Genomic DNA, 144,179 nt, shown 5'->3' with positions numbered 1-144,179 from the left:
ACATCATCCTTGCCTTGTATTTGAGTAGTGGTCAAGTCTTCCATACCAAAGTTTAATGCAGATAAAGGCAGATTGCTGTCACTTGAAAACTAATTGAATAAATAGTCACAAGTAACCTTCAGCTGGTCATGAAGTTATAACCCACTCTGAGCACTATATATTTTGAAAGATAAACTTAATTCATGGGTAGACAGAATGACCTACCTAAAAAGATATTCACAGTAGTATACTTTTAATGTAACCCAGTCCCTTTTAAGGTTAAATGTGTTTCAATTTATAAAACTATGATTAACCCACAATCTTTACGTTTATAAATTCAAAATTCCCTATATTGTCTCCAGTCTGTCTCTCCCAGACCAATTCCCCCCATTCCAAAACTTAAAAAATAAATGAATAACCCAACCCTGTAATGTTTTTTTTTAATGGTTTAGTTTCTTTGAGTATGATATTTAAATAAAATGTATTATGAAACATTTAATATGTATGTCTGTGTATGCATATATATGATATATTTATTGTTATAATAAATGTAATGTACTATCAGAATTGGAATATGTTTATGAAAAAATCTTTTAAATAAAACAAATCAGTCCAGAAGTAAAATTAGAATGGGAACTGGCTTTAGATACTGAACCTTGGTTTATTTATCTAAGACACAATTAGTAAGTGCATGCAATTTTTATCATATATTTTCTAAAATTTTAAACATAAAAGTATGTTTCACAGGTAGAACAATTCTTGCACTAAATTTTCATGGATTCTTGGATAAAACTGAAATAGAAGATAGTAATGACAGGATGAGGTTAGCATTTTATTTATAAGAACTTCTTCTATAGCTTTAATTTAAAAATGTAACTTCTTTGAACTCCATTAGTACCCCCATCTTCTACCAAATGGACCAAAGGAAAAGGTGCCCTCTGTCTAACAATTTAGTAACGCAGGACTGGATTTCATGTAGTTTAAAGACCTTGTCAGGTCACTGCTTATATTGACCATAGTCAAACATCTTGGAGAGGCTAAGATGGTCCATGTGAGGACCTGGAAATTGCTTTGCTGTTATTGTTGTTCTTACTTTGCCTCTAAAAGGACCAAAGGACGAGGAGAGGACTGGAGAAGGGAGGAGGGGGAAGGAGGGCTGAACAATAGGGCAGGGGGCTGAAGCCTCAGTTGTACTAACAGCCAATCCTCTTTGCTCAGCAATGTGTTCCCCCAATTCACCTCCGCTTCTTCCAGTTCACCTGTCTCATCATCTCTACCCTTATCTCAGCAAATTATTTATCTCCCTACTTCACTGAAGAAAGAGAAGCCACCAGGTGGGACCAGCCTCAAATTGCCATTCACCTCTATGTAAAAACATGACTTATATCAGATGAAATGTCTTCTTTCCAAGTGTAACTTCTCTTTCTCTGTTATGGATCCAAACCCCTCAAACACCAGGTCTATAGATCCTCTTCCTTTTTAGAGGGTCCTTCCCCTGCCATTTAAGCATGTCTCAAAACAGCATCAAACTTGTTGAACTTTTAATCGTGTTTCCCTCACATCAATGGGTCTTGAAAGAATAGTCTCCACTGGTGACCAATTTCTCACCTCCAATTCGTTTCTCAACCCTTCTATCTTGGGTTCATCCACTACAACCGAGTTAAAATTGTTCTTTTCGATTCAACAATGACCTATTGTTTTACTCCAATGAACATTTTCCTTTCCCTTGGCACTCGAGCCCTTTTTGGAACTAGACAATTTTGAGCTTTTTCTCCCTTCCTCCTATCTGGCTAAAGTCTCCTGTTTTATTCTATCTGCCTTTCTAGAATGATTACTACACCCATGACTCCAAGTAGCACTTATCTGCCCACGCTCTCATCTCAAGCTTTAAAAGACTGTATATATTCTCTACTAACATGGCTGATTGAAAGCCCTCAAAGTCACCCAAATTCAAACTGTCTAAAATTCAACCTTTCTTACTTCCCCTCCCTCTTCAAATCGAACTCTTCTTTAATTCCTGATGTTGAGGAAATGGCATTCCTCCTACCCAGCAAGTCTCCTAAGCCAGAAATCTGAGATACTTTCCTCCTCATTATCAGCATTTCATGTACCATCAGGCCCTAAGGTCTGTGGCTTCTACTTCTAAATGGTTCTCATATCTAGTTCCTTCTCTGCATCAATGTTTTATTTCAGGTCTTCACCATTTTCTTCCTGGAACAATGCGATCCTCTCCTGCCTCTAATTTAAATCTGATTAAGTTGTCGCTCCATCCTACTGTTAAATACTGTAAAGATAATCCTGTTATCTTCTCACTTGCAATCTTTTTGTTGTGCCCCAGGCATGATATAGCTGAAGCGAGTAGGTGGGACCTCCACATGTGCCCATCATTTGGTATCTGCGTACTTCTAGGAGCTCGTCTCCTCCTCCTACCCTATAAAACATTCAGTATTTGAGCCATACTGAATTAACTGAAGTTTCTTGAATAAACCCTACTCTAAGGGGCCTCTCAGCGTTTTGCGCCTCCACTGCCTCTTTCTGGAATCTCCTGCTACATTCTCTGCTTCATTCCTACTAGTTTACTGGATTCAAATGCAGAAGCATCTTCTCCAGAATGCCTTCCTGGGACTTCCACACTGAATTCAATTTCGCTTTTCTGTTTTTTTATACTACCTTTTGCATCATTATCATTTATAACACTGCATTTCAATTATTGAATTAATCATTTGCCTTTTCCACTAAAATGTGAAATCCTCCAAGTCCTTGCCTACATCTTTCACATATGTATGTTAAACACTTAGCAGAGAGTCTGGCATGAAGCAAATGTTCTGTGTATATTTATTGACTAAACCAGACTACTATAATCCCAGATAAAATGTACAGATGTGTTACAATTACAGACTACATTGAGGTTCAAGTCAGCAGCTGGAGAAAGCCAGTCAATTCACTAACAGGTCTTATTTATTATCATGCTGCCAAAGTTAATTTTCTATGTTTGCTTACATCCAAGTTATTGTGCTTAGGATAAAATGGTGACCTCCCGTTTGAATTTCACATATTTTGCTTTTCACAGCAGGGAACTGTACTAAGTCAGCATTTTTATGTCCTAAACTACCTTCAAGACATAAGGTCTTACTTAAAATAATAAATGATCATCCTTCAAGAGTCAATTAGAATCAGAATCATAACGATTTCTTTCTGGAAAGGACAGTCTTAAGAGACATGTATTTCAACTGCAGTTGAACCGACTCATGAATTTGATAATTTTCCTCCTGCTGTGAATGTTAGCTTCCATTCTGCTTTTAGCCCAACATCTATAGTCTTCTGCAACTGTAGAATCTGTTGCAGTCGCCAGAATTGTTATATAAAAACATATCTTTGTTTAGTGACTATTTCAGTCATTCAGAAATGGTCTGGAAACTATAAAATTTAGCCAAATGAAAATTTCAAGGATGGAAGTCATGTTATTGTTTTTCCTCAAACATATTGTTTTTAGCCTAGAGCAAAAGTAAACTTTAAGTGGTCCCTGTGGGGAGATCTGACACGAAGTGTTCCTTAAACTGAAGACGTATCCACCAAATGTAACAGGATAAGTGGGGTTCTCCGTGGTACAGAAACTTCTTCACAGACATGTATGCAATGCCTTTGATGCTAGGTCCTGGGAAATGGCTCCCCTTTGAAAAGATTACTGTATCATGATGAGATTTCATATATGTGTGTATATATATAGTAGTATATATATTTTATTGGGTTGACCAACCCAATATGTATATTATACACACATATATATAACATACATACATATATACACATCTGCTAATTTTAATCCGATGTGTTTGATGCTATGATAAATTACAGACAGTGTCCTATGGAAGCACAGATGAGTGACAGTCAGCTCCAGGGTCAGAAAGTATTCTCTGAGGGAGCTGGCTAACGATCACAATTTTAATGGAGAGGTTGAGAAAGGAGAGGTTGATGGTTTTATTATATTACAGAGAATTTGAAGCAGAAGGCACACATGGCATGGCATGAAGAATGGAAAAGAATGGGGCACATATCTGGGCAATTTACAAGTGACTTGCTATTACTCAAAAAGAACTGTAGGCAGGGAGAAGCAAGATGGCAGAAGGATGCCAAGTGAGAAGAGGCCAGGTCACAGGGAGTCTGGGTTCTGTTCCTTCTGGTAACAGGATGCCCTTGGAGGGTTTTCGAGCAGCAGCAAGTTAGGGCCAGAGTTTCATCTGAGGAGAATACTCTAACAGCCACGTGGAAGATGGATTGGATGGAGGAAGCTGGAAGCCAGACTAGAGACGGCTGCAGTACTCAAAGTGACTGATGTTGGGACGTGTTCTAGGACTTGGAAAGTGGCATGAAAAGAAAGGCATGCATCTGAGAAATATTTGAGCTGTAAGGCCCAGTAATTGTTTTAAATGAAGTCTATAGTCTGTGACATTTATCTGACATTAAATACATTAAAATAATTTATTTCACACCACACCCAATGCTGTTATCATTCACATTCCTACAGTTTCCCATCCCAAGTTGTTTGACTCCACCATTGCCCCAGCAGGCATGCTCACACACACGCACACTCATACACACACACACACACACACACACACACACACACACACACACCTGGCTGAATATCCTTTATAATGCTCTGCTCAAAGGGTGCAGAGCCGCTCATAATCACATCATTAATGAAGTCGAGAAATTCAAGTTAAGGCCCAGGCACAGCTCTCATGAAGGTCACCTCAATTGGGGAAGTTTTAAAAAAAATGTTGGAGCAGAGATGGAAGAGGGAAGAAGTCATAGGGGAGCTGCCTTATTACGGATTCTTCATCCCACTTTGAAAGTAAACACACTGCCCTGGAGCTCTACACTGCAAAGGGAATCAAGGGCAATCACTCAGGTCACATGATCACTGTGGACAGTGAAACCAGATAACAGGACTGCACTCCTCCTACCCACCCCCTTCCCAAGTGCACGGGGTTTTGTCTACACAGACTTTTCCAAATATAGCCCAGGTATGTTGTTTCAGGAGTTAAGCAACCACTACAGTTTGAGGTTTGTCTTTTGGTCCAATTTTGCAGAGTACAGTGTCTCAGTAAATACCAAATATGTGTCTTCTGTTACATGGAGGCTGTCAAACTCCAGAGGGAGTTAAGGCTCTCCATCAGCAGCGATGATCCACATGTTTGGTTTTTAAAAGTTTCCCATGAAAAAACTGAAATGGGGAAATCAATATGTTCATTAAAAAAATTTTTAAGGTATATTTTGAATATATAAAGCTGTTCATTTGGTAAAATTCCTATGGTATTTCATTGTTCTTTCTTTCTTTTTTAATTACTCTGTGAAAATGAAGAATGCAGTTGATGTAAAAACGATTTCTCCCTGCTTTGAAGGAAATTTCTAATGTGCGGAAGTCCCGTCTTTCTTACTGCAAGTGAGTTTGTTTTCAGATTTAGGCAGAAAGAAGAAATTCCTCTCTTCCCTCTTAAATTTAAGCAGACTGTTCTTAAGTGTGTTTTAAAAAAGGCTACAGAGGTAAAACTAGGCCACGGTGGTGATATTAGCTCCAGCAAAAATAGCCTGATTTACACTCGAATGCAGTTATTTCAACTTTTCAAGTAATGTAATCTTAGGGAGACCGTGGTTCCAAAAATATGACAATGTCTTAAGTAGAAAATCAAACTTCACAGGATCATTTTATTTCCATTAAATTCCACTCTGAATGTTGCAGAAGGCAATTTCTGGTTTTATTATTGTTAATTCCAAATATAATAAATATTCGTCTCAATCTGAGTTGATTTATTATCATTTAAAATAGAAGACTATTTGAAGCTTTCACTATATAGAAGGTATCATAGGATTTGCTCCAAACTACTGTTTTTTTAAAAATTTTTCTTTTGCTAAAAGTAGCATGGACTAAATTCTTAGAAAGCATACATTATAGGCATAACATTTTTTTAGGGAACAAGAATAATTCGACTTGCAGTTTTTAAAGAATTTTTCATCAAAATTATAGTTTTGTGGAAAACAATAATAAAAATACATGTGCGGTTATTAGAGAATATTGTCATTACCTACTATCCATATTACCATTTTATATTTTGTTACTAACATTGAGCTTTTCTCTTTCTAGCTTGTAATTTCCCCATGATTAGGACTTTTTAAATTTGATATAACATCTCCCAGTCAGGTACTGACCTGTGCCATCAAAACTAAACTTAAAAATACCTTTGAGTCTAGTCTATGAAGTCTAATATCCTGTTATTCCTAAAGTAATCTGTCAATTTCTTCAAGAATGCAGTGGTGATTATCTCTAACATACTTAGAAAAGGATAACAAAGTATCTGAACTCCGTTATCACCAGGAGGGAAGCAGAGCCTAGTGTTAGCATCATGGATGGTGAAGACCAAGGGTCTGGATTCAAATTTTCACTCTCCTGCTTGTAATCTCTTTGACTTTGGCCAAGCTGCTTGACAAGTCATGTCTCATCATCTCTACCAAATTATCTTGACCTCTCTCATGTTTATCAACTGTTCACAACAGAGTGAGATCGTAGAAATGTGAGGATTATTGGAATTCATGATAATAAATTCTTTGACATGTGTCTACCATATAATGTTATAAAAGTTTGCCATTTTTATTTTTGTATATTGGCTAATTCACATCACTTGGTATTTTTTGAGTGGGGGGAAAGGAAAAGGGGTTGTGGGATGCAGGGAGCTGAGACAGTGGTGTTTATTAGCATTACTTTAAATACTAAGTAGTATTTAAAATGAAAAAGGTCAAGATCAGCCTCATTTTAATTAGATTATCTTAACTCGGTTGATGGGTGGAATTGGGGATGAGAAATAACGTTCGATCAAAAACCGACCAAGAAGGTACTGGGCCTTTCTCATTATATATGCTGAATATGAAGGCAAATGAGTAAAGTCTCTTGAAAGTTAGAAAAAAAACCTTGATACAAAGAACATCTTAGATTTAAGTCCTTCATTTGTAATCCCTGGTGGCAGATCAGTATTTATCATGCATCAAATTTTAAATATCTGCACTATTCCTCTCAACGCCTTTCTAAATTTGTTAGAGTTTACATTCAGAAAACATCTTTGCATTCAGATTCAGCATCCTTTCAATACTTCCAAAAAAGGAGAAATGAACACAGAATGTAAGCTGAAATGAAATGTGTCACCATTCTTGCTAATGTAGACAAAAGGACCCTTTGCAGAAAGTGCTTCATAAGAACTTCAGTGTTTCAGATGTAGTAACCTCAATTCAAATCAGAGTCTATTGCAGCAGTGAGTAAAAATATCAATGTTCCTTACTCTGGGGGGAGAAAAAGACATCTTTGCCAATGTTATAGTCTTAAGGGTTAGTAAGCCTGCCATTTGATTGTCTTCAATCTGCTGTATGAATTGCCTACAAGACTCTTTATCTTCCCCAGACATGATTAATGTAAGCAAACATCAACACCAGGGCTCTATCTTCTCTACCAAGCTTCCCTTAAGAGGATCACCTACCATCGGGAACAATAAAAGACAGTTGGGACTTTTTAAAACAATGGGTAAGGGTGGGGAGAAAATCCATCTATTTCACTACTAAACCTCAAATAAATAGATGAGCTTGCTAGCAGTGCCCTTGGGGCCCTAATGTGATACAAATTGATCGACAAATGTTCTCCCTGTAGAGAACTGTTAACAATTCAGCTCAAAAGAGCCAAAGACGGAGTTAAATCTCTTAAAATAGCACACCCTTGGTGCTTCAACCACTTTCCTTTGTTGCTCTTTAATTTGAGACATTTGTCAAGAAAATATATGTCTTCTGGGAATTCCCTTGTGGAGTTACAAAGGATGCAAATCTGGCCTGAGACATGGTGAGCTTTCCAAGAAAGTCAAAACTCACACTGTTGCTTTTCTCATTTATTGCCCAGTTTTTCAGCTGGAGCTGGAAAATGGTCCCTGACTCCATCTGACAATGCTTTCCTTAATGGATATGTATCTAATATGAAGAAAACTTGGACCATATGCTTTAGACACCCTTAGGATTGCTGCTGAAACCAAAAGACTAATTTTTAATCTCCAAAATTATTTAAAAAGTGTGGATGGGGTGGTATGGAGAAGAAAACAAAAAAGATCTTGGGCATGTCATCAGGAAGAAGGAAGCTGATGAATCTTGTGGTTTGTTTTGCTTGCTTATCCACAAGAATGAGATCCTTTGCTGGGATTTCTTATCCAGCTTTATGTTGTTTGGAGCAAACCAATTTCTATTCCAGAACCTCAATATCCTCCTCTGTCATATGAAAAGATCAGAGTATATAACTTCTAAGGTCTTTTGGGGATCTGTGATTTTTATTATTTAATTTTGTTTGGAGATATTTCAGCCCAGAAAATTAGCAAACAAATTACCAAATGCGAAAAATCTATGAAAAATATAATTTTCTTAATGACTTACAAGAAAACAAAAATACCAGGCAATATAAGAAGCCAAAAGCTCATTATGTTTTTAGTAATACATTTTAATTAAATTTCTTCATTCTGGTAATTGTTACCTAAAGAAATCTGTGCCTAGATAACAGAATCTCAAGTTGCAAATGGATCCTTTGGTCCTACTTCCCTATTTAGAAGAGGAAGATGTTGGCTAAATTTCAGAGCTCCCAAATTATAGGAGATAGCGAGAGATGAAGAATAATTGTGAGAAAAGAGGGGCTACAGTACTTCCAAGGCATGTGTGTTCACACATACACTCAGTGCAAAGAGTAATTATTAAAATGCTACTGAGTGAAAGTTGAGTTGAAAAACACTTATATCCTTTCCCTTCAAGGGACTTTGATATGAGGGCTATGATATATACATGTAAATCCAATACATGGAATTATGTCATTAGAGCGGATAGAATGATGTAAAGGAGGGAAAGCCATTTCCCACGGGGGAGTCCAGGAAGGCTCTGTAGAGGATGTCATTTGAGATGGGCCATAAAACATGGGCAGTGTTTATATTTTAAAGACATTTTGGGAGGAGGAAACAGAATCCATCCATTTATTCATTTATTCACTCATTCATTTATTTACTCATTCACCCAATATCTGCTGAGCAATGACAATAGAGGAGGCATTGAGTTTGATCCCAGACCATGAGAGCAAAGAAAACAAGGTCTTTACCCTCAGGAGGTGGTACTTACTTGAGAAACAGCTAGGTGATCAGTTCATCTATATCACAAAATATGTGTGAGGAATGGAGGACACAAGACAGGGAAGGTGGGTTGGGATCTAATCATGGAAGTACTTGAATCCCAGCTTGACAGACAATGAGAAGGTCACAGAGGTTTCTGAGCAGATTTCAGATATAGCCTGATCAACAGGGTGCCTTAAGTAAAAGAGACCAAGCAGCCATAAGCTGCACTGACAGGTGAAACTAAAGTCGACAGAACTCACGATGGAAAAAGGAAAGAAAAACTAACAAACAAGCACAGGTTAACAGTGACTTAGTACCTCTATTTGGAAAGCCTGACTCAGATAATTCCCTTGAATTCCAGAACCAACATTTCTTCTGAAATCGTTCTCCTGAAGGGTTTAAATACTTTAAAAATGCAAATGCTTGAAGTCTCAGGGAGACCGGAAGGACTAGACGGTGGGGGGGTGGGGGGACAGTGAAGCCCAGAGTGGTAGAGGGACTTGTCCAAGGTCATAAAGTGAGTCAGAGCAGAGTCAGGGAAAGGCTCTATGAGTCATGGCTCCCAGCTTCTGCTCTGACCACGAGATGAAGCTCCTCCCTAGCAACAGAGGGAGGACTCACCCTTGATGTAGCCAAGCTGGTTCTCTCTCTACATCTCTGGCCTCCGCTAATGGCAGGACGCTGTCTTGTTATGTTTTGTTCCACAGCCCAGAATAAGTTCCAATGAATAATTCTGGGCTAGGTGGAGAAGTGGTAGCAAGGAGCTGGTTCACCTTATAATACTGTACCCGGCCACCCAGTGCAGGCAGCAGGGCCAGAGTCGGAAATGGACGGAGCAGATTCCCACAAGTTTGAAAATGGGGACCATTATTAACACAGTTGAGAAAAGAAGACCATGGATCCCATGGGTCAAGGAAGATGTTGGGAGTGTCTTCTCTTTGTTAATAAACCACTTCTGCTTGGGGATAGTATATCAGGATGAGGAATGAATATGTTAAGATCCAGATGGCCTGAAGAGTTGGTTGACATTGTCATGGATGCTCATTGTTTGTTTGTTAAAATACATATGCTCGCTACCATCTCCCTATCTCTGAAATTATAATTTACCCTCTCTGGTGAAGAGGATGCTTTTTACTGGGATTATTTAGAAACCGCCAAAGTCAATCCTGATACCCACCCTGGATAGAAACCACTGTTCGAAAATGCCAGATTTGTGGTATGGGCCCAAATACTAAACTTTCTTTCTTTTCTAAAGGTGATTTATCCTTGCCATCATTTTTCCTTCAGGTCTTAGAATCTTCTTTTCCTGTTAGTCATGAATGGTCATTGAAATTATTGTTAAAATCACGTTTTAATATACTTTTTAGCTCACGATATTAAAAACATACTTTGGTCATTAATTGTATAGAAATATAAGTACTCCTTGTACAGATCTGTAGGCATTACGTGCAGTTCCAAGGTAAATGTATATTTACAAGCGACTGAGAGAAATGAGTAATAATACATTTTTCTTATGAAAATATCAGTTTGGGAAAGCCAGTGTACTCAATAATTCTTTATAGTGGAGGGTGTATTAATACAGTTTTTGTACTTGTACAGGCAAAATATCACATTTAAAAAAATTTTTTTTTCTTTTTTTTTTTTTTGCGGTACGCGAGCCTCTCACCGTTGTGGCCTCTCGCTTTGCAGAGCACAGGCTCTGGACGCGCAGGCTCTGCAGCCATGGCTCACGGGCCCAGCTGCTCCGCAGCATGTGGGATCTTCCTGGACCGGGGCACGAACCCACGTCCCCTGCACCGGCAGGCGGACTCTCAACCACTGCGCCACCAGGGAAGCCCACATTTAAAAATTTAAATTTCATTTAAGTATATTATATACATATTCCAACAGTCAAAACCACGAAAAGCTAAACTATATTGTTGAGGGATGCATGCATAAGTGATAAAAATATAAATAAATGCAAAATCTATTATCACAAAAGTCAGGAGAGCATTACCTGTTGGGGTCGGGTTGGGAGGAGGTTTTGCTCAGAGAGGGCATGTCAGGGGGGTGTCCTAGGGGCTGGCAATGTTCTATTTTTCCATCTAGGTAGGGTCACGCAGATGTTTGCTTTATTATAGTGTTAAACCATCCAAGTATGTTTTACGCAGTCTTCTGTATGTATGTGATAATCCACAATAAAACGTTTCTAGAAAGTTGCATAGTCCTAGATGACTTCATAATGAAAAACAGCTGTTTCTTACTCCACTGGTCCTCATCTATAATTCCTTCTCACTGGTGAAAGCCACTCTAGCTGTTTCTAATGGTACTGATCTTCATATTTCTAAGGCAGATGCCTATATATCTATCTTTAATATTAAAAAATCTTACACATTGTATTTTCACTTTGCTCTATAGCTGATGGGGAATTAACTCGGGTGCTCATTACTCAACACACACAGGCGTGGGTGGGCCCTTCTCCACCCCCCCTTCTGCTCCCCCAATTTTTTGGTTAAATTAATATTCAGTGCACCTCTTTTTGTGACTAGGCATATTTTGTTTATAGCTGAGCCACCCAGTACTTTAAGATTGCGTGTCATTCTGTTTTGTACATTTTTATGTTCTCATGATAGTTGCGTCTGTTTTGTTTTGTTTTCCTTTGCATTTTGTCTTACAGAACCGTAACTTACTTGGCTTCAAAGATTTCTAAAAAAGAGCCATAAAACTTCTCTCAGTATATTAGTCCCACATTAGATAGTCTATCAGTTCGGGATGTGTGTATGTGTATATGTTTGTGTATTTTCAGGTGTCTTTTTCCCACTGTCTCAGCCTGAGTGAGGTATTGTTTAGGTCTGATACGCAGACTATCTTCCTAAGACTTCTCTTCCCCATCCGCATGGGAGTTGTCCTCACTTCTTCCCTACCATAAATCCTACAAATTCCTCTTTTATGGATTACTCCCTCGGAGAATGATGCCAGGAGCTTCCTGAAAAAAAAGATGTATGGCAGGTAATTTTTTGCAAGTTGGCAGGTCTGAAAATATCTCGATTCTACTATTACACCTCCTGATGGTTTGGCTAGGATCATAGAGTTTGGGATTTTTTTGTTTAACTTTGAAGACATGTTTCCTCTCTACTCTTGCTCCCCGTAATCTCATTCATGGCTTATTTTTGCCTGTGCCTTATCTGTGTTTTTTTTTTTTTCCCTAAAACCTTTTAATATGTTTTCTTTCTTTTCTTTCTCTCTCTCTTTCTCTCTCTCTCTTTTTTTTTTTTTTTTTTTTTTTGGTGTCCTAAAATTTTATAATGAGGCACCTTGACGTGGATCTATTTTCTTTCGGTTAATGCTGGACACAAGGTAGTAGTCTGAAAAGGAAATTGAGTCAGGAAAAATTCAAGACAGCAAGATAAATGAAAAGACCACTGAAAAATTTCAGTCTGAAGTTGATGATGAAGCTATGAATTAAATTAATGGAAAGAAGCAGATAGTAGAGCCACTACTAAGTCAAAATGGATAGCAGAGGAACAGGCTGAATGTTTTATGGGAGGTCATGGATTTTTTAAATTAGAACTGGTGTTTAGACCTGGTGATTCCAGCTCCACAGGTCCCTCCTTTGACCATTCAATCATGATGCAAAGGAACATCTTGCCAGGGACAGGCTGCCTAAATGGTGGGGCCCACTGGAAAATGAAAACGTGGCCCTCTTGTCCAAAACTTATCATGAATTTCAAGATGGCCACAGCAGAACATTAAACCAAACATGGGACCCTTCTAAGCACAGGGCTCTGCACTTCATAAAATGGATAAAGCGATTATAATTGTTTCATATACCCAGTGCTTACAATGTTCCATGGACTATTTTAACTTCCCTACATGTATTCACTCATATAACCATCACAAAACCCTAATGAGTTTGCCCCTATTGTTCTCTTTCAAAAGGCAGGAAAATTGAGGTTAAGTGGAACTAAGTGACAGCTACTGATCTGAACCTAGATGTTCTGGTTTTCCAGGCCCTTCCTTTGTAACCCCTCAGAATGAATACGTGAATGAGTGTAGGCAATCACTTATCCAACCTTTCAGAAGGTCAAATAATTTTCAAATTATTATACAAGATTAATTCCCTTTTCCAGAATAAATGCCCACATTTCTGTGTCTGTGCCCATTCTGCTCTTTGTCTAGAATGCTCTTTTCTGATGCATCTGCAGATTGCAATTCTTGTTCATTGTATCAAATGGGAGTCTTTTAGTTATAGATGAAAAAAGAAAAAAACAACCCAATCTTGCTGAAGAGGAAAGGAGGAAATTACTATTCAGTAATAATGAAAAGTCTATAGATAGCTCCTTGTTTCAAGTATGGCTGAATTCAGGACACAGAAGGTTACTGGCACCCATAATCCCAGCACTTAATAGCACCTCTTCTGTGCTGGTTCATTTTCAAGCTACTTGTGACCCCAGCAGCCCTAAGCTCATGTCACTACAAAAGCAGATCCTGAGAGCCACAGACCCTGATTCTTTAATAGTGACAACAAATGCCTAGGTTTTATAATATTTACTGACCCTGAAATTGATTAGCATGGGGTTTTATAATTGATTTTGCCTATGGTCATGTCCTCCATCCTGAATACTGGAGTATTCTATTTTTCACACCTCCATCCAATGTGGATGTTTTTCTTCCTACCTGAATCATGTAGATCAAAGTCAAGGAGTTGGATCCCCACTTCACTCTTACAGTACTTTTATCATGAGAAGAGGCAGTTGACATTGAGATGATCTTCAGTTTCATAACCATGTGGGTTGCTAACATATTGAAACACTCCCCATACTCGTTGATAAAGAGCCCTTTCTCCAAGTTCCTGGAAATCTAGCCACTCTCTTAGGATCACCTTGCCCTCTCCAAGATCTATCAATCAGAGGGTTAATGACTAGCACAGCAGAGGGTTTCTAGGACTTTGCTCCAACTGCAAGGTCAGTGTTCATTCAGCTTGGTTGGTAACTGTGACTTACTGGTTCTATTATATTTTTATATGACATTTGAGAGAAGAGGTCTCATCTTTAGGAAAACTGGAGCTTTTAGTGAGAGTGTTTTAGGATTAAATTTGATAGCAGATGGCAGAAAACCCAACTCTCAGTGGGTTAAACAACATAGAGGCTTCTTTCTTGTTCACGTAAAAGCACAGGTGAACAGCCTGGGGCTGGCGTGCCAGCGTCTGAACTATTGAAGACTTGAGCTTTTTCTATTGTATGGTTCTGCCATTCTTCATAACTAACTATCAGCTTGTGATCCGAGATACTTCTCAAGCCCCAGAAATCATTTTGCATTCCATAGAGCATGAAGATAAAAAAGGAAGGGCTTCCCTGGTGGCACAGTGGTTGAGAGTCCACCTGCTGATGCAGGGGACATGGGTTCGTGCCCCGGTCTGGGAGGATTCCCACATGCCGCGGAGCGGCTGGTCCTGTGAGCCATGGCCGCTGAGCCTGTGTGTCCGGGAGAGGCCACAACAGCGAGAGGCCTGCATACCGCGGGAAAAAAAAAAAAAAGAAAGCAGAAGGACACCCCTGTCTACCCCTTAATGATGCCTCCTGGACACCATTATTTCTCCTAGAAGTCACACATACTATTGCCCTTATATTCCATTGGTTAGGACTTAATCACTGCATCTAGTTCCAAGGGAGAACGTAATTGTAGTAATTATTTCAGAGAACCATACGCCTAGTCAAAGAGTAAGATGCTACTATTGTAGAAGGGAAAAAATCCCAGGTATGAATAGATAAACAGAAGTCTCAACCACAGCTAATCACTTCATAGTCTTTGACTTACCATGGGAAAAGGACCTTAGGAAGGAAAATAATTCTTCAAGAAAAGTTTGATGGGAGATTGGAATCATAGACCATCCCCTACAAAAAAGGGAAGGAAAGGTCCTTATTTTATAACCCAAGCTGATGATGAGGGACCATCTAGAAACCGTGACTTTTATTCTGAACGGAGAAAGTGTCTCTTCTAAACTCTGTTTTCCATACCTCCACCCAATGTGGGTGTTTTTCTTTCTGCTTGATCTCAACCACATATGGCACATGAAATACAAGCAGGAGTTGTGTATGTTCAGAATTCTAACTCCCCTGGCTTATACTTGTCTCTCTCTTCTCCAGACTCTTAAAACGCTTGTAGTTTACATGAAGCAATACAATTAATTCATTGAACAAATATATTATGAACATCTGCTATATGTAGAACACTCCTCTCGGAGCTGGTGAAACGTTAGTAAACAAAACAGACACATTTCTTCAAGTATAAAAAGATTAAAATTGAATTAGTAAATGATAGTGTGTTATACTAAGTGTTAGGGGACAAAATAGAATAAGGAATGGGAGATTGGGAGTGCTGGAAGTGGGGACTTGCAGTTTTAAAATAAGGTGCCTCACTGAGAAGTTGATATTTAAACAAAGGAGGCAAGGAAATCGGCCACTCAGAAATGTGCGAGAAGAGTATTTTCAGGCCAGGGAGGAAGAAGTTCAAAGGTCCTGAGGTGGGAGTGTGCCCATCCCACGAGCAGCAGTGAGGTCTATATGTGTATGGCTCTACTTGAGTGAGCAAGTGGGAAGTGAGGTCAGAGACTAGACCACAGAGTGCTTAGTAGGCTGCTTAAGATTTTATCTTTTACTCTGAGTGAAATGTGAAGCCATGGGAAGGTTTCAGGAAGAGGAGGGGCACCATCTGTTTTAAGTTTTAGAAACATCCTACAGGTTGCAGTATTGAGATTAGACTTTCAAGGAGTCTAAGAAGAAGCAAGAAGAGCAATTAGGAATCTACTTCAATAATCTAAGAAAATATTAGAGAGAGAGAGTAAATAATGCAAACAGGGTAGAGTGACAGATTGGACATGGAGTGTGAAAAAAAGGGGGGACTCAGGAACGACAGGAAGATATTTGGAGACGGTATCTGTTATTTGCCTGAGATGGAAAATGGGTAGCTATTGGAGAAATCTCACTAGTTCAGTCTATTAGGCATCCAAATGCAGATGTTGAGTAGCTGTCCGAGGTTCAGTGGAACATCCTGGGCTAGAAATGTAAATGTGGCATTCATAGCATATGGGTGGTGTTTAAAATCACAAATGTGCATGGACAGAGGAATGGATAAAGAAGATGTGGTACATATGTACAATGGAGTATTACTCAGCCATAAAAAGGAATGAAATAATGTCATTTGCAGCAAGATGGATGGATCTAGAGATTATCATACTAAGTAAAATAAGTCAGAAAAAGACAAATATCATATGATATCACTTATATGTGGAATCTAAAAAAATGATACAAACAAATTTATTTACAAAACAGAAACAGACTCACAAGCACGGAATCCTAACCACTGGACCCTCAGGGAATTCCCAAAACAGTTACTTTTTTTTAAAGTTCTACTCTTCCTGGTTTAAATGTTTTTCATTTTATTGTGAAATGTACTATCCACAGGAAAATGAATAAAATGTGCAATAATGTAAATCACATCTAATTAAATAAATATAATAAAGAAAAAGAATGTCATCTTCAACTCATCCTGACTTGCGTAATAATTATTTCCCTTTTTTCTTCATTGTTTTATCACTTATGTATGTTTCTGTAAGCAACAGAATTCAGTTTCATCTGTCTTTGAAATTTATATGAATACAGTCATACTGTCATCCCTTTGTGTGTATTTTACTGTGTGTGTGTGTGTATGTGTGAAAATGTTAACATTTACAGAATCTGGGTGAAGTCTATTTGGGAAAATACTTAATATTGCAATATTTCTGAAATTCTGAAATTGAAAATAAAAATAAAAAAGAATAATATAATTAATAAACTATAAAGTATTTTAAATGTGCACTTTCTATCCTAATTGTGCAGTGTTACCTCTGTCATATATTAAGTGTGTGTATATATATATATATATATATATATACACACACACATATATGGTCTATTGAGCTATCAAACACTTCTGCATTTATCTATATATTTATCTCTATGCAAATTCCACATTGATTAATTGCTATAGCTTTGTAGTAAGGTCTGATATCAGGAAGAGAAAGTTCTCCCACATTGTCCTTTATTAGAATTCTTGTCTATTTATGATTTGTGCACTTTCATGTAAATTCTAAAATCTACTTGTCAAGGTCTATCAAAAGGAAAAAAATTGGAATTTTTATTGGGATTGCACTAAATGTAGAGATCAGTTTGAGGAGATGAAGTCTTTACAGTATTAAGATTTCAATCCATGAACATTATTTATCACCGTGTTTGTTTATTTAGGTTTTCTTAAAATTTCTCCATAACATTTTATATTTTTTTCTCAGAGATATTGCTCCCTTTTTTAGATTTATTCCTTAGTATTCCAATTGTTTATGTAATTGTAGGCAATATTTTAATAATGTATACATTAATGTATATATTATAATATACATTCAGAAAAATAAATGTTTATCATGATGCATTTGCACAAACTCAGTACACCTATGAGACCGAGACGCAAATGAAAAACAAGAACATTTTCAGTTTCCTAGAATCACCCTCTTCCTGCCAGTTACCACCCCACAAAAAGAATCATTGTTCTAACAGAATATTTTTGTTTTGCCTATTTTTGAGCTTTCTATAAATAAATCATACAGAATGGACTCTTTTGAGTCTTTTTTCACTTCTTTTATTATGTTTGTGAAATTCATCATATTGTTATGCGTAGTTGTAAACTGCTTCCACTTAATGAATTTACACCAATTTATTTATTCATTCAACTGCATTTTAATAGTTCCCGGGTTTTGGTCGTTATCAATAATGACACTAAGGGCATGCTAATATATGTTTGTTTGTTTGTTTTTAATACATGTGCACAGTTCTGTGGAGTGTACATCCAGGAGTGCAATTTGGGGGCATATAGAACATGCATGCATTCAGCTTTACTAGCTGCACCAAATCATTTTCCAAAATAGTTGTACTGATTTACACCTCCACCAGTGCCTGTGAGACTATAGTCCCCTCTACATCCTTACAATATACTTGGTATTTTCTCTCTTTTTCATTTTAGCCATTCCTTCAGGTGGATAGTTTCATCTCCTTGTGGTTGAGTTTTACGGTACCCTGAGGACTAGTGAGCACCTTTCCATATGTTTATTGGACATGTGAATGATTTCTTTAGTGAGCTGTCTATTCAATTCTTCTGACCCATTTTTTTATGGAGCTATCTCTTTTTCTTATTGATTTGTATGAATTTTTACATATTCTGTATATAAATCTTTTGTCAACTCTATGTATTACAAATATCTTCTCTAACTCTGTGGATTTCCTGTTCCCTATATTAATGGGGTTATCTGATGAATAGAAACTATTTTAATACAGTCCTACCAACTCCAAGGTAATATCTTTTAGTCAATATTTACAATTGATTCTTGGGTGCTCAAAAATAATTCTCCAGTTATTTACTGCAGTAGTCTACATGTGTTTATCAAGTCAGATTTGTATATTGTATTGTTCACATCTTACCCTGTTCTTTCTGATATTATTGTCTTCATGAGCTAGCTGTTACCAGGAGAGATATGCAGTCACCTCCCATTATAGTCATGAATTTGTCCTTTCTCTTTAACTAGTTTTATTTTGGCTTAATGTATCTCAAAGCCATGTCATTTAGTCCATATACATTTAGAATTGTTACTTTTTTCTGGTGACTTGAAACTGTTATCACTATAACATGATTCTCTTTAACACAAAAAGTATTACTAGTATAAAATCTATTTATTCTACATCTGCTTTTAGCAAGAGCTTTGGTCTCAACAATGTAGCCTATTGTTACTAGGAATGGAAGTCTACATTTAGATTTTTAATCCTCCTGCAACTATTTTTTATATATGGTGTAAAATAGGAATACAGTTTCATTATTTTCCAATGGCAAACCAATTGCTTAGTGCTATTTATTGCTAATTCCTCCTTTTTCCAGTAATTGGTCAGGTCATCTTGTCATATTTCAAGATTCCATATACGAGTGGGCATGTTTCTATACTCTACTTGCTCCACTGCTGAAACATATGTCAGTGTATATTAAGGAGCGAAAATTTATGGGAAAGCTGCAACAAAGTTACCTGTAAACAAAGCACCATAATTACAGTGTTGATGGCATTTACCTGTACTGGCAAACCTGGTCTCTAACTTTGGCAGCCACAAGGGGGCAGGGAAGGGTATTAATTGGGTCAGAAGTCAAGTCCCAAAGCCTTCCTAGGCATAAAGTAAAATAGAAGCTCCCACATCAATCTAGGATTCCAAAAGTCTTCAAAACAGTAATATTGGTATGAAGCAGGAAGATGATATAGAAACATATATAAAATTACAGGCTCATTTGCATGTTGCTAAACATTATCAATGTACAGTCAGGATACACCTTTTCTATTTTATAAAGACTTTTTTACTATCAACACTTAAATATTTTATCTGTGTCATTTTGAGCTATCAAAAAGTATACCCTGGGCTTCCCTGGTGGCGCAGTGGTTTAGAATCTGCCTGCTAATGCAGGGGACACGGTTGGTGCCCTGGTCTGGGAAGATCCCACATGCCGCGAAGCAACTAGGCCCGTGAGCCACACCTACTGAGCGGGCGCGTCTGGAGCCTGTGCTCCATAACAAGAGAGGCTGCGATAGTGAAAGGCCCGCGCACCGCGGTGAAGAGCGGCCCCCGCTTGCCACAACTAGAGAAAGCCCTCGCACAGAAACGAAGACCCAACACAGCAAAAATAAATAAATAAATTAATAAACTCCTACCTCCAACATCTTCTAAAAAAAAAAAAAGTATACCCTCTTTTCCACCAAGCAATTGTATGTATCATATACATGATACATTTGTCATATGTATAATACGTTTCTGTTTGTAGATACTCACATATATTTCATAATATAAATTATTCATTGTGAAGATAAGTGGGTTTTTGGTTTTGTTTAAATATTTTCATTTAGAGGTTTTCATCTCATATATATATATATATATATACATATATATATATATATATATGAGATGTAGTTGAGGGTAAAGAGTATAGGTTTTTAATATCTCTAGTTTTAACTATTTTAAAAGTCTTTAGAAAATTTCATCCTGGTATATCACAGATCTGAATTTGTATAACTCTTTAATCTTTCTGTAACCCCAACTCCAACAGAATCTCCAGTTCAGGAAGTCTTGTATTTTAATCAAGTCAAATTAATATTATGAGCTCTAAATAAGCTACCACAGAGTGCCAATTATAACAATATACTATTTTCACTTCTTAGCTGAGGGGAAAGAGTTAGTGACAGAACCTTGGAAATTTTTTTTTTCTGTACATTGAAAGCATATAAGTGAAATGGAATATGATTATTTCAGCCATAAAATTAGCAATGCAGTTCCTGAACGCTTGGGCAATGGGACAAAACACACAATTTCTTGAAAGGAGGCTAAAACATCGTACTGATTATATCAACCTCAAAACAAAGTTTTGATAAATCATTGTCTTAGTCATACTAACACCCAAAGCTGCTGTTTTCTCTACTGAGATTCCACAGAAAACACTTAAAAATCATAGATATTTTAGGTTGTATATGAAATTAAACTCGCTATTGCTTTTCTACCCAAGCATTCATTGAACACTGTGCTCTAGAGCTAAAATTTTAGGAGGAAAATACCAACCTTGATGATCAATTCAAGCCCTTGATCAAGTTACCATCCCAATGAAATGGCATTTTTCTTTCCCCACATCATGTGCAAGAGGTTTTTTGCCTATCTGGATTTATTTTCTTCGTCATTTTTCCCATGTTCCTTTTCAGTCGGAATGCAAACTAATATTGTTTTAAGACTTTTTTCTTCTTTCTTTATTTGCTTACTATGTTCAGCTAGTGGTGGAGGAGAGTGAAAAAAATGTATGAAAGGTCTAATCACAAGGCTATCTTTTAAATGATACCTTCAAACATCCTCAAATTCTACATTTCCCAGCTCACTCCCTTATTCTTGACGAATATTTCCCTCTTTTGTATGATTCTCAATATGAACAGCACCTGCATGAACATTCCTGGTTGTAGATACTCCCATATATTTCATTATATAAATTACATATTGTGTAGATAAGTGGGTATTTTGTTTTTGCTTAAGTGTTTTCATGTAGAGATTTTCATGGAATAAGACAGAAAGGAAATCGATTCTAAACTTGGCTCGTTGCCTAATTTATTTTATTACTACCTTATTTTACACCCAGACACAAGTTTGTTTTCATGGCTAAGATAAAGAAACTGGACAAGCGGTTCCCTTCTGTGGGAATTTGGTCTCATTTATGTGACACCAGATTCCCTCCACCCCTTCCTTACCACCACTAGACTCACCTAAAGTGAGCTAAAATATTTATTGGGTTATGAGGGTGAGGGTTCTTTTTTCTAAAATTTCATATAAAATAACGGTGCAGTATTGGTCTTGACCAACAGAGTCTAAGGCTCCTTTGTGACCACTAAATGTAGGAAAAACCACAAATTACTGTTGGAGAGGGGCTGGCCTTGGGTTCTGGCTTCAATGACCCCCTCCCCCTAAATTCAAATACCCTGCATCTGTGTAAATAAACATCTCTAGGTGTATGGTAAGGGAATATTTAGTACGAATATGTTTCATACAAAATCAGCAGCAAAGAAAAACTTTAGACTTGTAATTATATGAAAAAAATGTAAGCCATTAGTGTAATTAAGGTGTTTCTTCCTTTTCCCTTAAACAGGTAGAATATGATCCATATTCTTTTTCATGGAGACTCTCATTGACTGAGTTTCCAAAGCACTGTTTTTCTTCTTCCTCCCGTGAAGACTTATAATGATACTTTTATTCTGTCAAGTCTAACATTAAAAGTTTATTGGTTATAAATTTAGCATAGTGTTTCTGCCAATGGGATCTAGAGAGCTAATAGATAAGCTTCTTACTTAGTAGATATTGGCTAGAGGTCTCATAGTTAATCCATAAATAGAAAGGAAATGAATTCAGACAAGATAAAGGCTGAGTTATTTGGCTCTAGAGAGTGTGTCTGTAGCTTTCACCCTCATTTTCCCCTCTATTTGCTGTTCTTCTCCTCTTTCCAGGTTTTGGTGTGAAAACTAGTTTTTTGAAAGAAGGATCGAAAATTCTAGCTCGAAGTCTCATTTAGTGAGGTCGTAACTCATAAAAGTGTGCCTTCAGAATTTCTTACTTTTCTTTATCTTGTGCTTGAGTGACAAACCATCCCAGTTTGTCCTGGTTTTAGCACTGAAATTCGTGCATCCCGGGGACATCCTCAGTTCCAAACAACCATGCTTAGTTGGTCACTCCACTGTATACACTATGTCGGAACCATTGCCTTACGTCTTCCTGACTGCTATTTTCTTCCTCCATATCTAGATCTTCCTGATGATGAAAGCAAGGTCAAATCCCGTTTCCTGCAAGTAGTCTTCAATCCTCGTTCCCTAACTTTCTGTGGTTCTTAAATTGTGCTTCACACAATTAAGCTTTTCATTAAAGGCTGTCTTGCCTTGCCTGAGAATTACTTTGGACACATTCTCTACCTTTCACCAAGTAGACTCTAACTTACTGTGGAATAGAGTCAAGGAGGTAAAAGGGAGCTTGTCTCTGAATCACTGCTGTGAATCAGGCATTGTACTAGGTACCTGGTCTCATTCACAGCACCATACCCTATGAGGTTGGGATCATTACATCTATTCTACAGAAATCAGTGAAGTTCAGACAGGGTAGTCACTGACCATGCAAACTGAAATCCAGGCCTAGCCGGATCCTTCTGATACACCATCTTAGTGCACAGCAAACACGTCTAATGTTTTTGCATTTTTCACAGCTCTGAACAAAGTGTGGAGGCTAAAGCACATTCTCAAGTAATACCTGTCATTGTGCCTACACTGCTCTTCCATTTAGATCTACAAACCCATGCTAATGACGGCAGGGAAGATAATTCTTTTAAAGAATAGTAAATCATAGAAAAATGTGTCTTTTATCCAATTTAAGCAAAGTTGTATTTCATAGATTAGTATTCTAATATCATAAATGTATTCGCTCTGTGTCTTGTTCTTTCAGACTTAAAAATAAGGTCATAAATGTGTCCTATATCCATAATCTATCTATCTATCTATCATCTATCTATCTATCTATCATCTATCTATCTTTAAGTCTTGTCATCATTTGACTTTTCCCCTGGCTTTCTTATTTTTCCTTTTTAAAAAATTCTTTAAATCTCCACTACCTAATACAGGAGCCACTAGGCAAGTGTGGTCATTAAGCACCTGAAACTTGGCGAGTCCAAAGTGAGCCATTCTGTAAAATACACTCCAGATTTTGAAGAAATAATAAAAAAATGAGAATGTAATATCATTCATTAGTGACTTTTTATATTGATTAAATGTTTAAGTGATAACCTTTTGAATATATTGGGTTAAATAAAACATTATTAAACTTAATTTTGCCTGTTTCTTTTTACTTTTTAAAAAATGTGGCTACCAGAACACTTAAAAATTACATATGTGGCTTGCACCATATACCTATTGACTAGCACTGCTTTGGATAATTTCTAGAGACATCAGGTGATCAATACTTTTTATTCATTTTCCTTTGGGATAATCCCATATTTTAATATAGCCTTACAGAATTTTCCCCAATAAAATGATATATTTAAATATTATATGTTAGGTATTTAAATTAATAAAATATCAACATATGTCCCTACTCATGGTCAGACAATGATTTTTTTCTTGATAAAATAACTCACGGTAAAAGGCAAGTTATATAGGTCCCATGAACATAAGTGTGACAGCGAAATTCCAGTATTGTTTTTGAGGCATGAGGTATGATATTCAAATAAATACATTTAATAAGCCTCTTCTTATTTTGGATTGCTATATGTTTGCCATGGAACTTAACTTTAATCAAATTGACAGTAAATAAAAATAAAGCACAACAAAGTAGTTACTAGGAAAACATAAAACATTTCAGGGGGCAGGGAGAATATTGTACAGTTCAACTATTTTTAAAAACCTTCTTAGATCTGAAATCTGTGATATTCAGACCTGACAAAGTTGTACAGTCTGTAAAACATACTCTTATCAAAGGATGGCAGTAAGTTGCTTTGTTAAAGCTCTAACAGGAAGCAAAGTGCTCCACTGACTTGTAGCTGGTGTGAAAATTGAGAAATTACAAGCAAATGTATTAGTTATTTCTAAATGATATAGCTTTCTACAGTTCCATTGCCAAACCCTAGCCAATAGGTTGATAAAAAACCATAGGAGAGGAAGGGGGTGGGGATGGGTTCATTGTGTGTATGTGTGTGTGTGTGTGTGTGTGTGTGTGTGTACTAAAGTTACAGAATCCCCTTTGGGCACTGAACAAGTTCCCTGAGATAGTCTGGAATTTCCCACTCCAGGGAACCCAGCAGGCTCTCTGTTTTAGTAGCTGAGGCGTTCTGGAGTTAAACAGTGCAGGTAGCAGCCTTTTTGAGAAGTCTCTCCATTTTTATTATTCTAATTTCTTATTTAGGAGCCTCTGAGAAAAGCAAGGTTTCCTGATTTAAAGAAAAGAGACAAAAACCTGAGTGTGACAGGTGTAGACTTCTGTCACTAAAGAAACAATGACTATCAGGGTCATCACATAATTCTTGGACACCTCAAGATGTTTCTTGTCAGCAGAGCACTGGAGGAGTCATTCAGAGAGGAACTCAGGTGTAAGGCACCTGCAGCAGCCTTATCAGTAAGGCGGCATTTGGCACTGTCTCTAGGGATGTGGTCACACTGCTCAGGCTCTTTGATCTCAGAACCTTCATCTCTGAACAGCGGAGAAGCATATTCCTATTTACTTTTCTCTTGCTCCGCACCTGAAAATGACTCTCAGTACACTCATAAAATCATTGACGATGATAGCTTCCTGAGGATCAAACACTCTCAGAGTATTTTAACAAATAAAAGTAATATTGATAATAGAGTCCTTTTTAAAATCTCTTTCAGGAAATGGCTGATACAGCAATCGAGTTTTACAATGAGAATTAATAATGCAGAATTTCTGGGCTTCCCTGGTGGCGCAGTGGTTGAGAGTCCACCTGTCGATGCAGGGGACGCGGGTTCGTGCCCCGGTCCGGGAAGATCCCACGTGCCGCGGAGCAGCTGGGCCCGTGAGCCATGGCCACTGAGCCTGCGCGTCCGGAGCCTGTGCTCCGCAACGGGAGGGGCCACAACAGTGAGAGGCCCGCGTACCGCAAAGAAAAAAAAAAAAAGCCCAGTGAAGATCCCTGGGAAGAGCTGTTCCCGCTCCCCACCCGGAAGAAATGGAGCTCTTTAAAAAAAAAAAAGAAAAAAAAATAATAATGTAGAATTTCTGACTGAAGTGTGGAGTGGAGAGGCATTTGGTATCTGCAACTCTCTATTGGGTAAGTAGCGTCTCTTGCAGGAGTAACAATTAGCACAGGCATTTAATAAGCACTTACTGTGTGACAGGCATGCTGCCTGGTCCTTTACATGCACTATCCTCCTAATAGATCTATGATAAGGTGCTATCATTATTATTATTTTTTTTTTTTGCGGTATGCGGGCCTCTCACTGTTGTGGCCTCTCCCGTTGCGGAGCACAGGCTCCGGACGCGCAGGCTCAGCGGCCATGGCTCACGGGCCCAGTCGCTGCGCGGCATGTGGGATTTCCCCGGACCGGGGCACGAACCCGCGTCCCCTGCATCGACAGGTGGACTCTCAACCACTGCGCCACCAGGGAAGCCCAGAAATTCTGCATTATTAATTCTCATTGTAAAACTCGATTGCTGTATCAGCCATTTCCTGAAAGAGATTTTAAAAAGGACTCTATTATCAATATTACTTTTATTTGTTAAAATACTCTGAGAGTGTTTGATCCTCAGGAAGCTATCATCATCAATGATTTTATGAGTGTACTGAGAGTCATTTTCAGGTGCGGAGCAAGAGAAAAGTAAATAGGAATATGCTTCTCCGCTGTTCAGAGATGAAGGTTCTGAGATCAAAGAGCCTGAGCAGTGTGACCACATCCCTAGAGGCAGGCGGACTCTCAACCACTGCGCCACCAGGGAAGCCCAAGGTGCTATTATTATCTCCTTTTTAGAGCTGAGAGAATTGGATTCAGTAAGAAATTAGCCTAAGGTCAACATTTAGTGACTGGAGAAGATGTATGGGCCAGAAAGAAGTACTCAGTGTTTTTCCCACCTTGGGCATGCATCTGTTCACTGGGGCAGCTTAGTAAGTCACAAATCTGCGTTCCAGCATTGGAGGCTCTGATACAGTGTGTGGGATAGGGTCTGGTGATCTGATAAATTTAGAAGGTCCTTGAGGGAATCTGATGGAAATGAAAACATCAGAACCACTGATCCGATACCATAGTGCTTAGAGGCCAATTTCTCTGCCACTGTCATTTGTGACTCTGCATCTGTGACTGCTCTTGGATCTGATTTAGTTTTTTGAAAGCTTTAGTGATTAATGTGGAAGCCTCCCCCTTTTGGCAATGTATTCAGCAGTTGCCTGGTTTATATGCTTCTTCCTCTTGGCAGAAGTCAGTATTTGCATTGTTTACCAGCCTCCCTGTGTGGAGAGATTAGTTATTTATTTCTTAACCTTGGCTTCAGTGATTCTGCTGATAGGAATCATGCCAGAGAATGAGTGTAGACCTTCATTCTCAAATTAGAGGCTTGGGCTGCTCTATACAAATGATACTCTAGCTCAGCCCTCAAAGTCCACAGAAAGCTTTTTCAACAGTTTGTATACACCTAATTCCAGCCCCCCACTTCCTTTTCCATTCTGAAGAAAGGATAAAATTCTTAAACCACCTGGTAGGTTGGGGAAGATTAGACATGGGGGTTACAATACAGGATGAGGGAATAAAGTTGGTCCCTTCTGGCCTCTCTCCAGCTTCCTCTGCCCTCTGGTTTTTGAGATGTAGAAGTGTAGTGGGTTTACATTAATGTATTCTTGGGGTTATTTCCTGTTTCAAAGAAAAAGAAGGGATGTCAGTGGTGTCTGATATCAAATAATTTAACCAGAAGGGGAGGTAAGCTAAAGCAAAGGAAGGTCTAGGCTTATTTTTCAACAGGCTAAAATGAAGAAAAGGAAAGCTTCAGGTATCACTCATTTTGATCCAAGGCTTGTTGACCAAACACGTACGAGGTACTTTGAAATGTACTCGCTACAGTGTGGGCTGGAAATAGATGGGTATTGAACGGACTTCACACCAAAGGCACTGTACTGTGTACAAATGGGGGTGAAAGCTGGTGCCTGCCTTTAAGAGTCTTAATCAATTGTAGGAGGGAGGTAAAAATTTTGTGAAATTTGCTTCAACGGAGTATAACAGAGGCGGGTATAACAGAGGCAGAGGGTGCTGTAAAGTTATTGATACAACGGGCAGAAAACTGTGTTCTGACCAGCGGGATTAGATGATAAAGGAGTTGGCTTTTGATGTCCCAACTGACTCTCACAAAAGCTTCAGCTACACATTCCCCCTGGAAGAGTTCGGGGGTCATGCTGACAGAGGAGAGAAGAGTCCTGTGGGGAGATGGTGGGGGGCGGGGTGGAGCAGGGTAGGAAAGCAGACTCTCAGGAAAACTTTCAAACGTCTGTCACAAAGGAGATATGGTTGTGACTTTCTGGGATGTAGCAGGAACTATTTAAGAGAAGAAACCAAACAAAGGTGCAGAAGATGTATGCTGATCTAAGCTACATGGCAGTTTTCTGATCCCAAGGGTTGACTGAATGGACTAGTTTTCCTAGGGCTGCTGTAACAGAATACTGCAAACTGGGTGGTTCAAAGACAACAAAAATGTATTCCCTCAGTTCTGGAGGTTAGAAGTCTGAAATCGAGTTGTCAGCAGGAAGAATCTCCTCCATGCCTCTCTCCTAGCTTCTGGTATCAGCTTTTAGTGTTCCCCGGCATTTAGACTTCCCACTCAGATCTCTGCCTCTGTCTTCACATGGCATGCTTTTGTGTGTGTGTCTGTGTCTCACGTGGCCTTCTTCTAAGGACATTAGCCATTGGAATTAGGGCCCACTGTAATCCAGTATGACCTCATCTCAACAAATCACATCTGCAAAGACCTTCTTTTCAAGTCAGGTCACATTCTAGAGTTCCAGGTGGACATGAATTTTGGAAGACTATGCTGTTTGCCCCAGTCCACTGGGTCAAGTTTTTGAGAATGCTGTTTAAGGACCAAAACATTATTAACTGTTTTGGATAATTTCCAGAATTCCGTAAAACCTCAGTGGAGGGGAACATGGATGAGGCCAAAATCTTAGAACTGAAAGCTCTTTGTAATTCAAGAGATGAAAGCTCTTGTCATGGGGTGGGGAATCAGGAAGTCTTTTGGCAATAATAAGCCCACTACGGGAAGATGGAGAAATGTATGTTTCACAAGACCTGGCAAAGGGGAAAGATTGCTTTCAGGTAGGTAGCTGCCCTAGTCTTCTAAATGGAAATGCTTGTCCCTTCTATCCTCAGACAGGTTATATGTACCGATTCCCAAACTGCAATGGTTCAGAGGCACATTGATAGTCCTAGAATATTTTTTGTATCTGTGAGAGAAGGGTCAAGCAGTCCTCAGTCCTGGTTATTTTTAGTAGCATTGAAGTTAGAACTAGTATAAAAATGAGTATTGAGTGGGTGGGGAGGATTTTATAAGTGGAGATGAAGAGCTCCCGAGCTGAAGTATCAGCAGAATTCCAGAAGTGAGCAAGTGAATGTTTTTGTTCAGCATTTCAAATTGTCCAGTTTGGCAAAAGTGCACTCACATAGTAAGATCTAATGGGACATGATTCTAAAAAGTTATGTTATGGTCAGATAGAATGACAGGTTAGGAAAGGAATGTGATCTCATGTATATAAATCATAGATAGTATCCAAGATATTTAAACAGAGAGGTGGCAAGACCGGGTCATGTGACAGATTCTTCTTGGGGGAAAAGGGATGAATGCAAAGCCATTTTTCAGTAAGGATCCGAATAACCCGTATAAGAAGTAATGTGTACCTGCACTAGGATGGTGGTCATATGAGTAGAAATAAGACATTCTAGAAAAATTTCAGAATTGAAAATCTGGAAATCATAGGTTTTGAGAATAAGGCATTGAGAGAAAGGAAAGTTCAAGATTACTTGGACTTCCAGTGGGATAGATTGAATGATAAAATAAATAATAATATAGTTAACCAAGAAAAAGGAACCTAGGGGAAAAGTACACTTTTGTTCATTTCTGTTGTTTGTTTGTAGGCGAGATCATGCATTTGATTATAGATATATTGAAGTTATGGTGCCAGTAAGCCATCCATAGACAGATGTTTAGGTGGAAGCTGAAATATTGATATAAAATCTGGACCTTGTTAGAAATGCCAGGGCTTAAAATGTAATTTGGGAGAGTGCCACAGGAAAGTGTTAGCAATATGCATAGATATGTTTCTCAGGTAGCAGGTGTGAAGGGAGGAGGAGAGAGAACCAGGTATTGAAACTTCAGTAGAAACCTACATAGAAATGTAAATTGAAGGAGCCAATTAATGTAATAGAGACGATGACCTATGGAGGATGAACCAAAAATAGTGTCATAGGAAATGCAGGAGGATTTCCAGTTGCTTCATATGCCAACGGGATAAAAGGAACTGGGTTGAGACAAGCTTTGTCAAGCTTATTATCATTTGGTACTTGTGCAAATCATTTTACATCTTGGAGCCATAGTTTCTTCGTTTATAAAATGGGAGCAATACCAATGTAAGAATTAAATGCAGTAGTGGATATGAATGTAGAACATCATGAAATGCATTAAATATTACTATTATAGAATGTTTGGGATGCTTGAGAACTGATTAGAGAGCACTGAGATTGTGGCACATTGGACATCCTTGTGTCTGCTTAGAGAATGCTTTCTCCAAAGTGGTCAGAACAGGCTGGAGCAGGTTATGGACAAAGGTAACATGTGAAAGAGCAGAAACAGTGAGTGTAAGCTATACTTCTTAGATTTTTAGCAATGGAGGGAGGGAAGAGCATGAGATGGTAGTTTGAGAAGGAAGCAAGCTTGGAGGAGGTTTATTTTGTTTTTTCTCTTCAGGATTTGGTTACATGAGAACATATGTGTATACTGAGCAGAAGTCTGGAGACTAATTATAAAACAAAAGAGACAAGTATGTGGAAATTCTAATACTAGGTAATAGAATGAAGTGTGATGTGGAGTTAATAGGACAAGAAGAAATAAGCCCAGGTTAAAAGTTGGTTTTGAAAAACAGTAAGGGTCTACGTATGTGTGTGTGTGTGTGTGTGTGTGTGTGTGTGTGTATATACTTTTTTTTTTTAAATAACAACAAGAAAAACAAACAAGAAAAAGGACTAGAAAAGGCTGGTTGGTTTAAGAAAGAAATTCTGAGATGGAGAGGTGAAATACAGAAAGATTTTATAATGGAGGAATTCTGTTTTGTCAGCAAATTGAAATAGGAGACTCGAGGAAGTGAGGGATGAAATAAATGGAGGCTTCTGGGGATAGCGTGTTTGAAATGCCTGTCACTGGTCCACAGCTGGGAGCACAGCCAAACTAACTAAGCTTGGGGGGGGGGCGGTCAGAAGGACTGGGGGAAGGAGGATAAAGTTAAATAACTAGACGTTTCCACCGTGATTCTGAATAGGTTCAGTTGGAGTGGAAAAGTGGGAAAGGTGAACGGAGAGAAAAATCCAATCAGGCACATAAAATGTTTAGATCAGCAGCCTCTGATTCTTTTTTTTTTTTAATTTTTATGTTTTATAGAAAAGATATCAGGCCTTTTATTTTTAAATTTGCCTTTTTCAATTGCACAGGACTGGCTACTGGCCATACCAAGAAAATAGTCATCTGGCCTCAGGAGAGTCCAGGAGACAGTCCCACCGTAAAGGAGAACTGACTAAATGGTAATGGTAAGTAGGGAAAACAGGAAGGTTAGCCTTTTCTGTGATTTGGTTAGAAGAGATGGAAACGATCAGCCCGTTGTTATTAAGAGAAAGATGGAGCAGGCCCACCAGCAGGGACTGAGGTACGAGAAAGAGGGATCATCCAGCCGTGAGAAGAGATGGCCAGTTGCCTCTGTAGTTCTGGTTCATGTGTATCCTTAAATAAATCCTATCTGTTAGGGAGCCTAATTAAGAAGCCAACCTTGCATATCAGGGTTAAAAATAAAGCCTCGGGCTTCCCTGGTGGCGCAGTGGTTGAGAATCTGCCTGCCAATGCAGGGGACACGGGTTCGAGCCCTGGTCTGGGAAGATCCCACATGCCGCGGAGCAACTAGGCCCGTGAGCCACAACTACTGAGCCCGTGCGTCTGGAGCCTGTGCTCCGCAACAAGAGAGGCCGCGATAGTGAGAGGCCCGCGCACCGCAATGAAGAGTGGCCCCCGCTTGCCACAACTAGAGAAAGCCCTCGCACAGAAACGAAGACCCAACACAGCAAAAATAAATTAATAAAAATAAAAAAAAATAAAGCCGCAAAGAGCAGGGACCACACAAGTCTGATGAGTTCTGCGAACGGCTGCATTGTGAACCTAATTCTTCACGTGGGTTCACCTCCTGTGGGAACTTGGACCATCTTTCATCACCTTTGTGGCAATCTGCTGCAACTCTTAGGCCATATGCAAACCTAACACACCTGACCTGAGTTTTGAATACACAGCAACAGTGAGGCAGTGTCTCCTTAAGATAATTGTTTCCAATCTTTGAAGAGTAAGTAGCGAAGCTGCTGAGTGCTTATCTCAAATCGTTGTCTTTCACATTAGATACAAAAACTATTTGGAAAATAGCACCACAGAAAAGCCCCTCCTTCCTTCAGCACGACACAGATTTGGGTTGTTGTTAGCTAAACTCTGATGTGGGTGTACACAATCCACTGAATTGACAGCCCTGGCAAGGCTAACAGGGACCTGGAGCCTTTGGGTTTTGCCTGCAAAGTGATACATCCGTAGTATCCCAAAGAGAGGTGAGGAAACGTAGAGGCTCTCAGATTTCTTTCTTCTTTGTTCCTTTCTCCTTCCTGTTGGATGTTGGGAGGGGTCGACCAGCCCCCAGGGATTAAGACATTCAAAGTAGCCAGTAATTTCCATAATAGGATTCAGTGATCAGACTCAAAAGCAAAGAACAACTAATAGGAAAGGATAAGAAGGATGGATGGTTGTGACAGAGCTGGGCTCTGTGAGCTGGGAAGTAGTTCTGAAGAGAGCATTCTGTGAGCCCTTAAGATGTACACAGATACTAGATATTATTTAAAAGTGAGGAAGTCTCTATGGGTTAATGTCTTCAGGGAATAATTTCTAAGCCATGATGGGCTACAAGATTAAAGAACAGAAAGACATTTCAAAAGTGAGAAAAATGGAAGTGGGATAAAAATTCAGCGTTCAGCTGTTGAAAGAAATTTTCGGAAGAGCAAATGGAGCTCTGAGAACAGGCAGGAAGAACCCGAGGCCAGATTCATTGCTGAGCTTGACTTTAAATGAATCAGTGTTGTGTAGGGTCATGTATACAATTTTTTCTGAAAAAGGTATTAGCTTACTTCTTTCATGGAAGAAATACTAAATAAGGAGTTTGGGTTGAAAATCAACCTCTGTCTCCCTCTGTCTCTGTCTGTCTGTCTGTCTCTCTTCCTTCCTAATATATATCTTAATCCATCTCAGACTCACTGCATGTCCTCTTAACCATATTTCTGTATGTATTTTTATGTTTTAGGTAGTGATGTAATAACGCTAATGATTCCAGTGTGGAGGTTAAAAACAGGTTAGGGCATCAAACCAACCAAGTTTCAATTCTCCATCTGTTGATCTCTGTTAAGTCACTTAAACTTTTGAGCCTTTTTCTTTTAAGACAATTTTTTTAGAGCACTTTTAAGTTTACAACAAAATTAAGAAAGAGCGCACAGATTTTCCATATACACTGCCCCATACATGCTTAATACCCTGTTATCAATATCACCCATCAGGATAGGGTATATTTTTTTTTACCAAGGATGAACCTGCATTGACACATAATCACTCGAAGCCCATAGCTTACATTACAGTTCACGCTTGGTGTTGTACATGCTGTGAGTATGGACAAAAGTAGAATGACCTATATACATCATTATAATCATAGTGAATAGTTGCACTGCCCTAAAAGTCCCCTGAGCTCTATCTATTCATCTCCCCTTCCCTAGCTCCTGGTAACCACCAATCTTTTTGTCACCACAATTTTGACTTCCCCAGAATGTCATGCATGTTGGAAACATACAGTATGTAGCCTTTTCAGATTGGCTTCGTTCACTAAGTATAATATGCATTTAAGGTTCCTCCATGTCTTTGAATGGCTGGATACCTCATTTCTTATTAGTGCTGAATGATATTCCGTTGTCTGTGTATACTGTACTGTATTCATCCAATCATCTATTGAAGGACTTCTTGGTTCCTTCCAAGTTTTGGCAAATATGAATAAAGCCGCTATAAACATCTTTGTGCAGGTTTTTGTGTGGACATAACTTGGGAGGATTACAATAATATAACATATACACATTCATACATACATACATATTCACACATACATACATATACATACATATACACACAAATGTGTGTGTAGCGTAGTGTGTGTGTGTGTGTGTGTGTGTGTGTGTTTGTAGGTAGGTAAGAAATAGTGCCGATGAGGTGAAGTAGAAAAGAAAAGCAAGGTTACTTTTTAATAGAAGAAGTGCCTAAGCATTCTAATGTGATCTTATGTATATATTTTAAAGAAAAACTAAAAACAAAAACAAAAAATAGAGAAATGTACAGAAATATTATGACACACCAGCTTACACCTAAATCTCACTACTCAGATTTAGAAAGGTTTTTTTTTCTTTTCTAAATTGGCTTTAGATTTAAAATATATGTGTGTGTGCACGTGTGCGCATCAGTACCAGAAATAAAACATTTGAAAATAGTGGATATTAGTAGTAGTGCCCTTTTTAAACTGACTTATCAATCTTTATACTGAGTACTAATCTCTTATTGGTTCTAGATTATGGTTTAATGTGGTTATACCATCTCTTTTTGTTTTGAAATAACCACATTTATTAAGCTTTTTTTTAATGCTTTAAGCCTTTGATTAAAATTGTGTTTGGTATAGTTTATGCAATTCCAGTGGCTCTCAAAATTCAGCATGCGTAATAATCATTTAGGGAGTTACTTAAAAGTACAGATTTCCTGGCCTCTCTTAAAGATTAAGGGGTTCTAAGGTAGAACATGAGCAAAGTAAGTTCTTTAAAGAAAAGAGTCTCATGCAAGGTGATTGACAAATACACTTTGGGAGATACTCCAGTGCCCCATATAGGAATTATCCTTGGTCAGAAAACCAGAAGACTGCCCTCCACGGAATCATTTTCCTTTTCTTATTCTTTTGAAAATTCTTGTCTGAAGCAGCTGTGAATCTGGGGACATGCATAGAGATACATGTTCAGAGTCACTCTGCTAGTGGTACGGGAACTCTGTCTCTTTTCAGTCCTTCTCAGTGTTCCTGGAATAACCAGGCTAACACCCTCGGTGGAAGTACAATCCACATTGAAACCAAAAGTGTAGACCATGAAAAAAATTCCTGCTAAGGTATATTTCCATTATTTTATTCCTGACTTCTGGTGATTGTTTTAAAATGATTCCTCCAAACAACTATTGTGAAATGAAAGTAAGTAGAGCATGGAGTGTTTAAGATATAGGTTTTTAATGAAAATAAGGTAAGGGATAAAGAAAAGTTGTAGAACACTGTGAAAATCTGAGGCATCTGGAAAGATTTCTTTTTTTCTAATTTTAAGGAATTTAAGAGAGATTGGACCTAGGCATTTTTCTTGTTCACAGCCAGATTTATTTCCCTTTCGTATTTATGAGCAATATCAAGTGTTTTAATGTTGTGGATTTGTCCTGAATCCATTAATAAAGTGGCTTCCTGTCTTAGCTTAGGTAAGCTATTCACCTAATTTAGGAAATAACTGATCCATGTTTTGAGACAAAGCTCTTTTGTTTAAAGGACCTTAAGATTAGAATGACAACCAAGGGACATTTGACCCAGATCCCAGAAAGTCCTGAGAATGGATTTCCTCTGTTTAGCACATGGCTGCAGTTGAAAACATTAAAGCAGAAGAGAAATGTCCAGGAGGAAAGCTCTCATGGACCATAGCAGAAGCAGCAGAACTGATATATTCTTTCCAACAGCTTTTGTTGATACTCCTCAGAGGAATAGATGAATTCTAGTTAGGTGTTTTGGTGAGTTTCATTAGGAAGTTGACTCAGGTCTGTACTGCTTGTAGAAGCCAGACAGAGGGCAGGAGTCCTACTCACAAATCTTTAGGAAGTGTTGAAAGCTGAGTCATGTCAGACGTGTAAATCCTGTTGCAACAAACAGCCTGCGTTTGCTTCTTTTGGACAGATACAGAAAGAAAAATTTAGATGTAAACTGAGTATCAAAATGGAGGCTGAATGAAATGAATGAAAAGCACGGTGTAGGACACAGAAAATCTCCCTTTCTGCCCTTTTGGGGTCCCACTCTACCTGAAAGATTCTTTATTCTTCCCCTCCCCACAGCCCACCAGCCTCACTCTCATCCATCAGAAGGAATCAACAGGAAATGTCAGGACCACATCCGAACTCAAAGGGTAAATGATATGATGTATACTCTTTGGAGAAAGGTGTACCCTGAACTCTAAGACGAGCATTACCTTTGTACTGAGAATGGTTAAAATGGTCTAAAAATGAGCAATGTTTAAAGAGATATCACCTACCTTTGCTGAATTTTAAGCTGCTGTTAAAGATAACGGATGTGTTTCGGAAAGTCAGTGTGATTCAAGTGAGTAACAAAAGTAGCTTTCCAAATGAACAATATTATAGAATCTCAAGGGCCTCAAACATACATGCATAGGTTTGTCAAGAGCCTTTATAAAACATATAATTTCTGTTTAATAATTAATTGGTTGGCAGAAAATTCTTCAGTGATTTTTTTTTCCACGAACACAGAGAGCCAGGGTGTTAAAGGAAGAGTAAAATTTAGGGGTTGAGACTTCAATCTGGTCAGCTTGGACCATATAGCATCATGAATGGCACATGTCTCATCTTGCTCCTGACCTCTGTCAGTAAATATCTGACTGGTGGAACTGGTGAGGACCTGAAGAGTAAATATTTTACCAGGGGAAATGGGAACTCCTCTTTGCTCGGTCCTTCCCTTACATTAAACATAGTAATTTATATTAGCTAGGAACCAGGTAATTCTCTATGTACCCCGTCAATAATTAGTCATCAGTTCGAATCCTAAATCCTGCTTATATCACAAATAGGACACACTTTTCTTTCTTTCTCTCTCTCTCTTTTTTTTTTTGGCCAGATTGGGATAAATTTACAAATTGGCTAATGGAGGATTCAGCCCTCAACTGAGAAAAATTGGAAGCCTTAGGTTATATATGGTGCACATGGATAATTCATTCTCTGATAACAAGGGCATCAACAGAGTAATCTTTTTTCCTCTTCTCCTTCCCATCAAACTCCATCTTTCTTTAAGTGATGAAACAAGTGAGACCCTAGGCTGGGCTGTGGATTCCCTGCTACCCAGCTTTTAGAGTACTTGGTGGAGCCTTTCCTCTTTTTCCTCTGAGGGGCAACAGCTGGTTTTCATTATGCATCAAATTATGATACACACCAAAAAGAAAATGGCCAAAATGAATATAAAAAGGAGTTCTGGTAATACTGTGGTTTGTTCCTGGGGGTGTCAAGGTGAAGAATCCATCCTGTTCTTCAGACCACTGTAAACTTAATCCGTTTCATCATACACAGGAGTGAAATTCAGCAGTGTTTTCTTAAGAATCTCTGTCGCTTTTATTTACTGTGGGAGAGGCCCCTTGGTCTTTCTTTCTTCTTCCTTTGGTGTAACACTAATGCACTTTATATGTCCTTTAATCTCAGTTCCAGTTCTGTCAATATTTGAGCTTATCTTAAAACGAAGAGCTCCAAAGGAGGGTCAAAGAAAGTAAATTCTCACTCCGGAAGGCAAATAACAATTATTTCATTAAACATCCAAATCACAAAGCACCCCTTGGACATTTTGACATAAACAAGAGGGGGCAGTTTCCCCCAAATCCGTCCTTTTTTGATGAACATTTAAAAAGTCCCAAGTTTTCTAATAGGGGGCTAATTTTCTGAAAATGTATTGTTCTACTAACAAATTCAGTGACAAATAACTGTAAGATCTCTGTGTGTGTCTCTGTCTTTGGAATGTCTATTCCTGATGATGAGAGATGGGTAGTAGGGACCCAGGTATTGATCCCAGGTTGGCCCTCTGTGCTTCCCTAGTAAAACACCCCTGGAAAGAGCAGCTCATCAATTCACATCTTTCACAGAAGCCAAGCAATTCGTATCGCCCTTTGGTCCTTCACACTGTGATGCAGACAGAAATACAGACTCAAGTTTAGTCCACGATTATAAATCCCGCCAGAGCCGTCATTGTTGTTCAGCCTGTTTAAACAGTTATTTTTTTTCCCCATAAGCTTCTACTTTCATAAACTCTGAAGACTGTGTTCTCGTAATAAAAGTGAACTCAACCTCAACCAAAGTGTTGGATTAAGACACACTTTTGGTTCACCTACTGTAGCTTTTCAAACAATAGGCGGGTGACCAGGTGTGGCAGGTAGGTGTTTGCTGTTAAGTGGGGCTTTCACACTCTCTGTAGGGCAGGAAAATACACCCCGCCCCCCCACATACACACACACACACAGACAAACATGTACACAAACATATACTATTAAAAATGGAGGTGCCAGGAGGTTTTTCACACTCTCCCTTCCTTCTGGGTTCTAGCAGGGAGAGTAAAGAGATGCAAACATTCTTTTAGCATAATAACTTAGGGGATTGTTCATACAGACAGTGTGAAAATTCACTTGGTTTGCAGATTCCACACTTCGAGGGCAGATTCCACACACTGTCTCTTTTCTTTTTTCCTTCTTTTGACTTTTACGCCATTGGTGACTCTGGCTCCATCCTGCTGGGAAGCAATTAGTGCTGAAGGCATGACAACCAGCACAGAAGTGGCAAGGGCCATAAGGGTGGGGAGCAAAAAGGAAAAGAAAAAAGAAGGAGGGGGCCATGGGGAACTAAATAACGGAACCTGGAAGTAGGGGCAGCTTCCTCTGGATGATGCTAATGGGATAGCTCTATGGGGACACCAAAGGTCAAGTACTGAGAGCTTGAATTTGCAAAGAAACTAAAAAAGTCAAATCTAGTGGAAAAGGAGAGAGTACTGTCCAGCAGAACTTTCTGCAATGGGCAATATCCTATAATACACACTGTCCCAAGTAGCGGCCATTAGCCACCCGTGGCTGGCGAGCACACTCAATGTGGCTGAGCAATTTTTGGGTGAAACCGAGTGTTTTATTTAATTAATTTCATGTAACTTGAGTAGCCATATGTGGTCGGTGACCACCATACTGGGCAGTGCAAGGGTAGAACAATCACTCAAGGGACCCATCTCTTCTTGTGAACCTTCTAGCAAGTTGATACCAAGACATGAATCCCAAATAAAGGATTGTTTTATATATTATTATGGAGTCTTTGTAAGCACCTGGCTAATATAAAGAGCATTTGTGAGATGGGTTTCCCTTCTAGTCTATAGTAGGCCTGGATATATTAATAAATGTAGGTATGCAAACAAAATGGTATCAGAACTATCCCAGCAGAAGGCATGGTGAGCAAAGGGTATGGAATCAGATGTAACTGACCTTCTATCCTAATCTCACCACTTTTTGTTCTGTGACCTTGGGCAAGACACTGAATCTATATCATCCTTTCTTTTTTCATTTGCCAAGATGGAATTAATATGCCCCTATTCCTTTGAGTGTTATGATGATTAAATGAAGTGAGTTTACCGAACATTATAATAGTTATTTTTCCCCTTTGGGCTACTTCTGATGTTTAATCACAGACAATTTATCCCAGGGTCATTAGAGACTTAATATAATAACAATAATGATAATTACAATAACTAGAACAACAATGACAGTAAATTCAGTTAGCAATTCATTTTATTATATTTTGTTTGCACCAGCTAATTAGCTTTGCTGTAACAAAAACCTCAAAATATAACGGTTTAAAGAAGAAATTTATTTCTTTCCCATATTCCTGCCCTGAGTTGAGCAATTCAGTTTGCTGGGGTAGCTCAGCTGCATGACACCCTTCAAGTTCTCCATTTTCTTCCTGTCTTGTTCCCCACGATCCCCTAGAGCAGGCAAACTGCAACTCAAAGCTCAAACACAGCCTACTGTCTGTTTCTGTATATAAAGTTTCGCTGGAACACAAACACATCCATTTGTGTCTGTGTTATCTATGGCTGTTTTGAGGCTGCAAGGGCAGAGCTGAGTACTTCAGCGACCTCATGACTACCAAGTCTGAAATATTTATTATCTGACCCCTTAGAGAAAAAATTGGCAAGCCCTTGCCCTAGAGTTCTGTGGTCATTGGCGTGCCCAAAGCTGGAGCACAGACTTGCCCATGTGCCAGGGAGGGCACAAGGCAGCTGTCTTTATAGGAGAGGCAGAAGTTGCACACGTAACTTACTTTTCCCTATTTCATTCGTTGTTTTTTTTTTATTCATTCAACAAATATTGGAACACCAATTTGTGCCAGCCGCAACTTCAGCTACTTGAAAATCTCACTGGTGAAAATTAGGTCACATGGCAACCTTCAACAACTAGAAGGTTCAGAAAAAAAAAAAAAAGTGACTCCAGGTGAGGCTATGAGGCCAGCTTAAGTTCATTATTATTATTTTTTCTATGTTTTGGCCACACTGCGCAGCACGTGGGATCTTAGTTCCCCAACCAGGGATGGAACGCATGCCACCTACAGTGGAAGAGTGGTGTCTTAACCACTGGACAGTCATGAAGTCCCTTAAGTTCATTATTATTAACTGTCCACTTTGCAACTATAAAGTGTTACCTGGCAATGAGATTATGTGATTAAGGAAAAAAATAGGGAATAGCTAGCCCTGGAGAAGAATGAGGATGGAAAGCAAGACATCAAAAAGAATATTTTCATGTGATTAAGGTTCCATAATAGAAGATTGGGCTTCTTAAGTAATAAGTGTTTATCAAGCTTCTGCTATATTCTCAGCTTTGGGAATATAGTGATGAAAAAGCCATGTGGCCTCTATGGATTTTGAAATATAGCAACCTAGTTAATATCTGAGAAGATAGTGTGATGTCTGTGTTTTTTCTAAGACCCTTACTTCATACAGGGAAGACCACTTACTGTTCCTTTCCCAACTGAGCAATAAGTTTCCTCCTGAGTAAGAAGTTGATTTTATATATAGACAAACTAATATTTGCTTCATCAGCTTATTTTCTCTTAAGTCTGAACTACACATTTATTCTTTCAGAGGCAAGAAATAAAATTCCAAACACAGATAATGGTCTACATGCGATTTCCCATAAAGAACTTATAAACTAATTAATATTTTGGAAACAGTATATCTTATATACTGTTTCAGAGAAGCAGTCCACTGAATTTATAATTTTGTAAGGATTGGGCCATTGACTGACTAGTTTGTGGCTAATATTGTTATAATTACAGTAGAAACAGAATACCAAAACAACTGACATGAACCAAGTGTTTTCATTTACAAGTCAATTTTATAAAAAGTATCTAATTTGATCCTCACAGGAACCACATGATATAGATATGATTTAATAGATTAAGGAGATAGGAAATGAAGATGGAAATCTGAAATCTGATCTCTTAATTCTGCCCCTGACATGCATCTAATTTGTTTGAAAAATTAAAAATAACAAGGATGAAAGTCTAAGAAGGGAATTGTGTATAAATTTGGATCTGGCTACAATAGAATTTGTTACAATTTGGATAGAAGTCTACAATATAGGACTGCCCTGGTGGTGCAGAGGTTAAGAATCCTCCTGCCACTGCAGGGGACACTGGTTCAAGCCCTGGTCCAGGAAGATCCCACATGCCGCAGAGCAACTAAGCCCATGCGCCACAACTACTGAGCCTGCACTCTAGAGCCTGTGAGCCACAACTACTGAGCCCTCATGCTGCAGCTACTGAAGCCCATGTGCCTAGAGCCCGTGCTCCACAACAAGAGAAGCCACTGCAATGAGAAGCCCATGCACCGCAATGAAGACCCAACACAGCCAAAAATAAATAAATAAATAAATTTATTTTTTTTTTAAAGTCTATAATATATAATAAAATAGAACAGAAGAGAATGAGGAAAGCCAGGACTCTGAATGAAGCGTTATGCTCACTTAACTTCTGGATGTCCAGTGAATCATGATATCTGGAAATGGGACCCAAGAAACTGGCCATTTAATGAACCACCAAGGTGATTTTGATCAATAATCAAATTGCAGGGCTATAATCTAAGAGGCTTCTGGAGTCCTGGGTTAAAGTAAAAAGGATATGACATGGATCCTGGCACTTGGAATGGAAAAGAGAAAGGTTTGTGAACATTATTTCCTTTATTTATGAACAAATATTTATTAAACGTATATGATATGCCAGGCCCTGTGCTAGGTGCTGGGAGACATTGGGAAACAAAAGAATTGAAGCTTTTCTACTCCTGAAGTTTACACTCAAGATAAACATGTCGAAAGAAACAAAGAGAGCCATGATGACAGACTGGACCAGAACAATAAAACAGCGAAATTGTTTCTGAATTGCTCTAAAATGTCTAATACTGAATATTAGGGAAAGTGTGCTTTCCTTTAAAAGGAGGAATCAAGAAATGTAATTATGATGTTAAGAAATATGTTCCTTTCAATTTTGTCCAGAGTGGGTTTCAGCTGATATAAGGAGATGTTAGATTTAGGATAATCTCTGAAAAAGTAAGAAAGTAAGACAAGGGCACGGGTTGGGTACAGGCCTGAGAAGACAGATGCTCTGAAGAACAACAGTTGAAGCCATGCAAGTGAATGAATGGATCTAGAAAGTGATGCTGTAAAGAGAAGAAGACTGATGCTAAAATTGTTGGCTTTCATACTCAGAGATAAGAAGCAAGGTGAAAGAAAGAAAGAAAGAAAGAAAGAAAGAAAGAAAGGAAGGAAGGAAGAAAGGAAGGAAGGAAGGAAGGAAGGAAGAAAAGAAAGAAAGAAAGAAAGAAAGAAAGAAAGAAAGAGAAAGAAAAAGAAAAAAGAAAGAAAGGAAAAGCGGTAATATTATGGAAAGACAGAAACAAGGATAATAGCAGAATGAGAGCAGAAAGGGCAGAATTAGGAAACTGCATAGCTGGAAACCATGAAGGAAGAATTTCAAGGATGGAGTTGAGGTCATAGAACGGCCAACAAACATAAAGACTGGGGAGGGCCATTGGAGTAAAAGTCAAACTTAACATGTTTGACTGCAGATCTAGGAATGTGATGGGAAATGGAAGGGAGATTTCAGAGTATGTGATGGTGAACAGGCAGATAAAATTTAGGGGCAGCAGATACAGGCTGGCCAGTGAAGAATAAAAATTAAAAGTTGCTCAAAGACCTATTAGGTTAAAGTTAACAGGCCATAGAAGACCTGAGCATTATTGAAAAATAGAAACAAAAAAAGTCCATTTAGAGGAAGTAATAGAAAATTATAGAAAAAGAGTGGACAATTCTATAAATGGGGAAGAAATGGGTCCAGTGGAGCTTTAACAATTAGGAATATCATGGCATTTCAAGTCATTTTATTCTAAAAATAGATCACCTAGATCTATTCAAACACAATTGTTAACAGTTTTACTTTCATTTACTTGTTTTAGCTTCTGAACAGGGAAGGAGGTCAGCTTTCAGACCACTAGGCATTGCAATGACATTACCAAGGTAAAATCTTCCAGTCTATGTAAATGTGCTTATCTGTGTTTTCCCCAGGTGGCCATCTAACCCCCTCAATATTTTTTCCACCAGGTGGCAATGCCCCCTTACTATTGAAGAACTGAAAACAGCATGATGAGAACAGTGAATAATCTGGATTTCTGAAAGGACATTCTGACAACTGTCTTTGTTTAGAAAGGTGACATTTTCATCAGAGTTGCCTCCTGGAAAATCCATTACAGATTCCCAAACTGCTGATTATATACAACCTGAACAGAAAGGGAGGGTGACAGAGTGCTTTATGTCAAAAGAAGGTCACCTAACGTCTTGAGCTAACAGTGAGTTCATCTAGAACGAAGGAAAAAAACTTTTCATAATCTGGAATTTGGGGAGCATTGGGCAAAATAATAGAATTTCTGAGATAGTCTTGAGAAAGAAAGGATGGCTGAAATAATTAAGAAAGAACACAGAATGAGGGAGGAAGGGAAAGATGCAAGGGATTCATAAATATTTCTAAATTAGTAATCAATATATGTTTAATAAATGGATGAAAGGAGAGAGGAAAGAGACCCATATACAGTCTGTTAGTATCCAGTCCTCCAGAAGTTGCTGAAAGCATGAAAGGAAACATTATTTAAAAATCAAGTTTAGAGTATAGAGCGGGACAAGGGTCAGCAAACTATGGTCCACGGCCCAAATCTGGCCTCCCACTCATTTTCACAAATAAAGTTTTGTTGGACCAGCCGCTCTTATTCATTTGCATACTGTCTCTGGCAGCTTCTATGCCTTATAACAGCAGAAGCATGTATTTGCAACAGAGACCATCTAACCGGCAAACCCTAAAATACTATTTGGCCCTCTACAGTAAAGTTTGCTGATGCCTGGAGTAGTATTTAAAAGCATGAGTTTTGGAACCAGACAAATCTCAGCCCCAGTTTTAATCCTTAATAGCTGCTTGACCCTGAACAAATTTTAAGGATTAAAGCAAGTTCTGAAAACACTTCGCACACTGCTTGTACATAGAAATCATGTTACCCATCACTGTCTTTCCCTCATAAACTAAATGAGAAGCTGAGATAATTTCCTCAACCCCACCAGCCTTTAAACACCAAAACCAAAATCCTTTGTCATTTACAGAGCCATGAAACAAATGACCTCTCTTTCATTCTCATGAGGATGTTTTCTCCAAGTAACCCCTCTCTGTTTCAAGGCCTGGGGCCTGAATCTTCAAAATGCAACAGTAATGAAAAGTTGAGAGGATGTGGGGTATGTGTTTGGAGGTGACCCTGAGTGCTTCTGACACTGGATATCTCAGGTCTAAATCTTGCTTACAGAATCTGTAAAGATGATTTGGATGTTTCTCATTCTAGTGTCTAATGAATCCAATGCTTAGCTGCCAGTTAAGGCTTTTGGCAAACGCCTGTAGGAGAAATGTCTAAATGTAAACTGTGAATCACTGGAAATGGGAACTCTGTCAAAATAAGGGAATTAAGTTCATTAAAGGTGTGGTAGCTTAATTTTCTGTGCCAGCCCATAATGATCAGGGCTGGCACTAAATGCTCAACTAGTGCAAACCCACCCAAACTTGGCAGAATAAATGACCCCAACCAACCCGGCCACTTGGCTTTCCCCCTGGGTTAAATGCGCTTAAATTAGTAAAAATTGCATTTGGACGGTGGGCTTTTCTTGTCTTCTAGATTGGAGCTGTGTTGTATCAACACCATAAGGACAAAGAGCAGAGAAGACTCTGCTCGTGGGGTGGTGTGCTTGACCTCTTCAGGTGAGAAAAGTTGTCACCAGAGTTGCAGGGTCTTTGGGACCACGTTGGCCATGGCACAGAGTCAGTGGGGAGTGGGCAGAATGTGACAGTGGCCCACCCTCAGACACACAGACCTTAAAAATGAAGTGAGGCTCTTGTGGGCATGTGGCAATGCATCAAAACACAATGTAGGGCTTCCCTGGTGGCACAGTGGTTGAGAGTCCGCTTGCCAATGCAGGGGTCATGGGTTCGAGCCCTGGTCCAGGAAGATCCCACGTGCCATAGAGCAACCAAGCCCGTGCACCACAACTACTGAGCCTGCGCTCTAGAGCCCGCAAGCTACAACTACTGAGCCTGCGTGCCACAACTACTGAAGCCCGCGTGCCTAGAACCCGTGCTCTGCAACAAGAGAAGCCACCACAATGAGAAGCCTGTGCACCGCAACAAAGAGTAGCCCCTGCTCACTGCAGCTAGAGAGAGCCCGTGCACAACAACAAAGACCCAATGCAGCCAAAAATAAATTAAAAATTTATTTAAAAAACCCGCGATGTATTTGCTACTTTCTATGAGGAGCAGAGATGTTCCTAGTAATAGCAAGGGACGCTGTATCTGGTTCAACCGATACTTTCTTAAATCCTTCAATATGTCTGAAGCCTATTCTACACATATGATGTACACAGATGAATTTATTCACCCGAGATTCACTGAGAGCTTTTCTAAGTGCCCTGGGTAGAAGATGAGTTCTATGAGTTCTGCCCTCATAGAACTTAGGTTCAGGTACAAGAGATAGGCTTCAATACAAAGAGTTATAATATCGTTCAAATAATGGTAACTGCAGGATAAAGGCTGGGTACTAGGTAAGCAGAGAAAGGAGTTAAAGCAATTAAGTAATGCTTCACCAAATAGTGATGTTGGATCTGGACCATGAAAGGTATAGCAATGGTGAAATGTAGTGTTACTCATTGTGAAATGTAGTGTTACTCCCTGGTCCTCTGTCCTCCTTTATATTTTACAAGAAGAGAACTGAAGAGTTACTAAAAAATAATAACAGCTACAGATACATATTCTTCTCTCCTTTTCTTAGCCCTGTTGGATTTCCTTAAAATCCAGATGAAACAAGTGGACTTTTGGAAAATAACTTTTCAGGAAAATGGCGTACCTATGGTTTCACGACATGCCAATTATTTCTTTGAAATTTCTGTCTGTCAGGCATAAATGGACAAGAGGAAACATGATGTAAATCCTTTGATACCAATCATCTTTACAGTTACACTGGGGTATTAGCAGACCTGGCAGCCCTTTTATTAAAACAAAAAGGGATTGGGAAGTGAACACTGACCACACTTAGTTAGAAAAAAAAGGCAGAATTGGGATTCATTTTTTCAACGTATGTTTTATTGTTTGCTTATTTATTTTTTGTCATAAAATCTTCACGGTCAAATTAATTGAGATATCTATAGCAACTGATGGTCATTTTGTCTTTCACAACAGAGCTGGCTTAAATAATATTTCCTAACCATTATTAAGTCAGAATAAATGAGTTGTAAAACGTTATATGTTAGGTAATCTAATAAACATTTATTGAGCACCTGTAATGTGTAATGTAACAGGCAATGGATACAAGAGAAACAATTATGATCACGACAGACACAAACCATTACCTTCTTCATCTGATGCAAGAAACAGACATTTTATGGTCAGAGTGATGATTTTTAAAAAGTAAAAGCCAAAAAGATTTTCAACTAGGATGTGAAAGAGGAAGAAAATTACAATTGAATGGAAAGTGGGAATGTGGCTGAGAATGGAAAGAGCAGAAATGATATCTAATTAATAGAGAATTGGCTTAAATTTTATTGGCAGGGAGAATTTTTCATGCTTTTACTATAGCCTTCGGGCTTTGGCTTAACTAAAGGATTCACACCAAAGTACTTGCATTTTAAGAGGCAAAAATATATAACAAAATGAGTTAATATGGGAAATATTAACTGTTATTAATATTAAATATGAATATGGTGAGAGAAGGCTAAAAAAAAACCAACCCTTAATCATAAAAAATGGGAAAAGAAAAAGGATGATTGTTTTAAAAATATAAAAAGTTAAAAAATCCTTTCTATAAAGGTTTTCCTACCATAGAAATTTCAGCCTCAGATAATGGGAGCCTACCTTCCCCCCACTCCGTTCATGCCTCCCCCCAACATCTTCTGCCGCCTGAGTTCTGCACTGGACTCTCATTCTTTGGATACAGCAGAAAATGTTGACTACTTCCACTTTTGGAGGTGTTAATGCATTTTCTTGGATGATATTTATAGAGAAAACTCAAGGAGAAAAATTTGTTAATCAAAATACGAAAGCTATTTCTGGAGTTAATTCTTAGTAGCCTTTCTTGTTGTAACCTGTGGCTATTTAAGGCAAAAAACTGTGCCCTTTTCCAGCTTCTACATTCACAGTGTGAGATGCCAGGCCCTGCATACATGGGAGTAGATTTGAGAAGTCTCGCATAGGCTCTGATTTCCTACAAAGGTCAGAGGTTTGCTGTAAAGTAGAATTTAGGAAGCATTTATTAAAAATGTAACAATGTTAAAATCATGCGAAAGGTGTAATATTTAGACTCCATAGAGGTCTTCCTTCAAGGTTTACCCACTTAAGATTTATGTCATTATGTGGCAAATAGGAAACAGAGTTGTCGCTTTTTTGGTTGGTTGTTTCTCCTTCAGTGTTATTGTCAGGCAAACTTTATGGCGTTGGAGATAATAATAATATCAACAAATAACAATACTTATTTTGTGTTTCTTTACTAATTATCCATTGAGAAAATAAAAATTTTTACCAAATTTTCTCAGAGAAACTTCAAAACCTTCAGTGAGAGGAATATCGGGTATTCTTATCTTCTACGGGTCATAAAAAAGAATTGTATTTGCTGAATGTGTGCAAGATGTGGTTCTAAGACCTTTACAGCAGCCCAGGCTTCAGGAACACCACACGGGGTAATTGTGCCTGATTATCTCTATAGACAGAAGCAGAAGCTAAGATAAGAAGCAGTTAAATAATGCGGTCCAAGTGCCCAGCTGGTTAGTACTGGAGCCCAAATCCCAGCCCAGCAGTTTAATTCTTGTGCATTGAAGCATAACAACATGCTGTAGAAATAGGTCAACACACACTTAACAGTGACGTCATGACCTGGGGTACTGTGCATTTTTTTTCTTTTCCTTTTTCCTTAGTATAAGAGAAAAATAACACTCAGTGCAAAACCCCAGAAAACTTAAGAAAATCATAGGAGTACACATCAGCACTACCTAAATGAACAGTGATTGCACAACCTCTTAACACATTAGACTGCTGGGTGTCATTTAGTTTTTTAATATATAAATGTATTAACGATATTATCATTTTATTGTAGCCTTCCTTTTTATTTATCAACATATTCTCAACACAGTCTTATGACTGTAAATGTTCTTCTAAATCAGAGATAGGCAATCTCTTGTCCACAGGCCAAATGTGGCCTGCCATCTTTTCTGTAAATAAGGTTTTAGTGCAACGCAGCCATGCCTCTCTGTTTACATGTTGTCTATGGCTGCTTTCACGAACTACATTGGCAGAGTTCATAACTGTAACAGAGACTCTGTGACCCACAGACACCAAAATATTTACTATCTTGCCAACTCCTGATCTACTTCTTGATTTCCAATAATTATTCTAATATGGTTATAACAAAATTCCACAATAGTATTTAAGTAAATAGGGGTGTGGCACACTTTTAACATTTTCATGGAATAACAAAACTTCCTGCTGTTTGGGAGAAGAAAAAAATTTGGCCCAATATCTCCTGTAACTTAACAAAAATGCATTAAAACACTTATCATGGGTTTCCTAAAAAAAAAAACAACAATGTATAGGGTGAGAATATGATCTATCAACTCATTTATAAGCCAGACAGGATAACAATAGTTCTACCTGGACTGTCCACAGCAAACTGAGTTCTATGGTCACCTCCTACTGTTTAACAATCCGATCATTTTCTCATGTCAACTAGGTCTCCAACTACATTGTTTTCTGGCAATCGCCTTCCAATCTTCTCTTGTCTCACCACTAGCTTCTCCTTTCTTTCTCTGAATATTCCTCTAGAAGAAAGTAACCTTCATCCCAGGTAACTGGGCACCCATCCTGCCCCTGCCCTTCCTTCAAATTCTCTCCCTGTGCTGCAAATAGAGAAATCCCATGGGTTTTTACAACGAATCCCTGAGATCTTCATGCCTTCTCTCTTGATGCTTGACAATGTTCTCTGCACCGTTTGTTCACTAGAGAGTACATGAGTTTTATGTGGTGCTAGAGCTATTAAAGTGAACATTTTGAGAAAGAAGGGGGAAAAAAAGTTAAAGAAACAAGGAGTTTCTTTCCCAAAAATGCTCCATGGTGGCTCCAAAAGGGCCCCTGCTCGGAAATGCTGAATCTTGTGTATGAACCCTTCAATGGCAAAGAAAAACAGGCCACCCTTATTAGAAATTTTCTACAGCTAGAGATGTAACATCATAGCTAAATTCAGTCGGAGACAGGTCGAGCAACAAAAACCAGGAGCCAAAGCAGTCTAGTCGGCTCTGAAATTTGATTCAGGCACCAGATTATGAATAGATTTAACTAGTTCGCCAAATGAAAATGTAGATTTTGGCACCGTCTGAATTTTTTTGCAGGGGAGGGGGTACTCTATATGTGGAGTCCCAGTACACGCTGAAGGGATATGAAAAAGAGCTTTTTATATTCTATAACTACTCAGTGTATGTTAAGGGAAAAAAATCAGTTAACCCAATAAATGCCAAAAAAAAAATCCAGGCTCTTTTTACTACCTAGAGCATCCAAGTTCTTCTATTAACCTTATTATATAATGCAAGCTTTTCCATTATTCAAAATGACACAGCATCAACCATGAATAGCCATGTAGCTACCCATGTAAACTTATGACTAAATTGCTTACATCTGACCCAGTCCCTTTCTGGAGGAACTATGATATGGCAAGAGGCTCAAATCCCACAGCAGGTAAATAGCACGTTGTCAGTAAGGATATGGAAATCAAATTTTAATTGTCCTGAGGGTTCTCAGATTCCCCTTCCGTTCCTGATGAGGGGGGCAATGTGTGCCACTGACACAATGAACTTCAATTTCCTTCTATTTCCTTAGCATTGGCCCTCAGAGCACTATAATTCTAGACTTTGTGATGAGAAACAAAGATTAAAACAAATGAAAATAAATGATGGAGCACGGGGATCCCTTTCTACCACCACCTTGCAACCTGCTTCTCCTCAATCTCCAGTCTTGTACCACTTTGTTTTAATAAAAGTTTCCAAATTGTCCTCCGTTAAAACATACTGTTCTAACACCAAAAAGCTAACTATACTGAAAAGCTGCCCTAAGGCTATTCGATGCACACAAAAGAGAATTCAATAAAAACACATTTGATTAAAAAGGCACCTATTACTAGAAATATCATAAGCAACTTTTGATAACTCTCTTTTAGCTACAACATGGTGCTTCTGGATAGATTGAAAGACTAATATTCAAACAAATCTGCTTCTGTTCCATATGTGTGTTGAGTGAGTCCTGCACTGAAGTTCTGGTGTTTTCAGCAGAAGAATGTAAAGTTTAGTCTGTGCACAATGAGAAGAGAGGACTGTCAGACCCTGCATCTCTAAAGGTTATGTAGTGAGGTGGCGAGGGCCCAAGTTCAAGGCTCTACCACTTTATGGCTGCATGACCTTGATCAAAGGTCCTAATCTTTCCAAGACACAGGTTCTTCTTCTCAACATTAAGGTAACGATACTAATCTAATGAGATTTAAAAAATAGTAGATAATATAAGAAAAATTTCCATTCAAAATACATTCGATGAGTGTCATCTATATGCAAGTCACTGAGGGGGGAATAATAAATGGGAAATAGTTTCTACTCAAAAAGAAATGACCCCTCCAGAGCAAGCACACAGCTATAGACGTTTCTGAATTTAGTACAGGCTAGTCAGGGGCAAGGAAACAGAATGCAAGAGGAAAAGTGAGTTTCTTGGGTGTCATGTGGGAAAAGTACAAATAAAAATAATAAATAGTACAAATAAAAAGCTGCTTTGCCTTTTAATCCAGCTTTTCTCTTAGGATAGGAACTTTCCTTACCTGATGGCATAGAGCTTTGACTAACATTCACTTTAAAATAAAACCAGGTTATATTCATACATTCATATAAATTATAAAAATCTAGTTGTTTAATATGTTGTGATGGACTAATTGTATTCCTAAAGCCAGGGATTAAACCAATTTATATCAGTGTTTACTATGTCACTTGGATAAGCAGTATTTATAGTATTCCATATGGACTGAAAGTGAATTACAGTATCATAGAGTTTTAGTGTGGGAAAAGTCCATGGATTTATCTTGTCCTGCTCTCTATTTTGGCAACAAAGAAATTGTAAACATGGAGATAAAGTGTTGTGCAAAGTAACAAACTCAAGTAACAGGGATAAACCCTATTCGAAGACTTTTGTCTACTCACTCATTTAGCTCATGGCTAAATCCCAAATTCCTTCAAATTCCTTTTTATATTATCAAATGTTTCAATAAGATATTTACTCTACAGAAATGCAGCAATATTTTGAATCTTTCTTAAAGTTTTATTTTGATCTTTATGTTCAGTTAGAATAAAAACCTCTTAAATCCTCCTTTTCTTTGGCAACTTTAGGTTTTCTGGGTTAAAAAAGTAATTAATTAATTTTTGAAAAAGTTCAAAGGTCACTCTAAATCACCCATTCTTAAGGAAATATATGTAGACAAAATTATGGGTAGCATAGGCTACTAAAAGAGCTGGCATGCAAAAAGAGGGGAGTAAGAGGAAAATATCATTAGCTTTTCCTTTATACATCCTTGGTATGTTACTCTTTGTAGGATGCATACTTTTTGCTTACCTAAGTTAAAATAGAGACAAATAATATTTTCAAAGATACAAATTTGAATGGTAAGAAAATTGTGCAGACTTAAAATTGGAGAGTGGTAGTAAATATTTGTCAGAATAAATGTCTCCTGGTTGATGGAATAAGAATGCCAGCAAAATCATATCAAATCTTGAACACACACATACGATTCTCCCAAGATTTGTGTGGTGTCTTCAACTCATGAATGAGCTGGTGAGAGGGGTGGGAAACGAGAATAGAGAAAGTCTAAGGGGCCAGGTGAACATCAAATGCCTTCCGGGAGAAAGAACATGAAATGGTAGAGCATCTCCGAGATGTAGGGTAGTGTGTGTGTGTGTGTGTGTGTGTGTGAGGGATGCTCCTATACATAACTCTGGATGGGTACTCTTTAAGATAAAGTAGGAGAAACAATTTGGTTTAAGATCCACCAAACATGTCAGTGGACATTTTAATGGACTTGAGATTTAAAGCTTTCCTATAATGGAAACTAACATTTGGCCAAAGATTTCTTTACCTCCCATAATCACTTAGAAGGAACCAGAGGCTTGTACTTCACAAAGGGTGTATTAACCAGTATTAGGTTAATAAAAACAGAAAATTATGTATCTCCTAGCTTCAAGTGAAATGGGAGAGGGGAGAATAGGGCATTTCAAATACAGTACAACCTACTAAATTTAATTTTTATTTTATCATCTTAGGGAGACTGTTTTTCTCTTCATTCTTCACACTTTGAAAGAAGACCTACAGGAACTTTTTTCCCTAAGCCAAAGAGATACATTGATATTGATTGTATTGCATTAACTATTTAAACAAGTGGCCTACATCTTACTTTCTCCGTAAGACATGGATATGTTGGCATTATTCAAACCATCATAGTATGCTATGACTGCGGAAATACTGCTTGTCTTCATTAAAATGAATATTTCTTGTTCCCAAACACTCTGTAAGGATCTGACAGTGAGAGAACTAGGAGTGAGGAAATTACTCACTTCCCATGATTCAGTTAATAACGAGATCTGATTCCTATCTAAGATGTTGCCTATTGTTGACGACTTTTTTATGGTTTAAATATGTTTCACTTTATTTTGCAATACATGCATATGGACAAGGCGAAGTGATTTATGCTAACAGATTGACCCATGTATACAACTCAACGCATTCTGTAGAATAAAGGGAAATTTTTGTAAAAGATATCAAGGTAGGTATTTCACCCATATATATATTTAAATACCACAAGTCTATAGACCACATGTGTACAGATAGAAAAACAAACATGAAAACTCTAGAGGTATATTTTGATTACAGACGCCAGTTACTTGTGGTTGGATTTTGCTCTGATTCCGTTCAGGTATGTGATCTAGGAAGCAGTAAAAGGTAGATGTTTAAAAAGTAAAATACAATAAAGAAGAAAATGTAAAAGAACAGCCGGACATATGCATATTTTCGGTCTATTAGTGGTGACATATTGTGATGAAAGGGTCTAAGTATTTAGGTTATTTCATTAGCAGAGGAAATATACATGTCCTTTTATTTGCTTTCATTTGTGACACCACTGAGATTTTAGCTCAGATATCATTGCCATGTAATGGGCACTAAAGTGTTGTTACCAGGGCAATACCTAGGAAGGTGATGTTACAATGGCATTGGGAGGGTCTCATTTCCTACAATGAACAGCCATTGACTTTACAAGAACAAATAAAAACTGGAAAGAAATTCAATCCAGAAATGGAAAATGTGTATAGCTATGTCTTTCTCTGATCTATTAAGTTCCCAGGATTCTATAATAGATCAAAAAACCTAAGTACAAAGTAAAACTATTCATTGCCTCCTCTTATTTGGTTAACTTGACTGGAAAACTGGGTATAAAATAATTTGTTGGAACAAGCTATATGATATGTTTAATAATAATGTTAGATAATGCTGACATAGCTAAAGTATGGGTTCAATATGGCACATATCGTTAGGGAGTGAGCATGAATACATATGCATGTGCATCTTCATACACATACGTGCAAACACAAATGTATTCATATACAGTAAGTTCCCTACATACTAACGAGTTCCGTTCTGAGAGTGCGTTCGTAAGTCCAATTTGTTCATAAGTCCAACAAAATTACCCTGGGTTCCCAACTAACACAATCAGCTATCTAGTACTGTACTGTAATAGGCCTATAATACTTTTGACACAAATAATATATTAAAACCAAACAAACACAAAAAATAAACATTTTTCTTCTTACAGTACCTTGAAAAGTACAGTCGTACAGTACAACAGCTGGCATACAGGGGCTGGTATTGAGTGAAGAGGCAAGAAGAGTTACTGACTGGAGGAGGGAGAGGAGGTGGGAGATGGTAGAGCTGAAGGATCGTCAGCAATAGGAGATGGAGGGCAAGCTGCAATTTCACTCACGCCTGACGTTGATGGCACAGGTTCTGGTTCCTTGCTGGATTCGATTCTGTCTACCCTTTTGAAAAAATGATCCAGTGATGTCTGTGTAGTAGCTCTTTTTTTTTCTCATCGTAGATGACCCAGTAGCACTGGGTTGCATTTTGAATGGCTGCTGCAACCTTCGTGTACCGTTCTATGTTTGGGTCCTGTGCCTCAAAAACTAGCAGTGCCTCCTCAAATAAAGAAAATCCCCTTGCCATTTCCTGCGTTGTGAATCTCTTCACTTCCTCCATTACTTCTTCTTCCTCTTGTCTTTCTTCATCCTTTCTGTGGGGCTCCAATTCCTGGCACTTCTTAGCAGTACCAGCTACATCACTGCTGCTTTTACACCTGCTTCCGGACATCCTGGGCTTGAAATAAAGATACTGTACTACTGTGTACCTATACAGTACTGTACAGGAAAGTACACAAAGGCACAACCACTTGTAGAGGCTGCACGCACGAGACAATGTACACCAGACATGTGAACTAACTTACGTGATTGGACATGCGAACGCTCGTTTGCATCTTTGAAAGTTCGCAACCTGAAGGTTTGTATGTAGGGGACTTACTCTAGTCATTTTCGTTTCCTATAACTTGGAAAAATGAATTTTAAAAAAAAACAGAATTGAATGTTCATTCTGTGTTTTGTTACAGCCATTTTGCTCGTAGTAAACTTACGGCCAAGTTCTCCCAAGAAAAGTCTAATCAAAACAGAACAAAACAAAGTAAATCTAACTAAATAGACTATTTTAATTGATAAATAATGTAATACAGTTAAGATGAAATAGTTATTTAAAAGGAAATTATGAATATACTACATTTTATTATGTCCATAAGTATATTTATAAGATGATAAAAGGTCTCATTTGATGAAATCTAAATTCATTCCTTATTTTAAAAAATTATAGAAATATATGATATTTCCTTACCATGATAAAGAACATTTTCCTCAAAACTAAGAGATCAAAAGCAATAGAGGCACTTACACTAAAATCAGCAGGGTAAATTTGGAGACAAATATCACCACTATTATTAAAATTTATGGTGTATACACACATACACACACACACAGATTTTAAAATGGCCTATAACATATGAAAAGATGTTTAATCTCTTTCATAATTTGTGAAACACATATTTGAAGAACACTGACATCACTTTTCTCTTAGATTTGTGAAAAGTGAAAAAATTCTGTTTAGTGAGGATGAGGGAAAATAGGTCCTCTCCTACACTGATTGTAGATATGTAACCTCCCACAAACCTTCCAGAGGGAAATTCAGCAATACCTGTCAAAACTACCCATACACTTCCTTTTTAACCCAGGAATCTCACTTACAGAAATTTGTCTTGAAGATACATCTTCGACAGTATGAAAATACACAAAAATAAAATAATTCATGCATCATTATTTGTAATTGCAAAATACTGGAAACAAAGGAAATGACTCTATTTAAGAAAGGCAGTTAAATGAATGATGGCACATTCACACAGCGGAATACTATGCAACTGTAAAAAATGATAAGGAAGATTGCTATTATGTACTAAGATGGAGTGATTTCTGGGATATACTGTTACATGAAAAACATGAATAAATTTTTCTACGTATGTTCATAAAAGAAAGAAGGGGATATAAAAAATACTTATGCCTCTTCTCATTTGAGAAAAAGAAATCCACGAAGAATAAGCCAGAAACTAGTGGTATTGATCATCTAAAGAGGATCGGTGAAAACAGGGTGGAACTTCTGGGGACTGGGAAGACAGCATTAGAAATAATGAAAAAATGATGCTTCTGAGTTTGCTTGTTTTGTGTGTACGTATAAAACAAACCAACAAACTCAAACAGATTTTTAAGGAAAAACCCCAAATGGAATACAAATAGTGATAAATGAACCTAACTGCATTACTAATGAATAATATAACCAAATTGAGTGGGTTGGGGGAGAAAAATTTAACTTAATTGGTCAAAAGCATTTTACTGTACTGTGAGGCTAAATACTTGTACTATAAGGCTAAAGCCAAAATAAGTCTACACAAATACTGTACTCTAGTTAGAAAATAAATTAGCAATGCTAAAGCCATCTTATGTGTATCCTGGGATTGAAAGAATGAGTAAATATACTGTGGAAAATGAGAGCCAGGTTTCATATTGCTGGAGAAAGGAGTTATAAATAAGGAAAGTGGGAAGGCTAGAATGAGCCTTGTGGGTAAGATTGGAATCAGAGGAGTATAAACTCATTGTTTAATAAATACAGATAGATGGACAAATGTGCATGCACATACACTTATTTCCTAGCTCCATCCATTGAGAGGGCCTTGAAACAATTGTATCTCTAGCAATGATCACATCAAGGTCCCAGATCTTGGGTTTTAAATATCATTTTCAAATAAAATGAACCAAGATTCCTTGGAGAAGGTGCTGGGGCAGGGAAAATACAAGATGAGTCTGGGATAACAAGATTGTTGTGCCAGAAAGAAAAGGAGTGTTAAAAAATTGTTGGAAACATGTCAAAGGAAGAAGCCCCCAGTGATCAAATCTGGGACAATTTGAACAACAAAATAAAGAGTAATAGTGATAGATTATAACCCATGAAATAAATGAGTCCCAGTTAATGTAAGTAATTGAATGCATAAACAAATGAGGGAAAAGGAAAGGCTCTTGAAGCACATAGAATTTCAATTCATAAGCATAGAAGGAGGGGTGGACATATAAAATCAGCAGTTAGCAAGAACATGCATTAACAATTGTTGCAAGCAAAAGTCACCAATGGATGTTAAAATTAGTAGGCAAAAAGTATGGTGAGAAATAGGATATTTGCATAGTCTCAAATTATTTATCCACAGTATACTTACTAGTTATAAAAGGAAATACAGTAGTTACAGTGGAGAAAGATGATGGGCAATCTTAACCACATGATCAAAGTGAACATCACCAGTAATAAGACACATAGACCTCATGTATGGCCTCATGCGCTACAGTAAGGAGGACACAACATCACTTTCTGCGATATTCTGGCCCCAATATGTATGACTTCATTCTAATCATGAGAAAATATCACACAAACCTAAAGAGGAACATTCTACAATAGATCTAGCAACTATACTTCAAAAGTGTCAAGGTCATGGAAAGCAAAGATTGAGAAACTGTTCCCAATGAAAAAGACTAAGGAAACAAAACAATTAAATGCAATGTGCGATCTCTAATTGCATCCTGACCCTAAAAAAGGACAATGGTGGGAAGATGACACATTTGAATAAGGCTTGTAGATCACTTGGTAGAACTGTACTTAATTTCCTGGTTTTGATCATTGTATTGTGGTTATTTAAGACAGTATTTGGGGAAGCTAAGTGAAGGACATATGGGAGATTGGGGGAATTATTTTTACAACTTTTTGTAAATTTAATTATTTCAAAAATTTTTAAAGTTAAAATAGAAAAATAGAAAACACATAAGATAATTGACATATTTTAAATGTGGAAATTTTAATCAATACAATGACCCCTAAAACAAAAATATGGTGATATTCTAATCATCTGACTTTTTTGTGACGATCTACTGGGGGAAAATAGAATTGATTTAGTAATAGAGCTCAAAATAGATATGGTATAATTTAATAATTCAAAGCTCAATAGGTTTCTAATATATTAGCAATAGTCAGAAAACGTAAAAATATATATTTGCATGAGCAAAATTCATACCATCTTAAGAGTAAGCTTAAGAAAATTATTAAAACTATGTAAAAAAATAAATAAAGCATCATTGAAAGACCAGAAAAAAGATACTGAATTAGGAGACAGTACTATTTTGTTGGATGGAAAAACTCAAAATACAAAAGATGAAATCTTTTCAAATTAATTTGTAAATTAAGTAAAATTCCTATTCAAATGATAATGATATTTTTAAGTTGCCAAAGTTACTATAAAATTATCTGAACATTTAGACTATTTGGGAGAGAAACATAATAATGTGGAAATTGTCCAAAAACTACAATAATTAAAAAAAAATCTAACTTCTCTAACTAAATATTCATATTCAATGGAAGTTCACAGTTATTCAATAAACAATACTTGGTCAGTTGGTAATAAACTCTTTGTTAAGAAAATTAGACACTCATATTATACCACAGAATAATTTACTATTATAATAAATAATTTACTTAAAATAAATCATAAAAGGAGATATAAAAGTATTCAACTACTTTTATTTTTACGATTAATTTAAATTTACATACAATTTAAATTTAAACATATGTGTAGGTTTTACATGGTTGAAATTCAAGTAATTTTCTCTGCATTCCTTTTTTTATATATATTATATTGCAATCATTTTATAATGTCTTTATAATTTTCATAATTCATCATTGTAAGATTTCACCATAAAAGTGGTACATTTAATCACATTGATTCAATATAATTTAGTAAACATTCCCTTTAAGTTTGAATGCTGTCTTGTTTCCCATCTTTGCTCTTATAATTAGTTTTGGTAGGAACATCTTAATGTGGCATTTTATTACCTCTGTTAAATACTTTCTTGAGAATCAGTTTAAAATAGCAGAATTATTGAGTGTGAATATATCTATAAGTTTTTGCTATTTCCTGTGATAACAAATAATGCCTTTCAAACTGTGAGTGTATGCATACACACAATTTGTAACAAACTTATATAAGTATACATATATATGTGTATATATACAACGTTTTATAAATATAAAACAGTATATATTATATATGTGTGTTTGGATTTTGTTTTGCATCTTAATAAATGTGACCTTACAGTCTTATTAGGGTTAATTTTATTTGAATTTTTATATTATACCTCTGGCTATTTATTGGTTACAAAGAAGAAAATTAGGGCAGTTTTGCTTTTTAGCAAGTGGAAGTGGGGTAAGACATCTGTGATCTCTAGCTCTTACCAAAGCCCAGAATATAATTTGTTTGAAAATCAGTCTATAAGATTACAGTTCTTTGCTCTTCACACTTTTTACTCTGAGTCAAATTGGTTCCTTTTTTTAAATGAAATAACCTCCTTCTATTTTGTCCTAAAACAAGGAACAGGAACAAAAACAAATACCCTCAACTCTGGCTTCCATCTGTTATGGAGCGAGGAGCATACTCTGTCCTGCAATCAAATGCAATCCAGCGGTTGGAAACATTTTCCCACATGCTTCTGAAGTCCATAGGAGCATTACTTGATCCAGAAATTATCTCACTAACTTGGAGGCCAGTGGATTTCACACTGGGTAAGACTTTAGCACAGAGAATCCACATGCTGTTTTTGATATTCATTAATCATCTAGCTAATTTGTTTTAACACAGGAGCGCTGACAGCAAACGAATGTTATTACAGCAACGGTGACTGCATAATCCAGACTATTATGGCATTAACATTTAAGAAGCTGGCAGGTCCATGTTCAGATATGGTGAATGTTGTCTTTCAGTCTAATTGCAAATATATCTATATTTAATTCACATCTGCTATAATCATTGGCTGGACTAGATGGGGCCAGTGGGATAAATGGATTACAACTTTGCTTTTTTTCTTATTTTTATTATTATACCTTGCAATCCTTTGGTTTATAAATATGGTTGAATAAATGTATGGATTTTATTTTAATATTCTGCGGTTTTAAAATTTATTGTGCAATATACCATGTGTTCAGAGTATGAATTTAGGTGTCCTGCAGCAAATGGTAGTGCAATTAACCCAATATGGGAAAAATTTTGTCTCTACTTTATAAAAATGAGAGAAGTAAAAAAATTTATGGATTTTTCCCCCCATGTTTGCAAACATTCTTTATTTGAAAACTATATAGACTCATGTAAAGAATAGGTTACTAACTGGAGAGTTCAATTAAAGTTTTAACTTTTCAAAATATATTTCTGTTTGTTATTTTATATTATTTTCAGTCCATCTCTGAAAGAGATCATTTTTATTTTGTTAACAATGATGCTTAAATAGATTAAACAACTTTAAGTCTTTTAGCTTGTTAGTATCTGAACTGGACTCTTAATTAATGTCTGCTAATTACCAGATTTAGGGACCACCCATTAACCAACACGACATCATTGCTTTAGGTATTCCATGGCTTCTTGGTTTTAATAAAATTATAAGCTGAATCTGGTATCCAGAACTCAAAGATAAAAGACCTCTTCTTTCTTCTTTCAAACATGTAACACGGACATCCCCTTCTTTCATCCTCTTGTCAGTGACGTTTCAAAAAATTACTCCCAAGAAAGAAGATTGAGTCGGAATTTTCTAAGAATCATTACAGAAAGTATTTAACAATGTATTTCTTCATTTACTTTATTCCCGGAAAAAAAAATATAGTAAATGCCTTTAATAGATTGAGAGACATTACATACAAGGAAGAATTGAGATGTGTGAAAGGACTCTTGTTCACTGCACCAAACTACAACTTTCACCCACTAGGATAATAGAGGAAATAAATGGTTCTTTCCCTGAAATGTTTACATTGTTAACTAGAGTCTTTTAAACAGTAGCAGAGCTGTGGCTCTCTTGATTTGCTCACTCATTCTGTTATTAGAGAAATTCTTAACTTCTTCCATGGGGAACTATTTTTCTGTCTTCACTCTTTTACTAGGGCCCGTTCCCAGTTCATCAGGATCCTGTCAGGATGTTGAAAGTGTGTCTAGGCTTCTTCCTTCCCATATGTGGTATAGTTGCTCAGGTATCTCTGGCACCAAAATGAGCTCGTAGGTTTCATGCATGACAAAAGGCAATTTGATATTTAGTCATTTTGTTTGTGGAGTGCTGGCCACTCAAATGCTGGGAGTATTTAAAATAAAACATGTCTATAAAGCTGAAAAAATAATATGCAGCATGGACACAGAGGAGAATTTTTTCACAGTCAACAAAGTCTATCTTTTATTTATCATGCAGAATGAAATATGCTGATAAAATAGTGAATTAAAAAATAATTAATTGCTCTTTTAGATTTGAGCTGTAACTTTAAATGATTATAAGTAAATAGCATGCAGACAAATACATCTTATAATTTATTTCTAAAGAAACTTTTCATTAAATTAAGCCATTTATTTGAGAAGATAGTACCACATGGGAACTCTGAGCTGTGTCTTTTAGGGCAAGGGGAAGGAATACCATAGTATTCAAAGGAATACTGGCAGTCTTTAACCAATAGGCTGTTTAAGATATAACGTTATTGGGCTTCCCTGGTGGCGCAGTGGTTGAGAGTCTGCCTGCCGATGCAGGGGACACGGGTTCTTGCCCCGGTCCGGGAAGATTCCACATGCCGCGGAGCGGCTGGGCCCGTGAGCCATGGCCGCTGAGCCTGCGCGTCCGGAGCCTGTGCTCCGCAACGGGAGAGGCCACAACAGTGAGAGGCCCGCGTACCACAAAAAAAAAAAAAAAAAAAAAAAAAGATATAACGTTATTTCAGAACCCAAATACAAACATTAGGTCCCTGTATCTAGCTTTTATACAAATATCTTCTTACTTCAATTCAGTGTTTTTCTCTGAAATATAAGTCCCTATGGTTTATTTATTTTGTACTGTTAGTGTTTATCAAATTGCAATGACTATAAATGCAAACTATTACATAAAGGACTTTAAAGAGAGTTAATAATTTTCATGGAGATGATTCAAAAATAAAACCATAGCTCATAAAAACAATATTTGAACTTGCATCAGTTTAAGGTACTACCATCAGAATGCAAAAGTTCTTGTGTTATAAACTTAAAAGGGTTATTTGGATATGATCGTTTTTTCTTTCTTTGATTAGTCATACCTAAGTTTTACTTTTCCTATTATATGAGGTAGAGTATGCACCAGGTAATTTGATAATAATTATTAGATAGAGAAAATAATTATTTTAAAGTACATTTTGGAAGCTGCAATTAGCATCTTAACTTGGAATTTGAGTAGTATTATTATTTAATTTACTATGTAAACATGTAATTCAGTACATTTATATAATTTGTTTAAGCAAATTACTCTTAAGAAAATAAATAGAATACGTGCTTTTGTCTGGAACCAGACAAGGACATCCTCAGGGCAATTTCCCATGTACTTACTTCCTTTCTTTCATCTCGGGCCCTACGAAGGAGGCTATCCTAAGACTTGGAGCACTCATCCTTCAAAACTAAGTATCAATCAAGGGCAAAAGGACAGGTCCCTATTTTGATATGTGAAGACAAGTTGATTTGAAAATCATTCTGCAGTGGTGATGCTTGGAGTGAGTAGCAAAACAAAAGTCAAGACAAGAACGGAGTTTTGAATGCAAGACCTTTTTTTGGTTTGTTTATCCATTTAGGGAAATTGAATTCTTTCTATGTATTTGAAAGAGTGTTCTTCTGATGAATTTTTTCTTCATCTTCTAGAACTATTTTAATTTTAACTATAATCAGAATATCAGAACTGACATTTTAGCACTATTTTTAATCAAAAAGTATATATTAGAGTAAAGATTGCTTTTGGAAATTGTAGTTAATGTTTAACACGATAATGCTCAAATTTCACCTCTGTTGAACCACAACGAACTTCCGATTTGCTCCTTAAACCTTAAAATAATACCATGTGGGAGAAAATCACTCACCAATTTAAAACACTAAATATGGAGAGGTTTCCTGAAAAACCGTCAGCCGGACTCTTGTTTTCAGTTGAGACATAAGAAAGCAAAAGCAAAAAATAAGTGAAATGACCTATCTCAGTTCCAAATAATAGGTGGCTGGAACTCTCATGGGAAATCAGAGCCCCTAAGTTTATAAACTAATGAGTCAGTCATCAAAGTACTTGCAATAATTTTGGTTTGACTTCTCAGGATGAACCCTAGTTCAGAATATACACCTAATCAAGGTCTTGAAAACCTAACAAAATCATGACTTGCTCTTCTGATTGTATTTCCTAAGCTAATTGGTTATTTAGGTATAAGGGTCTTCGTTGATAACCTAAATTTATGTATTTATATCTCCAAGAAAAAGGTAAAGCCAATACTTTTCTATCACATTTTAACTAATTTTAATTTTATTTATATCAATGTAATTTAATAGCGTATATAATTTCAAAATAATTTTCCCCAACATTAGATCATTTTGCTACTATAGTAAATAGTAAAGAAGTGTAGATTTCTACATCTCCTAGATCTAAGTAAAATTAAAATAAGTAACTAAGTAAAGCAGTGTGATAAAATATTTGATTCCAAATCTACCTTCTTATTATTAGTCATACTTTATAATAGAAGCATATCTGTTAAAAATGATTCATTTTGGTTTTTATTTATAGTGTAAACTTTTACATCTCATAAAGCAGCATAAAAGGCATACTGAGGACGTTTATCATGTGGTATATGTTAATTTGTATATGTATAAATATTACAATATATTTCTTGGAACTACAATAATAAATGGAAGGACCAAAGGAGAATTGTAAATTTTGGTAAAGAAATTTTGCAGATTATTTATATTTGGCCATTTGACAGAGCAAGAGCCACCTTAGCCCACAGCCCGTATAAACATGCCAGTACCAACTCGAGCACTGGCGAATTGGTGAAGCTTAGGGACAAAATTTATTTTGAAAATATGATAATTTGTCTCTTCTTGTATATGTAAAATGTTGGCTGGTTGTCTTGAGTTTATGATATACATAAGTCAGAGCCCATGCATGCTCCACTTAGAGATGATTTGCCCGTTTCTAGCGTCTCTTTTTCCACGACTTATGTAATACACAAATGAGTAAAATAAAACTGACCTGAAATGATTCGCAAGGTCAATATTTGACAGCATTTAGAGAACTCTAACACATTTATAATCAAGTTAAAGTTTTAAACAGTCGTCATTACAGCATGATAACTACAATCAAACAAAAAAAGGAGAAATAAGAGAGCATTCTTGTAATTTGTTTCCAGCTGGTCTGAAGAAAGAGGGAAATAAAAAGAGAGAGAGACAGATTCAAAGAAATCTCCCATGAGGACATGGTCTCATGGCATTTCTAACCTGATTTCTAGGCCAGAGAAATTCTGATGGATATTCAAACTTTGAATGGCTATGCAAATCAAACTTATGAACCTTCGGAGAGCCATTCTTCATTAGGCTTGACTTCAGTGGGGAATCAGCAGTAAGAACAGATGGGATGCTAAGGCAAAAGGTCTCCATGCTAATCATTCAAGAAAGACCAAAACCAAGGACAGGATATCTGGTAGATTCATGATCGTATCAGCCCTCCAAATTAGAAGGCTTCTCTATGGGTTATTGCAGATGCCAGCTGAATTTTAAGGATGTAGTCAGAATTATTCCATACTTCTGCACACGAAGAAAATATAGTTCCCAGGTGAAGAGCAAAGCATGCCCTTCAATGATACGAGCCAAGGGTCAGTCTGGAAAATCCTTATTATGAATGTAATTTTTATACAATGGGGCCAGAAGTTAAGGAAATTAAAGTTCAGACTCACTTCGGAGAAGAACCAAAATGAGAACCAGAGGAAAGATACCCAAAAACACCACCTGTAAGGTTGTGGGAGAGAAAATGTTAAAACTTGTGTGCAAGCATAGACTCCCAGTTCTGTTGCCAAGTTTATGAGTCGTGAAGCAAATGCCGAAGAAGCTTCCCTCCATAAGTAGTTTATGGGAAGCATGAGAACAGACAAATCTCTTTTCATTTCCACCAAGTATTTTTTATAACAAGCATTTTAAGACATGCTAATTCATCAACAGAAAGTTCTATCATAAAAGTACAAATAAAATGTAATAAAAGAAATTAGAAAAGAGTAGTTCCCCTTGTAGTATAAGTGAGTTAAAACCTAGTCTTTCATCTTCCAAAGTTGAATTGCTTGCACCCCAGAGGACCTAAAATCTTCACTTATTGATTGCAAAACTAGCTCAGCAAGTGCTCTCTTTCGACTGCATTCTCTTCTGCATTTTATAAATGACTCATTTGACAGAAGATACCTTATTCTGTATTCTATATGAAGGAAAGAAGAATAATTTCTTAGACTTTTCCTCCTAACTCACATAGCAATCAAAGTGAAAGAGAAAAAACAAACATAAGCAAAACCTATCAGTTTAGAAACAGTATTGGTGTTGTTTTATTTTCCACATTTTGTTCATTTGGTTCTCTCCTAGCTTTCTTCCTTCCTCCCTTTTATTTCTTCTTTTCGCTCTCTGTCTCTTTCCCCCTTTTTTTCTTACTTTTTTCCTTTTCCTCTCCCCCCCCAACACTCTTTGTTTCTATTTCTTTTTTTTGAAAGAAAAGTTATTTTTTAAAATCACCACTAAAATAAAATCTCAGACCTGAGCACTGGAGCCCTGCCTCTCTCTTTAGGCTCCTTGCCACAGAGAAAATGATTTATTTATTTATTAGGACAGAAAAAAAAAAAAGAAATGGGAAGTGACATTTTTTTTTCAAACATTGTCAACATGATGACTTGACCTTTGAGATAGGCCGAAGGAATAAAAAGCAAGAATTCTTTCTAAGGTTTTCCTTCTCAAATGCCTGACACCAAGTGTAGCTAATTGTCAGCAGCATTATGAAATTCTAAACCCATTCCATGAACCTTTACTTAGAAGCAGACTTTGGCCGAAAATGACTCAAGCAAACTTTCCTGCTCCCTCCTCCCCTTTCCCTCCCCTGGTTTTGGTTGCTTTCCCTCCATCCATTGTAAGACGTCCAAAATTTCACATGGAAACACCCTATGGCTTATTTTTCATTGCAGGTTAAAATCAACTTTAATTTTGTTATTTTTCCCCCCAAGATGTCGCCCATCTCCTTAAAATGATTAGGATTTTTCTTTTGAAGAGTTACCTGAGGTAAAATCTAATTGATACATTGGCCACCGAAAAATGATGCCAAAGGCAGGAGTGGTACCAGCCAGGCTGATACATGGCAAGCCACCATAGAAGGGGCTTGATTTCACGCCATGATTTAAGATACCACGTGCTCGGCTCTGGTGATAAAGCATCTGTGGTTGTTGAGCATTTGAAAATAGAACTGTATTTCCTCAACAGAGAGGAACTAACCAACATTAAATATCACATTTATGTGCGTAACAGCCATATATCGAATGACAAAATGTAACAAAGGATCCTGCTAGAGAGATGTTTAATGTCTAGTTTAGCTGAGGTCGAAGTTTTGTGCCGCCTTTTATTCATTATTGGAAGCTCCAGTATTGCCAACATGAGTTACAAAACCGTCCATTTAATGGTTTAAATGAAATTATGTTTTACAAACTGGGTTTTCAATGTGGTAATATGATGCATTCAACAGTACTTAAGGAGAAGACATAGGAAAAGATTTAAAGAGCAGCTTCACATATTTCTTTAGTAAAACAAAACGACACTTTACAATCAGTGGTATATTATTACTGAATCTGACCAGTGCTAAAAAAAAATTGTTTTTATTCAGACTAGAGTAAATTTCTGTACTGCAAAAAAACTATTTCTTAATTAAAAAAACAAACAAACTTTATTCAACCCTGGTGAGGGTGAAAAGAGTTTATAGAGACCAAATTAGATAGAAGATATTTCTTTCTACTTTTCTACCCTTAACAAAACTCCATAGCAAATGGGAACAGAGGTAATTCTGGCAAATCTCTCTTTGCAGTGGCAACATCTAGGTATCTAGGCTCACTTTCTCAATATTTCTGCAAACAGTAATTAACATATGTGCTAGCAGGAACATCGGGGATATGAATCAGGACTTATTCCAAGGGTCATGGCATCAGGGTAATTTATATTCTTGTCTTTTCGGCATACAGTACAACTGGGTTTGATTCTTTGTCTTTGGACTCAAACACCTGATGTCACTTTGACATTAAAGGACTTTCCACTGAGTAAGAATGGAAAAGGATGCAATTGATAGCCCACTGGTTCTATAAATTTAAGAGAAACATACAATCATCTTTCCAGAAGCAACTTCCTGTAGTTACAGACTCATCGTCATTCCAATTAAAAGATATTTCTTATGCCAATACAGCCCATTAAGCTAATTATTTGGTTTGCAAAATTTAGAAGGCATACGGTCTTTCAGTGTTGCATGCTCCTCAATGTTAGAAATGTCTTCCTTTAGTCTTTTAGTCTTTCTGGGAGCATAAGAAAAGAAACATATCTTTGGAGCCCAACAGATATATATTTAAACTCCAGTGCCTTCCCTTACTAATCATATCACATTGGGGAATTGACTTAATACCTCCCGTCTGAACTTTGTTTAGTTTTCTCATCCATAAATCAAGATAATTTGATGAGAAGTATAAAAATGCACGTAAATCACCAAGCAGAGTCCTTGGCATGTACTGGTCACAATAACAGAAGTAATATTAATAACAAAAATGTCAATATCTACAATAGTCACTTTTAGCCTATTGGAGGTTCTGTCTTGGGAATCTAGGTAAACTGTTTTTATCACTGTAATGTTTGTTGTCAGAATAAATTACAAGCTTTCTGTCTGGTTTTATTACTCACATACTGAACTGACTCGTTAAGTTTGCTAAAACTGATGTCTTAAGTATACAGCTTCCTAAATTCCATTAGGTTGGTTGCAAACTGGATTAGGAGTTTCAAACCCTGTTCTTCTAACTATTTAGTACCCCTAGAACTCCCAGAAGAGTGTTGAACGGGTAGTAAGAGAAAATGTGTCACATGAAATTTGCCAAACAGACGTTGGTCGTACCAATGATATTTTGCCATGAGCTAAGACTGGCAACTTCCTTAGTTTTCATTGCACACTGGACTATAATAAGTATTTTCAGTTTCTTGGAAGTGTATATTCTGAGAAGCCTCCACCCACAGACAAAAAACTGGGGTAAGAGTTTGCTGGCCACTGCGGTGAACAATTTTTGCTTCGGCAGCTTAACATGTTCTTCTTTAAACAAGGTCTCTAATTTAATATCATGTTGACATACTGCCATTGCTAATTTTCCAAAACAATTTTATCCCAAATGCCCATCCATTGATGAGTCGATAAGCCAAATGTGGTATTACAATGCAATAGTCTCTGTTAATAAAAAAGGAATGGAATACTGAGACACACAGCACAGGCCAGCCTCAAAATCATTATGCTAAGCGAAAGAAGCCAGACACAAAAGACTATATAGTGTATGATTCCATTGCTATGAAATATCCAGAAAATGCAGCTCTATAGAAACAGAGAGTAGATTAGTGGTTGCCAGGGACCGGTCTTGGGAAGGGGGAGTGACCACAAAAGGGCACCAGGGATCTTATGCAAATGACACAAATGTTCTAAAATTGGATTGTAGTGATGCTTCCACCACTTGGTAAATTAACTAAAAATCATCGAATTGTACCCTTACAATGAGTGAATTTTATGGTATGTAAGTTATGCCTTAATAAAGCTCTTAAAACAACACATGTTTCACACTTGTACTTTTCCTTTGAATTAACACTGATGGGAGAAAACAGCACCTTGTTTAGTACTATTGTCCTCAACATTTTTGCTGTAGCACACCCAGGGAAACTTTAAAGGGGCATCATAAGGAAAGCACCAGTGGCTAGAGCCTTGTTTGTGACATGCAGTTTGTTGAATGGCTGCTGATGGAGTCTCCACGCATAACCACATAACTCTCAGCTTGTTATTTCTGGAACACGTGGTGAAAATGTGTAAAAGACAGGTTCACAAAGCTTCAAGCATCAATGTTGGGACTTGTGTGTAAATTATCTTTATTACTTCTTAGATTTAACTATCTGTCTAAAATGTTGACCCAACAAAAAACCATAAGGGGAGAGTCATGGAGAAGTATTTATTTATTTGTGTTTGCAGTGCCCTCTCTGTCAGATGTTTTACAGATTAAGAAGGGAGGGGAAAGTTCTGCACGAGGGAAAACAAACCGAAGGCCAAGTTTTCTTTCTGTCATTACTCTACTCTCCCCACCCCCTCCCTCTTCCTTTTTTTTCCAGCCCCATATTGCGACTTTGACAAATGACAATGCAAGAAGAGAATTTATGTTGGGTCTTGGAGATTAGCACATTATCACAAGCAAAACAGAGCCCTCAGCCTCCGCCACCAGGGAGCAATTGAAAAAGTCTTTGAATGTGATGCATGGGTCAAGACCCATTTCTGAAGACGTGAGGATACTGTTGTGCTGGGACAGGTCTGGATAAAAGCGCTTGGAGAGCCAGGTGAAGACACTCAGGGCTGGATGAGGCACATTTAGCCAGAAAGCTCATTTTTGGAAAGAAAGAGGAACCGGGTAGCTCCCCAAAGACCTCCGTGTTGAATGATTTAAGGCTACCTGTAGGAAATGCCTTTTGCTTTATTGCTTTTTAGTCTCCCTTCATTTCAGGGAAACAATGGGGAAAAAAAAGCACAACACAGACCTTCCCTTCCTTTGGTTCCCCAGGAAGTTTTAGTAGGAACTCTGTCCCATCACCAGTCCTGTAAGACTCTCCCACAAAAACAAGATGGTTTGCAGGTGGGGTCCCAGATTAAACTTCGGTGGGCATCAGAGGGTTTCAGTTTTTGAAAAATGTTCAATTATATGCACACTACTTTTAAAAGTCTGCAGGCTCAGCTTACAACTTTGGCCTCAAACATCTGAGAACATTGGTCAAAAAACCATTTCAGGAAAAAAAACCCAAGCATGAGTTTTTGCACTGAAATACGCTCTGGGCCTACACACTATTAATCCATTCCTTAAATTCTCAATAAACTGGACAAAATAACTTTAAAAAATTATTCAAAAGAAAAGCTGTTTCTGAAGGTCATAAGTAGCCAAACATGACTGACCATCTAGCTGGTAACTTGCTATGCACGGTGTATCATGAATGAAACCTAAGTGAGGATGACAAACATGTAACGGCAAGTGATGAGTATTCATCATATGACTTCCTGAAGACTATTTATTGGTGCTGGGAAGTTCACATCAATAGACGAAGGTTTCTCGGCCTAAGAACTGCTCACGTTTTGGGTCTGATCGTTCTTTGCCGTGGGGATGTCCTGTACACTTAAAACTGTTTAGTGGAATCCTTGGTTTCTATCTACTAGATGCTAGTAGCATCCCCGCCCCGCCTCCAACCCCCAAACAGTTGTGTCAACCAAAAACATTCTCAGACAATGTCACATACCCAGAGGCACTGGGGGCGGGGAGCAAAGTCAGGTCTGAGAACCATGGGTTTAGACAGAACTGTTATACACTTCAGTTCTGACACTGCTTTTGTGTGTGTCAGCCTCCCCAGTAAAAGCAAGATAAAGATACTGGCAGCACGTATGATGCCTTTCTGTGGAAACCCTTGGTTTAGAAGTGAAGCCTAAATATTTCTTTTGGTCAAAATTCATGTGGCTACTGGATGTTGGGTGCTACAGTTATTCTTAAAGGGCCTGACATCCACTCATCACGGTTAGCTCTTCTGGACCCACACATGTGGGTAGTTGTCCACACACTAGTAAGAGTAATTACAGATATTGAATGATTCACATGTGCCAAGTTCTTAGCTGAGGGCTCTACCTGTATTATGGTTTTTAATCCCACAAAAGTCATTTGCTGTTGATAACTAAGACATACCTATTTTACGGATAAACCTTAAATAAACTTACCAATGTTATTCAGTAATGGATGATTCTGGTATTATCCGGTTTAAAGAAAGCATTTATTAAGAAGGTTGAGGTTAAGGGTCCATGAATGAACACGATTCCATAGTTTAAGTTATAAGGTGATCTCTAGGAATGATGGGCCACCTGTTGCTCCTTTCTTAACCTGGAGATGAAATATGCTCTCAGTGACTTCAGGGGAAATTCAAGTTACTCTCCTGTGTGGTCTAAGTCTACAGACATCAAAATGATTCTATTACCTAAGAGATCCGGTATGTCTCCATACTTCTGCCACTGCCACATCTTCCCTACTCCTTTTCATTTTCTAGGTACTTAGACTAAAGCAAGGGTACTTTACCAGTGCAATTTTACCCTAAAAGGGACACTTGGCAATGTCTGGAGACATTTTTGGTAGAGTCACATCTAGAGGAATGCTCCTGGCATCTACCGGGCAGAGGCTAAGGGCGCTACTGAACATCTCACAATACACAGGAGAGCCTCACACAGCAAATAGTTATGCAGCACAAAATGTCAACAGTGCTAAGGCTGAGTGAGAAATCTTGGGCTAAACGCAATCAGCTTGAAATAGTAAACAGGGGTCCCTGCTGTAAGTTCTTTGGGAAACAAAAGTTCTTATAAATTAGTTGGGATATATCATTAATATTGACTTTCTGGGGATGGCCAATTAATCATCCCACATACCACTCCTTTTGGATTATAAACAGATTTAAAGATAGATTCAGAGATCAGATAGAACTCTAAATATCAGTTCTATAACCATTAAGGTTGGACTGCAGAAATCAGCCTAGACTGGAAGCCAACGTAAGTTGACTGTATCTTTCCCCGTGAATTAAATGCACCAGTGGAGCAATTAGAGGAGAGTGAAACTCTCCCCAGAGGGACCTGGGGTAGTTAATTTTATGCATCAATTTGACTGCACCATGGGGTGCCCAGATTAACCGTTATTTCTGGCATGTCTGTGAGGGTGTTTCCAGGGGAGATCAGCATTTGGTGGTGGCCTTGGTGAAGTGGGCGACCCTCCCCAGTGTGAGTGAGCATCACTCAATCCATTGAGGGCCTGAGGAGAACAAAAAGCAGAGCACGGGGGTACTCATGCCCTACCTGCTTGTCCTCTTGGGTGGGACACTGGCTTTCCTTGGACTGGGACTTACAGCCTTGGTTTTCCTCAGTTTCCAGTTTGTAGACAACGGATCAGAGGGTTTCTCAAACTCCGTAATCATGTGAGCTAAATACTCATAATAAATCTCTTTTTATATCTGTTGGTTCTGTTTCTCTGGAGAACCCTGAGTAATATAGGACCCTAGGATGTTTAATCACGGGGTAAAAGAGAATGAATTTGGCCTGCAGGCTGAGAGGAAGTGACTGTAGAGGCATTGATTATTGTCATCAGCTCACCAGTCAATGTCATCTCCACTCATCCCAAGAATGAGAAAAGGGGTATAAAAGTCCTGTTATTTGAGAGGGTGGAAGTTTTCCTTGTATGGGTCATGAGCATAGGGAGAGGGGGGTTGCCTTCAGTCCAAAAGTCTTATTTGAAGGAACAGCCCCAAAGTCACTGTGTCACATGGGGAAGGCAAGGGGAAGTCAACTAATGCAAAAGTATTGATGATTGGAAGAGAGTTAGTTAGATATTTCTTTTAGAAAGATGACACTAGAGACAGAACTATTCAAGATTGGTATGGGTGGACTTCCCTGGTGGCTCAGTGGTTAAGAATCCACCTGCTAATGCAAGGGACACGGGTTTGATCGCTGGTCCAGGAAGATCCCACGTGCCGCGGAGCAACTGAGCCCGTGCACCACAACTACTGAGCCTGCGCTCTAGAGCCCATGAGCCACAACTACTGAGGCCACGTGCCACAACTAGTGAAGCTGGCACACCTAGAGCCGGTGCTCCTCAACAAGAGAAGCCACGGCAATGAGAAGCCCGTGCACTGCAACGAAGAGTAGCCCCCACTTGCCGCAACTAGAGAAAGTCCGTGCGCAGCAACGAAGACCCAATGCAGCCATAAACAAACAAACAAACAAACAAACAAATAAATAAATAAAGTTATTTTTTAAAAAGAGCTTAAAAAATTTTTTAAAAAGATTGGTATGGTTGAGGCTTAAGGCAGACAGATCTGTTAGAAGATGATTTTATGCTACAGGTAAGAAAAGATGGAGTCTGAACTAGTGCAGTAGAAGTGAAATGGAGAAGAGAAGGTAACTATGTGGGTGATTATAAATAGAGGATAATCTATAAAGAAGAGTCTAGAGAAATTATCAGGTTTTTAGTTTCTATCCCTGGGGACCTAGAAGATGATGCAATTTATTCAACAAACATTTAAATAGCCCTTACTATGTGGCAGAGACTATGGCAAACAGTTTATAAACATTAATTCAGTTAATCATAATAGTGGTTCCTATGAAATAGGAATTATCATTATCCTCCTTTACACAGAAGGAAACTGAGGCACATGGGGATACCATCCCTTGCCCACTATAGCACTGCTGGTCAATGGTGAATTCAGAATTCAAATCCAGGCAGCAAGTCTCTAAAATGTATGACCTTATTTCTAATAACCCATGAGTATATTTCAACAAAAGCACAGCTTTGTGGAAAATATAATACATTTTCTTGGACATCAGACTTTAGTTTTCTGTGGAACATTTAGCATTTTTCTCAACAAATTCAAAATCTTGGTACATTAAAGAAAATCCGAAGCAAGAGGTTCTGTAAATATCGGAGTTAATTTTTTTTTAATATTGCAGGGAAAGGCATTCTGTGAAATACTCATTTTGAATTAAAAAAAAAGTAATAGACCACAGGGAAATATTTCTAACCCACTCATAATAGTTACAGTCCAGTATAACATAATAATGTGATCTGTTTTTATAATAAAGGTCTAACCTTTATCTACCTAATAAATTGGGCAGGTGAACAAAGTACGTAAATGAAGTTTGAAAATTTCTAGATCCCTTTCAGAGTCCTTGCTGGGAAGAAATTGCTAAAATTGTCAATCTCTGCCATTTTCTCACCATCATCCACCACTCACCCACCACCACCCCTCCTCACATCTTCATCTATATATCTGTGTCTATGTCTATGTCTACATCTACATCTGCATCATCTACATCTACAATCATCCCTTGATACTTGCAGAGGATTGGTTACAGGACCCCCGTGGACTCCCGATGCTCAAGTCCCTTAAATAACATGGCGGAGTACAGTCGGCCCTCTGCATGCTTGGGTTTCGCATCTGTGGACACGGAGGGCTGACTGTATATGCATATCCTGGCCCCATTAACTACTGGACTTTGAGGCTTTTTCCAGCTGCAGAATCATCTGTTCCCTAATCAGAGTATCTTTCTCCTGTATTAAGTTTTTATATTAGAGAAATGTTCTTTCCTTAGATTTAACTAATCTAAAAAAAGCAATCTAAGCTAGGATATTATGAACTGTTCTGTTACCTCCTCAGGTTTTGGTGACAATGCCTTAACTCAAAAAGTGCAAAAGAGCAGAAATTAGGGAAATCTTTGCAGGACAGTGGGGGACATATTTGGGGTAGGAAGTACCTTGAAGTCTATATTTTGCTCCAAAGGTAACTCTTACAAGAGATATATCACCAGAACCCTGATTCCCTAACTTCCTAGGACTAATAATTTAATTTCAGAAACATAGAAAAGAAAAGATAAAGGGACCCTAGACAGCAGTTTTAAAATTTTACTTTGTTTATAGTTTATCAATCAGTAAAAGTATTGGTTGAGTCTGTGAATATGAAGGTTGGGTAAAGTTTTAACGACCTGATAAAAATGCATGTCATTTTCATAAACACAGGAATGGCTACCAAAGCAGAGCACGTTATTAGCAGCTGTTTATGTCTCACAACACAAATTAAAAGCTTGTTATACGAGAGGAGACATAGGTCCCTTTCAAACTTGATATTTTAAATTTTATGATTATATATTCTTTTGAATGAAACTATCTACATATTTGCATTTATCTTTTTTTAACATCTTTATTAGAGTATAATTGCTTTACAATGGTGTGTCAGTTTCTGCTTTATAACAAAGTGAATCAGTTATACATATACATATGTTCCCATATCTCTTCCCTCTTGCGTCTCCCTCCCTCCGACCCTCCCTATCCCACCCCTCTAGGTGGTCACAAAGCACCGAGCTGATCTCCCTGTGCTATGAGGCTGCTTCCCACTAGGTATCTATCCTACGTTTGGTAGTGTATATATGTCCATGCCACTCTCTCACTTTGTCCCAGCTTACCCTTCCCCCTCCCCATATCCTCAAGTCCATTCTCTAGTAGGTCTGTGTCTTTATTCCTGTCTTGTGCCTAGGTTCTTCTGACCATTTTCTTTTCTTTTTTTTTTTTTTTTTAGATTCCGTATATATGTGTTAGCATATGGTATTTGTTTTTCTCTTTCTGACTTACTTCACTCTGTATGACAGTCTCTAGGTCCATCCACCTCACTACGAATAACTCAGTTTCGTTAGAGGGAAGTTTATAGCTATACAAGCCTACCTTAAGAAACAAGAAACATCTCAAACAAACAACCTAAACTTACACCTAAAGCAATTAGAGAAAGAAGAACAAAAAAACCCCCAAAGTTAGCAGAAGGAAAGAAATCATAAAGATCAGATCAGAAATAAATGAAAAAGAAATGAAGGAAACGATAGCAAAGCTCAATAAAACTAAAAGCTGGTTCTTTGAGAAGATAAACAAAATTGCATTTATCTTTTAAACTTTCTGTCCTCGCTTTTGTTTTTCTCTATGTGTGACTCTGAAGAGGCACAATACAAAGGTTTGTGAGTATAATGGTATATATTCATGTAGATAGTTGACCATCTATGTTATCTTTGCTTTTACTAAAGCAAAATAGTAAAATAGTGAATTTTTATTTTGAAAACTTTCTCCTTGTTGGAAAATTTGAAAAATAGGAATATTTTACACTGATAGTTTTCCTGTGTGGAAGTTGCACTCTTTAAAGAGATCACTGAGTCATCTAACATGTCATAAGCTTCAGATGAGAAGTAAATCAATGTTTTGAGAAAGTGCATGTGTGACTGTGAACTGTTACATTAAGGGGAAAATAATGTGGTTTGTCATCAATCTCTCCGTGTGGCAAACAAGGGCTGACTTGTGGAAATTTTGTAGGCTTTTATTTACAGAGAAAACACATACCCCGTGCTGCTTAGAGTCCTATCAGCCCACACTTTCAAAGGGATCACATCTGAAAAAGAGGCTGCTTAAATCATAACGTTTATGGATAATCTGACCTATAAGCAGACCAAAATTACTTTGTTCCTGTGAATAAGAACAAAACCTAAAGAATTCAATTATTTGTGAACTATTCATGAACATTTTGATCCTGGCTCAAGGCTAGAGTTGGAGAAGAGACACAATCACTGACTGCTGTCCATCAGGGTTTCATGGAAGAAAAATATGGAATATTTCAGCCTCAGGACAACACCCCCGTATTTCCAGGTTTTGTTTGAAAAAGAAAAGAGGTGTTGCTAGAGACAAGTGATCCTTGGGTAGAGATGGAAATAAAAGCAGACCCTCTGAGAAAGAAATGGGATATGAACTGTTGCTGGGAAGAAATTATTGCAGTGATGTGTGTTGTTTAGTTATAATGCTCAGATTATAACTTACATTTTGTGAGAAACATATGGCCACATGCTAAACATCCATATGCCATGGTTAATAAAATCAAATTCCATTGATACTTCTTGTACTACTGATCTTACTTAGTGGTTGGAAAGTTCATAAATGTACAAGTATGTGTGTACACAAACACACACCACCCTGATGCATCTGGTAGAGGCAAGTAATTCACATATACTTAGCCCTTGATATGGATGGCTTTTGCCAAAGTTATGGAAAGAAGCATCACTAAGCTGTCTTGGGGCATGATCTGTTCCCTTGTTTCTGTGTCATACAGGCCTTAGATGAAAAAAGCACTGAGTGTAGTGGCAAGAGCAGAAAATTTAACACCATATAGATATTAGTTTTACTATTAGCTCTTCTGCCTTTAACTGTTGTCCACCTGGGTAAGTAGTTTAATGTCTCTGAGCATCAATGTAAAGAAGATAATACAATCTAACTCTGAGGTTGTTGGAAGGATAAGAAAAATTGATATGAAAAATCTAGCATCATCTTAGGTACATATCACATGCTTGAAAAATGGTGCAGGATTTTTTTTTCCTCTCTCAATATACATTAGTTGCCTTTGAGCAGAATAAACACATGCAAAATCCTAATACACAGAAGCTAGCCATGGCTCTGCATCCACATCCATGCTCCAAATCTTGTCTTTGTACCAAGAGCCAGTATGTAACAAAACCACAGACTAGGTTCCTAGGTAAGAAATGTGCCAATGATTGAACATATTTCTTTTTACTCTTTCTTCTCAAGTTTAGGATGAACAAACAAAACATAATTTAAATTTGAGAACCACTTAACAAGGATACCTATTATGTAAGATAGAGATGTGCTGCATTGACGTTACTTAGTCAGAAGTACAAGATCAACTCACTGTTATAATTATTAGGGCATCTACATACTATATACTTCCAAATAGGGACCATAGTTCTCAAGTTGTTGATTTCCATTAGAAGTTAAAATTATTTATTTTGTGCTATTAAGTAGATAAGTCTTTTAGAGAGTTCTGTGCCATATATATTTACAGCTTTAATTTTATATATATATAAAATTTATGATTTATATTGGTAATATATAATAATTTACAGATAATATACATGTATTTATATATTATATAATATATAATTATATATAATTCATATATAAATGTAACATAAATAAATACATAAACAAATAAATAAATAATAGATAAACAAATAAATTTTGTGTCTCTCAGGGTTAGACACTACTGTATGTTACTTGCTGAAGTTACAGCACTGAATATATGAGAAAAGGTCATTTCCTAAGGGGCTTATATTTCTAATGAAGGGAGAGAGGCAGCAAACTAATAAGCAAATAAATAAATATGATCATTCCAGATAATGATGAGTGTTGAGAAAAATAAAATAGGGTACTGGGATTTAGAGTGACTGAGGTGATGGGTGAGGGAGAGGCAAGGAATTGAGAAGAACTAATACTTTACATCAGTTATTTGGGGACGGTCTTTCTGAGGAGGTGTGGTTAAGGCAGAAGGATCAGCCAAGTGAGAATTTCAGAAAAGGGAGTTCCAGTCTGAAGAAAGAATGCAGGTCCCGAGTCTGAAATGAGTTTAGGGTGTTTAAGAAACAAAAAGAAGGCCAGTGTGGGTAGAACATAGATAATAGAATAAGGGATAATTAAAAGGGATAACAGAATAAGATGGAATTGAAAAGGGGGTCAAGGTCCAGATCCTGGAGGTCCTTTTGAACCAAGGTAAGGGACTTGGGTTTTAGGCCAAGCGCTACAGAAATCCACTGGAGAGAACCAAGTAGGGGCATGAAATGTTGGGGTCCAAGAGTGGAAGAAGCCAGGTACATTTTCAGGTTGTTAGAGCGGTCCAGTGAGATAAAATGGAGGTTGGGGTCAAGGAGGAAGCAATGTAGATGGAGGTGGGTTCCTGGATTTGGACATAGGGAGCAAGAGGCAGGGAAGATGGACAAAGAAGATGTGGTGCGGGTACACAGTGGAATACTACTCAGCCATGAAATGGAATGCAATAGTGCCATTTGCAGAGACGTGGATGGACCCAGAGATTGTCATACAGAGTGAAGTAAGTCAGAAAGAGAAAAACAAATATCTTATAATACTGCTTATGTGTGGAATCTAGAAAAATGGTACTGGTGAACTTATTGGTAAAGCAGAAACAGAGTCACAGACGTAGAGAACAAACGTATGGATACCAAGTGGGGAAGAAGGGGGTGGGATGAATTAGGAGATCGGGATTGACATATATACACTACCATGTATAAAGCAGATAACTAATGAGGACCTACTGTATAGCATAGGGAGCTCTACTCAGTGCTCTGTGGTGACCTAAACGGGAAAGAAATCCAGAATAGAGGGCATATGTGTATACGTATAACTGATTCACTTTCCTGCACAGCAGAAACTAATACAACATTGTAAAGCAGCTATACTCCAATAAAAGTGAATAAAAAAGAATTACTCACATGTATGAAGTTCATGCCATCCTGTTCATGAGTGTGTCCCTGATGCTTGGCATAGCACTGGCTCACAGCAGTAAGCATGCAATAAATGTTTACTACAATTACCAAAAGATAAGCTCTTTTCTAAATGCTTTATATGGATTACTTCATTTGATTCTCACTTCCTCATGGGCTAGATTCTTTCATTTTCTGCATTTTATATAGAAGAAAAACTAAAGTTAAGTAGTTTGGTTAAGTACTTTCTGCAAGGATAACCAGGAAGTAGTGATGCTAGTAAAGCAAGGGTAGTTTGACTTTCAAAGCTCATGCTCTTATTTGCTATTTCTGGAAATAAAGAGTAAATGCAAGTCACTAGCATCTTCCCCAGAAATTATCTACATGGGGTCCCTGTTTAGTGGTATTCCCACTGCTTAAATATGTTTTGTCCTTGGTTGCTTGTTTAATAATCATAAGAGCTAGTATTTACTGGATCATTTCCATGTGTCAGGCACGCTACTGGATATTTTACACTTACTAGATGAATTTAATCCTGACACAAAATCTATGAGATAGATACAAGTACTATTTCTGCTTTATTGAGAAAATTAAAGGCAGAGTGTTTATCCTAATGTATTTCATTCCAAAGCCAATGGTTTTTAGTCAGAAGTTATAGGAATAACAAATAAATATATAAAAGTGATCAACATCAGGGAAATGCAAATTAAAACAGCATTTAGGTATTACTATACATCCATCAGAACTGCTAAATTTAAAAGACTGACAAAATCAAGTGTGGCAAGAATATGCAGAACCTGAAAATTTCATGGGGTGCTGCTGGAATTTAAAATGGTGTAATTATTTGAGAAACTCTCTTTTAAGTTTCTTTTTTTTTTTTTTTTTTTGCAGTACACGGGCCTCTCACCGCTGTGGCCTCTCCCGCAGCGGAGCACAGGCTCCGGACGCGCAGGCCCAGTGGCCACGGCCCACGGGCCCAGCCGCTCCGCGGCACGTGGGATCCTCCCAGACCGGGGCACGAACCCACGTCCCCTGCATTGGCAGGCGGACTCTCAACCACTGCGCCACCAGGGGAGCCCTCTCTTATAAGTTTCTAAAAAATCAAATATACACCTACTGTGGCACAGTAATTCCACTTTTAGGATTTTATCCAACAGAGATGCAGATATTTGTGGCAGCTATTTTGATTCATGTAACACTTATTGAGTACTTACTAGGTACCAGGTAGGATGTTGTATTAGTTAGGGTTCTTCAGAGAAACAGAAACAATAAGATGTAGAGAAAGAGATTTTTTATGAGGAATTAGTTCTTGTGATTATGAAGGCTGAGAACTCTAGACACAGGAGAGCCCAGGGCATGGTTCCTACTTGAGTCCCAAGGCCTGAGAAACAGGTGAGCTGATGGTATAAGTTCCACTCCAAGTCCAAGTCAAGTCCAAAGGCAGATGAAGATCAGTACCCCAGTTTAAAGTCAGTCAGGCAGAGAGGGAGAATTCTTTCTTACGCCGCCTTTTATTCTGTTTAGACCCTAATGGATTGGACGAGGTCCACGCACAGGGGCAAGAGCAATCTGCTCCTTTAGTCTAACAATTCGAATGTTAATCTCATCTAGAAACACCGATACAAACACACACCCAGAAATAATGCTTCACCAAATATCTGGGCATGTAAAATTAACCATCACACGTATTAAGCAACTTAACAATGATATTTCACTGTATACACTACCAAGAACTCCCACTAGGGGCTTCCCTGGTGGCGCAGTGGTTGAGAGTCTGCCTGCCGATGCAGGGGACACGGGTTCGTGCCCCAGTCTGGGAAGATCCCACATGCCGCGGAGCGGCTGGGCCCGTGAGTCATGGCCGCTGAGCCTGCGCGTCCGGAGCCTGTGCTCTGCAACGGGAGAGGCCACAACAGTGAGAGGCCCGCGTACCGCAAAAAAAAAAAAAAGAACTCCTACTAGGAGGATTATGTATCACGATGTGTCTGTTGGGTGATACGATTACTAGTAGACCTTCTCACTTTCAAATCGTTCAGTTTGAATAGTAAATTACTTAGTCACCTAAATTCAAATCCATGTCTTTTTCCCTATAAGCTTGCTATCCGTTATGGTATAAAATCTGATACTAAAATTTTACACTACCCTGACTCTCCCCCTGCTAAGTGATGGAATAAGACTGAAGATTAAAATGCAATTAAGCAACTGTTTTGCACATTACTTAGGAATCAAGTATCTATATTTGATTGAGAAATGTCATGTGTACATGTCTTCATAACAAAATGGCCTTTTCAAATGTCACATTTGCTTCCCAGCTCTTAATCATCAGGATATTTTCTCTCATTAACAACGTGGCAGTCTCACTGTATAAAAAGTCCTATAACTTTTTTCCTTATGTTTTAATATTGTGTTTGATTTAAAAGAAACAGTTTTAGTATATATTATCTAATATGATTCTTAAAAGAATCTCTTAATGGAAACAGAGTAGACACCATCTAACCAGGCCTCTAAGCCGTAAGATTCCCTGTTGTCTCATATCTAACCAGGACCATTAAATCATATCTAATGAGAGCCTCCTAAATCATTCCTACCTGTATACACTTCTTTCCTTCCCCACATCCACTTTGTTAGTTGCTTCTTACCATCATCTTGGCTCTCCTGGATGATTTTCCTATATCCCTCACTGTTTTTCATGCTGCTAGAACTTGCTTCCTTCAAGTAAGCCTTTGTTGATTAATCTACAAAATAAAAATCTGATCATGTCTTTCCCATGCTTAACAGATTCAATGGGTCCAGTCCCCTTAGCGAGGCATCAAAGGACCTTCACTATATAACTCATTGCCACATTTATTACCATTCTTTCCCACACTCTGTGATAGCCATTCAGAACTAACTGAAGTGGTCCCAGAATATCCTGTCTAGGTTTGAGGCTTTAGAAATACTTTTCCCTCTATCTGAAAGTCCTTCCCCAAATCCTATCTGAGTAACTATTACTTGCATTTCCTGTTTCTGCTTAGGTATCATATACTCCTTTAAGCTTTTCCTGACCCTCAAAGACTCCAGCATCCCATAACACTTTGCAGACATTATGCCATAGCACTTACTAAACCATATTATCATTGCCTTGATAATGTTCTGACTCACCTTTATTCTTCCACAGTTTTCTATTTTAGAAAACAGACAATTTGATGGCAAGGGGTTATGGTCACTTTATTCGTTATCACATTCCCAGGGACATTTCGCATTGCCTCATATACAGTCGGGACTCCGAACATTTCCTAAATAATTTAATCAATGAATTACTCTCTGTTTTATAGAAGTAATAAAGAGTAAATCAGCTACCCAACTAAAAAACAATCATTACATAAGTACATAAATAAATACCTAAAATGATATAAACATAATGAAAGAGATTATAAGAATAGACGGGGTTTGAGGGGTGGATTGAAGGTGTGGCTCTTTAGAAAAATTGGCCATAAAGGTCTTTTCTAAAAAGGTTTGAGCTCAAGCCTAAGTCATAAGATTCAAAGCCAAACACTAATAAAGTAAGAATTTGTTTTTCATATTGGCTCTGGCAGGAAGAATAAATTCCCTGAGGCAATGGGACAGTAGGCAAATAAGTCTGAATGAGGAAAATGTTTGGAAGAATTTCAGGTAATGGAGAGATTCCACCTATAGAATCACCCTCATAGGAGGATGTGAGTGCATGGGGCATAGCATGAAATGGGAAGAGCAAAAAAGTTCAAAGATGCTAACAGGAAAAGAAGATGAACGCAAAGATACAGAACTACTGAAGATTAGATTCTACCAACATTGAACTTTTATTTATAACAGAAAAGAATCAAGCAACTTTTACTTTGTGAAGAAAATGGGGCTCACTTAATCATTGTTTGGGTGTGTCTCCTCTAAGAAGAGACCAAAACTGCCAATGATATATATTCATACATTTTCTCTCTATAAATCAAAGTGAAAACTAATTAAACTCTGAAAAAACTTTTCTAATTTCTACACATTTCTTCTTTCCAAAGTGAGCGTATCCTTTTCATAAAGATTCTGAGAGCTTATTCCAACAAACTTGGTCTTTTCACTGAAGCAAATGATTACATTTATTGTTTTTTTAAACATTAAGAAGGTGATGAGCTCATTTATTGTTGATAAACTTTAATGGCATCTAAATAAGAGGGTCAGTTTTTTTTTTTTCTTGTTTGTCTGTTGTTTTTTTGCTCCCGCTGGACCAGTAGCAGCCTCCAAATGACATGATGCTAAATCAGACCTTTTTTTTTCCAATTTGAAAGAAAAAAAGCAACCTTCACCTCAGCACCAAATGAGGCAGTTCATGCTGGTTTTGGAAAAGGAATTAGCTCCAGAGAAAAAAATAACAAACCCAGTCCCGAGGTCTTTCCTATATATTGAAAAGGCCAGTTTGGAAAGGAAATGCAGAAAAAGAAACAGAAGGTGCCCGGGTTTCTTTATCATACCTGGAGAAGGATATGCTAAAATCGCCACGGCTCTGCCCTGGCGCCAAGCCTTCATTAATTTTTCTCTTTTAAAATGGCACCCACTGCTCTATAAAATGATCTATTGGGACTTCAAAGCCGTGGCAATTGCATGTGGCACAGGATGTACGCAATTAATTATGTGATGCCTAAATGACAGGGTGTAGGAAAAATAGGGGAGAAAAAAAAGTTTTTTAAAAAAGCAAAAAAAAAAAAAAAAAATCCAAAGTAAACTGAAAGACCTAGTTGTCTGCCTGCCAAGAACCAGTAGCCGATAAGGCCTCCAGTTGCTGTGGAAACTCGGGCCTCCAGGAGCCAGAATCCAATTTCAGAAACCACAAAATCAACATAAACGTGTGCAAAAATAAAAAGGTTTGTTTGGCAAGTAATAAGGAGAAGGCTACCAATGTATAAAACACATGAACCAAGGTGACCTGAGCCGATTGAAGCCGTAATGATGGTGATGTCCACGGCAGGTTTGGCACCTCTGAAATGAGCGGTAACAAGACACAGTCTACGCTGCTTTCTGTTATCAGGTAATTGCTACCTTTTTGAAATATTAACCACCCGCCACCTCTTCCCATGCCTCACCTCAAAAAACATAACACCACCCTTCATGAAAGCAATGTTAAAGACCTTGATTTTATCCCAAGAGGCCAGAAAAAAGACAGCTAGACTTTTCACTTGTTTCTTAGATCATGAATTACATTCTCTGTCATCCAGGAAAAGGAAAAATAGATTATATGTACAGACTTCTATATCCCTTATGCAATATTTGCAAGGAACAATTACATTTGAAAGTAAGAAGCAGGCTTCACATGTTAACTCTGAATAATTACAGACTTTAATGTTACTCTGAAGTTTTTATTTAATTGATTGAAATTTGGAATATAGGAGTATCATCTAAAATAAAAGCCCTTTAATGGGTGGACAACTTTTAATGCATCTTTATAATCCCAGAAATTTACAGATGTAGTATTATTTTCTGTCTTTCTTTCATTTCCTTTTCTCTCCTAGACACTTAATCAATAGGTTGATTAATCGTTTGCTTAGGTAACACCAACTCTGTATTCTACCTAGCACTAAACCCAGAGGGCTTTCCATATAAATTTCAGAGAATCCACAAACTTGGGATCATATAGAAAATGCACCAGCATACTTGATTCTAAGAAAGTGACCTCAAATTCCTTTCCAGAAAGGAAAATCTTAAAAAAAAATGAATTCCAGATAGATAAACATATAAAGAAGAAACCAAACTCAAACCATAGAAATGTCAAGTATGTATCAATTCACTATAGGAGCATCCCCATCTTTGTTTCCATCTTGATCCTAAGTTTTTACTCCTTAAATTGAGAATTAAATTGAAAATATATAATTCCATTTACAATAACCCACATTGTCTTTGTTTGTGTAGAAAACTCTACCTCTGTGGCAGAGCTTCTGCTAACATGTATCACATCACTTCCTTCCTTTCACGTGCACCCGGCTAAGCCATACCTCCTGTGACTGAGTTCTGGCCAGAGGGCAATGCAGGCAGAACTGATGGACGCTACTTTCAAGACTGGCCCTACTAAACCTCTCTTATCATCCTCCACAATCTCTCTAGATGCCCATTTGCCAATTAGATACAGAAGACTGCGCAGAAGCCCTCGAATTCCAGAAGACAACATATCTCCTAATGGAGGAAGTGTGGATCCCTGGCTTACCACCTGGAGAAGAGCTATCCAGGAGGGCCACCTGACCAGGGACACCGTGCTGGACTTGGCAGGAATGACAAATACGCTTTTAATATGTTGAGCCACGCAGGTTTGCAGCAGTGGTTAGCACACTGCATGCCCTCGCTAATGCAACACCCTTCAATGAGCAACCTAAGCATCACCAATGTCTGTGAAGCGGGCTTTGAGATCTTAAGGGAACTTCCATGCACATCTTTTCCTGTTGCATCCAGCTCTATCAGAGCCCTAATTGCATATGATTGTCATATAACTGTTCCTGTAGTAAGCATACCAGGACTATGCTTGTTTCATCAACATTTTCCAGGTACAGCACACTAAAAATGCATGTTGACATTTGGAGTCTAGGAAATGTATCTACTTAGTAAGGATGAGGATAAAGATGCCAGAAATGTCCAGAAAAGATATGTTCTTGTCCCCCCTGTCAAAAGCAATTTGGGTAGCTCTTTAAAAAGATCAGTGGGAAACCTGGACAACTGAGGGAAAATGCAAAATCCTGAGCCTATATTTTGAAGAATAAAGGAATGAGAAATACCTTCCTTCTGGGTAAGAGGCAGAGGGAAAGCTCGGGGTCTTAAGGTTTTCAGCACTGGGCTGCATTTTGACCTTCAAGTATCTGTTATTGAGCAAGAGAATTATAGGTGATTTTTATTTAATTTCTTTTGTATGATTTTCTATAATTCTAAATTTTATCTACTAAATATACACTGTCATTTTATTGTTAGAATAGATGAATACTTGTTATTTGTTAAAATAATGCAGGCAATCTGCATTCAGGGTAAGTTTAAGACAGCCTACAATATTCAAATATATTTAAATAGTACATTCAAAAAAAGGAGAGATCCTGAAAAATCAACAAACTAAAGTCCTATGATAATAATAATCTTACAGTGTGTGGGGTGTTCTTTTAAGTATTGTGCCTATATTAACTTTAACATAACTTTAATATTTAGTAACATTCTCATAACATCCAACAAAGTAGGTAATCGTATTACTTCTCTTTTACAAACAAAGAAACTGAAGCACACAGGCGTTGAAGAACTTGTCTAAGGTCACTCAGCTAGTAAGTGAAGAAGCTGAGATCTCAACTCAGGCAGTGCACTTCTTTTTTTTAACTTTTATTTTATATTGGAGTCTAGTTGATTTACAATGTTGTGTTAGTTTCAGGTGTACAGCTGAGTGATTCAGTTATACATATGCATGTATCTATTCTTTTTCAAATTCTTCTCCCATTTAGATTATTACAGAGTACTTGACAGAGTTCCCTGTGCTATACAGGTCCTTGTTGGTTATCCATTTTAAACGTAGCAGTGTACAGGCAGTGTACTTTAAGGCAACACACCATCGGATGTTTGCAAGAAACAAAAACAGAGTTTGCCCTTGGGTTATTCTCTTTCAAGGCAAACAGGGAATAATAGGTTATACATATTTATCTTTCTGTTATAAACACACACACACACACACATACACACACACACACACATACACATTTGTCTGGATATACTGATGTTCTCCTAGGCCAAAATTTTAAGAGGAATTGGTTGTTAAAGTTATTGAGTGTGAAAGTGGGCAAGATTTTCAACTGTATTATTATAGAATATACAGAAATAAAATCCAATCTAGAAGACAAAAAAAAGCAATGAATCCTTACTTGAGTTCATGAGGCATAGCTTTTCAAAGTTTTCATCTTTTTGTGGGCAAGGGTGGATAAAAATATCTTCACTAAGAATATGGGTTATTGTTGGAGATAACCTAGCTATTTTCCCATTCTCCTCTTAATGATCAAAAACTACTGCAAAGTTCAGAGTGGAGCAGAGTTAAACAAAATCTCTTTGGCAAGATTACGTCTTCCAAAGGGACTTGATTAATCTAATAATGTTGCACATTAAATCAATTTGCGCCAAGAAAATGAAAGCCACACAGGGTGATATATAGCTTATGGGAGCTCCCCAAATGAACCCCAAGCCCCAGCCAATGTTTTAGTCTCTTACTACTTCTTTTATTTTACACAGAAAATTAAATTTTAGCAGTTGAGTTCTATTTTCATTTAGAACGTCCATTAAAAGTCTGGCTGTAATATTTATGAATACCAAAACAAGACCACCAGGGCACGTATTTGCTAAAAAGCATGTCTCAGTTACAGATCTACCAAACAGTTCCTCAGACATTAACAATGATGATGATGATGATAAAAATAAATATACATTGATATATATATATATATACAAATTATGATCTAAAACAAACTGTGTTGAACAAAGAAGTCCAAGTTGGAAGAACAGATAAAAGGAAAAGAGAATAAAACTTTTTAAATGTTACAATAAAATTCCTTTTTGTGATTCAGAAGAACTTTCCTTCTGTCACTTCCATCCTGGGGTTAAAAGATGGAGGATCAGGCTCAACGAAATGCTCGTCAGATTTCATTATTAAACCTTCAGGAAGATATTTTAGAGGAAATGCTCAAATATGTAATCAAGGGTAAACTGCAAGCGTGTTAACCAAATTTTTTTCACTTCAAAGTGTATATTTTTGCCAAAACTTTTGCTGAATTCCTAGTGTTTTTTTTTTAAAGTATATGTAAGGGTTGGCTTCTAGGTTGATTTGGGATACAGTGAGAAGAAAGAGACAGACAATTTACTATGAGATTGTTAGTGCCAATGCTAAATAGAGGTAAACAATGATACAACCCATTAAAGATAAACCATGTTGTAAATAACCATGTGAGCTAATGGAGAAACAGGATTTAATTTGAAAAATGTTGTTTTCTATACTATTTTCCAGGAGCATATTATCGTCTACAATTTACCTGTCAATCAAAGTTAAAACTGAAGACCATCCTTGGCACTTGAAAATACAAGTGTGTTTTTACAAGATGAATTAATCTGGATTTTCAGTTAAAAAGTTAACCACTATTTTAGGTTCAGCTTCAGCTGTGAGGTGATTCTTATCTTTTTCCCTGGACAAACTTTATAAAAATATAATTTTTTCTGAGCAATAACTTTCCAGACTATAACATCTGCATTATTAAATTGTTACATTGCTCTCCCCAACCCAATGCAATGGAAAAGGAGAAATAAAAGAGGAAGATGAAATAGGAGAAACAAAGAGCCTTTCTTCGCACTTTCCCAAGTCTTAAGACTTCGTCCATCCTCTCCTGACACTCTCTCAGTGGCAAACCTATTCTCATCCCTTCTCTCCACCATCTCTGCTAACCCCCAGGGAGCGGGGCTTCATTTATTCACCCCAGACTGGACTCTCCCAGAAGTTTCATTTCTTTTACATGTTTCTGGGCACAGGAAGGAGGTTATGCAAAGACTGGTCTTGGGATTATACAAATTTTGATGGTTCCTGCCAACAAACTGCCTTTTCCCTAAACATATCCCCCTCTTTTTTGTATATAAAGAAAGAAAGCTTCTCATTTAAACTACAGGCCTAGGGAGAAAAATGAGGAGAGAGGGCAGGGATATGGAACAAGTTGATGAAAAAAATGCATCAGAGTTCTTAAAGGTTTTGCTCTTCTTTTGAACTTAATCTAGTAGCATTTTCAGTGTCACTGGATTGGCTTAATTGGAGAGGATTTAGGTGCAACATCATGCTGTCATTCACAGACTCTATGTGTGTGTGCGTACGTGCATGTGTGACCATAAGCATGATGACTTTTATACTGTAGAGAACTGCTGAGCTAAAAATCACTCTGCAATGAAAAGAGGGCATGGTTTTTTTTCTAGTCAACTTCCAAAAGAACTCCTCTGTCATCTGGACCCAGAGCTAAGGTGGCCAACCTAGGGTTTTGCAGGGCAGATCTGCTGGGGTCCATTTCTCACTCTGCCTCCAGAATGGCAAAATGCCAAGGAGTCTCCTGGTAATCATGTGAGCTCTGCAGCATTCAGTTTTCTCTATCATTTACCTCTGCAGGCCTTTTGAAGTGACTTATTCTGGCTTTGCTCACTTCCCTGCCATTCTCCAGAATGCTTTTGCATGGTATTTGGACTGTAAGGAAGGTCTGATTGGAAAATCAAAATCTTGGGACCAAAGTCTCAAATCTGAACACTGCAGAGAGCCAGAGTTTGAAAAGTCTTTTTTCTCCAATACCTTCTTTGCCACCAATGTACATCATTTCTTAAAACAGAAGTACAACTTCTGAGGATTACAATGTAATCTGGCCTTCAAGTGTTGCCTTTTCCTTTGGTGAAGAGCTAAGATATACACAATCAGATCCAGTTAACTGAATTCTGAACTTTAATAGGCTATTGGTGGGTCCTCAATAACATAACTTAACTGAATTGAAGAACACGGCCCATCCGAGTGGATGTGGTAGGTTTTACCACCGCAACTTCTAGAACAGACTAATTTTTAAATTCAGGGATGTGAAAATTTTAAACCAAGACGATCCATATGAGTTTTTAAAAGGGAGAGAGGATGCAGATTTACCTTGAAGGAGAAGAGGTTGGGGGCATCAGGCAAGAGGTCAGAACCTCAGATGATGATTTCAGGGGTTTCAGGGATTTCAGGTCTGAGCCTCAGGCCAAAAGAGGAGTGTATGAAACATCAGACACCAAGTTAAAAGTCTAGTTAAGAAGGAGGGCCGCTTATCATGGAGAAAAGTTGGAGAGTTGAAGCATGATGCTTGCTTGGGCTCCTAAGGCTCTAGTTCTATCAGACTATCAGATTGATGCCGTTCCTCCAACTGCTTCCAACCAGGCTCTCTTTTACTGGTTCTGAATAAAACTGAGCTACATTGATGACTGTTATTGCTGCAATAGGGAAGAGGGAAGGCAGAGAGAGTCAGGAAGATGCAATGTGTAACATCTCAAAAGTGCAGATCTGTGTGAAGTGTGGAGACCTGAATAGCTGAGTAAAGGAGAAGAGTTGGCAGGGTAGAAAAGAGTGTTTAGAAGAACAATAGTCATTAGATTTTGTTGTGATTAATACATATGCTTTTAAATATCCTATCCTTAAAATCATGGAAACAAGGAAACTAGTAAGACAGCCTCCTTCACCTTTAATAAAAAGAGCATGGTAATTTCTTCAGATACTCCCAATTACATGTGCATTTCATGCAGATGATTTATTTGAAAGTCTTAATATGACTGAGTAGTTAGGAAATTATGTTCTATCTTTTGTGCTTGATCTATGTGTTATCTTTGGTGATGCAGAGGAAGTGATGGATATCAATTTAGTCAGTTTCATAAATGGTCCAGTTTGGTACACATATTATTCAAGGCCATACATTAAAAACATTAAAAAAAATCCATTATAGGTATACGTAAAATACTTAGGCAAATAGCTTATTTATTCTTAATATCATTATTATATCATGTGGCTAATACTCAATAACACATAGACTATTTTTTAAATGAATTGACTGTATAATCATTTTTGCAGGTATTCTTATTTTATGTGAACCCAGAAGTTCGCATTATGCGATGACTGTACCTTACGGAGGAATGTGTCTGTTACTATCCCGGATCCAGAATCCTTTAGTCTCTAGATCCCTACTGACAAAGAAACGGGATCATATTTTTGTAAAACTATAAAAAATATGGTGTGAATTTCTCAAGCCAAGAACACTCCCATCAGCAGTGTTCTCTTTCCACAGATTTCCATTTATTAATGTATTTAGTATGTTATCCAATAAATATGACCTATATATGACTAAGCTTTTAATCACTACAACTATAAATGCCAACTTATAAAGATTTAAGAAATTCCATGATTTCATACAGAGGGAAAAGATTGAAAAATTACTCTATAATGACATTTAATGTCAATCAAAAATTTGTATGTGAAAAGCAACTGATTCTCCATCCAGAATAAGGTTGAGATGACTGTAAGTAGCAAATAGATCTTGACTAACTGAAGAGAAGGATGTTAGTCTGGGGGACAGAGCAACACCTTACCCTGGGCAAGATTTTACAGTCCCGTTCCTTACAGCATTTTGTGAGACCATCCATGCTAGTTTGAGATAGGTAAACTGTAGGCTTACTAGCCTACAGGAGCATGAACTTGAAGCCCTGTGAGATCTTTTACGGCCATGTAAGTCTGGGAAATGTTGCAGTTAATTCCCTGCTATCACCTCACACACAGAACTAGATGTATTTGCTGGCTGCCTTCCCTTTTTCTGTCAATGGCACCACCATTCTTCCAGCCAGCCAGGCTTGAAATCTTGGAATTAGTTTTCATTCTTTTGGTTTCCTACTCCTTAACCCAGTCACTCACCAAATTTATTCAATTTGTTGATGTCTCTTTCCTATCCAAATCTACCTTGCTTGTCCCGTTGCAAGGTTTTAATTCAAATTCCTCTTATTTCACGCTTGTTCAATGGTGGTGCTCTTATTATTGGACCCTTTCCCCATCTAAATGGCCCGTGGGTCACCACTAGATTAATCGTCTTTAAACATCACTTTGATCATGTTATTCATCTGCAGTGTCTTGCCTTGTGTTTATCTGTGTTGCACAGCTGCTGATTGGTTCATCGACAAATGGTCAGGTGATCACATCTACCCAAGAAAAACCGCCTCTGGTAACTCCTTAGGAAATTTACAATGTTCCTTAGCAGATCAGTGACTTGAAGGAATCTCTCAATGGAAAATCTGGTTTATTTTATTTAGCATTCCACATTTCTCAAATTTAGTTGAACATGGAAACATTTTTTTCTATGTAAAAATTACTAACATTTCTGAGATTGAATATTTTAAATAACATACTATGGGAAACATTTGTGTCATAATATGCCAACTCCTTAGGTTGACATATTTCTTCCCAATCACACTCTCTTCTGTCTTGTCTTGTATACTTCAAGATTCAATTCCATGCCACCTCTCTTATGAAGACTTTTCAATGTTCCAGCTCCAAAATCTAGATCAGTCTCCCAGGATATGACACATAGTAATTGTAACAGTCATAGAACAATTCTGAATCCATTCAATTCAATTTAGCAAAAGTCTATTAAGCAACATCTAGTTGCCAGACACTGATGATAGGAAGTAAATTATGTGATGCCTTACATGAAGGTGCTCACTGTAGTATTTGGAAGATTGGAGATATTGCTGTAATAGTGACATGCAAAGTACTATGAAAACTTGTTTGATTTGAGTTGGGAATTGTGGATGGTGGCTCATATAAAGCTAGAGAAAGAGAAAGATGGCCTCTGGGCTGTCTCAATATAATCAAAACCTTAGATAATTATCATCATTAGACAGTGAATTATTGTTAAACTATATTCCCATATTGAACTCAAAGGCCATCTTATCATCTGGCTGTGCTTTGTAAGACAGAAGACCCTTGGTCACTATCACCTATTAAGAGTTCCTCATCGAGTTGAAAACTTATTAAATAACTCTTCAGTTACTTATTCTTCAGACTACAGAAACCCAGTTCTTTTTATCTTTTCTCAAAGCTCTGATTTTCTAAGCCTTTAATCATCATTCTGTTTTTCTGAACTCCCTCCAAAGTCTCATGCCTTTCTGGACTTGTCGCTTCCACAACTGGTTACTGCGCTGCATAAACAGCAGTGGAATGTCACGGATGACCATACAACGTGGTAAGGATTGATTTAGTTAAGAACCCAACTCACAAATACTTATTCAGAATATCCCAACCCTGTAGTGCAAAACTTGGCTGTGGATCAGAAGTGTTTTAATGGCCTGTTCATACAGCATTACATGAGGGTGATGATTTTTTAAAAATTCTTCTGGGCATAATATTAAACTACAGAAACACCCAAATAAGTACATCTACACAGCACCAGATATTTAAGAGTCACTTATGATTTCCACTGTTTATTTGATTAAGTAAATATGACATATTAAAAATATTTAAGGTATATATTTGTATATATATATGTTTGTATGTGTATAATAAATATATACTAGACTAAATATATATTAAATATCTAGTTATATAAAATTAAATAAGGCATGTAATAGTTTTTTTTTTCTTCACCTGGTTTAACTTTTGGGCTTTTCTTCGTGTTCTACAATGGCACATTTCCCACTACTAAATAGAGGAGGGAGGGTAGAATACATCCTTAATCAGAGTGAACATCCCTAAATCAATCAAATTTTAATTTATAAATTTGTGGCACAATAGGCAGAGGGGGAAGACATCTCACTGATAAAGGAATAAGAATCAGATTGATAAGACTTCTTAAAAGTAACAATAGAAGTGAGATATCACTGGAATATTCAGACAAGAGTGCTTGAGAAACTGTCAAACTAGTAGGGTGTACTAAGGTAGTCTATCTTTAAAAAACAAGAATGAAATAAAAATGTCTTCAGATAAAAATCCAAAATTTCTGCTAATATAATATATTTAAAAATATACTCTAAGAAGAGAAACAGTGTGTCTAGGAGGAAATTCAATATGTAAAAACAAATAGTAAGGAAAAAATGGCGAATATATATTGAGACAAATATCTAGTTTACAGCAATAATATTAATACCATTATTAATAATAAGTGATTCTTATATGTACAACAGCATCTAAAAAAATAAAACAAATGACTGTATATAACAAAACAGAAACAGGCTCGCAGATACAGAAAACAAATGAGTAGTTACCAGTGAGGAGAGGGAAGGAGGGAGGGGTAAATTAGGGGTATGGGATTAAGAGACACAAACTATTAATACTATGTATATAAAATAAAAAGAAACAAAGATATATTGTACAGCACAGGGAAACATAGCCATTGTTTTGTGATAACTTTAAATGCAGTATAATCTACAAAAATATTCAATCACTATGTTATAAAACTGAAATATAATACTGTAAACCAACTGTACTTCAATAAAACAAATAAATAGAAAAAAATAATAAGTGATTTTTAAAGAACAGTAATTAAATACAGGAAATTGATAGCATCTAAATTGAAGGAAGGGGATTGAAAATAGGTTTAAGATATTGTTAAGCTTTGTACTTGAATAACCAAATATGTGTGATAAAATTTTAGGAGTGATCTCTGAAAGAGTAGTAATATCAAGTTTAATTCTAAATCTAGCTTAAAAATTTTTTAATGTTTAACTCTGGACTTAATTAAACATACATGATATAATTTCCAGAGTAACCTCTATGAAGGGAGAAATAGATTAATTAAAAACACAGTGGAATTTTTTAAAATCTGAAAAAATGAGAAGAAAAATAAACCTCAACAACTCAGAAAACCTTAATCAATCCTAACGAATACAAGAAAGGAGTTTAAAAAAAGAAAAGGATAGATAGAAATTATAAAGCCAGACACTATAGATGAGCCCAATAACAGTGACAGTGTAAATTGACTAAACTTGCCATTTAAAAGACAAACATGATCAAATTGTACTTTAAAAAAAAATCCCAGTTTACAAATATGTATTCAGAATATACCAGCTCTAATCCCTATGCTGCTCATAAGACACCTCTACAGCATAAAGACACAGATTATTTTTTGTAAATAAAAGGACTGTAAAAAAAGATATACTCAGGATATATTAACCAAAAGGTGGCTGACATCTCAATGTAAATATCATACAAAAGATAAATTAAGGCAAAATCATTATCAAAAATAGTTACTATATAATAGATAATAAGTAGTTCAATTCATCAATAAGATAAAATTTAAACATATTCACCTACTAATTTAGCCCGAGAATATATATAAATGAATCTAAATAAAAAATAAAACTGCAAGAAGGAATTAACAAATTCATAATCACACTGGGAGGTTTCAACACACCTATCTCAATGACAAATTACAAAAAGAAACAAAATTAAATCTATGGAATATTTACCAACACAACTAACAAACTTGATTTAATGAACATTCACGCAATTATGCATCTAACCGCTGGAAAATACAACTTTTTCTTGAGTGTACATTAAAACTTTAGGAAACCTGAATGTATGATAGTAGGCCATAATTAAAGGCTCAATTAATTTCAGAAAATATAATAAGTAACATACTGACCATGTTTTTTGTAAATAACACAATTATGTTAAAAGTCAAGAAAAACAACATTATATATCTGGTATTTAAAAATGCACTTCTAAGAAAACATAATGAAAATTTGAAATATAATTATTAAATAAAACGGAAAACTCTGCATGCCAACAATTACGAGATGTGTCAAAAAATGGAGCTTAATGGAAGATTTACTGTTTTAGAAAAAAGAAAGGCTGGAAATCATGAGCTAAGCATCCATCATTACAAGTTAGAAAAAGAATAATACACTAATCCTTAAAATATAATAGGAAGGAGATAATAAAGAGCCTTAAATTTGCATAATAAAAAATAAAAAATCAATAAAGAAATCAGCAAAGCCAAAAATTGGTGTTTTGGAAAAACTGGTAAACTTCTCTCAAGATCAAAAAGAATGACTAGGAATAGGAATGGTGCACAAATACAGATACAACAGAGATTTCTTTAAAGGCCATGCAAATAACTTTTTAGCAATCAATTTCAGAATTAGAACAGATAATTTTGTAGATTTTAGTTCTCAAAAAGAATATCCTGAAAAACCCTATAATTATACTTTAGAAAAAAATAAGGCATACATTTAAAATACTCCCACAAAGAAAATACCAGGGCAACAGGGTTTTATAAGACAGTTTTTCCAAAATTTTAAGGACAAGGTTATTCCAATCTCACTCAAATCTTCCAGAGAATGGCAGAGCCTATGTCTCAACTCATTCTTTGAAGCCAGTATAATTTTGGTAAGAAAGCCATGTAAAAAGAGCAGAAAGGGGGAAAAACAAGGAAAAGCTCACTTATTCATGAACTTTGCAAAAATTCCAAAGAATATACCATCAAATTAAACTGAATTCTATGCTGTATAAAAGGGATTCCACCATGAGCAAACTAGATTTGATTCAGTAATGCAAGGGCTGTTCAACAAACTGAAATCTACAGACCCACCGCATTGCACAACACTTATACAAAGGACTGAGACATAGACTAAGGCAGCTGCCCAGAAACTTGCATCCATTCAGTGAAGTGAAATTACGTGGGAAAAATTAAATAGCAACTGTCTCATATGAAAAAGATGTAAGCTTTCAAATGAGATAAAGCATATAAAGTGCAGTGATTGACAGATGGAAAATGATCTACAGGTGGGAAAAAACAGTATTCCTTTAACTGCTTTATGTTTCACCCGACCCTTCACTCCTCCCCACTGCTCACTAAACCTCTTGGGTTCATGGAATCAGGAGTGTGGAAAGATAGAACATTAATTACAGGGTTTTTTAAAAGTGATCTTCTAGACTTTAGATAATTTAGATGCTCTTTAACTATCTTAATTATGGGGCTTTGAGAGGGGTAGGGAAGACAGGTAAAGCTGAATTTGGGAAGTTATTGCCAAGTTAGAAGGTGAATCAAAGATGCTGAATTGTGATACCTGGAATGATCCAAAACAGTCAAACAAATGAGTCACTCAAAGTGAATTGAGCTGCATATTACAACTGAATTGTTCCAGATCAGAGTGGTGGAATCAGAATGAGTTTTGAACCCTGATTTTAAATGTGTATAACTTCTTTTACTGTGATGTATATAAATCATAGAAACACTTTTTAGTGTCATTTCACATTTCTGAGTATTTTCTCTAGGCCCCTCTGCTAATTTCTGGAATCTCTCCATTCAGAGTTGGAGTCATAATCAGATTTGGCCAGTAGATACCAAGGCAACTGTCTGTATGTTTTCTTTCCACTGTATCGCAGGACGCCAGCACACAGCTTAAGAAATAGTCAGGAAAATGAAGCCTGTTTCTTGAAGGGCTGATTAAGTAAGACAAAGTCAATTAACATCTGATTCCTCACAGGTTTTTGCAAGCAAATTGTTCCAATTACCCAAAACCAGTGAGCAAATTGTGAGCTAATTAAAAGGGGCAGTCATGACTCCACTGACATGGTCCTGCCACTGTGCTGTCAGAAATTCTGGATAAGACCGATTAAAGAGCAACTTGAAACATGCAAATTTTGCTGCAGGAAAGTTCTCCTCTATAGTAACAGTGTTTATATTAAAATACAACTCCTCTGTATTTTATTTAATTTTAAGCACATTTCAAGTGTAACGTGTTTATCTTCATTTTACATTTTTTAAACAATTCATTGCTTTCATTTAAATATAAAATAAATGCAACATATATACATATATACATACAAAAGTGTGTTCAGTATATATGTTGTCACAGCCAGGACATTTTACAACTCTATGGAATAAAAGATAGACTCCACTGTTACTGTTTATAGTCTGTAATAGGCAACATAAAAACAAAGTCCACGTCAGCTATGTAGACAGCATACCTTTATGAGCCTGTTAAAATTTGTTTTCACAGGCTACTTAGTCATTTCAAAATAGAGCCTAAACAAACTACCATATATTTACTCTGTTTGTCACCAAGAATTAAGATTTAATCTCATTGTGTAGGTGGTCATTAATGCAGAGTTGCAGCAATTTCTTTATCATATTTCTTTATCAAGAAGCTATCAAGCACCAACATGAAATGGGCCCGCAGATAGGATGAGAAAAGATTCTTTCTTAAAGTGGTTAAAGCAGCATTTTTAATGCCACAATATCAGCCTCCAGAGCAGACAGAAATCAGGCTTTTCTGGTTGACATGGTTTGGACAAAGAACTTGTAATGTTGTACTGATAAGAACTTATAAGAAATTCCATCTCCATCTTGAAAGGGGAGGAAGTTACAACTTGTTTGTTTTTAGATCTTAGCACTTTCAAGATAATTTAAATGAAGCTCATGGTCCTTGGTTTTTAGAAGAATACAAAGTAAATAAAGCATGCTTATGAGAGTATGATAGCCAGAATGGTGAATAATCAGAAGGGCAAATCATATGAAGAACATTTTCAAAGTAATAGGATTGTTTAGGGTTGAGGAAACAAGCCAGTTAGCTTCAAACACTTGAAGAATGATGCGGATGCGCGGTGGCTTAGACTTTTTCTGTGGGTCTTCCACCTAAAGGGATCTTGCCTCATCCTAATGTATGCGTTACCTGATTACATTCTCATTTATGACATGTTTTATTTAATTTTTATGCTATGATTTTCCTTTAAGTATGCATTTTTAAAGAATTAAATGCAATTTTATTATACATCGAGTAAAAAGTAATTAATATTTGTTTTGTGTGTACTGTGCGTGCATAAGACATTCTACTGGATGATTGGCATCCATTTAACTTACTCAATGCTTACAGGTATCCTATGTAGTAACAATAGTTATTTACATTGTTTACTTTAGAAAAATGAGGTGCAAAATATTTAACTAATTTTCCCAATGGCACACTGCTAGTAAATGATGGAAACCAAGATTCAAACTAGTTTTCTGTTGGCATATTTTTGTTTTTCATTATACTAGAGTATACCAGTCAATGTTTATAGTATATATTTTTAAAAATTTGTTTGTTAAATAAATATTTATTAAGTATCTATTATATATCAGATACTATTCTAGATATGGGGAATATATCAATGACACAAAGCCAGAGAGAGAGAGAGCAGACAAACAAACTAGTAAGCAAATTATATCAGAGGCTAGACAGTGATACAGACTATGGAAAAAATAGAGGATGATAAAAGACTAGAGGACTTGGTGGAGTGAGTTATACTTTTAAACAGGGTGGTCAGGGTAGACTTTCTTGAAATGATAACATGTGTACATCTATGAAGGAGGTGAGCTGACCATGTGGGTGTCGAGAAGGAGAGTGTTCCAGGCAGAGGGAACAGTGGTGCAGAGACTACAGGTGAGAGAGGGTCAAACATTTAAGAGAAACAACCAGGAGGCCAAAACGGCTAGAGCAGAATAATACATTTGAATTTTATAATGGTTATATTTCAGTCTATGTGACTGAAATATAACCTATATGGAAATTCTTTATAAGAATTATAAATCTTCTTATAAGAGGCTATTTTATCCACTTAAGAACTGACATATTGGGACTTCCCTGGCGGTCCAGTGGTTAAGACCTCGCCTTCCAATGCAGGGGGTGCAGGTGCGATCCCTGGTCGGGGAGCTAGGATCCTACATGCCTCGCAGCCAAAAATACCAAAGCATAAAACAGAACCAATACTGTAACAAATTCAATAAAGACTTTAAAAATGGTCCACATCAAAAAAAAAAAAAAAAAAGAGAAAGAACTGACATGTTGATTGACCATCTATTATGAGCGAACATTCTAGGGCATGAGATGCATTAGTGAAAACAACTTGTATGTTCATGTAACTTAATACCAGTGACCATAACCAAGCCAAGTGTATCCCAAATTTAATATGCATTAATATTAGGAATTCTATTTATATAACAATTGCATGAATATGTCAAAAGAGAAATCTCTCCATATATGTCTAAGATAATTAGAAATTTTAAAACCCACTTAACTTATGTTATAATAAGTGTGATAAAAATCAATGGATGATAAAACACTTAAACATAAATGGAAGAATTCCCATTATAGTCAGAAAAGAGGGATATCCATCATTACATCAGTTACTCGAGAAGTTCTAGTCAATGCAATAAAACTGACAACTAAATAAAGGAGACTACCCGTCACTATTTGTAAATAAAATATTCTATACCTAGAAAACACATGAGAATGAAGTGAATAATTATTAGAAATCAAAAGGGAATTGCATAGGCAGTGTTTCCACCCCTCCAATTTACACAGATACCAAATAATTTTCCTATATATGCCAGAAATAACCAGGTTGAAAATATGATATCCATACACTGAAAACTGCAAACATTTATGGGAAGTTAAGCAAGGTTCAAATAAGGAAATACCCTTAATTGAGAACACTCAATAATGTATATTCCAAAAGTAATTTATAAATATTTGTTAGTTACATTTAAAATCCAATATGGTATTGTTTTAATTGGTGAAATGGTTCTGGAGTTCATCTAAAAGATAATAATTTGAGTATAGATAAGAAAATGATGAAAATAGGGGAAGGGTGATAAGCAATAAAACTACAAAAATAAAAATATGTGGCATAACGAAAGAATAGAAAAAAATGGACTAACAGAAAAACCCAGAAGTAAATACATATGTGTATTTCATTGAAGAGTAAAGTGAAAATGTCAGATCCTCCAAGAAACGATGGACTCGTCCGTAACAGATGCCTGTGCCTTCCTGCTCGTCCCTTGTGCTTTGAGCTCAGTAGCAGGATCACATCACCCCGCTGAGGAGCTAACGCTCCCGCTGGCGCCAGCGAGGATAATTCAAACAATGGGTCGTCTCACAGAAAAAAATAAAAATATAGAACGCGTGCAAAAAAAAAAAAAATCCCAAATTAGCTTTTGTTGTAAAATTTTGTTTGAACAGTGCTATTTGATTAATTAATAAAGGTTTTCACTTTCCAAATGCCATGGTGTCCTGTAGATTAGCCCTAAGATCTCCATCACCAGAAGTGACTCCTGTGTCACAGAAGTGTCCAGGGAGCCCTAATTCAGAAAGCAGACAAAGTAGACTGCATGGCATTAAAGACAAGTCACGCCAGTCTGAGGCATCCACAAACCAGTTAGTGCACTGGCAATCACACTGGCCAAGCCTGCTTTTGGGCATTATGTGAACTATGCAATCAGTTCTTCTGCCACAGTGGCTACATAGTGTGGGTGATATTGGGTGGATGCCTGGATGATTCTATTTTTATCTAGAGAAATATCAAAGTTATAATTTTTGTCTTACTTAAATTTAGTATACCTACTCAATACAAAAAATACAAAAGCACACATACACATGTATGCACACACTTATACACACATCCAAATTTTTGTGTATTTGTATCACCTAAATGAAAGACTCTCCCAACAATCTGGAATACTATATACATATGTGTGTATGCATATATAAGTATATGCATATACATATATACACACACATACACACATACATATATATACACTATATACGTATGTGTATATATACAAATATATGTACACAAACACATGCATGCACATATATGCACACACATGTATGACATATCACATATGCATGTGTGTATGTGTACCTATATGTATGAACAGGTTACAAGTATATGTATGTATATATAGCACACATACATGACACATACATTATATATATATATTTTTTTCCTTTAAGATAATTCTCTGAAGTCTCTTTGTCTTGGGTCAAAAGGTACACATAGTATTTAGACCTTTAAAAACAAATTATCCAATTTTCCTTCAGAAAGTTTATGCCACATGTTCATTAGCTTTCAAGGCTGGAAAATAGAGGGAAATACATCCTTTTCTAGGAAAACTTTCCCCTCCTCAGTTAACTCGTAAAATACTCAAGCTGAATATGGGGATGGAGTAAAATGCAATGCAATCAATGGATTTGATCTGTTTTAAAACATTCCTCTGAAAGGCGATTTGTAAACCCAAACTACATTGAACTATAGTTATAATAATTAACCAACTAGTAAACAGACACAATTTCTAGAACACAAACAAAACACAAACCTAAAATAGCTTTTGTTCTCAAATTGCCTGAGTGCTTATCATAATTTTTCTCCTAAGAGTCTCTTCTATTTTTTAAAATTTTAAATAATGATTAGATGCACAACTAAGAAGGAGGTTGGAAGAATGTGACTTTAAGCAAAGCCTAGTAAGAAGGTGTCCCAGTTTTTATTAACCTTTGCATTCAGTCTAGATACACACTTTGTTTAAAACGCGCATTGATAGAGGAATGGACAGAACGAACTTACAGACCCAGGTAGCCAAAGAATATAGGATTTGATGATTTGTTCACCGATACTGAACAGAGCTATCAATAAAAGTCCACTCTAGCTAATAGCCAACCCCCTTTCCTGAAAGTCATTCAATGACTAGGACACTGATTCAACGTGTGGCTGACCAAGAGCAAAGCAGAGGTACCTGTCTGTGACTTTCATTACAGTTGGGCTGAGTCTGCTGCCATTGGTTTTGGCCAGAGTATCCCTTTCCCTTTTCATATTTCTAAACCACTTTGGCTCTGAGTCTGCTCCACCTTAATGCTCCAGCTATCTCAATAGAATATATAAGTTCTATTGAGACTATCTGAATATGTGGCCTCCCCAGGATCCTATCTTTGGGGCCTCCATCAAACCTGCCTTGTCATAGAGCAGACGGAGGAAACCAGCATGTTACTAAGAAAGAAAGAAATCTGTCCAACCTCTAATGGGCTTATGATTCATCCTCTGATGGCTCACAGGCCTTTCTGGACAACAGTGATTGGCCATCTGGTTTCATTGGGGATGATAAATTCAGCAATAAACATGACTCTTGGTCCTCTGTCCCTCTAAATCCAAGTCACAAATATTGTGAGTCAGATGTCCCCACCTACAAACACAACGGCTCCTGAGCTCAAACGCTCCTTTGACACAGCCCATGCCGCCCAACTTCAATTATGCCTGGGCTACATTTCTTTTGGAGGCACTACAGGATTTTTTTTTTCTTTAACACACCACACACACACGCACACACGCACACTATTTTTTTTAAGGAGGCAGAGGCATCCAGCCAAATAAACTACGTTAAGCAGTGGGTTCCATTTTAGGTGTTGACAGTGTATAATAAATCCAGGCCTACCTAACATTTACAGGAACGTTATAAAATGAGTGAAATGGCATGAGTTGGTTACCAGGCCAACCAGACAAACACAATAAACAGGCAGCAGTGACAGGAGTAAGTTACACCATCTCTCCGGTCTGAAATATATCACTTTACATTAGTCTTTGACCACTTCGAAAGCTCTTTGTTTTATATTTTTCAAAATGCTCTTTTACAGCATAGATTACTATTAAATCTTTTCAGATGAGGAAGTTTCTTTTTTCCCCCAAATTTGCATAGCTCTAGAAAGCAAACATTTATTTTTATTTTAACTCTAATTAAAAAACAAATTTAAGTCTTAAAAACAATGTTAAGGCTCAAATCCTGAAGGTCCCTTCTGGCAGATTAAAAGAAAAAAAAAAAATTCCCTAGACTAGAAAGAAAATAAACAATAACAGTAGTTAGTATACTTGGTTGGTTTAAAATGTTCTGTTAAAATGGCAGCATTTTGCAGTGCTATTTAACTCTTTAAAAGTTAGTCTGCATTCTGAAGTACTTTCTCTCCTAATGGAGAAAAAATTTTATCATAAGGAAAGAGTTTTAGAACATCATAGTTTATCATCATACTGGTAGGATATTAGAAATCATCAGACAACTTCTTTATTTGACAGAAGAAAAAAAAGAGAAAGAAATGGATTAGGGTTTTTGTATAATTATTTTAAATAATGACATCTCATTTCTGCTACTTATACTATACAAAAGTATTTGCTTCTATTACTTTAGCCAATTTCACATAAATGGAAGAAGCTCTAGCTCACTTTTTACTTTCAGTATAGGTTTTGAGCAGCAAATTAAAGTAGAATAATTTAGAATTGTCCATATAAAATGAAAGAAAACTACTATACATGAAAAAAAAACATTTATAAAAAAAACACTCGGTTTAACCAAATTTGCTTGACCTATACAAAACATTGCCAGATTATCAACTATCCTTCTAAAAGGCACACTTGTGAGTAGGGTGACCAACTCACCACAGTCTGTCTGAGACCTTTCACATTTGGGCCCTAAAAGCTCATGTCTCAGAAAACCCCGCAGCTATGGGCAAACAGGTACACTTGGTTACCTGCCTGTGATGGTAACTTATTTTCCTTCCATTGTTTTACAATATATTTAACAAAAACTTGTTTGTAAATTACTATGAGGAAAATTTTACCCTTACCTAAAAATATTAAAAGCGAAATAATTTCCTGATAATGTTCATTTGTTTCTAATTGATAGAACCCATATTTGAAATCTATTTCTACAGCTGGAACAGGGGGTTTAGTGGGAGAGACTACATATAGTTAACTCACATCATATTAAGCTTTTAATTTGTAGCTCTATCACTGGAAAAATTTTATTGCTGATAGTGAAGGAGAAACAAGCCTACTTTCCTGTTAACTGCTTTATCATTCCTTTACTAGCACTACCAGGACTTGGTTTTAAAGAAAACAATGTAGCTGTTTAGGAAAACTGGAGATGGGAAGACAATAAGGTTAGAAGGAGCCCTCCCAGAACTTGGTTACAAAATATCATAAATTCCCAACACTTCTTAGAAATGGTACCATGTGATGCTTTGGCATCTCTAAGATTGAATGTCTTTTTTTTTTCTTTTCTTTTTTTAAATAAATAGCACAGAATTTATTATATTGACTGAAGAAAAGGCATAGTTCTTACTATCTGTGGGCAGACTAGTAAGTCAACTCTAAAAGTATCATGTTAATAACTCCCCTTTTCTAATTCTATATTTTTGGCAGTTTATGTCTATACACAGCTTGACATCTAATAAGTTAAAGCTTGAGAAAATTAAAATTTTCTGTTCAAAATCTTTCTGTTAAGGAATAAATGCATGTAGATTAATAATTGTACTAACAGGCCCAATTCTTCATCACTTGCTGTTCCCATCATATTCTTTGCCACATGGCTTTGAAGTTCCCTTCTTTTTTTTTTTAACATCTTTATTGGAGTATAATTGCTTTACAATGGTGTGTTAGTTTCTGCTTTATAACGAAGTGAATCAGTTATACATATATATACATATGTTCCCACATCTCTTCCCCCTTGCATCTCCCTCCCTCTCACCCTCCCTGTCCCACTCTTCTAGGTGGTCACAAAGCACTGAACTGATCTCCCTGTGCTATGCGGCTGCTTCCCACTAGCTATGTACCTTACGTTTGGTAGTGTATATATGTCCTTGCCATTCTCTCACTTTGTCACAGCTTACCCTTCCCCCTCCCCATATCCTCAAGTCCATCCTCTAGTAGGTCTGTGTCTTTATTCCCGTCTTACCCCTAGGTTCTTCATGACCTTTTTTTTTTTCTCTTAGATTCCATATATATGTGTTAGCATACGGTATTTGTTTTTCTCTTTCTGACTTACTTCAGTCTGTATGACAGACTCTAGGTCCATACACCTCACTACAAATATCTCAATTTCGTTTCTTTTTATGGTTGAGTAACATTCTTTAAATAGGTGGGGTCTATGTCCTCATCCTTTGAAACTGGGATGTGCTTCAGCCAACACAACGGGAATGACATACACCAGCTCCAAGCCAAGGCATAAGGATCATGTGCGTTTCCTCTTCCTCTGTCTTGATTCTCTACCTTTGTCACAGAAACTTACCAGCACCAGCCTGCTAGAGACTGAGGAACACAGGCCCCGTTGCCATCTCAGTCCCAGCACACAGCCATCAAACTGCCAGAGGAGAGTTGAATGATCCCATCTGAGACCAAAGAACCACATAGCTGAGCCCAGCCTGAATCAGCAACTAACTCGTAGATTTATGATTTTTAAAATGAGTGTTGTTTTAACCCGTTTATCTTTGATGTGGTTTGTTATGTAGTATTATTGTGACGATAGATAATTGGTAGAAAATATAAAGAAAAGGGCCTCCATAACACCCCACTCCCATCAAAATACACAGACTCTGTAAAATAATTGCAAAAGGGTTTCGGCGTCAATATCTCCTCTAACAGCCATGTTAGGGTTTGAACTGCAATCTTTCTGAATCCCATACTCCAAGCCATTCTATGAAATAAATAAATAAATAAAATTTAAAACTAAAATTATTTTAAAAATCACATGCACCTGCAAAAATATAAAGACTGAACATCCTCTAGGAAATTTCCATTTCAATAGCATAAACATATATTGTGTTAGTAAAGTGCAATAGTGAACCTCTAGATTTCAAAAATACAGGGAGACAGTTTGAAGAGGCATTTGGCATATTTTTGGAAATTTTAGACTATGACAACTGACTGCAGCAGCTAGAGCTAATTAATCAATTAGTTAATCCACATCTTATTCCTAGAGCTCCATCTATGCCCAGCATGAACTTTCTGGAGATAATGACATATCTAAGCGTGTGTACTGGAGACCTGCTACAAAAGGCATCCCTTCCATTCCTTAGGGGCTTTATTTGTAACATTGCTAACTGTCAATTCTCTGTTCTGACTGTATTCTATATTAAGTATCCAATAAACAAAGATTTAGAACTTAAACTTTCTGATCTTTGTTATTATCTGAAGTTTGGCACACATTAAATGTTTATTAAGCTCGGTTGGGGCTTTGTGACCACCTAGAGGGGTGGGATAGGGAGGGAGGGAGGGAGGCTCAAGAGGGAGGGGCTATGGGGATATATGTATACATATAGCTGATTCACTTTGTTGTACAGGAGAAACTATCACAACATTGTAAAGCAGTTATACTCTAATAAAGATGTATACAAAAATAAACTAAATAAAATGACCTGCTTTAAAAAAAAGTAAGTTTAAAAAAATGTTTATTAGGGCTTCCCTGGTGGCGCAGTGGTTGAGAGTCCACCTGCCGATGCAGGGGACACGGGTTCGTGCCCCGGTCCAGGAAGATTCCACATGCCGCGGAGTGGCTAGGCCCGTGAGCCACGGCCGCTGAGCCTGCGCATCCGGAGCCTGTGCTCCGCAACTGGAGAGGCCAAAACAGTGAGAGGCCCGCGTACCAAAAAAAAAAAAAAAAAAGTTTATTAAATGAATACAATAATTATGGAAAAATCGAAAGAGATGATTAAATGCTTTATGGGAAGAGATAACTTACTGTATTTTAGTAATTAGGACAAGAAAATATAATAATAAAACAGAAAAAATGTTAAAAATATAGTTCAGAAGGAAGATAAAAGATTTTCTATTTTAAAAAAGAATGGAGAAAAAAAAGAATGGAGAGAAACCTGACAATCTACAAAAGATGGATTCTCCTTGGCTACAAGAAGCAAGACTGTTTCTCTTACTGTAACTCCTTTGACATCATTCTTACCACATCTTATGGCCATTTCCACTACACAGCTTCAAATTTTTAAAAATTATGTAAAACAGATATTCTATTGACCAAACATGGTCACTCCCATTCTTGAAACCTACCCTTAGAAAATAAACAGTAACTAAAGGGAATTGAAAGTAGTAAGAAAGGAAAAAGTGGGAAGAAAAGACAATATTGAATGTCACAGACTACAATGAAATATAAGAAGCCTTATTTTTTTTATTTATTTTTTTTTTTGCGGTACGTGGGCCTCTCACTGCTGTGGCCTCTCCCGTTGCAGAGCACAGGCTCCGGATGCGCAGGCTCAGCGGCCATGGCTCACGGGCCCAGCCGCTCCGCGGCATGTGGGATCTTTCCGGACCGGGGCACGAACCCGTGTCCCCTGCATCGGCAGGCGGACTCTCAACCACTGCGCCACCAGGGAGGCCCAAGAAGCCTTATTTTTTGATGCCCAAGTTTGATAATACTGCACTTAAATGGTAAAGAAATAAATGGTGAGCTGTCTAAAACATTTAGCTACAGAAGTTGCTAAATAATCCGTCTTGGAGTAGCTGTCCACAGCTGAATAAAGCTGCCTTAGTGCATGAACCCATTCTTGTTTTGCTCAGGTTCCTGGCTACGTGTTATTTCCCTCAGCCACCTTTCCCATCTCTTGCTCACCATGCTGTTTGGAAGTCTCTAAAGGAAGGGTGGAGTGAATCCCATAACTCCTGCTCTCTTGCCATTTTTAGCTGCCTACAAGCTTTCCTGGCTGCCACAGTTTATAGACTTGGGCTTGGTGGCCTTGCCAAATAACGAGCGTCTGGCTCATGAATCGTGAGAGGGGACTCCTATTAAATGGAGACGTGTCCACTCCACTGTATGAAAGCAAAGAAGGGGCTTGAAATGTCAATGTGTGAAAAGTCAAGGTTAATGGAGTGCAAGATTTTTGCAAGAGAACCGCCACCCTGCAATGACTAATTAAACTGAGGTCCCGATGGCAAGCATCTGTAAAGACGCCAATTATAGATTCACACATTTTTGCGTGACACTGTTTTCCTAGAAAGATAGGTAGGAAAGATGGCTTGCTTTTAGTGTTAGACACCATTTCCTTCCGTCCGAGACCTGGCCCATGCCTGCCCTTGGCTACATATATGTGCACAATGGATGCTAACCTCATAATATACCCTGGGCAGAGAGCAGACACCAAGCAAATCCAAATATCTGTGGCCAACCCAGAAAAAAAGTGTGGATCTCTGGTGAGGAATCAAATTTCCCACCTCTGTATTACCACACCCGGGCACAGTCAACACAGGCTTGGCTGCCAACAATTAAATTAAAAGATACTTGTTGGATGTGCAGTGAATCCTGGTGAGTTCCTTCGCCAGAGCTGCCTCCTAAGAGAAGGTGCCCGGACTGGTTCAAGGACACGAAAGATAAGAAGGAAAATAAAACTCCTGAAAAGACGCGACCAGGCTGAACAAGGGTGAAAGATTTAAGCTTATGGGCACAGCGACAAGTTAGAATGAGCTGGACTCAAATTCTTCCACTTTGGAATTTAGAGAAGACAACTCCACCTTTTTTTCTCTCCTAGTGAGGCTTGTATTTATATAGTGTCCTCAATCTACTTTTTTGCTTAATAGTCCTGCACAGGCTGATTCTACAGATGATACTAAAGTAGTCTGTGTTCAAAACACGTTAACAAACTCCACAGTGAACTGAATTAAGGTTTCTTCACTCCAACACTTCTCAGTTCCTTTACTGCACTCTAGTGCACCGTGAATTGCTGGAAAGCGATGAGATACCATAGACTTGCCCCATCCCGCTCCCCCGCCAATAAACATGGATACACATCAAGGGCTTTCAGAATTTAAATTTTTAGATTTTTAAAATTTTTGTCAATGTGCATTGAGTGTGGTACTAAATAATCAAGGCTTCTAGGAGGAGAAAGAATGAGAAGATCTGGCATTTGGGAGCATTAATCTGGCAAGGGAATTAGGATATCATGGAACAAAGTGATAGAGCAAGGCAATCAGTTCAGATGTGCATTTTGTTTCTCACCATAATCCTTACATAAGAGTAAAAGGGAGGCGTGGATATGAATCATTCAAAAGCAAACTTAGGAGGTTTGTGGAACTTTCCCTATGCTAGGAACCAAGAAAGAGGTCAAAGATAATTCTGAGGTTTCAAGTCTGCAGAAAAAATATATTAATAAAATTGGGGCAGGGGCACTGGAGAGGAACTCAGTTTTGTATTTGTGGAATTTACAGGAATGGGTGTCATTTGGAGGCATGTTGATAAAACAGAGAGTGAGCCCAGCAACAATAACCATAATTCTCAGAGATAAGATTTGCTCCAAAGGAAGAAACGTAAGGCTTTTGATGTCAATGATAGACTTATAGAGCTATACTGTATGATAAGAAAGCAGGTAATAAAAACAACAGCTGAAAAAATCTTGAAGGGATTAAGGGAAAAATATCTTAATGGGTATTGTGCCACCTAACTGAATCAGATACAGAGGTTAAGGGGTGTGTGTGTGTGTGTGTGTGTGTGTGAGAATAATTGCTGAAGAACAAAAGGAAATTTGGAAATGAGCTGACTTTCATGGAAGTTAATTATAAAGTTTTGGTTAATATTAATGAGACTTATTAAATCCAAGAAATATTTTATATAGATAAAACCAATTCATCATCAAAAGAATCTTATTATGTAGATACCACCCTTCCCTTTACCAAACAATCTTATTGAGGTATAATATACATAACACTTACCCATTTTAAGTGTACAATTCAACAATCTTTAGCAAATTTACTGTGCTGTGCAACCATCACCACAACCTGTTTTAGAACATTTCCTCATCCCAGTAAAACCCTTCATATACATTTACAGTGAATGACTGTTCCCATCCTCAGCTCTAAGCAACCAATAATCTACTTCCTTTCTTAGACATTATCTGCAGGTACTGTTTTATCTTCATTTTACATCTGAGAAAAATTTTACCTTATCTCTTTTCTAGTTCTAAATAAACTTGCCCCAATTGGTCTGCCATTTAAGAAACAGGATGCCTTTGAAAATCATTAGTAAACAATACCACCAAAGAAATAGCTGATGCTAGAACCATAATATCTCCAGTATGGGAGATGGGAGAAGTTTCTTGTAATAAGTTAGTGTTTTCCATGTTCAAAAAAAAAGCAAGCAAAGAACTAAAGTTATGTTTCAGCATAAGAAACAAGGTCTTACAAGAAACCTGGTACCAAGGAGAAAAAAATGATGTTTTACTCTGAGTGGAGTTTTCAAACACCACCAGCCTGGCTAGGTGAGTCTGCAGAAAACGGGATTTGGCATCCTCCGGGAGAAACCCTGATAGGTAATTGCATTGTGAAGACAGCCAGTGTGGTGGGCCAGGTATTTGAATTTGGCCCACAGTTGGAGAAGGGGGCAGAAATGGACCACATGGAAATTGGCACTCAGAGAAATTGCATCTGGAAGGCAAACTTTCCAGGCTGCTGACGGCTCAAAATGTCAAATTGTTTGAAAAAACAAACACTGTGACATAACAGATACATGCAATGAAGTTTTCAAGATGTTCCCAATAGAACAGCATGCAGTAGTTGGCACAATGTACTTATTCCCCACCCCCAAATACTGCCCCAACAACCAAAAAAAGAAGAAAAAGAAAAGGAAACTTTGAGACTTAAGTAAAGTTGTTGAAAAACCAACTCCACTGGCTGGATTTGCTCCCTGCTCTCCCATTCACACTGTAATAACTGGATATTCTCTGTGAAACTCAACCTTTTTTTGAGTGTCCCAGTGTCCTGCATCTGGTAAGTGTGCATTCCTAAATTCTGAAAAAAAAAGTCTAAATATTTTATATGCTTTGAGATTAAACCTCACGAATATTACAAAGATGGGGCTCAGACAAAAGTACAGAAATCTGTCCAAAAATACGTTATGAATGGAACATTCCTTCAATGAGCTGATAATCATCGATAATTGAGCCCGTAAAGTAGCAATTGGACACTTGAGATAAAAAGAAAGTCGGTAAGAAGAATGAGATGGTAAATCTTCCAGGAATTTTTAAAATACAGTCTGATTATACAAAGTATAAAAGTGAACTCTTATTCTCTCAGAAGATATTTGTGGTTCACTGGAAGACTGCTTGGAGTTTCAATTTTGGTTTCTTTATTCTCACTCATGCTTAAAATATGTGATGAGTGTAATAAGCTTTACATCCATTTTCAAGGCCCAGTGTATATGAAGTCTCCCCAGCTCCTACCTGGCAAGTGTCCCTCCAGCTTCTGAAAATTTCCTTCATCATTCACCTCAATGCCTGGTGTTCCATTATCTTTCCCAATCACCTGTGTTATCAATCTGGTATCAAGTCTATCAAGCATCGAAGTGTTTTTCCTTTTCACACCTTCTCACTTTTCTTCTGCGTTTATATAAATGATTGATAAAACTAAAGTCCTAGAAATACGAGCATGGATCCTTTAAAAATGTCATTTGTGTTAGGCATTTAAATTTTCCAATTTTCTCATTGATGTAAAGAAGGCAGAGACCTAGACATAGTGAGAAACTTAAATGGCATCTCTCTATGCTCTGCGTGTACCTTTCTCATGTTTTTTTTTTTTTGGCATTATTAAAAATTATTAAGACTTTATCTTTTAGAGCTGTTTGAGGTAAACTGCAAGATCAAAGGGAAGGTGCAGGGAACCCCATATGCTTCCTACCCCCTCATACGCACTATCAACTCCCACCAGAGTGGGACACAGGCCACAATGGATGAACCTACACTGACACATCAGCATCACCCAAAGTCCATAGCTTACCTAGTCACTCTTAGTCTTGAATATTGTGTCTTTGGACAAAAGTTGAATGGCTGGTACCCATCATTATGGCATCAGAGTGCTTTCACTGCCCTAAAAATCCACTGTACTCTGCCTATTTACCACTCCTCTTCCCCCAGACCTTAATAACAACTGATCTCTTTACTGTCTCCATAGCTTCGCCTTTTCCAGAGTGTCATATAACCGGGATCACACGGTCATTAGCCTTTTTGGACGTTCACTTAGTAACAGGCATTTACGTCTCCTCCATGTCTTTATGGCTCTTTTTTTTTTTTTTTTTTTTTCAGCAATGAGCAATATTCCATTCTCTGGAAGGACTGCAGTTTATTTATCCATTCACCTGCTGAGGGACATCTTGATTGCTCCCAAGTTTTGGGGATTATGATTAAAGCTGCTATACACATCCTTGTACAGGTTTTTTATGTAGACATAAGTTTTCAATTAGTTTTAGGTAAATACCAAGGAGCACAATTGCTTGATCATATGGTAAGATTATGTTTAGTTTTATAAGAAACCACCAAAATTTCTTCCAGCATAGCTGTACCACTTTTCATTCCCACCAGCAATGAATAAGTGTTCCCATTGCTCTGTATCCTCCCCAGCATTTGGTGTGGTCAGCGTTCCTATCTTTTGTACAATAACATCTAATGACATGTACATCTGTTTGGTTAATAGAACTATCAAGAAAAATCAACTTGGAAAAACAGATAAAGCAAACAATCATACCTAGCAGTTAGTTCCTCCTTTTCATAAAGCAACTTTTGTTTTTTTTTTTCAATTTTAGGCTTTTTTCCTTTTCTTCTTCATTTGTTTGTGTTAAATCACATGGATAAACATGATTCTTTTAGAAAAAGTAATAGAAAGTACAGATAAACAATAGTAAAAATCACCCATAATTTCACATCTTAAGATAAAACAAAAACACTGAACATTTTCGTTTACAACCCTTCAGAAACAAGCCTGCACACATGCCTAAAGACACAAGGCATCCATCCATCAGCTCTTGCTGCATAACAAACTATTCCAAAACTTATGGACTAAAATAATGGCTATGTATTTAGCTTATATTTCCCTGAGTCAACAATTTGGGCTGGACTCATCTGGAAGATTATTCTACTGCCAGTAGGTTAGGTGGCTCCATTTCTGGGGATTGTCTAGAGGTGACCGGGGCATAAGTGTCACGTTATCCAACCTCGTTCTAACGGCGGCAGTAGCAGGGTTCCTAGGAGAAGCAAGCAGGCAAGTCCCAATGCACAAGCTCTTTCTGAGCCCCTAATTGCGTCACATATGCCAATGGTGTATTGGCAAAGCAAGTCACACGGCCAATCTGGAGTCCAGGGGTGGAGAAATAGACTCCACTATCTGATAGGAGGGTTTGGATAGGGGGCACATACAGCCACGTTTGCAGTCTTTCATAATCCTGCCAGCTAGGGGGTGGAGGACTAGTAACATTTTGGTTTGTATTTTATCAAAATCACACAAACCCACATTAAATTAAAATGTTGAAAGTGGATAAAATAGATAACTAATGAGAACCTACTGTATAGCAAAGGGAACTCTACTCAATGCTCTGTGGTGAACTAAATGGGAAGGAAATCCAAAAACAAGGGAGATATAGGTATATGTATACCTGATTCATTTTGTTGTACAGTAGAAACTAATACAACATTGTAAAGCAACTATACTCCGATTAAAAATTTTTTGAAAGTGTATCCTCATATCAATACGTATCGTTCTACCTCTTGTTTTAAAAAGCTGCAGCGTTGGCCTGTTTAGCTGAACCATAATTTGTCTGACCTATCTCCTGCAATTCAACGTTAGAATATTTCCAGTTTTTAACTATCCAGCTGTCATAAACATCTTTGTGCATTCATCTTCATGTCTATCCATGATTATTTTATTATATTGTCCTTCAGCCAGCTTATTATATTTACCTTTCCAAGGAAATGCACCCTTTGTTCATTACAAGACATGGAGAAAAGAGAGTGCAACGGATGAAAATAAAGCCCAGGCTAAAACCTTGATTGTTTATCACAACTTGTCACCACTACTAAAAAAATGAAAATGAAAAAGAAAAAATGAACATAAAGATAACTATAAAATCATCATAGAACCCCACTTGTTTACAAAGAATAATGTGTACGTATATTCTCAACTTATCTACTTTCAGTGTATTTAATACATTGTTTCAAACAGTCAGTGCAGGGCCATTTATTTGTCACTTCTGATGGCATCAGCCCGGGTGGGCTGGGCCATTTCCTTTATGTTCTTTGTACTGTTGGCACAGAGGTGTTGGATGGTCAGCATATCCTGAATCAGCTGCCACAAATTCTTACTTGGTCTGGATAGGGTTCGCCTACCTTCAATGCCTTTCCTGGTTAGGCTCCAGAACACAGAAGAGATCAGTCCACTAAGTGTGCTTTCACTGGCAGTGATAATCTTGGTGTCCTGGCTCAGCTTCCTCACCTGCTTCTGGGCTTCCCCCAATTCACTAAGTACTTCTTCATTGCTTTCTTCCATTTCAAGAACAAGGGGAAAACTATAGCACTTGATGTGCACCTGTGTGTTGTGGGTACTCAACAAGCCAAACAAGAGAAGAAATAAAATAAACACCTTATTATAGTCAAGCTGGACCAGGTCCCAGAAAATGTCTAAAAGCTTTTGTCCGCAGAAAACCAAACTCTCAGGGCTGATAACGGTGACTGGATGTCAAAGGTATAATAAGAAATAAAGTTCTTTAAAAACAAACTGCAAACACCATAAAATCATATTGTTTTCAACTTCCCTATTTAGTGGCTTTGTTATGTGTGTACATTACAGCAGACATCTAAGCCAACAGAAGACAAGAATCTTCTAAGCTTGTCTTGTGTTTATACATGACTTCCGGAATTAAGGTTGCACACATGAGTTTTTTATTCACCCAGCATAATAGATCTGGTAAGTCTGAGAAATAGAAGAGTAAAGGGTTTGAAAGTATGCTTCATTTGGCTGTTTTTCTTCCTTTTATGATGGATGCATTTTCAGAAAAAAAAATCAATTCTTTTCATCATGTGTTTTTGACTTTCCATGGTTATTTTCAAGCTCTTAATTCCTAGTTCATTTATTTGTTTGTTTTTGTGTTATTTTTTACTAGAGACATATGGCAAGACAGTACTATGTTGGAGAATTAAACTTGCTTTCTTTGTAATAAAGCATTCCTATATGGAAATATTACAGCTAAACTAGGATGGAAGGCCTAAAATCTATTTGTGACTTAGGGTTATGAGATTACAAAGACCATGATGATTTATTTTAATCTGAATAGATTACAGATGGAAATTATAAAATCTTTACACAGTTTAGTTATCATTTCTTATTCAAAATGATTATAAAGATTAAAAAACAAATTTACTATCTGAATTTTCATTTACCAGTTACTCAAAATCTTGTCCAGAATAAAATGAAAAGTAGCAAAGTCTCTGGTTGGGCCCCTAATTATTAGTACTTCGCATCTATGGGATCTCATTTTCTTCAAGGAAACAAGAAATGCTTCCATTCATAGAGAAAGACCAGTTTCATTTTAAGCATGACTATTGATGTCCATGGCAAGTCTGCTGACTGAAAAGAAAGTGTTTATTGATTCAACCTTTCCATAACCCTCTACTAAAGTAAACACGTCTGAGACAACTAAGCAAAACATCAGATTTCACTCAACTACCATGTGGCCCTCTTTGCTTAAAGAACTTGGTGTGGGTCATGAGTCCAGCCAAGGTCCCAGCAGTACAAAGGAGCTACATTTTGTCTGGTACGTTAATCCTTCCAACCATCAGTTTTCCTGCCCATCACCAAGAACACCTTTTCTGGAGTCCTCCCTCATGGCTTCCTCTATCTTCAGTTAAGTGCTGGTGGCTAAAAGTTTAGTATCATCCTCACTATAATAAATACTGTTGTAGTAAGTGTCATTTTCATCTCATTATAAATTGGTATAAACATCATCTCTTAGGAGCTGGGGGGAGTAAATCTGCACAGTTTCATCATCTTTGGGAAACTTCACCTTGTTGATAATGGTATAATCGTGCATCATTCATGACTTTCCAGTCTGATTCAAACAATAATTTTATATTTCCAGTGCCCCAAATCCCCAACTCAACATCATCTCAATCTTTGCTGAACTTCAGATTTTACGCAACATGTAGAAATTAGTGAAATAGCTTCACATTCTGTGATATGACTTTCATAGTATATTCATCATCACTAAGGCAAAAATCATTAAAGATATGCACATTTGAGAAATAATATTATATTTGTATTTGCATTTACACTTCATTTATTCAGTCATCAAATATTATTGTTCATCTACTATGTTTGAAGCACCATACCAGGTGCTAAAAAACACAATGATAAATAAAACAGATTCTCTGAAACTTATGGTGCTAGCTCCCCAGGAGAAAAATGTAAAGATGGTATTGTGCTGATTACATAAGAAAACAGTCATCAGAACAAAATGGATAATTTTTCTGATGCATATGTGTTTTGTTAAAGAAAGACATTGTTTTGAGTTTTTCCCTCTGACAGTGATTTTTAGTTTCCACCGCTGCCTAAAGCTACTCTTGGATACAATTGTAAGATTATGCCATCCTTATGGAGTATGTTTTCTTTTCCTCTTCTATCATAGTAAAGCCATGTATTCAATTAAAGCTATATAAAACTACAAAGATATACATTTTAAAGAAAATCTTAGGACATACCCTCTTGTATATCACTTAAGATTATACTCTTTGAGGAGCCAGAGTCCATTTATCACATTCTGCTTCTCACGATGGTATTATAATAAATACTCTGAATGAGATTTAAGAAACTTGGGTCAAAAATAGCATCTTATAGCATGACTTAAATAGAATATCTGGGTATAAAAGTATAAGTTGGCAACAGGATGATGAAATGCTGCAATTTTAATTTCATCCTCATTTTTCAGTCACATGTAACTGAAAGTATCAGTCAGTGGTCAGTAGTAGAGCAGCTGTCCCACTAGCCTACATGCTTCTCATGTAGAATCTGATAAAGGTGCTCAGACCCTGAAACCACTGGGGAAAATGCAGTATGTAGTTTGGAGACATTCATCAAATCTCCACTTTAAGGGGAAGGCAGATAATGTTTTATTCTTTTTGTTTTATTCTAAATAAGGTAGGTTCTTCTTTGAGTCTGCCCTAAGTGAAGTCTAAAAGAGTTAGGGTATGCAAGGAAAATGGCCTACAAATAGCAAGAAGATTTACATAGTTTCAATGTTTTGTAAATCTCTTTGGGAACTTTTTCAAGAGACTATGAAAAATATGGTTAACAAAATCAGGCTGGTGGGTTATGATAAATGTTTTAGCCAGTTTTATTGCTTCCCTAGTACCACATTCAGAGGGTTTTCTCCCAAAGGTCCGACTCACTAGAAAGCAAATCATGATGTCTTGTCCCCTCACCACCACCACACTGTGAGTGAATCATTATTGAACTTTCAACCCCAAATGGTCCAGACCAACAAACTATCAACAATGGTATTTAAGGATATACATTCTGAAATGTATCTGCCTAGGTTAGAACTCTAATACTACCTCCAGTTAAGAGGTCAAGTTATTCAATTTCCATGTCTGGATGTCCTAATCTGTAAAATTCCATGATAATAGAACCTATGGGTTGTTGTTGGGATTAAATGAGAGAATATACTTAAAGTTTAGAAAAGAGAATGAAATATGCTACCAAACACTAATTACTGCTCTTGGAGTTGAGTTCTGTTGGCACATGAACTGAGATGATACAGAGGGATTAGGGTGACACTCTCTCCCATGTGTGAGGGGGAGAGAAAAGAAGAGAGACAGAGACAGGTGACCACAGAGACAGAAAGCAGACACACAGAGAGCTGAAGAGAAGAGATTATATCAGTTAAGAAGGAAACAGATTCCACACTCAAATACAGATAATTTGAAGAGGATTTAATTAACAGAGCTTGATAACACTCCTAGGCTTAGAGGGTGGGGAGAGAGAGTCATTACTTGAACTGGAAAGGAGAGATTCCAGTAACTCCTCGCATGGGTCTGCCCATTCCAGGAAGATCCACGTGGCCTTTGGTTGAGAGATGTAGTCAAGTGAGACACACCTGCAGAAGGGTGACAAATACCCCAATCTCATCCTCCTCATCTCTAATCTCCTACCAAGACTCCCCATTGGCTGATTCCCATCAGAACCCAGAGGGCATTAAAACCATGTGATGATACCCATACAGATCATCCTCCAGGGACAGAAAGCTGGATGGAGAAGGGTGGAGGGTAGGAGCTACACAGAAGAGGTCCTGCACAGAGACCCTCTGTGCCCACAGGAGGGACATCTACTATGTCTGAGGCCTCTTCCAGTGCTGACACTTCCCGTCTGTGGGTTATAGGAGAAACACTTGCATCTTTCCAACACATTTCCCTTTTAGCCTAAGCTATAACGAGTGATTTTCTATTATTTGTAACAAAAGCAACTTTGGCTTGAGCAGAAAAGTCTGGCAACTTCAAGAAAAGAGTAGAAAGTCTCTGGGTATAAAATCGGAGGAGCAGGATCAGCACTGTCCCATTCACTGGTGATTCTTTCTCATGAAGCAATGTCAGGGGCACACATACATTTTTATCTGTCACTGAACACAATTGTTAGGCTTTGTTCTTTGCTTCTATATATAATATACTGGAGAGGAAGATTGCATACACTTTGGATCTTTCTTTATGAATAAAGAAGGTGCCTTGCCGTATGTTCCACTTTAATCCCTGAATCATACCATTCTGTGAAGACTGTCTCCATTTTTGAAATCTAAGATTAACATTTTTAGTGCTGCTAATGTATTTGTGAGCTAGGGAGACTATTTGGACTTCTCAGACCCAAGTCCAGAGGAGTGGGAGAAATTTTATCAAGAGGTACAACATAGTAAAAGGTAAACTCTCAAATGGTATCAGCAGGTTTAAAAGTGATTGATAAGTTTCAATAAGGCTGTGAAAATAAATGGATGGGGGGCAACACTGGGATCTGTAATTACAGAATAAGGGGAATTGAAGGCAGAGAATCACTTAGAAATAATGAAAACATGGATAAGGGCAAGTGTCAGTCTATTAATGAAACAGAATCCCTAGTACAGCAGACATTTAATGAGACTGAAGGGAAATAAGATGCAGAATAAAGATGCAGAAAGAGCTGATTAGGTACGCTCATGCCAGGCTTGAATGTTATACACAAGTTACTTTTCTTTGCAAAGCCTATGGCCAGCCTGAAATTGGCACACATGAGGAAGAAGTTTAAAACAGTGGTCCACAACATTTTTGGTACCAGGGATTGGTTTCGTGGAAGACAATTTTTCCACGGATGAGGGATGGTTCAGGCGGTAAGGGAGCGACGGGGAGCGGCAGATGAAGCTGCTCTGGCTCACCCGCCACTCGCCTCCTGCTGTGCGGCCCGGTTCCTAACAGGCCTCAGGCCAGTACTGGTCCGCAGCCTGCAGGATGGGGACCCCTGGCTGAAAATAGCCTCCCAGTGGATTTTAGTGCACAGGACTATTCCCTGGCCGTCCAGTGCAAGAACATGTACAAGAAGTAAATTTAGGTCAGTCTGTTCTGAATTTAGGGACTTCTTTTGAGGTTCTAAATTAGGCCTCAGTTTAATGGAGAAGTGCTACGGGTTTTCTGTTTGGGAAGATGGAAATTCAACACCTGGATAACCGCAGGTCTGTGTGCTCATATTGGTGTTTAACTCTTCAAGGAAAATCCTATTTCCCCCACTTCCAGATCCTTTGCGGTCCCTCATCGCACCTACCAAATACTACTGCTGATGTAAGGGTTTTGAGGCAAAGAGACTGTCATGACCTTGAGACCCAAATTTTCCATTTTATCTTCATCACACACTCGGGGAGCTTCGTGTTGTCTCCTTCAATCAGTTGTTCCCAACTGAGAGCAGTACTGTCCCATGAGGGACATCTGGCCATGTCCAGAGAGAACTGTAATTGTCACAGTCTGGTGTCAGGGGTGAGAGGGTGGAGTGTGGCGGGGTGGGGGGGGAGAGAGGGGGATGGGCTATGGTCATCAAGTGGTTAGAGGCCACGGTTGCGGCTAAACACTGTACAGTCATCTCCCACCACACAGAATGATCCGGCCCCCAAATTCAATAATGCTGAGGCTGAGAAACCCTGCCTTAGACGTTCTCTCAGTTTGATAATTATACTTATGACATCCCTGCTCAAATATCTCAATATAAATGGTACTACTGGCTTGAGGACAGTGATAGGCTTTCTTCAGCTTTCTATATGTTTCTTAAGCCTTCAATGGTTTTCTTTTTGTTTGTTGAACTTGCCTTAAATGGTTATAAAGATTTTATCAATATCAGGGATGCCAGTTTTTTCCTTCTATGATGAGGTAGTCAGGTGATGCTGAAAAACCAAAGTGTCCATATAAATTAAGAATGTTTTCAGAAAGAAAAAGAAATATCCCCTGTAATTGAATGGATGATACTGAAACATGTAGAGGAGAATGTCTTTTATTTCTAAGCATCAATATCTTCACATAAAGAATCAGATAAGTTCCCCACCCTATAGAGATCTGGGTGAAAGCAGGTGTATTATACTGTGTTTCAAGTGATGCAGAATGGGGATGGGGAGAAGTCATTATTTTTGCCTTATTACAGATTAAAGTCATCCAGAGCTTTCATAGTACATGGATCACAATTCAAAACAGCAGTTAGGGATACCCATTACCCAATACCAACAACCAAGCCATGAGAACTATGGCTTAAACGCTCCGCTTTCATTTCATGTCTCCAGACAAACTGGAAATGACCAGATTACCGGCATCTAAGAAGTTCATGTGATTAAAGATGCTGTCACAATCTCCAGTTAGCTGACTTCTCTCCATGTTCCCTGTTACCTAAGTACCACTTTCAGGTCTTACTTTCCACCTTTGAAGTTACCTGGGCTCATCTCTGAACTTCTCCAGATTTCCATCACCTCTGTTGAGTTTCCGAGCCCAGAAAGAACAAAAGCACAACAAAGCCAGCACAGTAAAAGTCTAACTAGTACGTTAGAGAAGGCTGAGTTTATGACTTCTCCCTGATCTGTTGCCAAGAAGCTCGCCTAAGCTTCATAAAGACACACACAGAGTTATATTAATATATTCACAGAACACACACACACACACACACACACACACATATCTTGGTTTTTTCACGTTGAAGTTTTCTTGGGGGAGAACCATACTTGACTAATTATACTCCATGCCACATCTCCCGCAACAAAAATTTCCAAAGAAAACAGTTGAAACCTTACCATGGCTGGTGTCTGGATGAAGCTGTCTTGAGGATCATGGAATAAGCAGCTCCCTCTGTGGGGGGAAAAGAAAGTGATTATGTCGTAGGCAAGGCCTTTAGATTGAGAGAGAATTAACTCAGCTTATAATAAATCACTGTTGACATCCTCACTAAAGACTTCGTGCTCTCCCAAGCCAGGGGGAATTTTTAGCTGGCCAAGAAGGAAACTCCACAAATGCTGGCTATTATTTGCATGTGCAAGCTTCATAGGGGAGATCCTGAAGGGTTTTCCCTACACGGTCTGAGCAAACTCCACAGAGAATAGCTACCCTACTAAAACAAACAAAGATTGATTAATAACTTTTTATCATATTTTACAATTGAGACTTTGGAAAATATGTAACAGCAGGAGGCCCTGTCTTCACCTCACTTGTTTTTAACTTATATATTGGTCTTTCACTAAAGAAAAAGAAAATCTAAGTAAAAAGATTGAGGATAGCAATCCTTCCTTCAATGGTTTGAAGAAGAAAGATTTTTCTTTTTCTTTGTACTTTGCAAGTAACTATTACTGGTCAACCAACTTTTATGAAGTTGCATAGACTTTATAGCATATGACTTGCTGTTTTATGTACTGTCTCATTTGCTCCCTGCAAAGCCCCTGAAGAAATGAAGGCACTTTCCATAATTCGTTCAGGTAAAGGGACTTTTTAGTCTGAGAGGCAAAGTGACTCAGGGACATGTGGGTGAGAGAAGGGAGAAAAACTTTACGTGGACTGCAGCCCAGGGTCCATTCTCTATTACAAAGAAATACTTCATAAAGAGGATGTGTTTTTTACTTAATAGGATCAAATTTTACATCAATGATATTTATTGGAAACATAAAAAAGTCTCAAAGGGCAATTAAGTCTCAAGTAGAGTATTTTTTTCTCGCATGTCTGTTATACCAACCTTTGTACAACTGTACAAAGTGATTCAGTGAAAACTGGATTTATAAGGATTTATCTCTGTACTCCCCTAAGAGTTTTAGCATATTTCTGGATGAAACTAGCACATTTTAGTGGGTATTTTTTTGGGGGGGGGGGTTGGGGATCTATTCAGAATTATGTGTAAGTTAAATGTACATGAACAAGATTTGAATGATGGTTCCAAATTAGTAAAATTTACTTTAATTAACAGGTTACTCCAGAGAAGGGCTTGCCCCTCCTGATACAATCTCCATTTGGGTCCACTCTGTTTAGTGCTCTGAGAGGCTGACCCGTAAGTGTTTCAACAATGACACCCTTGCCCTTTGACTTCCATTTGGGTTCAAGCAATGGGAGGCCCTGGCAAGAGATTGGAAAGAAGGAAGTGAGGTTGAACTATTTATTCCCCTGGCTCCCTCCTTGCTGGCAATGCTCAGCTGGTCACGACTCTCATCTGAAGGATCTCTCCAGAGAGCTGCTCTCTCTTGGTTCCAGGAATGACTCCTTTCTCTCACTCCATCTCCCCAGTGGAACCCCCCAATGGAACTGCCCTTCCCCTGACAGTTTCCCTAAAGTCTGCCCACATCGGTGTAATCAGTTCTACTGTAGAACTTTCCTCAGATCACCCAGATTGGATGAGATTCAAACAGGGCCCTGGCAGGAAAGGGCAGGTACATTCAGACTGGGTTTCCATCTTTTTGGTAGGTCTCAAAACTATGAGTCCAGGACTCTACATGTATCTGAGATGTTGATGGAAACAGTCTACTGAGATGAACTTTAGTGGTTCAAGGTACATCCGCTGTGTTGGTATCATTGCCCAAATGATAAAGAAACAAACAAACAATGTGATCCTGTTCAATAGAGATTTTTTGGGGGTGGGGTGGGGGAGAGATTGATTCAGAATTAAGTATAAATTAAATGTATATAAGTAAGGTTTGAATGATGTTTTCCAATTAGTAAAATTTACTTTAATTCACTGAGTACCTAGAGAATAATAAAGAAGTACCAGAATGATTAGTGGCCAGCCTGTATTAATTGCGTCAATTTGCCTATTTTCACTTAATGCAATATTAACTTGAACTAATTATCATGGCATAAATTAAGTTATATGATCTTACATTAATTTTTACTGAAGTCCATTTTGGATGAATTAAGTTACATGATCAGACATGTGTATGTGTGTGTTTGTGTACATATATATGCACACATGTATATATATATGAAATATATAGAAATTTCACTGTTCACTTACTTAATGGTTTCTACTGTACAACTTACAAATGTAAATACTATGTATCATTCAAATTCTGATTTTATGCTACTAATAAGCAAACCAGTAAATTAATAAACAGGTCTTTAAAAGATGCTCTGAAAAAAAAAGATGCTCTGGAGTTAAAATATATATATATATTTATATATGATGTTAAATAATATATATATTTCCAGTTAAACATAGGACTTATGTGGGTCGTTGATTATTATTTCTCTTACAACACACTGTGGCATTTTGGTGAACTATTTTGGCATCAGAACATTCCTAAGTATAGTCAGTAGGCTCCTATTAATATAGTACGGTATTTTTAGCTTAGGCTTTAGCTTTTTTAAACCACACTGCTTAAAGTGTCCCCTTGCAGAAAAAAAAAATTACTGTATTCAAGCATAATCCCATCTGTATAAATCTACCCAAATCCTTTAGCCTAGGAGATGAGTACTCAACTGATGTAGGGATAAATATATATGTATATATATATATATATATATATATATATATATATATATATATATATATATATATATATATTTATATTTAATTTTGGTGAGATTCCCCACAATAAATGAATTTTATAAGAATTACTTTCTGACCTCCTCCAGAGGGTCTGAGAAGCACTGCCAACAGCACAAACGTGAGATAGTATTTAAAGAAAAACAAAATTGCCAATGATTAAGATGCACACTATGTACGTCAAGCTCTGAACAGTCACATGATAGAAACTACTGTGGCTACAAAGTCTCAACAATGGCTCCCAAATGTGATTTGCTTGGCTGACATTTCTGTGTGTGTGTGTGTGTGTGTGTGTACATGTGTGTGTATGCATGTGTGTTTCTTGTCTCTTTCTCTGCAAAGCATTCTACTCAGACAGCCAGGGTAACAGGTCAAACAAGTTCTCCCACAAACAAACTCAACACTGCTCATCAATCACTCTTCGCACTTTGAGAATTTACTTCCTCCTGAAAACCACTTGTGAAATGAACCATTTTTCCTCTTCTTCAGATTAGGGAACTGGAACGGGGGAATCAACACACTCATGGTTATAGATTGACACTTTGAGACGAGTGAAATTAAAGGCAGCAATTCTTGCTGATAGGTATTCCATTCTGGCAAGCATAGATAACGTAAGTAATACAAGAGCCATTATTCACCAATTGGTACTTCCTTGGTTTTCGCTTTCTAGCTTTGTGCAATAACATTGAGAGCTGAATCCCATACACTTCACAAAGCCAGAGGCTAATCCCATTGGGCCATCTCAATGACCCTAAGTAAATCCAAGAAATGGGGAGCAAAATGACTCTGCACAACGAATTTCATGCACATTACTCAAGGTGGAGCCACCAAGTCCTACCTTCAAATGTCATTTATTTTCACGTTACACTAGCTTTTCTCAAAGTGTATGTTAATGTTCCTTGACAAAGAATCCTGTTGGGAAAAATGGGCACACAAAATGAAACACTAAACACAACTTGAGCAGGTTTGTTTACCACCTAATTTCTCTTGCCACGTTTCATCCGTTGCTCCACTCTGAATTTTTGAGAGCATAAGTAAATGTTTCAGAATTCATTTAAATCTCCCCTTCTGCCTCTGACTTCTTTAGTAAACGTGGCTTTAGGCAATTATATTATGTTGCTTATGCAATCTCAACAAGTTTGGAAGAAAATAAGGTAGATTGGTGGGAAAGATCATTAGAATTAGACATAATTATGCCAACAATGAATAACAGCGGACATCCTGACGATCCTATAATAAGAGTACAGGTGACCCTTGAACAATATGGATTTGAACTGCAGGGGTCCATGTATAGGCTGATTTTTTCAATAAATATGTACTACATGATCCACTGTTGGTTGAGCCTGTGAATGCAGAACCATGGACACAGAGGGCCTACTGTAAAGTTATATGTGGATTTTTGAGTGAAGGGAAGGTCTGGACCCCTAATCCCAACATTGTTCAAGGGTCAACTGTACTAAAAAAAAAACAGCAGTAATTCACAGTATGGGGTGGGCTGGAGTAGTAACAAACAGTTCTATGAAGTTCAGTTCAGAAGGATTTGCTAGGTTCACAACACAAAATAATTTCTGTTCTTAAAGGTAGACATTTGGTAAACCTCAAAAGTATAAATAATCAAATATATAAAAGTGAAATTTGAGTAAGAATTGAAAAATTACCAAATCTAGCTTTCTCATTTTACAGAAAAGAAAATTGAAATTCTGGGAGACCACTGAGTTGTTAGCATGAGTCAACTAATTTTGTTTCTTTGTTTGTCTAAAGAGAATAGAACCCAAATTGTTCATTTGTCACCTAACGCTGATGTCAAGCCACACCTAATATGCTAAATGTTAGCAAGTGACTCTGATAAATGGATAAACGAGTTTGATTACTTTTCTTTTTTTAACCAGAGGTAAAGGTTAAAATCTGGAGCTAAGTATATTCATTATTTACTATAAATCAAAACTTCATTTTTGAGTGATATTTTCAATAAATCAACAATATAGGAAATTGTGGAGAACACTTTGAAGGGCTTCCGGGATCTTGTTTCAACAAAGAACTTGTTGCCTCACGAACTGGGAACGCTGCTGGCACGTAAGACTTGGGTGCTCAGCAGGGACATTTGGAGCCATATTGGAGCCTGAAGCCAAAGCAAAAATGGGTACCACTCTATACACATATCAGAAAAAAACATGACTATAAATAGAAACTTGCACTGCCCAATCTATTTGCATGCCATTGTCAACTGTCATAAACCTGCCCAATGACGATTTAATACCTTTGAGGGCCTGAGAACCATCATCTGATTGGAAGGGATACTTTACATCACAAGACCATCAAACAAACAACAGCTTGTAGTTATTTAAATTTTGATATTTTGTTCATTGTGGATTATTGTATGAATTTTTATTTTTTAAATTGCATTAAAATATCTGTTATCTCAATCACTGAGTTTTTGGTGCGGCTTTAATTTTTGCACTGATGCTTTCATGTTTGCCTTACCCACTTCATGGTCATCCCATCTCTAACACTCTGACCCTTTAGAGATTGCCTCTGTTGTGAAGGAATGCCTCACCAAGGTCACTCCCAGTAACTGATCCCTGGGGAAGGAGCCTGGCCATCCAGGTCTAACTGGGCCAACTCTAAAGGGTCATTCTAGCTCCAGAGCTCCAGCCAGAGCTGATGTGGGGACTGAGTTATAACTGGACTTCTTTCCCTGCTCTTCCACAGGTGTTGACCTCAAGGGTACGTTCATTGTAAAAACCTGCTGTACGTTAAGCTCCATCTGTGAGGATGCTTCCCAGGGAACACTGTCTGTAACAAATATCCAGTTATATGTGCTAATATTTATTGAGCACATACCAGGTTCAATGCACGTTTATATGTATTTTTTTTATTACCTTAGCAATAAACCAGTAAGGTTTATAAGCAACACAGATTTTTTTTTCATGGTATTAAAATCAATTATAAATGTTATATCTTTTCAGTGGATAAAGTGACAAGAAGAAACCCACATGAAACCAACATGCTGTGTTGTAACACAACATGAGTCAATGATTTTCCTTTCTTCACTGGACTGAATGTTATAAACATACTTAACCCCAGGGTGAAGGCTCAGATATGTAGTCCAGAGCACATGCTTTAAAAAGCCAGAGAAGGATTTTAATAGTTTAAGCTTTCAATTCAAATATTTCAAGTTAAAAATAAAATTCACCGAGAGACACACTTCAGCTACTTAGAATTTTATTCTGTCATGATACTGTGGATAAATGAGGGTTTTAATTTCATTTAGTAAATGTTAGTGATAGTGGTTCAAAATTTAAGTGTTTCATAATCTCAACATTTCTACTTATTCTGAAACAGAAATCCATTAAAGACTATATTATTATTATCTCTGTATATTAAACACAAATTATTACCTCTGTATACTAAAATGATAATACATTTGTAAAATATAATAAAAGTATTCTCACTTGAATCGGGAGATTTACTTTGTGTGGTCCAGGGTGGGGTCCCACAAATTCATGTGAGCTCTTCAGAGATGCAAATCACCTATTAGGAGCTGCTTTATTGAGTAGAGTTCTCTTTTTTAAATGCTTTTTGGTCTGGATCATTTGCTAAATCATATTTCTGAACTCACTGTGGCACATCTTTTCTTTCTGCAGTTATGGTCCCCATATTTCTGAGTATATTGTATTTTATATTCAGCTCTCTTAGTGTTCTAGTTCATATGAAATGGTGTTATTTATTTATTACAAGATCTCACATTTGCTTTATCCATCACAAGCTAATGTTTGTATGAATTAGGCCCTAGAGATGTAATATCATCTTTAAAAAGCTGCCCCAAAGACAGAGAGCTGAGAGTCAAAAGCAGAGTAAGAACAAATGTACATAGCCTGAGTTTCCAAGTTCATATTTCTTATATGTGGCTATGTGAAAAGCTTGGATCCACAATCTGCTTTTTTCTCTCTTTTGGTCAAAAATAGCTATTAGAGTGCCAGGAGAATGTGCAAACCATAGAGATGACTGGATAGAGATGTCTTTCCAATGACCCTGGGCCAGAGCCAGGAGAAAAAATGACAATGATCCTGTGAAGTTATTACTCTATTTTTACCTGCTCTTAATTTCACATTTCTCAACCTTTTTCAGAACAACAATATTTGAAGACTGCATCATTTTACTGGTTAATTTTTGAACTGTAAGTGCCCCCTAAATTTACTACTCTTCAACAAAATAATCTAAGAATGTGAAATTGCTGAAGGTTGTTAGCAAGTAAATCTGATTTATTCAAAACATTAGAAAGTCCCAGGTAATACTCAATTTTGCAAACTAAGATAGTTAGCAACTTGCAAACACCTGGTTTTCTTGGGAGCCTAGCATCATGTCAAAATAAATCCACTTAGGGCTTCCCTGGTGGCGCAATGGTTGAGAGTCCGCCTGCCGATGCAGGGGACACGGGTTCGTGCCCCGGTCCGGGAAGATCCCACATGCTGCGGAACAGCTGGGCCTGTGAGCCATGGCCACTGAGCCTGCGCGTCCGGAGCCTGTGCTCCGCAATGGGAGAGGCCACCACAGCGAGAGGCCTGCGTACCGCAAAAAATAAAAAAATAAAAAAAAAATAAATCCACTTAAAGAAGCATTTGTCGAGCATTATTTTATGTGCCTGGCACAGTACTAAGCAGGAAGCATTCAGAGATTGCTCATTGTACCTGTTCTTGAAGCACTCAATGTTAACTGAAAGGTTTTCTACAAAATGTAGGCATTAAATTATTACCATGGCAAACAATTTTATAAGAATGGCGGGATAAATGCTCGTTCACTGAAGTGTCTAGGACTATATAGACGAGCCACATTTCAGGATATGTCCATTTAGTTCATTATTGGAGGCCACCTGGAGTGTGTTCAATAGAAATAAATTTTGAGGAGATGTTCAAAGGAAGAAACTCATCTTTACTCTTGAAACCCTAAGATACTTCAGCTAGACCTTAAGGTAGAACCTTAAGGTCAACTGATGTCAATTGGCACAAAACAATATCCAGTGGCAGGGCCACTTAAATCAAGATTCTAAAAATGTAAATAACCACCCAATATTATAAGAGTTTATCATCATAATTAGAAGACAATTCTGGATATTTTTAGATAGTTTGGTAACTGCATGGAAGTGGACAGCACTGTGGAAGAAACTGTATTGGAAACCAACCATCATTACCATAATATTTCACAACATCATAAAAAATGGTTTATTTAACACCTTCATCCAACAACTTGCATCTGCTTTGTTTCCAGACCATTTTGACCATTGTCCACATTTCAAAGTGACTCATTTCAGTGATTTTTCAGCAGTTTTAACAAGTAGCTGACTTAACAACAGAAGCTACTCTAAGAAGTCTCTAAGAAGCTAATGGATGTATGACCTAGTCATCACTGATTGTCCACACCTAAATACAGCTTATGATGTGTGTGCCCCTGCCCAAACATCCTTTATATGCCAGAGGATGTTGAAATGATGTCCTGTTGGCACAGGCTCTGTTTACCACATTGCCTTGACTTCATGAGTTGGGGCACATTCTGTTTGGGTTTTGTAAGCCAAGGTCATCATTGCATAAATCAGCAGCCCACAAATTGCTGTTTCTTAGGTGACCTGATAGTCTCTGCTCACAGCAAAGGCTGAGTGAGAGTTACCCTGGGTTTCTGTGGGACGTGGCAAAGCAAACTTACTCAGAGTTCCTTGGTTGAATCCAGGAAAAAAAGTCAAGTCTAACATGAGTCACAATTGAGCAAAAACCTTGTCTGCAACTCTCCTTAGAGGTTATGTGCTCTTCTAAAATTACACATTTGGATTGATGTATTAATGTGGCTGTATTGTGGTTGCCTAGAGATGACTTGGAAGCCACTGAGTTGGATGATGGTGTTCTTTGTCAATGATTATTTTATCTTAGGCATCATGCTTTACTAGCACCTTTCACAGGCAGAAATATGGTTGCCCTTCCTCACCTATGAAAGAAGAGACATTTTGTATATTGCCTCCTTCATCCCTATTAGGGGACATTTAAACTCAAGGGCATTTTGTTCACTTGATAATACTCTAAAGTTTACTGTATTTGTAAATCCTTTGGACTGAATATTATCACTTTGCAGAGACTAAAGAGACAGAAAATGAAGAAACAAAGAAAATCTCAAGATGGGTTTTGCTTCCAATCATTTTTGTTTTTCTTTCAGCAACTTTAACAACTACTATATATGATGTTTGGGGTGAGAGTGTAGGAAGACAATGAAGATAAATAAGATGCTGGTTCTGTTCTCAAGGAGATGCTATAGGAGAGACGTCATATATAAAACAAAACTGATAGGAAGTTACTGACAAAATGAATAGGTGGCCAAATGTAGAGAGTTTGCCTATGGCAGGTGGGACCAGGGAGGGCTTTTCAGAATAGTTTTTTTTTTGGTTTGTTCCTCAGAAGAGCATAGCTATTGAATATTCGGGGACAAGAAGGATGGGCTTTTTATGTTGCATAAGCCATGGCACAGAGGTGGGGGATGGGTAAACTGGGAACTAAATGATTACTTGGCTCCAAGAAGGTTGATATGTTATAAAATGGATCTGAGCAGTTATTTAAAGGTGACAGAACATGAAGAAAGATATTTCCATAGTTAACCTAAGGATCTTGGCTAACGTGATGGCATTAGAAATTAAAAGCAATACATAATTGTGAAGAATAACACAAGAGGAGGTACAACAGAAGATTTGGTGACAGAGTAAACTGGAACCATGAGGGTGAGGCATTACCAAGAGCAGTTCTGAGATTCTGAACCTGGGTGTATGGTAGAAGAATGGCACTAAGAGCAGAAAAAAATTATCAGGAAAAGAAACTGATGTAGCCCGAAGAGAGAAGGGAAATGCATTCACTTTTATATTTTTATATTATATTTAAATGTGATAACTTTTAGGTGGTAATGGATCATCCAGGTAAAGATGTCCATCATATATTTGTATTTGTGGGACATGACATCAGGATAGGTGTCAGAATCTGAGAGTTTTACAAAGTACTCTTTGAAACTGTGGAGCTAGAAAATATTGCTCTGATCTCAAATTAGGCTGTATCTGTGTAGTACCACAATTCAATATTTTTCCTCATTTATCTTTGACTCAAAAGAGGTGAAAGAGGGCTTCCCTGGTGGCGCAGTGGTTGAGAGTCCGCCTGCCGATGCAGGGGAAGCGGGTTCGTGCCCCGGTCTGGGAAGATCCCACATGCCGCGGAGCGGCTGGGCCCGTGAGCCATGGCCGCTGAGCCTGCGCGTCCGGAGCCTGTGCTCCGCAATGGGAGAGGCCACAACAGTGAGAGGCCCGCGTACCACAAAAAAAAAAAAAAAAAAAAAAAGAGGTGAAAGAGATTTCCACTTCTGAGATGAAGTAAGTGCATACTTTCTTCCTATTTTTCCTGCTCAGTACTACTAGAAAAACCCTGGATATTATATGTAAGACAAAAAGACTTTGAAAGGTAGAAAGAAAAAAAAAAAAAAACCAATTGGCTATAGACCTTGGGACCCAAAGAACAACCAAAAGGTGAATTCTCTGGTTTTTGTGTGCCTTATATACCTCATGCTTACAACTGGAGAAGCCACCAATCTAGAAATGCTGGTGAGTACAGGCATACAAAGCCCCAATAAAAGCTCACTCTTTCTGGACAAAGGACCAGGAAAGGAAGAGCCTAGTAAGAAAGAACACTTTTAGATAATAATCACTCTACTCCAGCCAAAAACCACAAAAAATATTGTGGCCTTAGCCCCAACCCCACAAGCAAAGACTGAATAGGAAGTCTAGACTTCTACACTCCCCTGGTAGTAATGAAGTGGCATGACCCCCACTTCCCTTGCTAAAGCAGAGTCCAAAAAGCCACCTAAAACTGAAGATATAAGTAAGATCCAGATTCTCATAACATCATAAACCAAATATTCAAGTTTAAATTGAGAACATCACTCAGCATAGCAAAAACCAGGAAGATTTCAAACTGAACAGAAAAGGAAAATCAATAGATGACAACACTGGAATGGTAGAGATGCTAAAATTATCTGACAAGCATTGTAAAGCAGTTATCACACACACACAAAATGTTTCATGAACAGTTACAAAGAGGCCTGAAAAAAACGGGAAAAAAAATGATAGTCTCAGCAGAGGCAGAAGATATAACAAAGAGCCAAGCAAAAATTTTAGAATTAAAAAACCAATAACATAAATTTAAGAACTCAATGGATTGACTCAAAACAGAATGGAGGTGGCAGAAGAAAGAATGAGTGAACTTGAAGATAGAACCATAGAAATTACCCAATCTGAAAGACAGAGATAAAATAAGTCTATTTATTATTTAATATGAAAATGAACAGAGTTTCAGGAACCTGTGGGACTATATCAGAAGATTTAACATCCATGTCATTGATATTCCAGAAGGAGAAGAGGTGATGCTGAGACACTTCACCAAGGAAGACACACAGATGGCAGATGAGCACATTATAACATTTAATGGCATATGTCTCTGTTTTGTTAAATTTGTTCATTGGTTTTGTTTTTTAGATTCCACATATAAGTGAAAACAAACAGTATTTGTCTTTCTCTGCCTGACTTAGTGAAATAGTATAATAGCCTCCACACCCATCCATGTTGTCACAAATGGCAAGATTTTATTCTTTTTTATGGCTGAGTAGTGGTCCATATACTACATCTTCTTCTCTATTTAACTACTGACATACACTTAGCTTGTTCCCGTATCTTGGCTATTGAAAATAATGCTGCTATGAGTATCGGGGTACATATAAGTAATGGGGGTAAAAGTTATAAATAAATGGAAAAATAATTTAAAATGTAAAGCCTTGTGATAGGTACCAATATGAGTTTTATTATGTATAATTATCCCCATTATTACATTTTCATGATAATTTTATATAAAGAATTTAAGAACTTTTATGAAAAAAATTAAAAACATTTAACATTATATGTCATTAGGGCATTAGGGGTTTGAAAATTAAAACAATGATGAAATGCCATTCTACACTCATTAAAATGGCTACAAAAATAAAAACAAAAACAAAAAAAAAACACCTGAAAATTAAAATGCTCGTGAGGATGTGGAACAAGTGGAATTCTCAATCATTGCTAGTAGGAATATAAAATGGTACAGCTACTCTGGAAAACAGTTGGCAATTTCTTATAGAACTAAAAATGTAACTACTACACAACTCAACAATTGCATTCCTGATAATTTATCTTTGAGAAATGAAATCTTATTTTACACAAATATATGTATATATATAAAACCTTTATAGCAGCTTTCTTCAGAACAGCCAAACACTGGAAACAACCCAGATGTCCTTCAACAGATGAATGTTTAAACAAATTCGTACATCTGTAACATGGATTGCTACTCAAACAATAAAAAGGAATAAATTATGTATACATACAACAATCAATGAGTCTCCAAAGAATTGTGCTGGATGAAAAAAATACCCCAAAGTTATGTACCATGTTTCTATAGCATTTACATAACTTTGTTGAAATAAGAAAATTATAGAAATGAAGAACAGATTAGTGGTTGCCACAAGCTAAGGAGGGCATGGGAGCAGGAGGGAAATAGGCAATGGCTATAAAAGGGTAATGTGAGGGATCCTTGAGTTTATGGGAAAGTTATCCCTGTGTCTTCACTGTATCAATAGCCATATTCTCATTGTGATGCTGTACTATAGTTTTGCAAACTGTTACCCTTGTGGGAAGCTGGGGAAAGTATCTCTATTATTTCTTACAATTGTATATGAATCTATAATTATCACCCAATAAAAATTTAATTAAAAGCAGACAAACAAAAAACAAATCAGAAAATATGAAGGTTAAGATCTTCTTAGAAACATTAACTTGTCCAACATTGATTATATATAATTCTTGGACTGCTGATCAGTGTTCTAAATGTACACTTTATTATAAGGCCAAAAAAAAAGTTAGGAAATCAATGCTGTTATGAAACCCTATGTTTTACTTTCTTGAGTGATGGAGATTTAAATCTGTACTCCTGAAATGTCATTAGCATGTGATCCTGTAATTTAATAAAATAAAATTGTTCCAAAAATGAAGGAGAAAAGAATAATATTGAAAAAGCACTAATGAAGGAGAATTATTGTGATATACATAAATACAACTGGGAGGATGAAGCAATATGACTTTTTTGTATGTAAATACTTTTTTCAAGGAAACTAGTAAATTCGTATTTATATGAAAATGAGTAGTAAATGCTTACATAATCTTTAAATCTTAACATACTGATAGAGTATGAGACAAAAGTTTGCAGTTATGCTTTCCTTTCTTATTTTTCTTTTTTCAGTTTTATGTTCTAGTTTAAAACCTCCCAGGTAAAAATCAAACACACAAAATTTGTCCTATAGAGTGAGTATCACTCAAATATTAAATAAAAATTGTTTAATGATTTAAAATAAATACTAAATGATTTTTAGTTTATTCTTTTAAACACATAAGAATTTAATTGTTGTTCTTGGATTTTTGTACCATAGCTGATTGGAGGGGTTTTCTTTAGATATTAATGAAATATGTAACACTTCTGGCTTCTTCACTTTAATAAAAGTGATTTTTCTACCCCCAGATAATTATATGAATGGTCTTTTATGGTGGGATAGGATTGAAATAACCTCTAACCTGCTCTCTGTGCCCCAGGCTCACTGAAAATCAGGTAAATCCTCAAAACCCAAAGACCCTGTAGGATCTGGCCACCACAGGTGTCAAATGGCCCAAACTCAACATTCTTCCCATCACTTGTTCTGCTACCGGTACAGCGGTCTCCTTTGTGTTCTTCAAGCACATTCAGCATTTTTCCACCTCAGGACCTTTGTATATACTTTCTTTCTATCTGGAATGTATGTCTCTTAATTATCCACATGATTTGTTCCTTCATTTCATTTAGGCCCCTGCTCAAATGCTCTCTTTTCTGAGTGTTCTATCTGAAATACCACCCTGTTCCCATTTCTCCCTACCCCTTTAACCTGCTGTTTTATCAAGAACACTGACATATCATTATATAATTGTTTGTTTTGTTCCCACCACCAGAATGTAAGCACTATGAGAACAAAAACTTTTTCTTACTGCTGCTTCTCCAGTGTCAACAACAGCGTACAGCACACAGTAGGTGCTCAATAAATATTTGTTAAATAAATGAATCATGTAAGTACACCTACATTCTATGATCTGGCTGACCTCTCAAAAATACTTCTTTATGGATTTCAGACACCTTAAAAAAAAGGGTTCCTAATTTCCTCTACTGAGCATAGAATACTTTTTGAATGTCCTGATATGAGACTCGAGGTCCCTGACATGTGGTCCAAGCCACTTTTTTTTTTCAGTTTCTTCTTTGATTTCCACCTTAAATAAATCCTCCAATTTAACCTGCTAATTATTTCCTGACTTTGTCATGTTTGTCACTACTTTGTAGGGTGACCAACCATCCTAGTTTGCCTAGGACTGCAGAGTTTCCTAGAACACAGGATTTCTAGTCCTAAAATGAGAAAGTTCCAAGCAAGCTGGGATGAATTGGTCACTTTAGTACATAGACATCTTACTCTTTCCCTTGGCTGGAAAGCCTCTATTCTCTTCTTAATTTATCAAGGTCCCCTGACTCCAGTAAGACCAACTCAAGCTTCACATCTTCAGCAAAGCCTTTGCAGTCTCTGCCACACTCCACAATGTCTTCTCCTTACATTTGGTAGCAATTCTTGTTTATTATTTTGCAAATATTATCAAAGTTTTAAATGTATCTGTCATTCACATATATATGTATATATATACATATATACACACATATACATAGGTATGTATGTAATTTCTCTCTCTCCAATCAAATTTATCCCTAGAAAGCAGGAACTATACCTCATTTTTGTATATGTCTAACCATCTAGCACAGTGCTTGACATGTAGTAAATATTCAACAAATGTTATTGTTGCTGGGTATATTCTGTCTCTTGAAAGTTGACTGTCTCATATGGATACATAATCATCTGGTAGGCTGCTTGGAGAAAGTGTGAGGTAAAGTTTAAAAACCCAGGATGCATGGTTTTGGCGGAACAGGGGATTATTTTAGTTTAAAATAAAAGAAATAGAAAAAGTACAGATTTGGATTGAGATGTCCCCTTTGAAAAAAATGTCTGATGTTTCTTCTCTTGTTCCATGCTGAATATGACAAATCCATGAAATGTCCTATGGATAAAGTTTAAATTGGCATCTACACAATGCCAAAATATGTGGTAAAAAGGGGGGGGGGAATATAATGAAACATCTTGATGACTTACAACATACCGTGTTCTAGTATCTGGCAGCATCCTAATGACCAACTGAAGTTTTCACTTTTCATCTCACGATCTTGGTGCTGTGTAGACAACAGTCCAAGAACTGGAGCAGTCGGAAAATTGCCACAGTAAGGCTGAATTTTACTGGTTTAGCAATGAGGGGAAACTCACATACTGCTTGCCAGAAAAATAACTGGCTTTAGTTGGTGCTATTAGTCTCACGCTTTTTAGGAGCACTTAATTTAAAACAAAATTGTGGGCTTAACTCCCACCCTAATGTTTTGAGACTGCTGTAATAAGCAAATATTCAAAGTGTTCTTTATTCAAGCAAGTGGGTAAGCTTCTGGTTCAAGCTACATCTAGAACAAAAAGATTTTCATTTGGTGAGTGGTGATCCCTGATTTAGCACAGGCAAACACATCAAGATGCATTCAGGCTTACAGCACAGAAATTTGTGAGCAGTAAGGTTTAACCTGACAAAATAATCACTATGCAAAAACAACTTACAAATCACACTAGCCACCAAAATAGAAGTTTGGTTTTCTAACTGGCTTGTAATGGAAGCCCTGAAACAATACGAGGGATTGTTAATAGCGGTTTAGAATTACTATCTCACGTCTGCCCCTTAAACATGAATTCTGGCCCATTGCTATAGAGCATGTGACACTTCAGCATTTGAAGGATGTCGGGATTAATCCCTTCCATACTCAGAATATCTTAAAGACCATATTATATTTCAGTGAGTATAAACCTTCGCCTTTTCAGTAATGACATTCTGGCTTTAATCTTTGTTTCAACTCCATCAGAAACATGGTTTACTTGGATAAGAGTATATTGGAAAAACATAGGACAGAAAATGCCTTCTAAAAGGAGTGAAATAATGCAAAGTTTTTTTATTTTCCTCCACCAATGCTATCATCATTTTCTTCATCCAGGTGAAACCTGGGCTTTTCATAGGGAAAGAACAAGATAATGTGCGATATCCTTACCTCTACTGTTATTAATTTTCCTATTAACATAGCATCTGTAATACTAAAATGCCCTACTCGTGCTGCAGTTATTTATGTTACCTGGTGCCAGCTGAGGTCCCACTGTGTCCTCATCTCATAGGGCTGATGACAAAGGAAATTAACATAAATTAAAATAATACTCACTACAGTTTACTGAAGGACCGCTATATTCCAGGCGTTCTACTGCATATTTGGAAATATTATTTCTAATGAAAATCTTGTAATGTAGATATTATTTAACCATTTTACAAATGAGGAAAGTGACTTTTTGCATATCACTTAACCTTTCCAATCCCGAAGCCACGAGTAAGTTGTAGACAAAGTAAAGCTATACCTAAATGGTGCTGAACCTGCATTCTTTCCACGGTGCATTCAGAGAAGGTGGGTAGTGTTGGCTTTAAGGTTCTGTCCTCTGTGATATTATTTACAGGCAAGTCAAGTTTTGCCTTGCTTCTTTTTTATTGTACTCAGAACGTCTAACATGACATCTACCCATTTAACGCATTTTAAGTGTACAATCTAGTACTATTAACTATAGGTCCTTAGAATCTACGCCTCTCTCACAACTGAAACTTTATACCCCTTGAACAGCATCTCCCCATTTCCCCTTTCCCCTGGCACCTGGCAACTCCCCTTCTATTCTTTGCTTCTATGAGTATGGCTAGTATAGAGACCTCATATATGTGGAATCTTACAGTATTTGTCCTTCTGTCACTGGCTTATTTCACTTAGAATAATGTCCTCCAGGTTCATCTTAACAAGACCATAGATATCCATCTCTGCTGAGAATATCATGGGACAGAATTTTACTAAATCAACAATCCTTTTAAACACACTCTGTGTGGTTACCAGAGAGGAAAGTGGGGGAGAAGGGATAAACTGGGAGATTGGGATCAACATACACACGCTACTGTATATAAAATAGATAACTAGTGAGCACCTATTGTAGAGCACAGGGGGCTCTTCTCAATCCTCTGTAATGACCTACATGGGAAAAGAAATTTAAAAAGAGTGGATATATGTGTATGTATAACTGATTCACTTTGCTGTACAGCAGAAACTAACACATTATAAATCAACGATACACCAATAAAAATTAATTAAAAAATAAACAAATACACTCTGTGTCAAGGAAACAGAAGCAAAGCCAAACCAAGAGATGAATTTTCTGATGAATCTTGTCAAGCAAAGGAACCAAGTTGGAATAAAGAGCTCATACGAGGCCTTTTACAGTGTTAGATAGTCTTCTTTGTGAAGCCTGTGGCTCTTGCTTTATCATATACTGTAATTTGGTTTAAAAAATGCATAGCTGAGGTTTATATAATTGAATGAAAGCTACTGACAGAAATGATTGGAATGTCTGAGTGGCCACTAGTAAAATCTTACTTATTTTCACTTCCCACTTGTCGGATAGACGGTGCGTGATTACAGGATGGAAATGAGTCAGCTCTCTATTCCGACTGTACAGTCCCTTCACTTTTACAAGGTCAGCCTCATAAATAACATTCCTAGAAGTGAAACAAAGTTGTATGTAATTAATGATAGGGCTAAATGTGTTTCTGATCGGTACCGTATCATTTAGACCAAAAATAATCTGAGAAGCAAAGATATAATACATTCTAAATCAGAAAAACAAACAAGGAAACAAAGCTATTGTTTTCTGTAGAGAGAGCAGAAAACTAGTATCAGAATCTACAGATGTTCTTTTCTCTGAACTGTAGGTTATCTCTCAGCAAACAATTTCTACCTTCTATTTTAATGAAACAGTAAAGAAATATTTGGTGCACATTCAACATAAAAATTCTAGTATCACCGATGGCAGTTGTTGGACAATTTGAGACTGAAAATCACCATAAGTGGTGGGGTGGGTTTGGGTGGTGAACCCAAGATGCTCTGTCTATTCTGCCTGGCTCACTGTCTATCTCTACCAGTTACAAACCTTGAGGATAACTGGGTAAGATTCTTCACCTTTCCATGCATTCATTTTCTATTGTGTAAAATGGCAATAACAGTAACTATTTTAAAATGGCAATAACAATAACTATTTTATAGGGATTTTGCAAAGAGTACATGAGTGAATGCATGTAAAATACTTAGTATAGCACGGGCACATTGTGAGTTAGTAAGGGTATGATGTGAAGGGCTTGAATACACTTAGTAATGTGTAACATTCATTTCAGAAGGAAACATATCAATGAAAAATGCTTTATATTATGTTTGTTTTTTAAAAAAAACTTCAGTTCTAAGACCATGGGGTAAATAAACTGCAAGTCAAATAGGGGAGCAATGAAAAAAAAGGGGAGGGGGAACTTGAGTAGTTTAGAGAAGTCACATGCCATAACAAATATTCTGAAGTAAGAACAGTGTCTGTGACAAAGAGCATCCTTTGCTTTGTACTGAATCAGAGCCTGCTGTATTCAGCCAATCCAAGCTATACCACACCAGACCTCTCATTTCTATTATTGTTTCATCCCTGTTTAAAAAAAAAAAAATCAGCTGCACAACGTATAGACAATGGACAAGTCTCAAAGATTGTATTTGTCCTGGGGCCTCCCCACCATAGATGATCCTAATAGAGGACCCCATTGGTGGAACATCATTAATCAGGCGGCCATGGCCAAGGAGGTGGGTGGCTGCTGATAGCTTTGGCCCATTGGAAATGGCTTTGGACGACTGCCAGGTTGTGTGTAAAATTTTGAAATGTTTGAAACAATACAGTCTTTACAATGTTATAAAATACTAGGGTGGTTAGAGCGGGGCTGCAGACTGGCGCATGGCCAATAAAACCTCAGGATTCCAGTCAGCTGTAACCTGGAGTTTAATGTTGTCTGAGGTGTTCAAGGTCATCTCTCCCCAACGTCTTGTAGGTCAACTCAGTCTTTATAAGCTGCCTCATTGAGCTTCTGCTCTCCAATCACCCTTGTTCAAAAAAACTTTAGTCAATTTGTTTCCAAAATCCACCCTCAAAAAAGTCATTTTGAGGGTTAACCTTAAAAGTTTTACTTAGGAAAATTTTTCTAACAGTTGAACTTGCTTTTTGTTTTTCCCTGTTTAACTAGAACATGCTTGCTATTTACATGCTGCTAAACTTGAAAAACAGAAAAAGAGATCACCTGTAACACCATCACCTTAAGGCAACCGAACTAAACTAGTGGTGTTTTTCACTCTAGTATTTCTTCCAGTGTGTATTTTACATATTTATGATCATACTGAATTTATAACTTGTAATCATCTTTTCTCAAACTTTATATCAAAATTCTGTTTTGTCTGAATACAATTTATTTCTTAAGTATAGTATTAGTGGCAGAATAATATTTTATTTTGTATTTAATCATTCTCATATTACTGAATATTTATCTTGTTTTCTTTCTCAGAGAGGGTGCTATGTTAAATAGTGTTTCTATTTACATAAAGCTTTTCTGTATTTAGTATTACTGCCTTAGGATAAATTTCCAGAAGTGAAATTAAAGGGTCAAGAGAGATAGTCATTTTTAGAGTCTTGACAAATGGTGACAAATAGCTTTCCAAGAGGGTTTTTTCCAGATGGACAGCCCATCAGCGAAGTATGAGAGGGTTCACTTCATCCCCTCATCATCAGCAATAAGTAATAGGAAGCATTCTTCTAAAGAAAGCAAATACGCTAATATTAAAAATGAAAGGTTGTCCTGTTCCCAAAATGTATGTATCAGTCGAGAGATGGAAGTACTCAGCAGTGTTACACAGAAAGGGTCAGGGAGCTACTTCATGGGTGCTTTGTTTTCAGTTTGTTCTCCAAGCAAAAGTAGTTCTTCTAAACAAAAGGGAATTTAATTCATAGTAAATGAAACAATGAGGACAGAGAGAACATCAGATAGAATACTCTGGATAGCGAAAAAAAGGACCTACAACTTTATGCAGGGTTCCCAGGTAAGGAGTCAAACAGCCGCCCTTGGGAAACCGTTGATAAATGCAGAGCACTTGGAAAGCAGGATCTGAGGACGTGTACAAGCAAAGTTGTAAGCATGTTCTCCAATTGTAACAGAGGCTTTGAATCAAGAAGAGGATGTCCCAGTAGTAATAGTAAAGGAGAAGAGAAGGATACGAAATGAGGAAAAGGAACTCAGAAAAAGAATTCAGACCTGAAGAGAGACACTTAATCACTCTTCCATGCGACTTAAATATCATGGCCACCTTCATAGAGAGAACTGGTAGAAGAATTCTTGGCAACATTAGAGTTTATTGTTGATGGCCACCTAAATAACTGTCATAAAACTTACATGGTTGCTATTCCATTCCAGAATGTTCTTTGGCCAAGTCCTAAGTTAATAAATCCCTGTTAAGTAACTGTATATATCTGGGTTAGTGGGAAGGCACCTTGCTAAAACAGTTTAGGTTTTGCTACTTAAAAAAATAAAACCGATAAACACCTCTTCTCAAGGAATGTTGGCTCATTTTTGTCTAGATGTACTACAAATTATGTTTATTTCCCTGGACATGGTATTCCCTTTTTTGTCATTATTAGAGACTCTAGCTCTAGGAGGGAATTTCTTATGCTTACTCTTATCCTTTGCTTTTCTTCTGAAGGGAACAGTGTAGAGTCTTTCGTAAGAACTACCGTATCAATTTCTGAGCTGAAGTGTTTTTAAAAAGTGATCACGGAAATGCTCATGCATTTTAGTGTTTGTATTTAACCGACTTTCTTAAGATGTAGGGTTCTTCCCTGATTATACTCGCCCTTACCTTTCTTCATCATCTAGGCTCTGGGTGACACATACATATATTTTTTTCTCTCCGGTTCCCATGATGTTCCATCATCCATGAGGGATTTTTTTTCCCTCTCTTGCTGATAAAAATGAAGCACAACAGCTCCCACCCATGATTCCTTCATTTTAAGCAAAATATAATCTAAAAGGAAAATCAAGACTATATCAGATGCTCTGGTTTCAGCAAAACTAGACATTTTCCAGATGTTGGGCACTTGAAATCTTCCATCTGCAACATAGTGTGTCTCGATTTCAGTTCTGACCTCTGTTACTTAGCTGAGCACTTAACCTCTCTGTTCTTCAGTCAGCTCATCTCTAAGACAGAGATAAAAATAACACCCACCCCTATAAGCATTAGAGAGAACTAAATGAGTTAATAGGTGAAGTGCTTAGGGCAATGCCTACCCTGAGGAGGAGCACACATTAAATGTGAGCTACTACTGATATAAATAAAGCCTCAGATCCCCCCTCACATGATCACAGCGCTCTTTCTTTGCTTTGAATCTCCTTCAAATGTTCCCCATTGTGCAAGCGGCCTCAGCTTATGAATTTCCAAAATCTTTGTATAACTTCTTTCCAGCAATATTTTTCCCTTTCCCCTCCAGTGGATTGTTTCAGTTTGGACTATGTATACCATTCTATTCTAAATAAACATAAATCCCAACTCACGAAGTCTCTTGACATTTGTGAGGGTATATATAATTTCATTAGCTAAAATATCAAGTTTATTTTATTAACTAAATGCACCCATATAAATAAGAGGAATCTAGTGTAAAATCAGTAACCAATGAAATCAATACTAAATCAAGTATTCCTTAATGAGTCTTCAAATTCTTGTTTTAGGTGAGGGTAAATTTATGTTTTAAAGTGACCTTATTATGACACGACGCTAGGCAGTACAAGCTAATGCAAGTGACTGTTTTCATGTCTTCTCTCTTATTTATTGGTATCCTTCTATATCACAGATTATAGATGCTATTACTGAAAGGAGTAAAAAGTGCTTCCTTTAATTCAGGTCCATTAGCATTCCAACATTTTAATGACTCTGTCCACATTTTAAATCTCTTTAAAAAACAATTCTACTATAATTAAGCAAAACAGGAGATTGATGACCGATTGCAAAGCAGCTATGTCAAAAATAAACAGAGCTTTGGATTCAATGAGCTTTCCTTTTTCCAAACTTTGCTGTGTAAATAAACACACCCCTTGTCCCCATGTCCTCTCCATATTTCACACACATAAAATTATTCCCAATTAGCTGTTTCTCTATTTGCCTCTTTTTCTCATTAAAATCACCCCCAGAGCTTAACCATCTTCATTCACTGTGCTGTCTGAAAGTCTTCTGTACTGCCAAGCCTGTCCTCTTGAAGATTTTACATTTACAGCAGACTGACTCAGTAAGTACACTTTGGAAACTCTGGGGAACAGCTCAACCCAATGCCTGTGTTGATGCCTGGCCAACGGGCTCAAACAACAAACATAAAAGCTGAATCTGTACTTCCATTCAGTTATGAGGTTGCCAAGTTCGTTTTCCTGATACTGTACCTACAGTATATCCATCTCCCAATGTCTCAGACTCACTTCATTAACTTTGTGACATCAGCCTCTGATGTTATGAACTCAATTTTGCTAATATAAATGATACAGTACTATATAGAAATTTAAGAGGTTGTAACATTAGAAGTCTCTAGAAGATTCCCATAACAGTTAAAGAACAAGGAACCCAAATTCCCAGAACCAATCCTTGCTGGGAAATAATTCCTTATATATAATCTTAAAGCTATTCTCCCTCCCCTCAGGCCTCTGCTTCTGATTCTCATTTACGTTGCAAATAGCTTTTAATGATAGAACAGGGAAATATATTGTGGTTTCACACGTTCAGGGATTTTATGGTCACTTATTCCTAATTAGGAGATAGAGACACATAGCAGAAAAGTTTCTTTTTTCTTTAAATATAAACCAGTTTAGCATATTATGCTCTTTGCTATAGGGATATATTTAAGAAATAACACGATTCGAAGACCATGAATGTTTTTTTAATGGCAAGCCTCTGTATCAGTAAGGATGGGTTTACAAGCTAGCCACTAAATTAATTTGACTGACTAATTTGGAAACTCCAATTTGCCACCATGAATCTATGTTATATACCACAAGGAACATGGAAACTATGCACTATTGTCCCCGCAGAAGCCATGAATATTTGTCCAGTGCCAATTATGCCTCACAAAACATAGCTCATCTCAAAAAGACAAATGCAAGGAGCTTTTCTTGTAAGATTCAAATCTCTCTTCCCATCTTTTCCTCTTTTTGAGTTTAACATCTGTCAGTGATAGTGCTATATGTTGGTTAATGTATACATCATGAAAAAGTGAAGGCAGGATTGGGAAGAAATGAAGACATTAGTCGGCCTGGATGCAATTCCTAGCTTTACTGTTATTTAACACATGACTTTGAACAAATTATCTAACAACTCAGGGCCTTAAATTTCTCTGT

This window comes from Hyperoodon ampullatus (assembly GCF_949752795.1).
Source record: "Hyperoodon ampullatus genome assembly, chromosome: 19".
Lineage (NCBI taxonomy): Eukaryota > Metazoa > Chordata > Mammalia > Artiodactyla > Ziphiidae > Hyperoodon > Hyperoodon ampullatus.
Note: the sequence above shows the minus strand (reverse complement) of the source record.